Raw genomic sequence first — 107,685 nt, forward strand, 5'->3', positions numbered from 1 at the left:
TCTGCAGATTCAATGCAATCCCTATCAAACTACCAATGGCATTTTTCACAGAACTAGAACAAAAAATTTCACAATTTGTATGGAAACACAAAAGACCCCGAATAGCCAAAGCAATCTTGAGAAAGAAAAACGGAGCTGGAGGAATCAGGCTCCCTGACTTCAGACTACACTACAAAGCTACAGTAATCAAGACAGTATTGTACTGGCACAGAAACAGAAATATAGATCAATGGAACAGGATAGAAAGCCCAGAGATAAACCCACGCACATATGGTCACCTTATCTTTGATAAAAGAGGCAAGAATATACAGTGGAGAAAAGATAGCCTCTTCAATAAGTGGTGTTGGGAAAACTGGATAGCTACATGTAAAAGAATGAAATTAGAACACTCCCTAACATCATACACAAAAATAAACTCAAAATGGATTAAAGACCTAAATGTAAGGCCAGACACCATCAAACTCTTAGAGGAAAACATAGGCAGAACACTCTATGACATAAATCACAGCAAGATCCTTTTTGACCCACCTCCTAGAGAAATGGAAATAAAAACAAAAATAAACAAATGAGACCTAATGAAACTTAAAAGCTTTTGCACAGCAAAGGAAACCATAAACAAGACGAAAAGACAACCCTCAGAATGGGAGAAAATATTTGTAAATGAAGCAAGTGACAAAGGATTAATCTCCAAAATTTACAAGCAGCTCATGCAGCTCAATATCAAAAAACCAAACAACCCAATCCAAAAATGGGCAGAAGACCTAAATAGACATTTCTCCAAAGATGATATACAGATTGCCAACAAACACATGAAAGAATGCTCAAAATCATTAAACATTAGAGAAATGCAAATCAAAACTACAAAGAGGTATCATCTCACACCGGTCAGAATGGCAATCACCAAAAAATCTACAAACAATAAATGCTGGAGAGGGTGTGGAGAAAAGGGAACCCTCTTACACTGTTTGTGGGAATGTAAATTGATACCGCCACTATGGAGAACAGTATGGAGTTTCCTTAAAAAACTAAAAATAGAACTACCATACGACCCAGCAATCCCACTACTGGGCATATACCCTGAGAAAACCATAATTCTAAAAGAGTCATGTACCAAAATGTTCATTGCAGCTCTATTTACAATAGCCAGGAAATGGAAGCAACCTAAGTGTCCATCAACAGATGAATGGATAAAGAAGATGTGGCACATATATACAATGGAATATTACTCCGCCATAAAAGGAAATGAAATTGAGTTATTTGTAGTGAGGTGGATGGACCTAGAGTCTGTCATCCAGAGTGAAGTAAGTCAGAAAGAGAAAAACAAATACTGTATGCTAACACATATATATGGAATCTAAGAAAAAAAAAATGGTCATGAATAACCTAGGGGCAAGACAGGAATAAAGACAGAGACCTACTAGAGAATGGACTTGAGGATATGGGGAGGGGGAAGGGTAAGCTGTGACAAAGTGAGAAAGTGGCATGGACGTATATACACTACTAAACGTAAAATAGATAGCTAGTAGGAAGCAGCCGCATAGCACAGGGAGATCAGCTCGGTGCTTTGTGACCACCCAGAGGGGTGGGATAGGGAGGGTGGGAGGGAGGGAGACACAAGAGGGAAGAGATATGGGAACATATGTATATGTATAACTGATTCACTTTGTTATAAAGCAGAAACTAACACACCATTGTAAGGCAATTATACTCCAATAAAGATGTTAAAAAAAATAAAATAAAACTACTGACACACCCGCTCTTTGCTCCTCACTGGACATATGTGTGCCTCATCTCCATGATACAGAAACCCATCTTATAGAGCGAAAGGGGAAGAGAACCCAGAGGGCCCACAGAGGACCAGAAGTGACTCAGATCAGCTCAAGAAAAAGGCAATAGGAGGGAGAGGTACACTAGAAGGTTCTTACAAGAGAAAAGAGACCAACTCTTTCTTCTGGTGATATCAGTGCAGCTTGGATCTCCGAATCAGTGCAGAGGACCAGCAGGCATCCAAGAAGTGGGGAATGCCTAGGGTGCATTTAGAAAGAATCACTCATCTGTACTCTGCCCCCTCCCTTTTCCACCTCAACCTTCCAGGCCAAGTGTCTTTCTTAAGGGGCAAACGTCTCTTCAGTAATGCCCCTGGGAGACATCTTACTGATCCCAGAATGGCAGGATGCTAAGAAACCAAGAGCTAAAAAAGAGAGTATTGGGAATGTTTGGTCATTGACAATCACATCTGACATACCCTAAGCATATGTTAGCTGTTCAATATACTCACAAGTGCTTTACCTTTTATCATTACTCTATGGTAACCAGAGCTCCCTTACTGTGTTTTGGAATTTCCCATGAGAGCTGGGGCTGGGATAGTAAGAATAATTGTCTTAACTCCTAACATTCACTGAGCACTTACTCTGTGGCTGGAGAAGGTGGTCTAGGGTGGACAAATGACTTTGTCCTGGAAAACCAACATTGTCCAAAGCGCTTTACCAGTCGCTAATTTATTTAATGTTCCTAACAACTGTACAAGGTTATTCTTATTCCCATTTTATCAATAAGGTAGTTGAAACAGAAACACATTCAGTAACTTGCCCCAGATATATAGCCACATAGTGATTGAGCTGAGCTTTGAACCTGGGCAACAAGGCTTCAGAATTTTGGCCATTAACACCGCCCCATAGTGTCTGTCACATACATGAAACCTGGGAATGGTTCCAGAAAATTGTTGCCTGAAGAATTTGTGTAAGGGCCCAGAGACACTGTTGCTACCATGAAATAGACACTGGGAGTAGAATGACTTTGGCTTTGCTTTGGGAGATCCTGAACCTAATTTTGGATGAATGCAGCACACAGTTCAAGAAATAAATTGTTGACTTGCTTCTTGAGGCTATGATACTCTGAATCTGCTAGGATGCATTCTGAGACTTGGCTGAGGCCCTGCTCTCCTCCTGGTCGAGTGATAGCTGTTGCTTTTTGACTGACCAGTGTCCATTCACCCTGCTTCCAGTACAAGCAGCCTGGTTTTATTTCCCATCTCAATCTATGTGGTTTTGGGGGAGCTGGTCTACGAGTGGGCATGTGCCCCAGGCTTTCAGTGTGTTACAACTTCTTGACTCAAGGAGGCCCATTCAGTCCCTATTCGGGAATTTTATTGGAGCTATTGGAAAAGAGAAGCACTTTTCCTCTAGGGTTGCAGAGAGGCTAGGATGCAGGCCTGGAGCTGCTGGGGTCACTTGCCCCTACGTAGAAAGAACCTGCTTCAGTCAAAGCAATAGATAAAAAGCTGATGCAAAATCAAAATATGGAAAATTACTAACTCTGGTAACATCTTGGAATTTCCAGAACCTTTTCTTCCTGAACTCCCTCTATACATTTCTATTAGGCAAACCAATAAATTCCCTTTTTTTTTTTTTTTTTTTTGGTTTAAAGCCAGACTGTTTTGGGTTCCAGTCCCTTGTATCCGAAAATAATCTGCCTAAGACACCTGTGGTTCCTTGGAAGAAGGCACACCCCTCAGTCCTAGGGCTTAAGAACTCCATTCCTTCAAGAACAGGATCCTGGGGATTCCCACCTGTGACCGGGGTAGCAGCCAACATCAGAGGCTTGGCTTTTTATCTTAAGAGGCAAAGATCCAGAGACAACCAGGTGTTGCTTGACTCTTCTCCCAGACTCAGAGAGGATTTCTGCAGGCTCGTCCCTGCCCCCACTGCTCTCCTCCAAGCCCCTGACTCCTAACCGTACTCCCCGACCCCATCCCACCCTGCCTTATAAAAGACTGAAGGTATTTTTCATTACAAACGCATAACGGAATGGAAAATTCACGGCTATTCTCAAGATCTCAAATTAAAGAATGTGTGTTGCATAGAGCACAGATAATTTAAGCAATCAGACCCTTTTCACGTTCTGCTCCAGCTTTAAGACAAGCAGATGAAACCTTCCCAGGCCCCCTCAGATACCGACGCGGAGCCTGAGGTCATGGCTCTTCTACTCTCAGCTCCGTGCACGTGACGTATGCGAGGTGTTTGCTTACTTTTCTGTATTTGGAACTAGACTCTGAGATCCTTGAGGGAAGAGACTTCCATCTTTTTACCCTTTACCGCTTTTTACTTAAGAAAATAAGTCAAGGTACCCCGTGATTACCCAGTGGCATCTTCATCCCAGTGATGAGACAGGTGCTCTAGTTTAGGGGTCCCCAAAGTGTGTTTCCTGGAACAGCAGCACCAACATCACCTGGGAACTTGTTAGAAATGCAAATTTCAGGCCCCACTTGCTGAATCAGAAACTGAGCTGAAGCCCAGCAAGCCACGTTTAACAAGACCTCCAGATGATTCACATGCACGCCAACATCGGAGAACCACTGCCCTAGCCTCTGGCTACTCAATGTGTCATGGTCCAAGTACCAATAGTATCAGCCTCCCCTGGGAGCTTGTTAAACATGCAAAATTTCATGCTCCACTACAGACCTGTTGCTATGCCTGAGAATCTGTGTTTGAACCCGCTTCCCAGGCGATTTGTGTACTTGAAAGCAGTGCTTCCTAAATTTTCAAGAGCATCAAATTACCTAGGGATCTTGTTCAATGCAAGCTCTGATGCCTGAGAATTGGAACTTTTACCAAGCTGCTACTATGGACCACACTTTGAGTAGAAAGGGCCTAGAGAGAAAACAGAAAGTTCTTCAGGGCTGCAGGGCAACTGGTGGCTGGTAGGGCAGAGAAACACCTCCAAATCCTCTCACTACCCATCCTCCTCCCCAGATCAGGCAGAGCAATTCTGTTTTTATCTGATTTTTATATCATGCTTTAAGGAAAATTTTTATTTGAAATAAGAATTCTGCTGCAAAACAAATCTTCTAAGCAACTGCATTACAGAAAATAGTCAACCTTTAAAGTGATATACTTGCAAACCTAATTCTAAATTAAATGTCATAGGGTAAATTAGTGTATGTGCAGGAAGGAGCTGGTGGATATTATGTTTTTAAGCTTTTTTAAAGCTTTACCATTTTCCATATCGAATTAAATTTTCAAACATGAAACTGAAATGATGGTTGCTTGTTCCTGGAGACCTGGTTTGAAGTTGGAGAGCAAACCTTAAGTTTCAACTGACACTTCAGTGCAACAATTTTGCATTTCCTACTTCTTGTCTGAAGTGAAATGGCTTGTCCTTTTTCCATACTGCTTCCCTTTGGGCTCCATGGATCTGTAAGTCCATATTCGGCCTTGGTCTATTATACCTTTCTTGGTGGGGATGAGATAAAGATGACTTAAGACAAATTCTCATGATCTCCTAATACCACAATTTTTCTGTTCAGCCACTCACAATAATTCCCACCCTCCTTTTTCCACATCTCCATAATCAAAGAGACCCTACACTGAATCTTTCTGAACAACATCTCTGATGTCTGTCCCTTGGTTTCCATTTTTATGGCCACCAACTCAACTGAAGTCTTATTCAATTATATGTGCACAATATAATATTTTCTGAACTGTTTGACTCAGAGGTCTCCCCTTTAAATGTCCCATTCTAATCCATCATTCCAGACTAATATTTACACAACAGGTGTTTATTTACCCTCCCTGTGCAAAAACATGGGTACTCCCTGCAGTCTATAGGAATAATGTCTAAACTCTTGTCCAGTGCTCAGGACCTTCAGCCAACTGATTCCAACTTGACTTTCCACCTCACCTTCTCAGGATCCTCCACCTAGTCAACCGGATTCTTTTTCGGGAGCCGGGGGGATTCAACCCCATGAATGCACATTCCTCTTTGCCTCCTCTGTGTTTCTGTGGTTGCTTTTGCACCATTCATGTAAAGAGAGAGACTTTCATTTTTCTATTTGCACCATTTTTAGAGCTGACTTGCACAAATGTATTTTTTTAAAAGAAAAAACATAATAAGAGCTCCAGGGGAAAGGAACACGCAGGTAAGAAAGGAGTTAATACCCTCACCATTTAAGCTCTATAGAGCTTTATTTTTTATTAGTATTATTTTAGATGAATGACTCCTTAGAAAGAAATAAAATTCCTTTTTCAGGGTAGCTAAGAAAAGATGGTGCAGTCTTGATTACGGCAGAGTGGGAAACTGTTATAAGTGGCTATTATTTTCTCATAAAGTCTTATCATAATACCAGATACTTCAAAATTTACAAGTCCGTAAAGGCTAATCTTTTTTACTGTGCCTTCCATAGAGACCAGACTGGAAATGCATATGTTTTCCTGAAGTGAAAGTCTTTGCTAGAACAAGATTCCTCCTGTTCCATAATGGCAACATCTTCAAAATAGAAATATTTCTGTCCATATGATGTTGTAATGCCCAGGCATTTTCTGAATATTAATAGCAATACTTAAAATTTTTTAACTATGATTTTTTACATTATAGTTGATTTACAATATCATGTTAGTTTCAGATGTACAGCACAGTGATTCAGTTATACATATATATTATATACATATATAATATATATATACTTTTATTAAATGTCATTTTAGGAAATTAAGAATGTATTATGTTTTGGTAATAACTCCCAAGGGGGTTGTCTTATGTTGGGTTCCCTAGAGGTAGACCCAGAAGCGAGGATTTCATGCACAAGTGGCTTATTCAGGAGGTGCTATCAAGAGAAAGTGACACAGGACAAGGAAAGGTGGAAGCCAAGCATGGCTGCAACCTCAGAGAAAGTTCTTTGCAGGGTAATGTCAACCTTATCCCACAGGATCTCTGGAACATGAGTGACACTTTGGAGTTTTCCCCAACCCACTGCAAGGGACTAGGTTTCATGCTCTTGGATCCATCAGTTTCCATCCAGGCAGGGGCTGGGAGTTTCTGGTGGTGGGTAGAACTCCCAAACGTGTCTATGGCTGCAGGTAAATCACGTGCAATAGCCCAAGGGAAGTCATCGGAAAAAGAGTCACACTGGTGTGAGCTGTTGGAAGCCAAAAACACATTAAGGACAGAAAGAGATGCAGGAGAAGGGGCCGGAAGGAGTCTGGATGAAGCACCAGCAGTGGCCACTAGATAATACTTCCAAAGTCTTGGAACCAGAAAATTCCTATCCCAAGAAATTATTTGATCAATCAATAATGATTAAGAACTGTGTGACCATAGATGTGCTCTTATCTTCCCTTCATCTCAGCTTCTTCATCAAATAAATAAAAGTATCTAACTCAGGATTTTTATGAATATTATGTAAAGTAATACACATAAAGGATTCTAATCACTGCATATAGTATCAAGTTAATAATTATTAATTTAATTTTTAAAAACCCCTTTGTATTTAATATGTAATTTTATATTCTTGGGCAGTGACCCTCTCTTAGTGCCATAATATCTTTATACCAGATTCAAATTCTATGCAGAAGATAAGAATAATACCAGGCAATATGAAGAATATATTTTCAGTAACATATCAGGAGATTGCTAAAGTGCATAAGAAAAGGAAGGGAAACAGAGCTTGGTCATACATAATGGAAACAAAAATATAACTCATTTTGACACTGATGTAGAAAAAGGTTAGAGCTAGAAACTTGGATACCATCTGAATTTATCATTTTGCCTGATTTTAAACTCTAAATTCACCTATAGGTCAAGGAGATCTCCATCCTTTGCAGGAATAGTTATGGAAAAAAAGCATCAACCAAGTTTGGTGGAAAGAAAGAAATAGTAACCGAAAATGCAATATATTCAAACTTGGGAGCAAGGGAACCAATGTAAATATGCTGATGTTCATGCTGCTTCCTGTCTGTGGGTGATAACTTCCTGTCTCTGACTCAGGGGTTTCATGTCTTCTAACACCCATGAAACAGCAACAAGCTAACTTCCTAGCTTTAAAGTAGGGTAAAATCACATCCCAGACCCAACAAAGCCTCAGTATAGGATACTTTAAAGATTGCATTAGTTGCATCAGTTGTGCAGTTTTCCCAAACTATTACCATTTAAGACCAGAAAGTTGAAAACATCCTTGAGAAAAGTCAGTGTGGTCATTCATCACTATTCTAGCCTTGCTTCTAGTATCCTTTCACAAAGAGTAAAACACTATCAGAAGAAGTAAAAACATGTCATGGCCCTCAGTCTCCCACACCCTCAGAGCCATGTGAAGCCCCCCCTGAGAAGGCTACAATTGTGTCTTAAACTTTTGGAAGGATCCCTGTGGGAGGTTTCAGGCAAGCTGATAGCTTGCGTTTCCATCCATTCCCTTCCAGCTTTCTTTGGCCATGGACTCAATCTTTCGACATGAATTAAGCTTTGTAGATCAGAGCTCCTATAGTACTCAGACGTCCAAATTGTTAACAGACAGCCTTAGAAACTAAAACACAGGCTGGATGAAAGCTGATAACCTAAGTCTCAAGCCGCAGCTCCTCTGTTTTCTTCTTCAATATGGCATTGGTGGCCATACTAGTTTTCTTCCCTCCCAGGCTGACCATTGATGAAACCCAACCATTTTCTCCTAACAATGCCACAATTGTGGAGCTGGCATTTTTATGTAAATAGCTGTTCTCTGATTCATTAAGCCCCACTGCCCCTGACATCTTCCTTTCTGACCCTTATCAGCCACACACTGGCAAAACATGAAGAAATAAAGAGGACAAAGAAAGGCAATAAAAGGGTTACAACCAAGAAGTGTATTGTGACTGTGACCAACAAGGAAATTCGGAAACGGGTGACTGAACACCCAAGGATACCCTGTCAGCTGGTCACAGCGACAACATTTGTTCAAAGCCTGACAAGTGCTTAGCATCATTTCAAGGTGTCACATAGAGATACATAGGAAATGACAGTCATAGATGCTACCTGAAGAGCACGTAAAGTGTAATAGACAATATGGCACAATTAAACACCTGTGTACCCAGAAACATACAATCTGGCCCTTGCTTACCTCTCTACTTACTCTTTATTTCTCTCATAGCCCCTGTCACAAGATGCAATGTTTAGTTTATATATTTGTGTTCTTGATTATTATGGCTCCCCAGAGATGAGATTTGTCTGGTATGCAACAGTGTCCGTTCCAATCAATCTCACCCACTGGAACAGAAATTCCAGGGGAACAGGGACCATGTCTACCTTATTCACCATTGTAACCCCAGAGCCTAGCAAAATGTACCTTGTAGAGTCTCAAAAAAATTGTTTTAAATAAATAAGTCAAACATTAAATAAATAAATAAAACCAGCAACAGCTATATAGAGAGATTATATAACTTTATCTTCTGAATGCCACTACTAACATGATTACACAAAATTAAGAGTGAACTTGGGTCACAGGCATGAGCAAAATTTTCAAAGAATTTAGATGGGAAAAAACTTTCTAGACCCTGGGGCAGCTGCCCTGAAACAAACCACAGATACATAAGTGAACACAGCCAAGATCAGCAGAACTTCCTAGCTGACCTATAGATTTGTGAGTCACTGAATTATAGAGTGGTTTGGTTTGTGGCATTATTGTACCAATCACTAACTAATATTAAAGTCTACTAAAGTAATAACAATTAATTACGAGCAGAACAAGCATTAAAATGCAAAGATGATTCATCTTTTTTGAAATAAAAAGTATTTCTAGTTTAAATTATTTGGTTCCTCCATAGCCTCAAACACCTCTCATGCAGCCATATCCATGTCACTGGGGCTGAGCAGGCCTAGGTAGGATGCACCTACAGAAGAAAGATGAAGGACTTCAGCAAGCTCAGCACCACAGCAGTAGATGTCACCTTTCCAGCACTGTTTGAATACCAGTATTTCTCATACACATCATCCAGGACTGAAAGCACAGCCTCCATGGTTTCCTCACAGGTGGCCTGAATCTGAGTTTCTGGCAGGACAAACCCATATGTACCATTGTCCCTCAGCTCAAATGCATATGAGGAAGGGATCCCAATGTCCCAAGCCCAGTCTCATGAAGACTCTGAAGTGGCATCTACAAAATGAAAACATGGAGGAAGAGTTAGAAGTTGTTCTGTGAAAGGACAGATTTCTACAGCCATTTCAGGGACTAAAGTTCAACCCAGCAAAATAAATCAACTCTTTCATATTAGGATCTATGAATAGCTGCCTTCTCTCTCTCCTTGATATTTTCAGCTTCTGTCTCCACTCACCATCCCCACTATACCTGGCATTATGCCTGGCACATCCATCCCCACAATACCTGGCATCATGCCTGGCACATAGCAGAGGTTTGGTTAAAGTTTCTCAGCTGAATCAAAGACAAGACAATCTGATATTGGAAGGTAAGATTCAACTGACATGTAAAGGAACAGAAACAAAATGACCAATAGGAAAAATATTAGGAAAATATCATCTCGGTTGTCCTTCAGTGGGTGGAGGAGGTGGTGCTTGGGGATGGGGAAAGCAATGCACTCTCCTTTCAACTAAATCCTTTTTTAAACTCCAGGCCCCACCTGTTTTGCCTGATGGTCCTCTGGGAACTGAATCAACCGACCAAGGGTCACTGGAAAATATCTTTCCTGTTAACTCCTGTGCCTTCTCCCTGCCAGTTCTTTTTAAGTGAAGCCAGAGGGAGTACTGGTCTGAGCCAGTGTATTAATTTTTGCTTTTAGCTCACCCCTTATCCCTAGAGAGCACAATTCTGGATTTGTACAGACTCCCTTTTATCCCTGGTCATTTTGATTTGTACAACTTCCTGTTGATCCGAGGAACTCTTCTATCCTGTCCACTCCAGTCTCCAAAGTCCACTGAATTCTTTTGTGCTTTAGATACTATTGAAGAGGTGAAAAAAAGATACTTACATAAAATATCTGCACTAGATCCAACTCTATAATTGGTTCCATGCTTTGCTTTCAATGCATTTGCTGCCTTCTGTCCAACTTGGATCTGTAGGTGGGAAATGCAGAGACAGATATCTGGTGTTAAAAATAAATCCAACAATTCAGAGCATTTGCTATTTTGTCCAAATCCATCCTCAGAGTTCCAGACCATCTTTCTAACTTCCCATTGAACATCTATACCTGGGTAGTCTTCTGATACTTCAGACTCAACATACTCAAATCCAATTTTATCATCTCCCCCACTAATAAGGCTGTTTTGATTTTCATAGTTCTGGCCTATCATGTGCCCCCAACATGTAAATTCCTACAATTATCTTTGACTCTTCTCTCAAACAGTTACCAAGTTGCATTTCTAATGCCATCACCCTATTTCAGTCTTATTAACTCTGAAATGGACTGCTTTCATCTTCTAATAAGTTTTCCCTCCTCTTGACAATCCTTAATCCCAATTGATCTCCCTGACTTCCAGGTGAACATTTGTAGAGCAAGACAATGATAATGATCCTGCTGAAAACCTTCAATAACTCTCAGTTACCCACTGCATTTGTATAAACTTCTCAGTCTACTATTTGAGATCCTCTACAATAGGGATCTAACCCACATTTCCAACACCATATTCTCTAGATCCCACCCTAGATTACAGTCAAACTCAAGTTCTCCCACAGTTGCTCAGACATGCCCCATGTTCCTCAGCCTCTCTGCCTTTTCTCAGGGTATTTCCTCTACCTGGGATGCCTTACCTCTTCTCTGTTGAAATTCTATGCAACTTCAAAGAACCTTCTCAAATGCTAAGTTCTCCATAGGCATTTCTTGAGCATCCCAAGTGGATTCTCTCTCCCCACTTTTTTTCCTCCCATAGCCCTTTGCTCATGCTTCTCTGATTACTTCCCTCTTATTTTTCCTTAAAGGTATTTGATACTTATCTCTCATAGGCTCATAGATTTTCAGAGCAGAAAATGACACACTTCCCTCTATCTACTCCCATGTCACCTTACTGAATTGGAAATCCCTCAGAACTAGATGATTTCTAAGGTCTCAGCCTTGCTCTCTTCGGACCTTTTCCTGAGATCAGAGTCACTAACTGAGGTCCAAGTATATTGGCAATATTTATTGACTGTCTGATAAATCTCCTTGCATACCCTTTTGATAGTCTAAGTATTCCCTACCCTAGATTCCCTAATGCTATATTCTACCCACCCGATGGTGTATCCCACTACTTCCCCTTGGGGTCTATACAAACACCACCAAAATCCCCTTGGCCACTCCCTGCCTGGATCCACCATTGCTTTACCCTTGAGGGCAGCCTGACTACACTTACAGGGGCATCAGCTCCCCTGACTTCTTCCCCTGACCAGTGACAGGTCAAGTTTTAGATTCTGTCTCTCTTTTCCTGGTCCTGTATTGTCTGACTGAATCCTAAGGTGTGACAAGGTGGTGTCTGGGTAGAGTGGGGATAGGCACCGTGAAATTCAAAAGGAAGACTAGGAGAGGTAATAAGTGGTTGTGGGGTCCTGTGCAGCAGTAGTATTTTGCACTTTCTGTGTGTGTGCTAAGATTCAACATTAAACATATTTGTAAGCTTTTTGCCTCCTCTCCACTCACTACTAAGAGTTTTACCTTCTCCTTCTCTTCCTGAAAAGAGATTCTGTGTCTTCCCTAGTTGCTGGGCTTGTGTTGTCCAGAACTGAGATGATGGGCAGAAAGGGCTAAAGAACTATAAGGAATAAAGCTGGTTTTAATCATTTACACTGGGAAGATGTACAAGAGCTGTTTGTAGAAAGAAGGGGGAATTATAAGAAGGAAAGGAGAGTCAGAAAGGGGATTCCTAGAGAGAGAAATTCCAGTAAGAAAATAAGAATGAAGAGTGGAGAGAAAGGATTCAGGGTAGCTGCTGTGTGTGAGTGAAATTAAGAGCATGAAGCCTAGAGAAAGAGTTGCTAAGAAATAGCAAGTACATCCTTTTTGAAGTTCTTTGAGAGTTTCTGGTAGAGCTATGAATTGCTTTTAATTATTTTTAATTCCCATGTGTTTCTGTGTTTCTTTGAATGAAACTCCATGCTAACCGGTCTTAACTGTAATTTGGGTTACATGGAGCAGCTTCAGGCTACATTTTCTATTCAAATGGTTTCTTGCATTCTTTTTTCTTTCCTGCAGCTCACCCCAGATCATGATTCTTCTTCCCACTGCCAACCTTCACTTATTTTATCTTATATTGCTCCCTTTCTTCAACTGTTGGCTGTGGGGAGGGAAAGAGTCTGCCAGTTTCCTCTTCTTTATTGACAAAAGAACTTTTGATTTTTTTTTTTTTAATGATTCCACCAGCAATTACCATGGGCAAGTAGATAGGAGTAAGAAATATAACATATATGATAAGCACACAGTTGTGATCATTAGCTTATGGGTTTGGTCCTTTCTGAGAAGATGAAATGCAGATTCCCCTAGACTCTGCCTTCTATCTCAAAGGGTCAAACTCCTGATTATTCTTCTCTCTCCTTTTGACACTATACTGCAAGGCCATAGAGAGCCAATTGCTCTGCTGTCCTTCTTCTCAGCCTAAAGGTTCTTTCTAGTCAAAATAATAAAAACCCTTTGCTAGTAGTGTATAATTTACATTGCTAAAGACCTCATGCCTGCTTAATAACTTCTTCACTGGGCCCAGAGAATTTCCTGTAGACATATATTCACAGGCAAGCACTCAGAAAGATTGATTAAGGCCCTGGCATGTTGTGGGAGGATGGAGCTTGGAATAGGATACAAGGGTTGATATGGAAAGTCTTCCAATGGAAAGAATATCAGCATTTGAAACATTAGATTTCTTATAGCTATTCTAATTTCCAGAGCAGTTTAGAATGAGGGTATATATAGTTCTGTTTCCCCTACTTAGTGATTGCCAAGTTGTCTATCATACAGTATAATATTTATGAAGATTTCTACAAATTTTTGGTTTTGTAAATACATAGAGATTAATTACTAGTCTCTGGTGGTTGTAAATATACCAGAAATGGAAAACTCCTTGAACAGTTGGTGTGATTCTATCTTTGTGTACTCTATCAAAGCTTATCACTAAGAACCTAAAAACACTGCTAACTAGCTTTTATGAGTTTGATACATGGTGGCAACATTTTCAGTCTTTTTATGGAAAAGTCTTAGTGATGAATGTTATGCTAACTCTTCAACACCTAAGGCTGTAAGAGATACAGAATTGAAGCAATCTTTCTCAATTCAATTTTCCAGTCTCTACATAGAGTATTGAGGATGGCCAGTAATGCCCATCTTAGAATTCCACCTTCTGGTAGCAGCAATGTCAGTGCCCTCTCTGTGGCCAGAGGGCTCTAATGAGACAGCCAATCAGCAGCCCAAGACCCGGTGACATTTGAATACAAACCTTGCAAAAACGGAGATGTAGTAACTGTTTTCCTGAACCAAAAAAGGAAATGAAATTCTCTAGAAAAATATTGGAGTATATGGGCCTCTTTTTTCTGCTGGTAGAAGGCCTGTCCCATCAAATATCTATAATGGCCTGACTTAGGTGGTTCATTTGTATTTGTCACAGAATCCTTTAAGCAGAAAGTAAACATTTATGGCAAATATCACAGGAATTGGGAAGTAAGGAGGGTTCTGGGCTTCTTGACTAAAATCTCTGTTTCTGTACATTTCTTTACTGAAGAAATAGAACTTCTGGGCACAGAAATGAGGAGGATATAGGACACAGTGGACTGGGCATCTAAGTCGATGACAGCTTCCAGAAGTTGCAAACCCTTCTTGAGCGCAGAGAGGCAGTGTTCTGTGGTCAGATGAATGTGGCCTCTGGAGTCCAAAGACACGAGTTCCAAGCCCAGACTCCAACATTTACTGTCTACAGGGACTTTAGAAATATAATTAACTCAAGGTCTTAATTTCTACATCTCCAAAATGAGCTTATTATATTGTCATGAGGATCAGATGAAGTAATGGCCATAAAATCTCTTTGTAATTTTTAAAGTTATAGGTAAATGTTATCTCCACCTCTTGCAAAATGATCACGTAGTACAAATGTTAGAAAACAATTGCAGGAAAGACATTGGGGTACTGACAGATATTTTTGACTGCTGGGGGGAAGGGCTGCCTTCAGCAAAGATCTATAGTGGTTTTTCTTTTAGTGCCCAGACCTGTGTTTTATGGGTGATGTTCCAGTGGGAGACAAGAGGAATGACAGAGCCAATGGGCCACCAGCCTTCTGTGATCTTAAGAACAGAGCAAGATTAGCCCCTATCCAGCCCAGCATTTATTGATAATGAGGAGCTTGTTTTAAAAACATTTTTTAAAGATATGCAGAAAATAACAAGTGTTGGTGAGAATGTGGAGAAACTGGAACTCTTGTCCACTATTGGAAAGAATAGAAAATGGTGTACTTGCTGTAGAAAGTAGTACGATGGTTCCTCAAAAAGTTGAAAATAGAATTACCATATGATTCAGCAATTCTACTTCTGAGTATGTACCCCAAAGAGTTGAAAGTGGGATCTCAAGGTGGTATCTGTACACCTATGTTCATAGCTGTATTATTTGCAATAGGCAAAAAGTGGAAACAATTCAAATGACCATTGATGGATGAGTGCATAAAGAAAATGTGGTATATACATAACAATGGAATATTATTCAGCCTTAAAAAAAAAAAAAGGAAATTCTGACACATGGTACAACAGGTGTGAAGCTTGAAGACTTCATGCTAAGTGAAATAAGCCCGTCACAAAAAGATAGATACTGTATGATTCCACTTATATGAGGTAACTAGAACAGTCAGACTCATAAAGACAGAAAGTAGAATGGTGGTTGCCAGGGACAAGGGGGAATGTGGATTTTTTGTTTAATGGGAGAGACATTTCAATGATGCATGATGAAAGTTTTGGAGATTGGTTGCACAATAATGTGAATATACTTAACACTACTGTACTGTCCACTTAAAAATGGTTAAGACAGTACATTTTATGTTATGTATATTTTACCACAATTAAAAACTGAAAAAATAACTTTTAAGAAAAGATAACAAATAACTACAACAATTCTAAATTGACCCTTTCTTTGACTTAGGTCTATTGTTCTCAGGCTCACAAAAAGGCAAAGAGCCCAGTCCTTTTCAATAATTCTGCCCACCAGGGCTCGGGTAAACACAGCTTCAGAGAAGGACCCCGATAAGACAAAGCAGACTTTCCCAGCCCCGGCTTGAATTTCACTGGCGCTTCCCCTTACAAATATTCCTAGGCAAATACTAGAGGCAGAGTTTAGAAGAAAATAAAGCATTGTGTTTAGCAGGGAAGAGAGCAGATATTATTTAGCCGTGTTATTTTAGATATGCCATATTCCACTAACAGCTGGGAAGTTCTTTAAAGCACGTTTCAAAAGCTATAATTGCTGAACGGAGCTTCAAGAGAATTTACAGAAATGAAAGCACATTCCTGCAGATTATTAACATAATCATCTCATTTATATTATACACGAATACCTAAGATGTCTCCCAACTTGACACTTTTTGAAATAGGTAGTTAATTAATGCAGGTAAAGCAGCATTTAACCTGAAGCCTTCCCAGCAGGCGTCTGGCAAGGTGTGAAAAGCAGGAGAAAGGAAATAAGGAAAAGCAAAGGGAACAAAAGCGGGGCTGGATCCAAAACCCTAGAAATGGAAATCAGGAAAAGGAAGGCAGGGTCGTGCTGAAGCTTCTCAAGGCTCTGGCACAATGGTCTTACCAGTTGTTCATGGTTACTTGACTTATTTTTGGTGTAGCCATAAGGCACGGGGATGAGCTGCCCGTAAGAGTGCATGGTCAGGAAGCAGGCAGTGTTCTCCTTCTCGCTCTCGAAAAAGCTGGAAACAACTTTAGTCTCTGGTTCAGACATGGGTCCTTGGCAGTTGCGAGATGCACCGATACCTGAAATATACAGGAAACCCCAAGGAAGGCATCATGATCTCCGTTTAGCACTGACCAGGGTCAAGGAGTCAGCCTTGCTCAGGGCATCTGTGCGTGGAATTAAGGCTTGCCTTTGTTTGTCTAATTTTGTCCTGCTAAAATAAGTGATTCAAGGAGGAACTCAGAAAGGCAGGAGGACTGACGTGCAGATTTAGAAACAGACCCCTGCTTATGTGGCCCGGGAAGGAAGACGCAAAGTGGAATGGCATTTTCAGTAATCTTTCACTTAAACATTAGGTGGGTCCTGAAACAAATGCTTGGGAACCGGTTCTTGGGTTCCAGGGTCAGACTCTGTTCTAGTCTTGTTGCCCTAAGTATATCTCTTGCTGTCTTACTGGCTTGAGTCCCATTAGAGCTATTTTGCAAGGACAGAAAAAAAAAAAAAAGCTATTTTGTAGTCTGTCCTTCTCACCAGTAATAATAAGGACCATCAACAGAGCACCTTTTACATGCAGGGCACTGTGCTAAGCCCCTCCTGTGCGGCATCTCATTGAATCTCCACAACAACCTACTGATAAGACGGTATTACTCTGAGCCACGTTTTAAAAATAGGAGAAAACTAAAGCCTAGAGATGAAGCAATTTTTGCAAGACCACAAAGCCGCCAAGTCTGAATGTTAACCTTTCCCATCTGGTTTTTAACCAGACTGCTCTTAACCATCTCTACCTCTATTTGCTTCCAATCCAGTGGACTTGTTGAGATTCAGAAACACGATACTGCCTTAAGGAGAAGAAAATGTTTGCCTTGTTTACTTCTGCCCTCCTGCTGTAAAATAATTTGCAAGGATACTTCTCTGATTTTTCTTTATAACAATTCGTATATTTTAAAACAAAGTGATGGATTTCAAAAATATTCACACTGGTCTAGGTCTTCTTTGCCCTTGTTTTCAGCCAGTCTCACTTGAAAAGAGTCCTGCATTATAGTGTTGTGGTTCTTACTGTATAGATAGTATCACCTCTTTAGAGGGAGTGACACTGACCAGGAAATCCAGAAAGCTGTACAAAATTAGATGTTTATTTCAAAAGGTATATATATAAATAGTACTAATTCTAGTAATTCACCTCTCTTCTGGCTTCTCTGCTCCATTTTTTTTTTTGTCATTATTCATCAATTCATCTGCGAAGCATGTACTTAACTACACCAGGATGCATCGAAATTTCTATTGAGCTCTGTCCCAAAACACATGCCATTATTATGGGATGAATGGGATTTCCTCCAAAGCCAATCCTGTAACAGAGGAACATAGGGAAGTTGCCATTCTAAGGTTTCATAAATCACAGTATTAATGAGGATGGGTGGTCCTCGAACATGAAAAATAGTTCCTTAGGATTGTCTGGAAGAATTGCCTCAACATTACGAAGATTGTGCATATAATTTTTAGTCCCCAGATGGGCTAGCAACCCCCAATAACAGAAACATCTGTACAACCCAAAGTGTACATACGTGTAAACCATCAAATTGGAGGGGTAGTTTGGCTTTTCCCTCATGAGCAGATTAACAGTGCCTGGTGGATGCGATCTGCTTAATCAGGAAAAGCTTCAGAGAGTCATTATTTTAGGCCCAAGTGATAAAGGACGAAAGGGAAGTAGCTTGGCAGATGGGAAAAGGCTGTTCCAGGTGCATCAGAGATGGTCTCTGCACATTTCTGGAAGCAGAAGACTGATGAGTAGAGATAGGGATAAAGACCTGTTTCGCCAGACAAGCTGGGAGGGAAGGGCTTGATTCACATACCGGGCCAGAAAGGCTGTTACAGAGAAAGGGGTCCCACGAAGGGCTGGGGGAGCCAGGGGGAGGGGGAGGAATTCATAGTCTCTGGAAACAGAGGCTCTTAATTATGGAGTGGTATGATTTAGAAACATTTTTAAAGAGGAAGTTGTCACTAAATAAAAATCTTTATGAGATGTTTCCCGTCCTCAACCCCCTCCGTATGCATGACCACCATGAAAAATGAAGGTTGGGTTAGTATTTATAGATCATTTGTGTGCTTCATGCTTCTAGAACTGATATAAGGATACAGGGTAGTATAGGAATTTTATACCAGCATAATCCTAATCATGTGGCAGGCAATCCACAAATTTTAAGGAGATGGTGTTGGAGAAACATTGAATCTGGCTGAAAAACTGGGAATATGTCAAAAACAACCAAACAGACAACATGCTCTGGACTGCAAAAAAGGCCTTCAGCCTCTTCAATCCTAAACTTGACTTAGGTTGTTGACTTAAAAATGTTGATTTTTATCCCAAATGAGGTTTCTTCCTTTACACGACTACAAAACATTTTTATAGCTGCAGTGACTGAGGTCAGAAAAATGAACCCGAGTCAAGATCTAGTTCATGAACCCGTCCCAGGACCAAACTCGATGTACTCACAGTTGTCCAAGTATAGATGTAACCATCTATATTAAGAACCGGAAGCACATAGAAGTCCAGGTTTTTAAGGAGACTTCTTACCCTTGAGTTGTATTTATAGTTCTGTAGAATCTGGATATTTAATAGAGAAACATTTGGAATGATCCTGGGAAGAGGTCTTTTGTCTCTTCATTTTCTAACAATTTCAACTTAATCATAAGTGGTGACTGAACATCCAACCTTTGCCATCCAATCCTGCCTCAATTGTCCCGTTCGTCATGGTGGTCTTTCTGAAGCTTCACCATGCATCAGAATCACCTGGAGGACTTTTTTTTTTTTTTTTTTTTTTTTTAATTTATTTTTGGCTGCATTGGGTCTTCGTTGCTGCGCTGGGGTTTTCTCTAGTTGTGGCGAGCGGGGGCTACTCTTCCCTGTGGTGAGTGGGCTTCTCATTGCGGTGGCTTTTCTTGCTGGAGGACTTTTTAAATTACAGCCTGCCCACCTTCCATCTCCACTCCCAGCCCCAATTCAGTAGGTATGAGGTGGTGATGTGGAAATCCAGAATTTGCATTTCTTCCAAGTTCTCAGTTATGTTGATGCTATGGGTCTAGGAACCACACTTTGAGAACTATAATTTGTAGGTTGAATTATGTTTGGGTTTCTGAAAAGACTGACACAAAAAGTATCTTATATTAATTTTAAAGTTTTCTTATTCCCTCAAAGGAGGGATATAGGTAATATGCAAGAATTCACGGTGCTAGGTAGTTTCCATGTGTTAATCTCTTTTTTTTTTTTTTTTTTGTCTGCAATTAATGGCAAGTTTTTTTATTCCTTTCCAACCATTACACATTTTATATTCACCTCTGGTCTTACTGTGGGTGCTGAAACCTTGGGTTAAATACAAGAGCTGATTTTGAAAATCCTTGAATTTTTCTTGATTGTGAGGAAACACTTCCAATGTTTCATCATTTAGTATAATGTCTGCTGTAATTTCTTATAGGACATCTTTTATGAGGTCATAAGCTTTCCCTTCTATTCCTAATTTTCTAAGAGTTTATTTTCTAATTATAAATGCGTTTTAAGTTGTTAAATGAGTTTTCTAGATCTATGGAAATAATTATGTATTTTTCCTTTTTTAACATGCTAACTGGCTCCTACATTGATAGACCTTCTGAAGCTAAACCATTGTTTCATTCTGGCAATGAACCTTACTTTATTTTTTATTTTTTAGGTTTCAATACGTTGCTGGATTTAGTTTGCTAACATCTTATTTAAGATTTTTGTTATCTTTCTTCAAATATTTGGAAAACTATCAAGGATTGTTCCTTTTTTATTTTTTAAATAGAATTTTTCTTTAAGAGCGGTTTTAGGTTCACAGCAAAGTGGAGATCACAGAAAGTACAGAGTGTTCTCATAAACTCCATCTCTCCCCACCCTCCAAAACTCCCTTGTTATCAACATCTTTCACAGAGTGGTACATTTGTTAACAACTGATTAATCTACGTTGACACATCGTTATCACCAAAAGTCCATAGTTCACATTAGGTTTCACTCTTGGCGTTGTACATTCTATGGGTTTTAACAAATGCATAAGGACATGTATCCACCATTATAGTATCATACAGAGTACTTTTACTGCTCTAAAAATCCTCTGCAATCTGCTGATTCATCCCTCCCTACCTCCAACCCCTGGCAACCACTGATCTTTTTACTGTCTGCATAGTTTTGCCTCTTTTAGAATGTCATATAGTTGGAATCATACAGTATGCAGCTTTTCAAATTGGCTTCTTTCACTTCATAATATGCATTTAAGTTTCTTCCATGTCTTTTCATGACTTGATAGCTCATTTCTTTTTAGCACTCAGTAATATTCCATTGTCTGCATGTACCACAGTTTATCCATTCACCTACTGAAGGACATCTTGGTTGCTTCCAGGTTTTTGTAATTATGAATAAAGCTGCTATAAACATCCATGTGCAGGTTTTTGTGTGGACATAAGTTTTCAAGTCCTTTGGGTAAATACTAAGGAGTGTGATTGCTGGATCATAGGTAAGAGTATGTTTAGTTTTGTAAGAGACTGCCAAACTGTCTTCCCAAGTTGCTGAACCATTTTGAAAGATCATTGCCTTTTTTCAGCTGTTGAATTTTTTTTTTATTACTGATTTGACTTATTTTTTTAAATAAGTCTATAGATCTTAAAGTTTATAGATCTTTTCAGGCTTTTAAAATTCTTGTTTGATTTTTTAATATTTTTCTAGAGAATTGTCTACTGCATCTAATTATTTATTGTTCTATTGTTCACAGCTTTCATGAAAATTTTTTAAAATTTCCCATATCAATATTTATATTTAATTTTCATATTTAGTATTATTGATTTGTGCCTTTTCTTGTTTATTACTGACTAATTTTGGAGAGTTTTATCCATTCTACAGGTCTGTAAAGAGTCAGCTTTTTTTTTTTTTTTTTTTTTTTTAAATTTATTTTTGGCTGCATTGGGTCTTCGTTGCTGCGCTGGGGTTTTCTCTAGTTGTGGCGAGCGGGGGCTACTCTTCCCTGTGGTGAGTGGGCTTCTCATTGCGGTGGCTTTTCTTGCTGGAGGACTTTTTAAATTACAGCCTGCCCACCTTCCATCTCCACTCCCAGCCCCAATTCAGTAGGTATGAGGTGGTGATGTGGAAATCCAGAATTTGCATTTCTTCCAAGTTCTCAGTTATGTTGATGCTATGGGTCTAGGAACCACACTTTGAGAACTATAATTTGTAGGTTGAATTATGTTTGGGTTTCTGAAAAGACTGACACAAAAAGTATCTTATATTAATTTTAAAGTTTTCTTATTCCCTCAAAGGAGGGATATAGGTAATATGCAAAAATTCACAGTGCTAGGTAGTTTCCATGTGTTAATCTCTTAATCCACACAATAGTGTGGTCTTCATGACTGCGTTGAAGTAGTCATTTCATACATCTTTTGCAGGTAAAAAACTAGGGGTCCTAGTGATAGAAATTTTGCACAAGACTATTAGAAAGAGACAGCAATAATCTAAGAGATTAATAAGAGACAGCGTAATCTCCTGCAATACTTATTACATTCATTATATTCCTCTTTCCTTAGAGACTCCTGCAGTCCCAGCTGACCCAGTCTTCTTTCTCCTCTCCCCATTTGTTGTTCTTGTATATCAGGTCAGCCTCACTCAAGAAAGGAAGATCCCCTCTTCTTTCAGAGGTGGGGTAGGTAGGAATTAACCTGGCAATTATGGATTCTCTTTGGTCGAGAAGAAGCTGTGAACATGCCCATGTTTGTAACAGTCACATCTTGTTTTGGTTTGTAAATGGCCTGGACTCATGCTATTCATTGAAAGCTCCTGGGAGCTGGGCTGATGAAGGCTCTCCCTCTATATCTATGAGAAACTTACGAATTGAAATAAATACAGGCTGGATTCATCATATTCAAGGAAGTTTTCCCTTTTAGCCTCACCCATTTTTAAAGCTCCTGGCATAATTCCTAATCTACCCTTTACCTTGATTCTCTCTTGTAATTACCCCTTTTATTTATGAGTCTATGTATATGACCATATGTTTATCTTTATTGCCTCCTCATTACGTGTCAATTCTATTCTTTAAAATATGTCCTAGGCAAAGGATGTTTAGAGGTCTTTTTGGCTGACTCAGCTCAGAGTTTGACGGCCTATGGAAAAATCAGGTTGGTAGGTGGCCCACACTTAACATATCAACCAGTTACCCACTCGGCTCTGGGGTAAATTCTATTTCAGAGCCAAGAGATTTTTTTGTAGTTGTAAGTAATTCTTGAATTTGGGGATGTGCTTTGTAAATTAACATGTCTACAGCGAACAAAGTAATGCTAGTTCTTAATGCCAAACTACTTTGGCAGTGGTTCTTGAAGAGCAGTCCTGGACCAGCGATATCAACACCACCTGGGAACTTGTTAGAAATGCACTGTTTTTCTGTAACTTGAGTGTGCATCAGAATGACCTGGAGGAGGGCTTGTTAAAACACAGATTGCTGGGCCCACCCACAGAGTTGCTGATTCAGTAGATCTGTAGTTAGACCCCCAAGAATGTGCATTTCTAACAAGTTCCCAGGAGATGTTGATGCTGTTGGTCGAGGGACCACCCTTTGAAAACCACTGGTTAGGTGCAGTTGTTGTCAACCCTGCCTACATAGTAGGATCACCTAGGGAGCTTTCAAAAGGTGTCTGGGCCCCATCCTGGAGCAATTAGCTCACAATCTCTGTGGATGGGGCCCAGGCATCAGTATTAAGCAGCCAGAATTGAAAAATCACTGGTCTAAAACTGAGAGCCAAGAAGGCCTGGCCCTGTGGAAAAGTGGTTATTCAGTCTCAAACACCTTTCATCGTATCACATGTTAAAAGGGAGAGAGCCTGGAGATTGGGTTATCCCTCTGGCTATGCTACGGTCTGGCTGTGTGACCTCTACAAGTCACTTCACTTCTCTGGGTCTTTGTTTCCTTATAAAATGAAGGAACCAAAAATAAAGGTTGTCCATGATGTTCAAACATTTTTATGGGAAAAAAAATGTGTTAAAAAAGAAAATTTTGTAAAAACTCAAAATACATATGAAAAGTGAACTGGGGATTTCTCCCTTACGCAGCCCCCCACCCCGTCCCCCTTCCACTGTGGGAGCACCGGAGGCACCCAGGCCTTCACAGAGCACAAGCTGGAAACCTCTCAGCCAGAACGTCTAAGGTCCTTTCCAGCCACCCTCCACGATTCTAAGTTCCTCAGTCTTAGCGGGGACGAGGGAGGCCAAGCGTGAAGAAAACTAAGGGATAAGTTCTTACTTCTGGGACTTTATTTTTAAGTCCTACCCCCGTGGTCTCACCCAACCATTCCAAATTCTCTTTACTCCAGAACATGATTCCACCCCCATGATTAAGATGTAAACATTTACAAGTATTTAATTTTTAAAAAATTTTTATTGGAGTATAATTGATTTACAATGTTATGTTAGTTTCAGGTGCACAGCAAAGTGAATCTGTTATATAAATACATATGGATATATGTATTTGGACTCTTTTTTAGATTCTTTTCCCATATAGGTCGTTACAGAGTACTGAGTAGAGTTCCCTGTGCTATACAGTAGGTCCTTATTAGTTATCAATTTTATACATAGTAGTGTGCATGTGTCGATCTCAATCTTCCAATTTATCCCTCCCCACCAAGTTTTGAATCTTAAAATCAAGACTTTGGAAAAGCCAAGTCTCTCTGTCTTGCCTCTTTTAACCTTGTCTATATTTCTGACTAGAGCCGCTGGATAGTAAATAAATATCCTTGAATGGGACTCTAATTCTCAGCCTTCTCACTCACCTTCAAATAATACATGGGCCGGTTCTCATAGGTCATTCCTAGGAAATGCTATGTCACCACTTCTCCCTTATCTCACTCATCCACTGATAGATCTGAAACAGCCAGGGAGGACTGAGGTTATCAATAAGAAGATCCTTTGCTTGCCTCTAAATTATGATAATTGCTTCTTTCATCAAGGTACTGAACTCTGAACCCTTTGCTCTTTATTAGCACACAAACTAGAAGACTAAACTAATGAATTATGACCGCCCCTCCTCCCATATTCTTTAAAGATCTACTCTGCCACCCAGGCTTAGGACACCCTGTTGAACTTTACAAATAAATGATTGAGAATTATCAATTTCAACAATCCAGTATAACGCTTCTGAAACATTGTACAATCACACAGCCTTCAAATGGCCATCAGACTTCCGGACTTTGCAGTGGCACTCAATCATGCCAGAAATTTCAGGTCCAGCTTATTTTGTGGGATCTTCTTTAGTCTTTATGAATCCCCAAAATATCTTTTGCTAACGTCCATGGATCCAAAATTAGAGAAGAGCCTGCATATGCCCTTCACAGAACATGACAGCGAAATTTCTCAATCAAGACCAAGTTAATAACTTGGGGTTCTTTAAGGGAGAATGAAATAAGGAATTCACAAACATAAGACATATTAAGACGTCATTGGCATGTGACATGATACCTCCCACACTCAATTTCTGTATCATGGAAATACCTGAATGACAAGAGTTATGGTAAATAATAATAATTAATTTGGCATAACAACTATTCTATTTGAAAATTTCTGTCTCAATTGACATTCATCTTAGCATCGAATATCTACAGATAAAATACATTATTATAACAGTAATAATACTTAAGTGGGGGAAGAGACTAACAACTCCTCACATGGGTATTGTGTATTCTTCTGTGATGGGACTGGATCAGATGCAGGTGACTTGAGTCTTGGGAGACATACAAATAGCAGCGTATCACAGCAGCAGCTATCATTCATTTATTGCTTAATCAGTAGAAGTGTAGTTTATTTCATTTACTCTCAAACAAAGCTGCAGGATAGGTACTGCTATTCCTTTTTCATGTATAAGGAAACTGAGGAACAAAGAGGTTAACTGTCTTGGTCAAGGTCACAGAGCAAGTGGCCAAGCCAGGTGTGACTCATCTCTGATACCAGCACATATACTTCTCATGGGTCTTACTGGATCTTGTTAAAAAAAAAAAAAATCTAAGAAACTTCAGTACTTTGGGGTGATTGTTACAGAAGAAAACGTAAATTCTTTTTTTTTCTTAAGTATTGAATTTAGTTACAATATTGCTTCTGTTTTATGTGTTTTTTTTGTTTTTTAGCCCTGAGGCATGTGGGATCTTAGCTCCCTGCCCAGGGATCAAACCCAGACCCCCTGCATTGGAAGGAGAAGTCTTAACCACTAGGCTGCCAGGGAAGTCCTGAAAATGTAAATTCTTTCTTGTACTTTTTGAAAAAAATTCTGGAAAATATTAATATATTCCCCAATACTGAGGAAATAAATGGTAAAGCCTGGTTGGAGGGTAACTTGTGCATTTATGTCAAAAATTTTAATGTGCATATCATTTAACCCAGTAATTCTATTTTTAGAAATTTATACTCCAAAAGAAGTTTTACATAACATCACACACATACACACACACTACATATATACATATATACTTTTTACGGTATCCAGTTTTAGAAACCACTAAACTTATCTTAGTAGCAATACAAATATTTCTTTGAAAAAAAAGTTTTCCCCTTTTGAGAGCTGTTGCCTGTGTTCCCTGCATCCTACTGAAAATACCACACTTTTGGCTAAATAGGATTCAATCAGAAGGCTTCACCACCCATGTCCCACAACCATATACGCATTGGCCCTGCCCAGCTTAAACCAGCTAAAGACTTGATTAACAAGAGTAACGTTTAATTTTGATCCACATTTACACTAACAAAACTGGTTAGGGTGTTCTTTTCTTCTTTTTTCTTTTTGTTGTTTTGCCTTTTTATTTCATATCACTAGGATTTGTATCCTTAATGGTGATGGTCAGGGGGTGATGTTTGGGAACCCCTCGACCTCAGTGCACAGGCAAACCTCAACCGCCCATTTTGAGGCTCTCTAGTCTATGGATATTAACAGTGAACTATCCCTCGCCCATCCTAAAGTAGGTTGTGACCACCACCAACTCTCCCACCAACGTGTCCATGCTCACCTCCCCCATGGGGTGGTATCTGTTATAGGAATATGTCTCCAGGATCCTCCATGGACTCACTACCTTATCCACAGCTTCTTGTCTCTGCTGTGCTACAGATCTGCAAAGGGAAGAAATACAGACAAAAAGCGATGAAGAAACCAGGATAACATGAGGGTTGGAAGGTTGATGAAAAAGGTAGTAGAAAGCAATGTGCACAGCATTTTGAGGACAAAAGTCAGTGTTGGAGTCTTGCCTCCGCAGCTTACTAATTGTGAGACCTTGGGTACCATGGAGTCCCTCTGAACTGCAGTTTCATCATCTGCAGGTTGAGGACAGCCATTCCCACTTTGCAGGGAGCCTTGGATAATTCAGCAAGATGTTGTAGATAAACACACTTTTAAATTTGTGTAAGAAAGAATAGCTAAGATTTATTGAACTGAAACTTACTGCGAGATACTGCCTGGGTTAAGCAATTTAAATCTCATTTACTTCTCTCAAAAACTTTAAGATATTCTTATTATCCCCATTTCAGAGATGAAGAAATTGAGTCACAGGGAAAGTATTCTTAGAATTTAAACCCTGACAACCTGACTGAAAAGCCTGAAATATTAACCACAATACTGTAAATAATTGTAAGAATCTTTATTCAACAGTTTATTTTTTTAAAAATAAGCTTTATTTTTTTAGAGAAGTTTTAGGTTCACAGCAAAATTGGATGAAAAATGCTGAGAGTTCCCACATACCTGCTGTCCACCCCCACCCACCCCCATGCACACAACCTCCCCCAATATCAACATCCCACACCAGAGTGGTACATTTTTTATAATAAACGAACCTACATTGACACATCATTATTTCCCAAAGTCCATAGTTTACCTGAGGGTTCACTGTTGGTGTTATACTCTCTATGGATTTGAACAAATATATAGTAACATGTATCTACCATTATAGTATCATACAGAAGTGTTTCACTGCCCTGAAAATCTTCTGTGGTCTGGCAATCACTGATCTTTTCATTAGTTTTGCCTTTTACAGAATGTCATATAGTTGGAATCATACAGTATGCAGCCTTTTCAGATTGGCTTCCTTCACTTAGTAATATGCATTTAACTTTCCTCCATGTCTTAATGACTTGATAGCTCATTTCTTTTTAGCACTGTATAATATTCCATTGTCTGGATTACCACAGTTTATTTATCCATTCACCTACTGAATGACATTTTGGTTGCTTCCAAGTTTTGGCAATTATGAATAAATCTGCTATAAACACCTGTGTGCAGCGTTTTGTGGACATAAGTTTTCAGTTTATTTGGGTCATACCAAGGAGCATGACTGCTAGATCATATGGCAAGGGTATGTTTAATTTTGTAAGAAACTACCAAACTGTCTTCCAAAGTGACTGTGTCATTTTGCATTTCCTCCAGCAATGTTTCCTATGCTTATTTTCCATTTGCATATCTTCTTTGGTGAGGTGTCTGTTCATGTCCTTTGTCCATTTTTTAAATCAGGTTGCCTCTTTTCTTATTGCTGAGCTTTAAGAGTTCTTTGTATGTTTTGGATAACTGCCCTTTATCAGATGTATCTTTAGCAAATATTTTCTTTCACTTTGAGCTCATCTTCTCCTTCTCTTGACATTGGTTTTTGAAGGAAGGAAGTTTTTAATTTTAATAAAGTATAGGTTATCTGTTATTTACTTCATGGATCATGCCTTTGGTGATGTATTTAAAAAGTCATCACTATTCCCAAGATTATCTAGGTTTTCTCCTAAGTTATCCTCATTTCACATTTAGTTCTAAAATCCATTTTGACTTAATTTTTTGTGAAGTATGTAGGTCTGTGTCTAGATTCACTTTTTTTGTGTGTGGATGTCCAGTTGTTCCAGGACCATTTATTGGGTTTTGTCAAATGTTTTTGTCTGCATTTATTGATATGATCATGTGATTTTTTATTTTTAGCCTATTGATGTAATGGATTATGTTAATTGATTATCAAATGTTAAACTAGCTTTGCATATATATCTGGGATAAATCTCCGTCAGTGGACATGGTGTATAATTTTTTAATACTTTTTTTGATTCAATTTGTTAATATTTTGTTGTGGATTTTTACATCTATGTTCATGAGAGATAGTGGTCTATAATTTTTTATTCCTTGTAATGTCTTTGCCTGGTTTTGGTATTTGGGTAATGCTGGCCTCAAAGAATGAATGAAAAAGTTTTCCTTCTGCTTCTATCTTTTGGAAGAGATTGTAGAGAATCAGTATAACTTTTTCTTTAAATGTTTCATAAAATTCACCAGTGAAACCCTCTGGGCTTGGTGCTTTCTGTTTTGGAGGGTTATTAATTATTGATTCAATTTCTATAATACATATTGGCCTATTTAGATTACTATTTATGGTCTATATTTTGACAAACCGTTTAATAAAGCTATTCAATGCCTCGCCTTTATGCCAGATATTGTGCCAGCACAATCATGCACATTATATGATTTATTCACATTACAACCCTGTGAAATGTTATCGTCCATGTTTTACAAATAAGGAAACTGAAGCCAAGGGAAATTAAGTAACTTGCAAACAGTCACAGAGCTAGTAAGTCATACAACTAGTCCTCTATCTCTAAGCCACACAAATGTTTGATAAATGTTCTAATTCCCTCGCTAAAAGACTTTACCTAAGCAAAAAGTAGGGTTATATTTTCATTATGAAAGCATACCAACTGATCATTCATTTACCCAATAAATATATTTGAAGTGATTTCTGTGTTAATAGCACTAGGATGTGAGCTTTTGGAGAAGCTGAGGTGTAAAGTTTTGGATAGTGACAAGGAAACATGTTAGAGATCTAATTAGCTAATGTTTCAATGACTTTCATCTATTTTCCCACATTTTTCTCTCTGAACATTCTGGTATTATATTTACTCTTTCCCTAAACCTTCATTTTTTAATCTGTAAAATGGGAATAATAACACCTTACCAAAGGATTCTTATGAAGATTAAATAAGTTAATCTATGTTTAAAAATAAGCAAATTTCTGGAACCTAGTTAACCCTTAATAAATGTTAAAACACAGTAGTAGTTCAAAACAAAGCTAAGTAAAAACCCTATTTTGCTGCAATAACATTGAAAATAAAAATTACATGGAGAATAATTTAGCCATCTAACTGGTATTATCTTCAAACAATACCAAACTACAAAATATTTTGATAGAATTAATTAAAACTCAAGTTCCATTCACATCTACATAACTCCCGTAACTGGATTGACTACATTTTAATTTTTTAATCTGTTCAATTAACACCATGTACCATAATCACCCACTCTAATAGAAATCAATTTCTCTACAAAATTCCATGACTTTAATTGTTACTAATATTAATAATAATAATCTGAATTTAGCAGAAGCTTTTTATCTTCAAAACTGTGAATGTTTTATTGTTAAATGAATTTTACTTTGTTTAGCTTGTCCAAGGAAAACTCATGATATAGGATTGTATAGATAGTTAGTTAAAACAATGAAATGAATTTTAGAAGGAGATAACAAGAAAGAAATGTCATTAAAATTGTAATAGTTGAGGAGCAATATGCTTTTCCATGTTACTCAGGGATTCGTTTCTAATGTTTATCATTTATTTGATTTTTTTTAAGTAAGCTAGAGTGCTTCAGAAGAGAAATTTCAATATAAAAATATATACAGGTGTAATATGTTGAGGCTGATTATTTACAAAACATATTATCATTTTATAAGGAAAATACATACATCCCTTGGTGTGTTTAAAATTCAAAAAAATTCAATTTACACATAAATTTTCAGGATTACATTTCGTGTGCTTATCAGATAATCAGCAAACATATACCTATTATAATAACACTAGTTAACCATTATTGGGCACTATATTCTAAGCACCAATCAAAGCATTTGCATTGTTATCTTACTTAATTCATTCAACAACCCAATCGGCACTTGGTACTCTTTGCAAAAGTGATAATAGATAATAGTAGTAGTAATAGAACATAGATTTCTTTCTTACAGAGCTTAAAATCCACTTAAGGAAGTGAGACATAAACACATGAAAAGCAAAATAACTTCACCATCAAATAATAAAACGTGAGGTATGATAAGCTAGAGCCTGATTACCAATTAAACGGTGCACTAAATGTACTGAGGACAGGAGAGGGAGAATTCCAAACTGAAGTATAGCCAGTAATAATAACAACCAACATTTTATAAGCAATTATACATGCCAGAACTGTTCTAAGGTATATATATATATCATATGATACATATATATATATTCCTACATATAATTCTAACAACAATCCTTAAGGTAAAAACTATTATCCCAGGGTGTTGGTTTTTTTTTTTTTTTCTGAAGATTTTGTTACAGAGGCTAAATTATACTTTTACTATACTCTAGAAAATAAGCATAAAATATTTATTAGCCTATTTTTATAAATTGTCTATCTCTGATTTGGACTGCATAGAAAGCAAAATAAGTATCAGCATTATAAATTCGTCGGGAAATAGTTTCAGTGCTTTTTCAGAATGGAGAGAGGAGAGGAAATAAAGCCAATGAGAAGAGTCTTTTCAGCCCTTCCTTCTTTCTCGTTCCTCACACTGGCTGTCCTGCCAGGAAATGAGATCATTGGAGATGCTTTCACGCGGCATTGGGACCAGGGATAGTGGCTGCTCAGAGCGACGCGGTTCCTTTCTTCACGTAGTTCAGCAAATGTTCAGGTCTTTCTTTATCACAGTCATCTACTCAGTGCCGTAGGAAAGTGACTACACTAAAAAGCAGTCCTGGCAGCTGGTGGATTCCTGTTTCAATTGGGCTGGTATTCCCAGGCAATTTCACAATATGGAAGGGAATAAATTAAAGGTAACTGGGCACCATCAAGCACCAGCATTTGGCTTTCCCCCAGCTAATGTCTGCAAAATGTGTATGATGCCTCCTAAGTCCAGCACGGAATGACTGGGTCCATATAATATGCAAAAAAAAAAGCGAACCGTATGGGATTTGAGTGAAAACCCTGATATCATTTTAACATGAAATTAAACACAATGCTTAAACCTCAAAACCCCAAATACTTAGTTCAAACAACGTTTAAACTGTAAACCTAGAAAAGGCTGTTCCCTGTTTCTAGGCAATTACTTGGGTGATGCATAATACATGTAGAGAAGGAAGGAAAAAGCTGGCTAATCCCTCAAATTACCACCAGTCTCATCTCACCGACCAAATGAAAAGATTATTGTACTTTGTGTATTCTTTTTGAATAGGAATTCATAAAATGTTTAACAGAGAAAATGATGCTTTGGTGGTACATTATTAATAAATACTGTACATCAGAGATTGCCTGATGAAATTTTGACTGGAATGTAAAAAGAGGCAAAAAGACCTAATGAATATTGAGGCAAATTTTGAATTTTAAATACTTAGGAAACAGTTACATGAATATTTCATGATAGTAATGTATTTTCAAAGTTTTTTTTTTCCTTCTTACAAAATTAACATATGCTTATAAGTGGAAATTTTAGGAAGTATGGAGAGGAGAAAAATTAAAAAGAGAAGGAAGGAATAATCCTCCACAATCCCACCTCCCTGAGTTAACCACTGTTGATATTTTGGCATATTTCCTTTCAGTCTGTTATCTGTGCATATTTTTTTCATAAACACAGTGCAGATTATACCTATATATAATTTTGTATTCCCTCCTTTTTTATTATATATTCTACAAGAAACATTTTCTCAAACCAATAAAAACTCTTTATAAACATTATTTTTAATGACTGCATAATGTTTGACAGTAAATATATATTTCATAGCATCATGCACTTAAATATTGTCATCTGTGCTGGATATTAAAGCCACTTCCCTTTTTGGTTTTATCCTATAGTAAATAATTCTGGAGTTAATGACTTTTTGCTCATTTCTGATTATTTCCTTGAGTTACATTCCAGGAATGGGACTAGTAGGTCAGAGAGCATGAACAATTTCAAGGCATTTGATTCATAGTGCTAGATCCCAAATGATCCTACAGATTTACAGATTTACACTTCTATTGGGAGTATGCAATATATATATAACAGGCCACCTCCCTAAATGATCAAGGGAGAGATTACAAAGCTTGTCATCCTTGTTAGATTTTCTGGACTAGTATTACATCACACATAGTAAATAAAGAGTATCAAAAATTGCAGCTAATCTATGTCTTGAGTTGGTAAGAGCCATATAAAAGTGGACATTATTTTACATCAGTAAATAATAATGAAAATAGTCAATAAGGAGCAGGATTAGCAGATTTGAAATGTTTCCCTCAAGTGCAGTCGTGAGCAGCTGTCCCCTGGAAGCCATCTTGCCTGAGTCCCACTGAGCCAAATCACTTCCATAATTTAACCTGGGTTTGGCCATCATTTTTTTTAAACAAAAGTTTTATGCATCTTCTTTGTAGAATATTTGTAAAATGAAGAATAGTTGAGGGAAAGGAAAAAAAAAATCAATCAAAGAGAACAATGTCCATTTTGGTACATACTTTTTCTCTTATTTTTTTAAGTATTTTGATACATTTTGTGTTCTGCATCTTTCTTTCAGCATAAAACATGTCTTTCCCCATGCTATTAAAATTTTCATAATTATTATTCTAATGGATAAATAATATCCCATTGTCCTATGTCACATATTGACATTTGCATAACTTAATATGGGGCATTTAGGTTGTTTCCAAATATTATAATATTTAATATCATGTTTATCTTGTACATAAAGTTATATCCCAGTGCATACAATTCTTTCCATAGTTTGCTTTCTCAGTGTAAATTTCCAGAAGCAGGGATACTTAGGCCAAAGGATGTGTAAGTTTTAAGGTTTGTGATATTTTTAAATAAGTTAATTTTTTTTTCAATCAAAGCCCTGTGACCTATGTAAGTCTTTGCCATTGATCTATGAAGAATCTCAAAAGAGAAAATAAATGCAGTATCTATATGAAACCAAGTAAACTAATGGAAAATGTGAGATGGCGATGTCCAAACAAGTTTAAGCATCACATAGATCCTGGACTCCCTTGATATATCTGAAATCAGACTGTCTGTGAAGCTAAGGGACAGGCTGAGGTCACACAGTTAGTCTGGGGCAAAAATTGGAGTGGATTTCTCTGTTCCGTGAGAGCAAGCTTGTTGCAAGATTCGTTTAACCATGAAACAAAAGAGGAAATACTGTTTGTAAACACACATGCTTGATGAGATATACCAAATGTGCAGAATAATAAACTATGTATGAATAAAGGAAAATACACTTTATATGGAAACCACACACACACACACACACACACACACAATGTTTAATATATATTATATATTCAAAGAAGTTATTCATTATGAATAGGGAAAGAACACAAAAAAGAGCAAATGACAGGGGCAACTTATAAACCAGTAAAATGAGTAATAAATAAGACAAAACACTTAACCTTATAAGAAATCAACAAAATGAAAAATAAGTCAACTGTAGGTATTTTTCACCTGTCAAATGGGCAAATGCTTAAAAAGTGCTTTCATACACTATCGTTGGAAGTATAAACTGATGCAACTTTTCCAGAGGGCAATTTGGCAATGTGTAGCAAGATTCTTGAATTTTTCTAAGCTTGTAACCCAGTGCTTCCTCTTCTTATAACTTATATTAGGGAAATAATCAAAGATTTTCAATAACAAAAAAAAAATTGTCATGTAGCTGGATCCTCATCATGGTATCATGTGTAAAAATGACAGTAGAAATCAACTCTGCTTTATAGGGAAGCAATAATGGAATATTATTAGTGGTTGCATTATGTTTTCAATAAATTATGAATGTCATGGGAAAATTTTTATAATACAACTTAACTGAAAATTTCTTGTAATAGTACTATATACATAATTAGCTAAGTAGCTATCTATTCAAAAACATTAACAGTAATTATGTCTTAGTGAAATTGTTTGGTAGTTTTAAACATTTTAAACATTTTCTCAATAATTAGAATAGTGTGATTTACCAACTGAGAAACTATGTAAATGAGGGATATAGAATTTTCATTACAATTTTCTTTTTTCAATTACAAAACATGACATATTTATTGGTATTTATCATACATTGTGCTAGGAAATCTTTTTTAGGTATCTACTCATTTATTTAAAGATTATTAGAATAATGTTCAATGATAAAACTTCAGTGACTATTATTCTTATCTCGTGGTGGTGTGTATGGGTAGGAAGAGGGGAGAATCGAGCTGCATTGATCTTGAAAAGAAGCTTTCCACTTAGACAATCTAAATCATACCAGTCAGCCCCTCCTTCAGCTTCACACTCACCTATCATATCCCAGCTCCCCAGGAACCAGCATCCCCAGGAGGTACAAGTTTCCAAGCAGAGGCTTCATTCTTCTGCAAAGAGAGCTAGAAAATCCTGTGCTTCTCTTGCAGGTCATGTGTCTCTGAGAATGCATAGACATTCTCAGAGAGGGCATAGGCTTCCACAATCAAGGTAAGATAAATCAGTTAGTGGATGTCTCAACAGAAATAATATGTGAACAGTTGCTTCATTAACTCCATCATGTCTTCAAAAAATTTTTTTAATAGTGAAAAACTATTTGATTTTTTTTCTCCTCTAAAACCAAATTAACTGAAGCTCTTGGCTCCCCCAAATCCAGAAAAAAAGTTTCTTCCCTATGTAAAATCTTCAGTTCTAGGAATCCCCATCACCTATATTCAAGAGCGGACCACTCCTGCTCTTTCCTCCACACAGGTCGCTGGGTATAACAGGGGGTGTGTCTTTTGCTCTGGTCATGGTGGGCATGGTTATTATTCAGGATCTTCACTCCCCTCTGCAATCTAAGGCTTTATTTAGGGTCAAATGTCTTCTCTTGTTCTGATGGACCACATCACCAACTTCTTAAACAAACCCAGGTCTCTCCATATCTGGGCAGTGAAAATATTTTAAATCCTTTCCCCAATCCAAGTGGATTTCCTCACACATTCCTCTCACATAAAGGACTCTGTCAGACACTGCTCCACAACCCCATGTTTTTAGACAAACCCAGGATATGCCTTGAATCTCAAACAGTGACCAGTAAAATAAAGGCTCAAGTTAAGATCGCTGTTAAAAGTCTAATTGAGCAAGGCAAACTTTAGTGCAGAGAAGTAGAGGATATAAACAAAGTTCATAGCATTTGGGGATCTATCTAAATCCTTTACCCTGTATGATCATTCATCTATTCATTCATTCTATAAAAATGTAATGAGTACTCACTATATACCAGGCAAGCACTACGACAAAAGATCAATACAAGATGAATGAGTTCCTTTATGGAATTCACAGGAGAGTTGAGAGAAGAATAAACAAGTTCACAAACAAATAATACAATTTTAAGTAAAGGGAATCAAATTAAGGAGAGATATGGGCCAAGAATATAGTGAGATAGAGAGGCCATTCCTGACTGATATAAGAAAATTTTTTTTCATAAATTTATTTATTTATTTTGGCTGCATTGGGTTTTCATTGCTGGGCATGGGCTTTCTCTAGTTGTGGCGAGTGGGGACTACTCTTCATTGCAGTGCGCAGACTTCTCATTGTGGTGGCTTCTCTTTGTTAAGGAGCACGGGGGGTCTAGGCGTGCCAGCTTCAGTAGTGGTGGCGCGTGGGCTCAGTAGTTGTGGCTTGCAGGCTCTAGAACACAGGCTCAGTAGTTGTGGCACACGGGCTTAGTTGCTCCACGGCATGTGGGATCTTCCCGGACCAGGGCTTGAACCTGTGTCCCCTGCGTTGGCAGGCGGATTCTTAACCACTGCGCCACCAGGGAAGTCCCAATGTAAGACGGTTTTTGAGTTAAGTTCTAAATGATGTGGTTCATGCAAAGGTCTATAGAAAAAGTGTTTTAGGTAAAGAGGACCACATGTGTAGGGAAGAAATGAGCTTGGTGTGACTGAGGAACTTGAAGAAAACCAGTGTTTAAGTGAAGTGGGAGCAAGGGAGAGTGATGGAAGATGAGGTCAGAGAGATAGGCAAGGGCCAGATCTTGTAGAAACCATGGGCCAGAGTATGGACTTTGCATTTTATTCTAAGAAATCACTGAACAGGTTTTATTTTGATATTTTAAAAGATTCTTCTGGCTGCTGCTTAGAGTGTAGGCAAGAGAGGGACAAGAATGAAGACAGAAAGACCAACAGGGAGGGTACCACAGCATTCCGGGGGAGAGATGATGGGACTTTGGGCTAGATGTCACGGGCTACATGGAAAGCCATGGTCACACTGGGAATTTATTTTAGAAGTAGACCTGACAAATATGCTTATGGAATCAATAGGAAGTGTGAGGGAATTAGGGAACTCAAGAACAACTCCTAGATTGGGGAGCCAAGAAATGGACTGAATAGTGATGACTTTTTATGAGATGGGGAAATCGAAGGAGGAGTGGTGGAAGGAGGAGGGGATGGAAAGTCAAGACTTCGATTCAGAGCTGATATTTTTGAAATGCTTCTTAGACATCCAAGGGATTGATAAGTGGGCAGCAGCTACTGCAGGCTGGACTTCAAAGGGAAGATGGAGTGAAGTGCATACATTTGTGACTCTTCGGGTTGTAAGAGGTGGTGTTTGAAGCCACACGGAGGAGCCCTTCTACGGTCCAAGTGTAGACTGAGAAGAGAAGAACAAAGACTGAGGCGTCAGTCAGTCTAACACTTAGAGATCTTGGTAGAAGAGAAGAATCCAGCAACGGAAGTTAAGAAAGAACAGCCAGTGAGGTAGGTAGAAAACTGAGAGACTGTTGTGTCCCAGAAGCCAAGTGAGAAAAGCATTTTAAGAAAAATGAGAGTTACCCACTGGGCCAAATGCTGCTAAGGGGTCGAGTCAGATGAGGACTGAGAACTAGCAATCTTATCCAGCAGGATAGAGGCTCATGGAGACCTTGAAAAGAGCAATTTCAGCCAGCACGTGGCATGTGATAGGGACAAAAGTCAACTGGAGTTGGTTAAAGAAGGAAAGGGAAGAGAGTGAAGGTAGGGAGTATAGAAAATTCCAACATCATGCCTCCATTGCCTAATGGAAACTTCATTGTTAATGATCTTCCTTCATCCCCTGGGGATATCATCAATTTGGAAATCTTGAATAATTTTGATGGTGTTCGGAATGAGGGGTAAAATGCAACACCCATGATATTTTTTCCCTCACCCAAATGCAGGGACAGGGCAGCCACCTGGGTAGTCCTAACTCTGAAGCAAGGGTTTTCATGGAGCTGTGAGGTCCACAGAGGGAGAGAGAAACATAGGAGATAAGAGTGTTTTCTTTCCATGCTTCTGCTAATTAGAATGGGATCCAGATGGACTCGGGGATGCATGGGTAGTTTAAATAAAAAGCAAGATTAAATAGGCTTTTCTCCTCAACAGATATGTAATCCCATGCAGTTATTCTGAAGAAAAAAAACGTAAATAAAAATAAGAAGTGCATGAAATGCACAGTCAAATAATACATACAAATTGTTAGTGGAAACCTGCAAATAATTTTAAAGAATATGTTGTGAGGGGGCTTCCCTGGTGGCACAGTGGTTGAGAGTCTGCCTGCCAATTCAGGGGACACGGGTTCGAGCCCTGGTCTGGGAAGATCCCACATGCCGTGGAGCAACTAGGCCCGTGAGCCACAACTACTGAGCCTGCGCGTCTGGAGCCTGTGCTCCGCAACAAGAGAGGCCGCGATAATGAGAGGCCCGCGCACCGCGATGAAGAGTGGCCCCCACTTGCCGCAACTAGAGAAAGCCCTCGCACAGAAACGAAGACCCAACACAGCCATAAATAAATTTTAGAAAAATAACTAAATAAATAAAAGTGAAATTCTTTAAAAAAAAAAATTAGAGAGTTACAAGGAAAGTTTATGGAGTAATTACTAAGTCCTAAGACACTGTGCTTTAATGCACAAACTTTACGTAGTAGGATCAATTATTGACCCCAATTACAGAAAAGGAAACTGTCCCAGAGGTCTTCGTTGACCATGCTATCTGAAACCTAAAATCAAAAATCAAAACGTGGGCTGAGGACCAACAGCATGAGCACTGTCTGACCCAGGCGCCGTCAGAAAGGCAGAAGCTCAGGCCCCTGCCCCACACTCTCCATTTTAACAAGACCCCCAGGTGAGTCACATTTTGTTGTCTCTGTATTTGTTTATTGTGGGTCCTATTAGCGTCTATGAGCATCTCCTTAATACCCTAGAGGAATGCCATGTTCCTCCTGCCCTTGCTCTTCTCTGCCTGGAGCACTCTTCTTTAAGAGAGCCGAATAGCCAGCTCTCTCTCCATTCATCAGGGACTTTGACCATCCCATTAGTTCCCAGTCCCTAAAACAGAGCCTGGCACATAGTAGGTATTTGGTAAATATATGGTGAATGAGTGAATTCTATTTTCATAATTACACAGTGGGGGACTTCCCTGGTGACGCAGTGGTTAAGAATCTGCCTGCCAAGGCAGGGGACACGGGTTCGAGCCCTGGTCCAGGAAGATCCCACATGCCGCAGAGCAATGAAGCCCGTGTGCCACAACTACTGAGCCCGCGTGCCTAGAGCCTGTGCTCCGCAACAAGAGAAGACACTGCAATGAGAAGCCTGCGCACCACAACGAAGAGTAGCCCCCGCTTGCTGCAGCTAGAGAAAGCCCGCGCCCAGCAACGAAGACCCAATGCAGCCAAAAATAAATAAATAAAGTAAATAAATTTATTTAAAAAAATAAAATAAAAGTTATCCACACACCACCCACCCCTAATCAAGCTCTCCCTCATTCTCTTAGCATCTAGTCTCTAAGCAAATCACTTAGTCTCTCTGGGACTTTTGTTTCCTCATCTCTAAAACAAGGATGAAAATACCTCCCTTACGGGATCACTCTGAGGGCTATATTAAACCAGAGAGCACAAGTAAATCGAGTAGCACAGGACTTCCCTAACTTGATTTCATTTCAGAATCATCTGGGGAGTTTTTCCTGGCACCTCCCTCTCCAGACCAATTATATTAGAATTTCTGATAATAGGGCCCATGTATCAGCATTTTTACATGTCCACAGGTGATTCTAAGGGGTAGTCAGGTTTGAGAACCTCTGGCACCCGTTACCTTCAATGTTGTGAATGCCAAATAAAATTTATCTTTGGTTATTATTTTTCCAATCCAGACCTTGTCAAAGAGCAAATCTCTCTGAACAGGCCATGCTGATTTCCACCATATATTATCTCAATCATGTCTTCCACTCTCAAAGCCGATTCTATCTCCATCTCCTCTAGGCTTTCTGAGGTCCTAGCTCAGAAATCATACCTTTTATCTGAAATCTTTTTTGGTTACTCCAACCCTGATCTCTTTTTTTCTCTCAAACCCAATGGCAATCTGAAGTCCCTATTATAAAATCTACCTACTTGCCCAATTCTTTCATGTGTAGTTTGCAACTGTCTTATGTATATCCAGTTGGCATATCTCCCATGCCTCCAGCCCAGTGCTGGGGACACCCTAAACTAGACACTAGAAAAGGAAAAAGTTTTTTTTCAAATGTAAAAATCAAGACTTTAATCAATATACAGTGAACACAGGTCAAAGATTTTAGTTAATAAAATTTATTTTATTTATGAGGGACCCAATAAGATGTTACAACCAGTCTAAAGAAGAATTTAAAGAACCACAGATATGTGGGCAATAAGGAATGTTGAAATGAAGTTACAGATAGATGCAAAATTAGTCACTTGCTTTCCACCGAATGCTGTTCATTTCTTTTTTATGGACAAGAATCATTTGGATTATTATTCATTTTCTACAACATACAGAGTTATAAAGCAGATCAAAGACAGTGAAAGCCAGAGACAACAAAAACAGTGCTCTAGACAGTGTCTCATTTTTCCACTGCAAATGTCTCATAACTTTTGTGGTTCATTTCATAGCTTTTCACAATTTTTCCTGATAGCACTCAGTGTTTTTTTCAGTCTGCTGAATGTTTGGACAGATAGAAGGGTTAGATGAAAACCAACGAAAAAGCCTCACTTCGTTAGGAATTTGAGTGAGATTAATTTAGCTAATGGTATCTTCAAGTAACCGCAGCCAAGGTGAAGCCCAAATCCAAGCTTTAACTGGAGTAGCCCAGACTTTTGCGATGTCTGTTCAAATTTTACTGGTAAGAGATGAAACTTCCGATGTTGCTTGGAAAGGAGTTATCATGAAGCTGGCCATCCTGGGAAAGAAGGAATAGGCACTAAGAAGCTCATTCAAGTAAGGAGCTCATTCAAGTCTGTGAAAGAGTAGGAGAATCATTAGGGAAGGAACTGTAATGTCCTAATAGACTGTTCTTTAAGTACTTGCTTATATAATACCTCATTTCAATTTCCCACCAACCCTAAAAGGTAATTACTTTTATCCCTGTTTTCCCATGAAGAAATTGAAGGTCAGAAGAGCAACAGGATTTGCCCAACTAAGGGCAGGGATTTGAACCAAACCCATCTTTGCCAAGATCCACACTCTTTCCTATAGTTTAAGGTTTCAGATTAGCTTAGTTCTTTCATTGTCACTTCCAGGAACCTCCAAAACTTTCTTTCTTCTGAAGCTGTAGTTTTACCCTGAAAGGGAAAAACTGATTATTATTCAGTGTGTTCTAGATTTATGCTAGGAGGTTCAGCAGCAACTTGAAATTTCATTTTTGGTCACCAAATTTCACTAATATTTTACAAATTGCTTTCCAAATATCTGAATGCTTCCCAGATCTACCTCTGACTTCTTCCATTTCTTTTTAAGCCGATATATTTGAAGTGCAATCACTTTCCACAGGTATTTTGCAATTGTAGGAAAAAGGTACTATCAAGTACCAAAAACTTGGAACATGCAGTTATTACCATGATGATGCTGAAGTTGGGCATTTGGATTGAAGATTTAATGTATTATAGACTTACTTCTAAGAATCTGTGACTAGCAGATCAAGTACAATGATATGGTACAGGAGTATATTCTCTCAGCCTACTTTGGAGAGCATATGTGATTGAACCCCTTCCCTGATGAATAAGTAGACTCCATTCCCAACACTACTGTTAAACTCAGGTGTTACTCTCAAATCTTTCAAGCCAAGTACCCAGGCCAGAAGAACAATTTCAATTTCTCTTCTGAACTTTGTTCATGAGTTTTCTGTAGTAATAAGTGTGCTGTCAATAATTTGGATTTAGGTTGTCTTATACTTTACATCTTCACATCACCCACACTTTCTTTCTGTACTTAGTATCTGTGCAGGGTCTCTTCATGTTGAAATGGCACAGACCACTTAGTCAGTCTCCCTACAATGTAACATCAGGTCAGGGGCAACCTGGCTGTGGTACATGGAATATTTGTGGGTTGGACCTAGAGATAATCATACTAAACTGTCAGTCAGAAAGAGAAAGACAAATACCATGTGATATCACTTATATGTAGAATCTAAAATACGACACAGATGAACACACCTATGAAACAAAAACAGACTTACAGACAGACATAGAGAACAGATTTGTGGTTGCCAAGGGGGAAGTAGGGTGGGGGAGGGAAGGACTGGGAGTTTGGGATTCGCAGATGCAAACTATCAATATTAAATATAGGATGGATAAACAACAAGGTCCTACTGCAGAGCATGGGAACTATATTCAATATCCTGTGATAAACCATAATGGAAAAGAATATGAAAAGAATATATATATGTATAACTGAGTCACTTTGCTGTACAGCAGAAACTAAATACAACATTGTAAATCAACTACACTTCAGTAAAATTTTGAAAAAGAAAAAATATATAGATTTTAACACTGACTCAGCTATCTAAAACCCATTTAGTCAACTTTATTCATTCTAAAATGTTATCAGTCTAATGTTAGTCACTGATCATTTTTGATCAATGTACTCGCATTTGGGGTGTATTTCCTTAGGGCTCCCAGGACCTACAAAGATGACTTGGGTATGGCCTCTGCTTTTGAAACCAGAATAGTGACCAAAAGCTGTGACAGTTCCAACCACATGATTGTGCAAATCTCATTTTAACTGTTTTAAAGAAAAAAGTATCTGTAAGAACTTAATGTCAATATTGTCATTTAAAAACCAAGTTCTAATGTCTGTTCTCTTCTCCCACTCACAAATCTATTTTCCAAGTAGAATCTATTTGTTATTTAAACTTTCCTCCCCTCCTTATCCTTGGTGATGGGAGTTCCCCATTGGATTGTGAGGAATGCTCTGAGAAGTAGAACTTAAAGGCCAGAAGCACTTTTGGGCCTGCCAAGGTCACATCCCAGCCCTGCCTCAACCCTAATGCTTCCCATAAACCCTCCACTCCCATGGCCTCACCCTAGACCTTTCCCATCTTGGCATGTACCACTTCTCAAATCCTATCTAACCCAGCCCTCATGGAACATTGTGTCAACAAGGCTCTTGTCAGCACCCTTAACATCTTTACCCCAGGCTACACCCACCCTGCAAACCTCTTAATCACTCTGAATCATTTATTTCATCTACCTCCTTTGCTTCTCTACCTTGGTTTCTGAGAGCTATAGGAAAAATCTCACAACTGCCATCTTGCTGATGCCTATTCAGCCAGTATATATTGAGCACCCACTATACACTAAAAACAGTAGAAGAATCTATACTAGACTCAGAAGAATACAACAGTAAATGAAGGCAGGTCTACTCCTTCTCAGAGCATAATGGCTGATGGTGTGGGGAAGTTCAACAATCACACCATCATGTGATAAGCATTATCAGGATGGAATTACGGTGTGCCATGGAGCCCACAGGAGGGCACCTAACTCAGGGACAGAGGGGGTCAGGGAAAGTTATGCCACTTCAAATTCGTGGTCTTCAACTCCAGTGGGGCCCCTGGCACCACTCAGCAATCTTCTATAGTTGTCTAGTCAAGCACAGTTCCCCTAAATGAATGGTGAAGCCTTCATGGCTCTCCTCAAGAAGCCCAGTCAACTCTTGCCCTTCTCATCTCTCAGCAGATGAGACAGCCTCTGACTGCACAGAAGAAGTCCAGTCCACACGGACAAATCCATTTCCATCTCAAAGCCTCCCCTCCTGACTCAGGAGAAACAGAAACAGTGCCCTTCTCATACCCTATTTCTCCACCATTAACCTCCAGTCTTTTGGGGACCAGAACCTGAACAAATCGGTTTATTTCCTCCCCCACTTATATCTTCTTATGTTCAAGTTCTTCCTCTTAGTTACTCAATAATAAACATATACATCTCTCTTACACACACACACACACACAAATTATAAATACACTTTAAAATAAAGCAACCTAAATACTCTTAGGCTTCATTAGAGTCCAGATTAAATCTAAATTGTACCAGGTAAAAAACCCACTAGTTACAAATGTTTTCCTACACCTTAACAAGTATCCTACCCCAGCCTCCACCCACCCCTGCCTCTAGGTATATCAGATTCCCAAAGGGGAGGGAGAGGGTCTTACACGTGTTCATGAAAAAAGTTATGTTTGTTCCTTGCTGCCACCTTGCTAGAGACCTGCTTCTCTCAAACCACCGCCAGTCACTATGTTGAGGGTCTGTCACCCACCACTGGAGAGCTCTGGGCACGGCTGCCTTGAGCTCGGCAGCCTATGAAGATTCCTGCTGAATCTGCAGTATGCCCAAATGCTGGCCTCCCTCGATCTGAGCTAGGGCTCCTTCTTGTGGTGTTGGGTCCTGCTGAGGGCTCTGCCCACCAAGGTTCTCAGTATGGATGCTAGCCCCGTCACATTTCATGGTGCCTGGGCAACTGCAGTGTGCAGAGGGGAAGGTAATGGCTCCCACCCCTCTGCCCTAATTCCTGTTAAGAAGCCCAAAAGCAAGCGTGCCCTCAACTCTCCTGATGCCTTGTACAACTCCAGGGGACTCCATGCACATTATTTCCTATGTGAAGAACATACTCAGAACAAAGGTCCTTAGAGTTCTCTCTCAGAGCAGTGCTGTCTAATATTGCAGGCTCTTCTTGCCCACTTCCAATCAAAGCCCATCTGGTAGGTATGTCTATATATGTCTGAATCCCCATTGTGGTTACAACTCAGTTTCCCAGGAGGATCCTCAGCCTCCTGTAAATCAGTGGATGTCAACAGATGCCTGGATGGGAGAAGAATGTCACAACTCAATATGATAGTTGTAGGGGAGGAAAAGTTTCCCTCCACCCTCTTAGGGTCCTTGGCTGGGTCTGAAAAGTATACCAGCAAAGACAGATTAACAGGAGAAAAGTATACAAATTTATTTAATGTAAGTTTTTGGTGACACTTGAACCTTCATAAGGAAATGAAGACCTGAAGAAATAGTTAGATCTGAGTATTTTTATGCTAGGTTTGATGAAGTGTGGGCAGTCATGTAGAAAGGTGATAGGTCAGAGAGTATGATAGGTACGTGGGTAATAAACTGGGGGAAACTTAGCAAGTACTGTTTGTTAGGATTCTTCTCAGCACCCATTTGTCTTCACAGATAAAGATGTTCCTTTCCTCTGGGTCTAGAGAGGGTACCTCTCTAGGGGTACATGAGGGTTTTATGACCTGTTTAGGGGAGAAGGTCAAACAGCTTCTGCTATTTTCTCAAACTCCTTTAGCTTAAAATATTGAATATGCCAAGGTGTCATATTTTGAAGTAGCGTGTCCTGATCCCCACCATGGTCTTATACAAATCATGGACTAGTCATGACTCTGCTACAAAAAAATAAAACATCACTCCTCAATTTTGCATCCAGCTCAATCTAGCTCCTGCCTTTTTCTCTTCTTCCCTTCACAGCCAAGCTCTTTGAAAGAATCAGCTATAATTTTTACATCCTTGTTGCACAAGCATTTTTTTTTCAATAGTGTCTTCTTTTTAAATAGAGTTATATATTCACTTGGTTTAAAATTCACAAAGTATGAAAATCTATCCCTGGCTCCCAAATATCCTTCCTTAGAAGCAACCAGTTTCCTAGGTACCCTATTAAAGATTCTTTATTAAACACAAACAAAAACATATCTATTTCCACCTTTTAAAAAATGGTAATTGCGGGGGCAGACCTTCAAGATGGCAGAAGAATAAGATGTGGAGATCATCTTCCTCCCCACAAATACATGAGAAATACACCTACATGTGGAACAACTCCTACAGAACACTTACTGAACGCTGGCAGAAGACCTCAGACTTCCCAAAAGGCAAGAAACTCCCCACGTACCTGGGTAGGGTAAAAGAAAAAAGAAAAAACAGAGACAAAGAATAGGGACAGGGCCTGCACCAGTGGGAGGGAGCTGTGAAGGAGAAAAGGTTTCCACACACTAGGAAGGCCTTTCACGGGTGGAGACTGCGGGTGGCGGAGGGGGGAAGCTTCGGAGCCATGGAGGAGAGCGCAGCCACAGGCGTGCGGAGGGCAAAGCGGAGAGATTCCCGCACAGAGGATCGGTGCCGACCAGCACTCACCAGCCCGAGAGGCTTGTCTGCTCACCCGCCGGGGCGGGCGGGGGCTGGGAGCTGAGGCTTGGGCTTCGGAGGTCGGATCCCAGGGAGAGGACTGGGGTTGGCTGCGTGAACACAGCCTGAAGGGGGTTAGTGCACCACAGCTAGCCGGGAGGCAGTCAGGGAAAAAGTCTGGAACTGCCTAAGAGGCAAGAGACCATTGTTTCGGGGTGCTCGAGGAGAGGGGATTCAGAGCACCGCCTAAACGCGCTCCAGAGACGGGCACGAGCTGCGGCTATCAGCGCAGACCCCAGAGACAGGCATGAGACACTAAGGCTGCTGCTGCAGCCACCAAGAAGCCTGTGTGCAAGCACAGGTCACTCTCCACACCTCCCCTCCCGGGAGCCTGTGCAGCCCGCCACTGCCAGGGTCCTGTGATCCTGGGGCAACTTCCCGGGAGAACACATGGCGTGCCTCAGGCTGGTGCAACATCACACTGGCCTCTTCCGCCGCAGGCTCACCCCACATCCGTACCCCTCCCTCCCCCCAGCCTGAGTGAGCCAGAGCCCCCGAATCAGCTGCTCCTTTAACCCCGTCCTGGCTGAGCGAAGAACAGATGGCACCAGGCAACCTACAGGCAGAGGCGGGGCCAAATCCAAAGCTGAACCCCAGGAGCTGTGCAAACAAAGAAGAGAAAGGGAAATCTCTCTCAGCAGCCTCAGGAGCAGCAGATTAAATCTCCACAATCAACTTGATATACCCTGCATCTGTGGAATACCTGAATAGATGACAAATCAGCCCAAGTTGAGGGGGTGGACTTTGGGAACAACTATACACATGGGGTTTGCTTTCTGCAAATAATTTTTCTGGTTTTAGGTTTATCTTAGTTTAGTATTTAGAGTTTATTTTCATTGGTAGATTTGTTTATTGATTTGGTTGCTCTTCCTTTTTTTATATATTTTTTTCCTTTTTCTCGTTTTGTGAGTGTGTATGTGTATGCTTCTTTGTGTGACTTTGTATAGGTTTGTTTTTACCATTTGTCCTAGGGTTCTGTCTGTCCTTTTTTTTTTGGTATAGTTTTTAGTGCTTGTTATCATTGGTGGATTTGTTTTATGCTTTGGCTGTTCTCTTCTTTCTTACTTTCTTTTTTTAAAATTACGTTTTAATTTTAAAAAATTTTTTTTATTTTTTATTTTAATACCTTTTTATTTTATTTTATTTTTTCTTTCTTTCTTTTTTTCTCCCATTTCTTCTGAGCCACGTGGTTGACAGGGTCTTGGTGCTCTGGGCGGGTGTCAGGCCTGTGCCTCTGAGGTGGGAGAGCCAAGTTCAGGATATTGGTTCACCAGAGAACTCCTAACTCCACATAATGTCAAACAGTGAAAGCTCTCCCAGAGACCTCCATCTCAACACTAAGACCCAGCTCCACTCAATGAACAGCAAGCTACAGTGCTACACCCCTATGCCAAACAAATAGCCAGACAGGAACACAGCCCCACCCATCAGCAGAGAGGCTGCTTAAAATCATAATAAGGTCACAGACACCCCAAAACACACCACTGGACGTGGTCCTGCCCACCAGAAAGACAAGATCCAGCCTTATCCACCAGAACACAGGCACCAGTCCCCTCCACCAGGAAGCCTACACAACCACTGAACCAATCTTAGCCACTGAGGGCAGACACCAAAAACACCGGGAACTATGAACCTGCAACCTGTGAAAAGGAGACTCCTAACACAGTAAGTTAAGCAAAATGAGAAGACAGAGAAACACACAGCAGATGAAGAAGCAAGGCAAAAACCCACCAGACCAAACAAATGAAGAGGAAAAAGGCAGTCTATCTGAAAAAGAATTCAGAGTAATGATAGTAAAGATGATCCAAAATCTTGGAAATAGAATGGAGAAAGTACCAGAAAAGTTTAACAAGGACCTAGAAGAACTAAAGAGCAAACAAACAATGATGAACAACACAATAAATGAAATTAAAACTTCTCTAGAAGGAATCAATGGCAGAATAAATGAGGCAGAATAACGGATAAGTGACCTAGAAGATAAAATAGTGGAAATAACTACCGCAGAGCAGAATAAAGAAAAAAGAATGAAAAGACTTGAGGAGGGTCTCAGAGACCTCTGGGACAACATTCAATGCACAAACATTCGCATTATAGGGGTCTCAGAAGAAGAAGGGAAAAAGAAAGGGACTGAGAAAATATTTGAAGAGATTATAGTTGAGAACTTCCCTAATATGGGAAAGGAAATAGTCAATCAAGTCCAGGAAGCACAGAGAGTCCCATACAGGATAAATCCAAGGAGAAACACGCCAAGACACATATTAATCAAACTATCAAAAATTAAATACAAAGAAAAAATATTAAAACCAGCAAGGGAAAAGCAACAATGAACATACAAGGGAATCCCCATAAGGTTAACAGCTGATCTTTCAGCAGAAACTCTGCAAGCCAGAAGGGAGTGGCAGGACATATTTAGAGTGATGAATGGGAAAAACCTACAACCAAGATTACTCTACCCAGCAAAGATCTCATTCAGATTCAATGGAGAAATTAAAACCTTTACAGAGAAGCAAATATTAAGAGAATTCAGCACCACCAAACCAGCTTTACAACAAATGCTAAAGGAACTTCTCTAGGCAGGAGACACAAGAGAAGGAAAAGACCTACAATAACAAACCCAAAACAATTAAGAAAATGGTAATAGGAACATACATATCAAAAACTACCTTAAATGTAAATGGGTTAAATGCTCCAACCAAAAACACAGATTGGCTGAATGGATACAAAAGCAAGACCCATATATATGCTGTCTACAAGAGACCCACTTCAGACCTAGGGACACATACAGACTGAAAGTGAGGGGATGGAAAAAGATATTCCATGCAAATGGAAATCAAAAGAAAGCTGGAGTAGCAATTTTCATATCACACAAAATAGACTTTAAAACTATTACAAGAGAATAAGAAGGACACTACATAATGATCAAGGGATCAATCCAAGAAGAAGATATAACAACTGTAAATATTTATGCACCTAACATAGGAGCACCTCAATACATAAGGCAAATGCTAACAGCCATAAAAGGGGAAATCGACAGTAACACAATCAGAGTAGGAGACGTTAACACCCCACTTTCACCAATGGACAGATCATCCAAAATGAAAATAAATAAGGAAACACAAGCTTTAAATGATACATTAAACAAGATGGATTTAATTGATATTTGTAGGACATTCCATCCCAAAACAACAGAATACACTTTCTTCTCAAGTGCTCATGGAACATTCTCCAGGATAGATCATATCTTGGGTCATAAATCAAGCCTTGGTGAATTTAAGAAAATTGCAATTGCATCAAGCATCTTTTCCGACTACAATGCTCTAAGACAAGATATCAATTACAGGAAAAAAACTGTAAAAAATACAAACACATGAAGGCTAAACAATACACTACTAAATAACCAAGAGATCACTGAAGAAGTCAAAGAGGAAATCAAAAAATACTTAGAAACAAATGACAATGAAAACACGGAGACCCAAAACCTATGGGATGCAGAAAAAGCAGTTCTAAGAGGGAAGTTTATAGCAATACAATCCTACCTCAAGAAACAAGAAACATCTCAAATAAACAACCTAACTTTACACCTAAAGCAATTAGAGAAAGAAGAACAAAAAAACCCCAAAGTTAGCAGAAGGAAAGAAATCATAAAGATCAGATCAGAAATAAATGAAAAAGAAATGAAGGAAATGATAGCAAAGATCAATAAAACTAAAAGCTGGTTCTTTGAGAAGATAAACAAAATTGATAAACCATTAGCCAGACTCATCAAGAAAAACAGGGAGAAGACTCTTATCAATAGAATTAGAAATGAAAAAGGAGAAGTAATAACTGACACTGTAAAAATACAAAGGATCATGAGAGATTACTACGAGCAACTATATGCCAGTAAAATGGACAACCTGGAAGAAATGGACAAATTCTTAGAAATGCACAACTTTCCAAAACTGAACCAGAAAGAAATAGAAAATATAAACAGACCAATTACAAGCACTGAAATTGAGACTCTGATTAAAAATCTACCAACAAACAAAAGCCCAGGACCAGATGGCTTCACAGTCGAATTCTATGAAACATTTAGAGAAGAGTTAGCACCTATCCTTCTCAAACTCTTCCAAAATATAGCAGAGGGAGGAACACTCCCAAACTCATTCTACGAGGCCACCATCACCCTGATAGCAAAACCAGACAAAGATGTCACAAAGAAAGAAAACTACAGGCCAATATCACTGATGAACATAGATGAAAAATCCTCAACAAAATACTAGCAAACAGAATCCAACAGCACATTAAAAGGATCATACACCATGGTCAAGTGGGGTTTATCCCAGGAATGCAAGGATTCTTCAATATACAGAAATCAATCAATGTGATAAACCATATTAACAAACTGAAGGAGAAAAACCATATGACCATCTCAATAGATGCAGAAAAAGCTTTCGACAAAATTCAACACCCATTTATGATAAAAATCCTCCAGAAAGTAGGCATAGAGGGAACTTACCTCAACATAATAAAGGCCATATATGACAAACCCAGAGGCAACATAGTTCTGAATGGTGAAAAACTGAAAGCATTTCCACTAAGATCAGGAACAAGACAAGGTTGCCCACTCCCACCAGTATCATTCAACATAGATTTGGAATTTTTAGCCACAGCAATCAGAGAAGAAAAAGAAATTAAAGGAATCCAAATCGGAAAAGAAGAAGTAAAGCTGTCACTATTTGCAGATGACATGATACTATACATAGAGAATCCTAAAGATGTTACCAGAAAACTACTAGAGCTAATCAATAAATTTGGTAAAGTAGCAGGATACAAAGTTAATTCACAGAAATCTCTTGCATTCCTATACACTAATGATGAAAAATCTGAAAGAGAAATTAAGGAAACACTCCCATTTACCATTGCAACAAAAAGAATAAAATACTTAGGAATAAACCTACTTAAGGAGACAAAAGACCTGTATGCAGAAAACTATACCATGTTCTTGGATTGCAAGAATCAACATTGTGAAAATGACTCTACTACCCAAAGCAATCTACAGATTCAATGCAATCCCTACCAAACTACCAATGGCATTTTTCACAGAACCAGAACAAAAAATTTCACAGTTTGTAAGGAAACACAAAAGAGCCCAAATAGCCACAGAAATCTTGAGAAAGAAAAACGGAGCTGGAGGAATCGGGATCCCTGACTTCAGACTATACTACAAAGCTACAGTAATCAAGACAGTATGGTACTGGCACATAAACAGAAATATAGACCAATGGAACATGATAGACATCCCAGAGATAAACCCACGCACATATGGTCACCTTATCTTTGATGAAGGAGGCGAGAATATACAATGGAGAAAAGACAGCCTCTTCAATAAGTGGTGCTGGGTAAACTGGACAGCTACATGTAAAAGAATGAAATTAGAACACTCCCTAACACCATACACAAAAATAAACTCAAAATGGATTAAAGACCTAAATGTAAGGCCAGACACTATAAAACTCTTAGAGGAAAACACAGGCAGAATGCTCTATGACATAAATCACAGCAAGATCCTTTTTGACTCACCTCCTAGAGAAATGGAAATAAAAACAAAAATAAACAAATGAGACCTAATGAAACTTAAAAACTTTTGCACAGCAAGGGTAAACTTAAACAAGACGAAAGACAACCCTCCAAATGGAAGAAAATATTTGCAAACGTAGCAACTGACAAAGGATTAATCTCCAAAATTTATAAGCAGCTCATGCAGCTCAATATGAAAGAAAAAAACAATCCAATCCAAAAATGGGCAGAAGACCTAAACAGACATTTCTCCAAAGAAGATATACAGATCGCCAACAAACATATGAAAGGATGCTCAACATCACTAATTATTAGAGAAATGCAAATCAAAACTACAATGAGGTATCACCTCACACCAGTCAGAATGGGCATCACCAAAAAATCTACAAACAATAAATGCTGGAGAGGGTGTGGAGAAAAGGGAACCCTCTTGCACTGTTTGTGGAAATGTAAATTGATACAGCCACTGTGGAGAACAGTATGGAGGGTCCTTATAAAACTGAAAATAGAACTATTATACGACCCAGCAATCTCACTACTGGGCATATACCCTGCTAAACCCATAATTCAAAAAGTGTCATGTACCACAATGTTCATTGCAGCACTATTTACAATAGCCAGGACATGAAAGCAACCTAAGTGTCCATTGACAGATGAATGGATAAAGAAGATGTGGCACATATATACAATGGAATATTACTCAGCCATAAAAAGAAATGAAATTGAGTTATTTGTAGTGAGGAGGATGGACCTAGTGTCTGTCATACAGAGTGAAGTAATTCTGAAAGAGAAAAACAAATACCATATGCTAACATGTATATATGGAAACAATAAGAAAAAAAATTGTTCTAAAGAACCTAGGGGCGGGAGAGGAATAAAGATGCAGACGTAGAAAATGGACTTGAGGACACAAGGAGGGGGAAGGGTAAGCTGGGCGGAAGTGAGAGAGTGGCATGGACATATATACACTACCAAATATAAAATCGATAGCTAGTGGGAAGCAGCCACATAGCATAGGGAGATCAGCTCGGTGCTTTGTGACCACCTAGAGGGATGGGATAGGGAGGGTGTGAGGGAGACGCGAGAGGGAGGAGACATGGGGATATATGTATCCTGATGTATGGCTGATTCACTTTGTTATAAAGCAGAAACTAACACACCATTGTAGAGCAATTATACTCCAATAAAGGTGTTAAAAAAATAAAAAGATAATAAATAAATTAAAATAGTAATTGTATCCAGTGTCTACACACTGTTGCTTTTTTCCCTTAATACTGTATTTTAGGGATCATTTCAAATCAACAAATAAAGAGCATCCTCATTCTTTTTTTGTGAGTGGGCTGTAGAATATTCCATTGCATCACTGTACCCCAAATTATTTAACTAATCCCACATTGCTGGATTTGGGGTAATTTTCAATTTTTTATGGTTGCAAGTGGAACCAGATTTTCTTTAATGCAAGTTTCCGCTGAGGCATCAAGATGTTACATTCTAAAGTGCATATAACTGAGCATATAATAGAAGAGCATATAATTTCTAAAGCAGATGAAAAGCCAGTTTTGTGACCTTAAGCTTCTCACCAATAGAGAGGATATAAAGGGTTTGGGATTTTGAGATTAGCAATCATTTTGGAGACTGTAGTCATAGGTTATAAATCCTATGGGGGTCTCCTGGGATTCCTTACTCTTCATTTCATGTCAAAGGAAGAGACTTCAAGATGATTGCCCAGAGAGTTTCATATGTGGCCATGTAGTCCACCTAGAAAACCTAAAGAATAAGAAATGTGCATCTAGCTGCTTAGATGGTAAACAAAGAGATGGCTGCAGGGGAGCATGTACTCCCTGAGTTGGGAAAAGGATGTGTGGTTCCTCCAGACTGGATGAGGACCCCAAGCAAGGACAACGTGAAATGTCTTAGGTTTTGCTCAAGAGGAATGCCTGGAAGAAAAAATCCCAGCAGAACTGAAGCCAAAGTTCATAAGGGCTGAGGAGAACATAAAAGACCAGTTGGAATAGAGATGGATTACCTTCATGGAAGGGTTGGTCAGGTGAGAGATTCCCTGGTCATGAGAGAGATGGACACAGGTCTCCAAGAATCCACAAAAGATATCAGAGAAGAGTGAGTTTAAAAAGTCTACCACAGTCAGAAGTGATATTAGTCCAGTGAGGCATTTCTGCTACCTCACTCTTCCCTCTCCCCACTCTTCCCACCTTGAAGGAGTCTGAAAGCAGATTAGTAAGAAAGGAGGAAGGTCAGAGAATGCCAGTGATGCCCTTCTGCCCCATCACCTGCCTCTCCAGCCTGCAGTGATCCGGAACTGAGAAATGGGAGAAACTTAAATGAAATTTTAAGTATTTCTTATTATATTGGAATGAACATTTGAATTGCTCACTATAAGACCTTTTTATTAACCAAAAGTGATCAGAAAAGTCACAGGGCTCATACTAACTTTCATGGAGGGACTGAGTTCCACAAATAAATTTTAAAAGACAGTGGGTGACTTCCATTTCTTATAAGAAGTCTGTAAGAAGTCACAAGAAACTGTTTCTTTCATCCTAGCAACAAGAACACTCCAGAGAAGTTACTAAATCATATTTGTGGGTTTTCTTCTTAATCTGTCAGAGCTAAGGACACACAGAAATCTAAATGAATTAAGTTCCAGAAAGTGACAGCCCTTCCTAGGAGAAAAGAGAGCCGTGGCTGTGTTTATCCCTGGCAGAGCGGTGAAAGAGGGAAAATCTGATATAGGCAGGGGTAAGGAAAAACCAGGTAAAATCTAAACAAGCTTTTAATGGCCATATGTAGACTGACATAGTGGATTTGAAACCCAAGGGTCCCACAGAACAAGTCTGCACTAATTTAGCCACTCTTTCCCCCAGTCCTTCACTAAGTTCCTGGGGTTAGTATTCAGAAGGCTGGGAATAGGGCAGGAGAATTGAGAGAAATCACCTCTGGGGAACCATAGGGAAGAATAAGGAGCAGCTGAAATGGTAAACATGTTGAGATTGTTCTATCAATTAATATATATATATATATACATACACACACACACACACACACACACACACACACACACACACACACACACACACACATATATATCCATACATTACTATTGACTGTCTAAAGCAAAAGTAATAACAATGTATTTTGGGACTTAGAGCATTTGTAAGAGTAAAATTTATAACCATAAGAACACAAAGGATTGGGGGAGGATAAGCTTCTTTATACGATCGTAGGGTTCTTTACCCTGTGTATGATATAATTTAAATATTGTTTGAAGATAGACTATGTAAAGTTAAAGATGCATACTGTAATATCTAGAGCAAACAGTCAAAAAGGCACAGCTAAGAAGTCAATAGAGGGGATAAATTTAAGTAAAAAAATCATATTCAATTCAGCCAATGGGAGTCAGCAAAGAATGAACAGAGAAACAAAGAGTAGATGGGACAATCAGAAACAAATAGCAATATGGTAGATTCAGATCCAACCATATCAATAATTATATTAATTTTAAATTAAACAATCCCATTAAAAGACAAAATTGTCAGACTGGATTAAAAGTACAAGATACAACTCTATGCTGTTTGCAAGAAATCTACTTTAAATATAAAGACAAAGATAGGTGAAAAGTAAAAGTCTGCTATCAGATAAAAATGCAAACATTAAGCATAAGAAGGGTTGTTTGGCTAATAATCACATCAGACAAAATAGATTTCAAGATTAAGGATGATACCAGAGTTCAAGAGAGACAATATTTAATGATAAAAGTGTCAAGTCATCAAGAAGACTTAATAATCCTCTAAATGTGCATGCACCTAATAAAATAGTTTCAAAATACATGGACCAAAAACCAAGAGAATCAAAGAGGAAAATAGAAAAATCTACCTATATTTAAAAAGGCAGAAATAGGAAAATTTAACACCTTTATCTCAGTAACTGATAAAATTGATAGACAAAAATCTGTGGTAATATAGAAAATGTGAAAACTGCTGTCGGTCCCATAACTAATTGATATTTTAGAACAAGATACATAATAACTGTAATACCCAAAAGATACATTCTTTTCAAATGCACGTGGAGCATTCACCAAAGTAGATGTACACAGTATGTCCTCTGACCATAATAATATTAAATTAGAAATTGATCATAATAAGACATGTAGGAAATCTTCAAATATTTGGAAAGTTAGATATACACATCTAAATAACCCATGGGTCAAAGAAGAAATCACAAAGGAAATTAGAAAATATTTTTAACTGAATGGTAATGAAAATACCACATATTAAAATTTGTGAGTTACATAAATCAATCTAGAATGCAATTTATTACTTTAAAAGCCTTTATTAGGAAATTAAAATGATGTAAAAAAATTGATCATCTAAGTTTCCTCTTAAGGAACTAGAACAAGAAGAAAACATTAAAGTCAAAATAAGTACAAGAAAGGACATAATATATATGAGTAGAAATTAAATAAAAAAGACCAAAAAATAGAGAAAATCAATGAAGTCAAAATTGTCATTTAAAAAAATTAATAAAATTGATAAACTCCTAGCAAGATTGATCAAAAGACACACACACACACACACAAATACACAGAAGGAGAGAGAGAGAGAAGAATGGTAACATGAATGAAAGGGGCAATATCTTGAATTGTCAAGAACTGTGAAGATTTTACTATATTTGCAAGCTAATGAGTTGGCCTGCCAGTTTCATGTAGCTGGCAGAAGACACGAAACTCTTACGTCAGAGACAAAGGACGTTATTCCTCATAACACAGCAAGACATGTGAGCTTCAGGTTTGAGTAGGTTCTCCCTTGATCCCCAAGTTCCACTGGGTGACACGAGCAATTTGGGTAGATGCTGCACACGTGGTTGGTTTGTGTCACAACTGAGGAATCCCAAGGTTAGGAAACCCCAATCATTGATAAGGAGCAAACCTGCCTGACTTTTGCCCAGAAGAAGACATTATCTTTATTTATTTATTTTTTTAAATTAATTAATTTATTTATTGACTGCATTGGGTCTTCATTGCTGTGCGCGGGCTTTCTCTAGTTGCATTGAGCGGGGGCTACTCTTTGTTGCGGTGCACTGGCTTCTCATTGCAGTGGCTTCTCTTGTTGTGGAGCACAGGCTCTAGGCGTGCGGGCCTCAGTAGTTGTGGCACGTGGGCTCAGTAGTTGTGGCTCGCAGGCTCTAGAACGCAGGCTCAGTAGTTGTGGCACACGGGCTTAGTTGCTCCGCGGCATGTGGGATCTTCCCAGACCAGGGCTTGAACCCGTGTCCCCTGCACTGGCAGACGGATTCTTAACCACTGCGCCACCAGGGAAGTCCCTGACATTATCTTTATTATACTGGGTGGCAAACAAACCTGCCCTCTATTCCAGACAGAGAAACAACCTCTTACCATTCAAGGCTATTTGCTATACAAATATCTTGAAAAGATAGTCTGGAACAAAATCTGTCTATGCTTCTGCTCACAAAACATGTAGAAATTTGACAGATACATGGATAATTATCTTCCAACACAAATTAGATGAACTGGGCAAATTCCTTAAAAAATACAACTTCTAAAAACCGTCACAAAAACCACAGAAGATCAAATCACTCTTTATCTGGTAAATAAATTGAATTTGCAATCAAAATATTCCCACAAAGAAATTCCAGGTTCTATCAGTTTATTCTGTCAAAAATTTTAAGAAGGAAACTCAGAAACTAGAAGTGGACGTTCACCATTTTTATGATGCTAGCATAACCCCAACAACAATACATGACAAAAATATTTCTTAAAGTTACAGACCAATATCCCACAAAAGCATAGATAAGAATAAACTAAAAAAATTAGCAAATTCAATCCAGCAATGCATAAAAAGCATGCCAAAAAGGGTTTTATTCCAGAAATGTAAAGTTAGTTTATTATTTGAAACATCAATGCTCGACACTAATAGACTAAAGGGTAAAAATAATTATCTTAAAAAATGCAGAAAAGCATTTGATAAAATTCATTGTCTACTCATAATAGAAATTCTCAACCAAAGAGGAATAGAAGCGAAATTTTTCAGTGTGATAAAGGTTATATACAGAAACCTATAGGTAATATCACATAGCATAAAACAAAAAACAAGCTTTCTCTATGATCCAGAACAAGGCAAGGATGTATACTCTTACCACTTCTATTAAACATTGTGCTGAAGTCTAGTCTAGTGCAATAAGAAAAGAAAAAGAAATAAAAAGCATAAAGATGGGAAAGGAAAAAGTAAAACTGTCACTATTTACAGATTACATAATTATAGGCATATTTGTGCACTTAAAACATTTTGAAATTTATGAAAAACTGCTGGAACTAGCAATTAAACTTAAGGTATTATAGTACATGACCAATTTGCAAATCTATTTTATTTCTATATACTAGCAATAAACAATTGGAAAATTAAATTAATTTTAAAGTGCAATTTATAATAGCATCTAAAAAATAAAATATCTGAAAATTAAACCAATGAAAGATATGTAAGACCTACATATTATAAATTACAAAAGATTCCTGAGAAAAATTAAAGAAAACACAGAGGAAGAAATATATGGTGTTTATTATCGAAGGATTCAATATTGTTAAGATATCCATTCTCCCCAAATTTATCTACAGATTCAATACAATCTCAAACAAATTTAGCAAAGTTTTTTGAAGAAATTCAAGCTGATCCTATTTTTTTCTGAAAACACTAATGGTCAAGAAGAGCCAAAACAATTTTGAAAATGAACAAATTTGACAGTTTGGAAGACTTACACTACCCAATGTCAGCAATTATTGTCAAACTATAGTTACCAAGACAGTGTAGTATCATTACAAGGATAGACAAATAAATCAATGAAACAATATAGAGTAGAGGCATTGACCCACATGATTAATTTTTGACCAAGGCACTGAGTCAATTCAATGGGAGAAAGAAAAGTCTTTTTAACAAATAGTGAGAGGAAAATTGAGTATCTGTATAGAAAATAAAACAAAAAGAACCTTGTAATGGCTGCTATGGTGTACCATGCAGTTTCCTCCTTCAGACTCATTTTCTCTGCCACTGGAGTGTTGGCTGTTGATGGCTCACAGCTGAGTCCCTTGTTCTCCAGAAATTGTAACTAACCAATGTTACAGCTTCTTCCTGGTGAGAGCTGGCATCCAATAACTGGTTAATGTAGAGGTACAATGGCCAGCCCTCCTACATCATCGGGGACAGTGCTAAAGAACCATCCTAAATCCCAAGCTCCTCGTAGGATTAGCTGAGGCCCCTTTTGCATCACAGTTCAATTTCTCCCTTTGCCCAATCCTGCTTCCTTCACCTTTTACAGGTATTTTTCCTGAGATAAGGCACTAATAAACCTCCTGCATGTGAAAATGTTTCATGGAGAACTCAATCTACAGCAAACTCAACCCTTACTTTACTCCATACCAAAAGAAATAATTTGAGATGATTACAGATCTAAGTGTAAAAGTAAAACCTGTGAAACTTCTAGAAGAACTCATGAGAGAATATCTTCATCATTTGGGGCTAGTCAAAGATTTCTTAGGACACAAAAGGCATTTTACATAAGAGGCAAACATTGATAAATTGGATTCCATCAAAGTTAAAAATGCCTGTTCATCAAAAGATACCATTAAGAGAATGAAAGGCAAGTCACCATCTGGGGGAAAAAATACTTAAAATATCTGAAAAAATAACTTGTATCCAGAAATATAAATAACTCTTTACAAATCAATGATATAAAGACAAATAGCCCAATAAAAATGAGTAGACAAAAAGAGACGTATGAAAGGCACAAGTAAAGGTGTTGAACAACATTGGTCATCATGGAAATGCAAATTAAAGTCAAAAAGAGATACTGTTTCACAATCACTTAGAATGGCTAACATTTTAAAAGACTGACAACATAAGGCAAGAATGTGAAGCACCTGAAACTCTCTTTTATTGTTGGTGGACTATAAAATTTTATAAAAACTTTGAAAACTTTTTCAGTTTCCTATAAACTTAAATGTACACCTACTTTATGACGTAACAATTCCACTTCTAGGTAAGAATGAAAGCTTATATTCACAAAAAGACATGAACAAAAATGTTCTTAGTACACTAATTCCTAACAGTTAAAAATTGGGAACAACCACATATCCATCAACAGAACAGAAAAACAAATGGTTATATCTACACATTGGAATACTACTCAGCAATAAAAAGGAGTGAAACTACTGATACACACACCAATATGGATGAGTCTCAAAAGCATGTTGAATGAGAAAAAGCCAGACTCAGAAGAATCATGGTGTTTGATTTCATTTATATCAAGTCTACAAAGAGAAAAATCTATGATAATGAGAAACAGAAAATAATCTCCTCTAATTAACTAAAGAAGCATGATGGAATATCAGTTGTGGCTGAAATGTTTTAAAGTATTTTTACTTGCAGAGTTTTAAAAAGATTTCCAAAAACAAAAACAAAAAACTGTGTTCTCCAAATAAAAGACACAGCAGGTATTAAAACAAACAAACAAACCTCACCAATGGACTATCATTCAGCCATAAAAAAGAATGAAATAATGCCATTTGCAGCAACATGGATGGACCTAGAGATTATCATATTAAGTGAAGTAAGTCAGACAGAGAAAGACAAATATCTGATGTCACTTATATGTGGAATCTAAAAAAAAGTGACACAAATGAACTTATTTACAAAACAGAAATCGACTCACAGACATAGAAAACAAACTTATGACTACCAAAGGGGATGGGTGGGAGATATAAATTAGGAGTTTGGGATTAACATATACACACTACTATACATAAAATAAACAACAAGGACCAACTGTATAGCATAGGGAACTATATTTGTTATCTTTTAATAACCTGTAATGGAAAAGAATCTGAAAAGGAATATTACTAAGGTTACCTTTAGTCTTTTCAGAGTGAGAAAAACAGCAATTTCCTTACACAATGATTGTATCTTCAAGGTATCACATATCTGACAGGTTCAGTATTGCCAAAATCAAGAATAACTTTTTCCTTATGGTCACGAAGAACCTAGGGGTAAGACGGGAATAAAGACGCAGACCTACTAGAGAATGGACTTGAGGATACGGGGAGGGGGAAGGGTAAGCTGGGACAAAGTGAGACAGTGGCATGGACATATATACACTACCAAATGTAAACTAGATAGCTAGTGGAAAGCAGCTGCATAGCACAGAGAGATCAGCTCGGTTCTTTGTGACCACCCAGAGGGGTGGGATAGGGAGGGTGGGAGGGAGGGAGATGCAAGAGGGAAGAGATATAGGGATATATGTATATGTATAACTGATTCACTTTGTTATAAAGCAGACACTAACAAACCATTGTAAAACAATTATACTCCAATAAAGATGTTAAAAAAAAAAAAGAATAACTTTTTCCTAAAGAGTGAGCAACTTAATAGAAAGGACTCAAGACTTCATTTATTTTGAAGACTAGTGCTAAACAGAGTGTTCGCTTATTTTGTTTTGTTTTGTTTTGATTTGATTTATCTCAGGAGGCAAAGTGCTTGTTGTTGTTGTTTAGTTTGTTTTTTCACTGTGGTATATAATGCATTAGTCATTTGGTAGCAAGACAAGGGATCACCTTTGCTTTCTCAAAACCGAAGTCCCCCTCCCGACCCTGTAGATTCTTGGGAAGAATATCAAGGTTGTTCTTTCTTTATTATATCACCTTGTCTTACTCTTGATAAGTAAAAGCCCTCTGCCACAGTTGCTAAGAGATCAAGAAATATGATGAACCCTATTTTAATTATAGTAGTCTTCTTAATAGCTTCCTTTTGTGGTTTTCTACCAGGAACAGTGTTGTTCTGCACTACGGGGCACTTAGAGATGTGTAGGCACATTGTTTGGTTGTCATAGTGACAGAGTAGCACTACTAGTATCTCATAGTTGGGGACCAGAGATACTAAATATCCTGCAATGAACAGAATAGTCCTGTGTAGCGAAGGATTATTCCAACCAATGTCAGTAGTGCCCTGTCTTAGTCTATTCAGGCTGACATAACAAAATACCATAAACAGGATGGTTTAAATAACAGGAATTTATTTTCTCATAGTTCTGGAATCTATAAGTCTGAGAACATAGTGCCAGCATGGTTGGGTTCTGGCAACCTTCTTCCTGGCTTGCAGATGGCTACCTTCTCACAGTGTCCTTAACGTGATGGAGCGAGAGAGAGGCAGAGAGAGAAACAGAGAGAGACAGAAACAGAGAGACAGACAGAGAGAGGGAAGAAGCTCTCTGTTCTCTTCTTATAAGAACACCAACGCTCTCAGATTGGGATCCCACCCTTATGACCTCATTTAACTTTAATTACTTCCTTACTACAAATACAATCACATTGGTGGTTAGGGCTTCAACATATAATTTGCGGGGGAATACAGTTCAGTCTATAGCACACCCCTATTGAGGACAGACATTAAAACTAACATTATTCCCTTAGGTTAAAATGAAATTGACACCTTCAAGATAAATCTTAACTCCTGATCATGGTGGTCAAGGCCCTTTCTATCCTGGCCCCAAACTCTTTTTCCAGCCTCATTTCTGGCCATTTCCCTAAATTTCTCAATATTTCCCAAATTCCTTTCTCACTTCCACACCTCTGCTTTTGCCCATGTTATTCTCTCAGCCTGGAACGCTTTTCTCTTTTTAGTCTGCTTAGGAAGTACCTACTCATCTTTAAAAGGCTTAAGCCACATGACCCTGTCTTTGCAACTTTTTCTCACCACCATCACCACTGTAAGAATTCATTTCTTCTTTAGATTGTATTGAAATTACTTATAGTCTGTCTCTTTTGACAGAGTTTGATCTTTACAGCTGCAGCATCTAACAAGGTATACGCTCAACAAATATTTCTTGAATCACATTAAAATTTAATTGATGTCAATTGTGACATCATTTATTCTTATCTACTTCCAACTCTGACATGTATCTCTTTTTTTCTTGGCTTCCTGTTGTAGAAAATTATGATTTAGCCCCAATACTACCCTTCAAGCCTTCATTTCTTCTCTCCCCATTCTCCTGATATTATTATGTTACAACTTTTTACAAAGTGAATATTCATTGTTTATAATAGCGATATATGTACATATAGTAATGACTGGGTATATCTCATTCCTTATTTTTTTCTTGTAGATAGATAGATAGATGATTGACATAGATAATTTTGCTCTACCAACTGAGCTAGCTGGGCAATTTTTTTCTTGTCTTGGACAAGTTATGTCGTGTTGCTCAAAACTCCTCACCACTAAAATTTAAACAATGTTGGTAAATCCTCTCTGAATACCAATTTTGACATTCTCAAAATCTACAGTGATCGTTTTGTTGAAGGATGAAATCCTCAATCACATATATGTGAAACAAAGAAGCTAAATTTATTGCTTATTAAGCAATTGAGAGCTCTTCTTATGTCTCAATCTCTCTGTACAAAGCAAGACTTGATATGATAAAGGGTTTTAGGAACCACGGAGTTTGAGGATTGGCAGACTTTCTGAAGCAGCAGTGTTTAGCAATTGGCTGACTTTCAGCTGTGAGGTTTAGGGATTAGCTGACTTTCAGAAGCAGTTCCTGGAGTGATGCTGTGGCTGGCTGGCTGAACTTCAAAGGCATGGGACTATCACTAATTGATTAGTATGGGTTTAATACTTGTTCTGTGGTTACTTGTTTATTACTTTGGACTAGGACCAAAGAACAGTCTTTCAGTCCTCATTTTCAAATTAAGAGGCAAGATTTTTCCAGTTAGGGCATGCACCAGGATCACCTGGAGTGTCTGTTAAAACACAGATTGCTGGGCACCACCCCAGAATGTATTATTGACTAAGTTTGGAGTTGCACCCAACAACATGCATTCCTAACAAGTTCCCAGGTGATGTTTCTGCTTCTGAGGCAGAGACCACACTTTGAGAACCACCAAGTTAGAGAAAGGAAATGTTCCAAGGGTAAACAGTAACTAGAGTTAGCCAGGTTGAAAGAACTGTTTGGTGGTGGTAACCTACAAGACGAACGGGACTATGGTTGGATAGAGGAATGTCAAGGCAATGGATAGAGGCACGGACAGTGCAAAGGCTAACCGTGGGAGCTTTCTCAGGGGCTCATGGGTGGCAGAGCTTAAGAACTATTGGTGCAGAATATCTGCAAGAAAGACAACAGAATGATAGCTTTGGGACTTCCCTGGTGGTCCAGTGGTAAAGAATCCGCCTTCCAATGCAGGGGACGCGGGTTCCATCCCTGGTCAGGGAAGTAAGATCCCACATGACACGGGGCAACTAAGACCTGATGCAGGCCCCCCCCAAAAAAACAACAACACAATAGCTTTGACTTTCCTCCTTCCACAGGATATATGAATATCTTTCATTTCTAAATTGTCAGTTAGACAAAGGAAGTCACTTTACCATAATTTATTTTTCTTTTTTGTAAACATAAAATACCTAAATAAAATAGAATTTTAATCTCCCCTTTCTTCTCAATGTATGCACATAAATGTTGCCCTTGATAATTAGCAAATCCATTCCAGGCAATGGATACTTTATACATCTCAGCAGGCAATTTAGTGCCTTAAGAAAAGGAAGATCCCAAGGGGGAAAAATGTGCATCATCAGTTCCTACCACGTGAAAGATGTATGTTGAAAAATCAAGGTCCATGCCCAAATGTGCAATATATTTTTGTCTCAAATCCATTTCTAGCACAAGAAATATGGTTCCAACTAGACTGAAGATTTTTCTTTTCTTAAGAAATGCGATAGTTGCCAACTAGTGATGGAGTTTCCAGAATTCTCCTCCCAATACTTAACAGATGAATTTATTGGATGGAAAAGTAAGAGCAAAACCGAGCCTCTCTGGAAGCATGCCCAAACTCAGCAACAGCGATATCAGTAAGTGTCACACAGAGGCATGTACAAAAGACAGGAAAAGAGTGGAGCAAGCATGAAACCACCAAAAAGGCAGCAAAGTAGAGCATCTCTAACCTTGATGGAGTGCTGGAGTCAGGGTGTGGGCCTCTCAGGTCATCAGCATTGCTTGGCGGCTCATCAGGTAACCATAAGGAATTACAGTGTCCTCACTGAAGTCATGAATGCTCAGGAATATGGCATGTTATCCTCTCTGTTCTCTACAAAGCCTATGACAGCTCTTACCTTCCACAATACAAGTTTCCTCTACTTAGTGTTACAGACCAATCATTTTTGAAAGCACCAACAGATTCAAGAGAAGTTCCCCCAAATCAGAGACTATAAATCTCTACATTTTGAAATGACAGAATCTTTCATAATGGTGGGAGAATGCAAGGAATTGGGCACAGAAATTCATAATCCTCCCTACTTTCAATTCTAAGCATTCAATCAATAGTTGATGGCTCGCCCCAATGTGCACATTTTCAGCCAGAGTGACATCTATTTTAACAACATTTTATTTTCAGTTTTTTTCATGGAGAGTGAGCGAGCACCCTGTCAGTAGGATGTACTTTTTTAAAGTTTCTCAAATGAGTCTCCCAGACAATTCCAGAAGGTTCACAATGGCACAGATTTTCTGTGCACATGCAATTTATATTCTTTCTTTTCACTGCGGGATATACTGTTCTGACTTCATTCATTCAACAAACACGTCTGTGTACCTACCTTGTGCTGGGCACCATTCTTGATGTTGCACTTCCTAAGTGAGTCAAGTCTGTGGTCACCTCCAACTATGGTCTCCTGTTTCCCTACTAGTTTCTTAAACCTGGCATCACACAATTAGAGTTCTGTTCTTTTGATTCAAAATAAACAGAGGAAAAATAAAAATAAAAAATAAACAGAAGATATGTTCCTTGTTAAAAAAAAAAAATGCTAGCAATGTTTAACAAGTAACATGGTCATTTAAACATTTCTTTCATTTAGCCCAGGAGTGTGAATGCTTTCCGAGAAAGATTTTGGTTAGGGGAAGATGAAGAGCCCAGAATCTAAAGGGTGGGAAGAAAAGCAGGCAGTTCTGGAAGAATGGGGCCATGTAAGCCTCATTTCACTTCTACCCTACTCAGAGCTTTAGCTGCAGTGCTCCATTTTTTGTACATTGTTCAAATGTCTAGCCTTGCTTCTCAAAGTGTGGTCCTTTAGCAAATGCTATCAAAATCACCTGGGAGCACTGGTTTAGATATGCAGAATGCAAAGAATAACAGACAGGTGGGAAATCTATGTGTGATTAACTGCCATCACAACCTCCACAAACCTAGCTCTTTGTTAGTTCTGCCACTAAACATTTGCAGAATGCCTACTACGTCTGCTAAGTGCCAGGTACTAGACACACAGTAGAATAAAACACACATGTCCCTCACTCAGAGTTTATAAGTTTAGTGGTGAAGGTAGATGTGAAAAGTAGTCACTTCACTATTCTGTGATGAGTGTTTTTAAAAAATAAGAATATGCCTGTATAATAGGACATAATTGGGGCACCTAAACTAGTCTAGGGAGGGCTGTGAGGGAAGACAAGTAGGAATTAGCCAGGAGGCAGGGATTTAAGGTCAAGAGTGAAAATATCATTTGAGGCCAAGGGAACAACACTATAAAGGTCTAGAGTGAGAATGGGTGTGAAATAATAAGAATATATTTGTCTCTGTCCCGGGTTCTTGCTAATGTTTGGTCTGTGACCCTGGTTCTTAACACAGAGATCCTAAAGTCTTAGTAATTTCCCAAGTATTGGGGGTGATAGGAGCATCTTACACAGGACTCCTAAATCCCTAAAAATTTCCTGGCTGCTAGGAGCATCTTTTGTTCTAATAGAGCAATTCTTAATAAGCTCCTGGATGGCAGCTTGTCACCAGAAAGACCAATCATGACTAGAAGCTTGGAACTTTCAACCCCACCTTCCAACCTCTGGGGAGGGAAGAGGGGCTAAAGACTGAGTTAATAATGGATCATGCCTACATGATGAAGCCTCCATAAGAATCCCTAAAGTACAAGATGGGCCATGTTCCAACCCATCTAGAATATACCTATTGTATGCACAGAGAGATGTTTAGAACTTGATCATCATAATAAACCCACTTTGTAAAAAATCTACTTACCTTATAATTTTGAGGTCTCAGAGAAGAAATTAAAAGCTATTTTATTATTTTGGAGGGAAGGCTGTTACCTCTTTGCTCTCTAGCCCACATGACTTTCCCATCTCCTTGGCCATCTAACAAGTCTTTAGAGTTTCTAATGGAAACTAATCTGTATTTCTAGAAAACTGCAATAAAAACCCAGCTGAGTTCTGCCAACCTGGCCCCAACCATGGACTGTTCTTCCTCCTACGTTTCTTCTTCTTTCTGGCAATGTGTGTTTTCCCTAAAAATGAAGGTGAATAATATTAGGTAAAAGTAAAGTCTAAGAAAAAGTATCTCCTCATATCGGTAGGGTCCAGTTAGTAGACAGCAATCTCAACAGTTATTTTAAAAGAAGGAGTTTACTATTAACAATTGTACATTAGATGTAAAGAATTGTTAACTGAAAGAAAGATCAGAAAGGTGAGATAAAGTAACAACTGTAGGAAGCAGCTATCACTCCTTCTTGTTTAAAAATAAACATAAATAGGGGGCTTCCCTGGTGGCGCAGTGGTTGAGAATCTGCCTGCCAATGCAGGGGACACGGGTTCGAGCCCTGGTCTGGGAAGATTCCCACATGCCGTGGAGCAACTAGGCCCGTGAGCCACAACTACTGAGCCTGCGCGTCTGGAGCCTGTGCTCCGCAACAAGAGAGGCCGCGATAGTGAGAGGCCCGCGCACCGCGATGAAGAGTGGCCCCCGCTTGCCACAAGTAGAGAAAGCCCTCGCACAGAAACGAAGACCCAACACAGCCAAATAAATAAATAAATAAATAAATAAAACTCAACAATTAAAAACAAAAACAAAAACCAATGACTTCTTCATATCATTTGCCCACTTTAAAACAAACAAACAAACAAACAAAAAACATAAATAGGGACTTCCCTGGTGGTCCAGTGGTTAAGATTCCCCACTTCCAGGCAGGGGGCACAGGTTTGATCCCTGGTGGGGAAACTAAGATCCCACATGCCACACAGCGTGGACAAAAAGAAATAAATAAATACACATAAGTATACATTTTTTTATTTTAAAGTTGAAAGAGGTTGGAATTATTAAAGCGTAGGTGCTTGGAGCAGGGGCTCTTCTGAGGTCGGGGTGCTACTCAGCTAGTGCTGGGAGTGTTGGAAGCACTACACACTAGATTCAGCTGCAGCTACTGGAATGAACTGCTAGCGCTGAGGTAAAAAAGCTTTGCTGGGTAACTCTCACAGGAGGGGGACCTGAAAGGAAACCCACAAGCAGCAAACAGCAAAAAGAAAGTCCATACTTCCTGCTCTAACCTTACAGTCCACTCTAGCACCCCCTACTGGCAAAGCCAAGCAGGGACTCAGCGGGCAAAGCACAAATGTGATCTGCAGAGTCCGAGTCTCAGCATGAGAAAGAAGCATGTAGAAGACTGAGTTGAAAGTTGAGAACAGATGACTCCTCTAGTCCTTTAAAAAAAAAAAAAAAGGAAGTCTTTAGCGAAAAATAGACTGTAACTCTGAATTCCAAATCAACATCAGTGTCCAAAAGCACAGAAAAAAATGAAACATCAACTATAAGTACAACAGATTCTATGAGTTAGCCACCCCTTGTACAGGCCCAATAAATGATGATATAGCTCAATTTTCTTAGAGATGGTGAATATTTAAGCCAAACGTGGTAGATTCATTTAATTAGTGTTTCCTCCCGTGTAATAAAATCGTACAGCCACATCCCTGCCTGGCTTTATGGCTTTATGGCTTTATGTACTCTTCTAGCTCCTGATTTTGTGCTCTGACATGTGACTTGTTTTAATCAGTGAGATGTTAGGGAATGTGACCAGGCTGGAAATGAACTTTCATAGTTGAGCTTCTGTGCTTTGGTGATCTACCATGAGAGTAACATGCCCCCAGTGTAGCTGCTGCCCTTTCAACCTTGACCCCACAATAAGATGCATGGTTCTTATCCTATTCTCTGGGTAGCCACAGGTCCTAGGAAGAGGAGAGACACATGGGACAAACCTGAACTCAGCCAGAAGCCAGGAGCTCAGGCTAACCCAGCCAAGTAACATTCAACCTGCACATCCATCAATGTCAGAAGAAAATCTGTTACGTTAAGCTCTTGAGTTTTGGAGCTTGTTATGCAGCATTGTTGTGGCAATAGCTGACTAAAACTTTAGGTTTCCCAGGCTTCACTGATGTATCACTAGATCTAATCAGGAAGCAGAAAACACTCTGATTATTTAACAAAGAGAATTGTTATATGGTTGATAGAAAAGACCAAGAGGTCAACTAGAGGACATTGAAACAAGCCAGAGATTGATAACAATAAGAAACTGCTTCTACCCCTAGGCTGCAGGGGAAAGGGGGAGAGGTGGGGATCACTCAGTGGAAACTGAAACCTTGACAGGCTTCCTGGGGCTAACTGGAGCCAGAGAAGATACATGGCTAACTGCCAGAGATGCCACCTGAGGCACAGAGAAGATAACAAGAAATAGACAACTGGTCTTATTACACTTTGAGATGATAATCATTCCCCCCTCTCTCCTCTGAGCCTAAAACCAATCTGTTGATACAAGGGTTAAAAAAATCTGATTAGTAAAACTGTATTAAAGAATAGAGCTTGGACTTGAGGCCAATGTAGGCTTCCAAATAATCCTCCCTCCCCTACTCACACACCCAAGACCTCAGGCCTACAGAGCAGACATTCACCTCCCCACCTCCAGCTGTGTAGAAGATCCTGGCCTGCCTCACCCCCTTTGAATGCAGATGTCCTACTAACAGAGACAAAGCAAATGAGGCCATCAGTGCATGCAACCCTTCACACATTAACTCCGCCCAACAGCAGACCATGGAGCGTCCGACCCTCACCGCCACACTGCACAGATACATACCACCCCTCCTTTTGTGGGAAGGGGCCAGAAGAGGGGGGAAAAATACACACACAAAAAAACCTTCTTCCTCTTACCTCAGACAGGCTGGAAATGTCTATTTTATTGGCCAGGGAGAATAAGGAGGGAGGGAGAGCAGGTTTCCTCCATAGGTTCCCCCCTCCAAAACAGTCCTCCCAGGGACCCCGGCAACAAGGAGGCTCTGGCTGTGGGTGTAGAGTGTGCTACTTTTAGCTGTGCCCACTGCAGCTGCTCCGACAAGGCATCCGAGTGCAGAGTGGAGCCGAGGCAATGGAAATGGTGCTAGTGGTTGCCTGAGCCTAGGCTGACCCAGCCAAGAGAAGCCGGGGCAGTAAAATCAAGAGGGAAAAAACCAGCTGACCAAATAGCAGATGTCTAGGGACTCTAGTCATTTCCTCTATGGTTAACTGGAATTTGGGGTTTGGAAATAAAGGCTTTTCCCCCCCTTTGCGATAGATAAGGGAGTGGATCTTCACGATATTCAGAAGGGAGCAGCTGCACGTTTTGGCAACCAGCTAGAGGAAAAGAGTGAACATGTGAAGTATTACTGCAAGAATATGAGGGAGAAATTTGAGCAGACAGCCAAGAAAGAGTGAAGAGTGGAGAACAGTAAATTTAGGAGATCTCCATATGATGTGGTTTCTCAAACACGGTGTATTTAAAAAAAAAAAAAAACAGGGAGCAAGGAGAGACGGGTAGAAGCAAAAGGCTTGGAACTGTGAGCACCAAATTGCGGAAAAGATTTCCTGAGAGACACTTAAAAAGTAATCAGAGAAACAAGTTAAAGACCCAGAAAGGGCAGTTTATCTGGAGCTTGAAATGGAAAGAATCACAAAGAGATTCCCCTACTATATCAAACTCTCAATGGACTGAGAAATCTGCTGTGCTAATAGCTCTGAACCAATTGCTTTGCATGAGATCCGGGCTACTCCAAATGACTTTGTCAAACTTCAGTTTCCCACTTTAAACACAGACTAAATAATTTCAAGGTGTATATAGCCTATTAAGCTGACTCATTGCCAAGAAGCCAAGTGAGTTTAGACACGCAAGAGTTTTCTCCTATGATTCTGAGAAAGGCTGGATTAGCCACTTCTGTCACACGCTTTTCTGTCTTTGCCCTTCTCACTTTCAGGGTGCGCTTTTCCTCATCTCATAGCTCATTGCTGAAGAATGCTGTGTCACCACTTCACTGTTCTTCTCCCGTATCTGATATATCCACCAATAGATCTGACATAGCTACAGAGAATTAATTGTTGATACAAATTTAAAAGCTCCTGTGACTTTAGATAACTCTCTGTTCTAGACTTAAGCCGACTACTTATCACACTTGGATAAAAGCTGTGCCAATCCTTAAATAATCAAGTGGTATATTACTGAAAGCAACCCTTAAAACTGTCATTGGGACCTGAAATTAAAACCAAATCAAATCCCAGCTGATAAAAGCAACAATCATTAAAAGGTATTAACATTGAACTATGACTAAGAGATCATTTAATCAAGCCTTAAATATCTGAATTTCTAAATGACAACATCTGAAATAGATTGTCCTCTGCTACTCAGCCAGGTGGAGGGATGGAGAGGCGGACTGGTCAAAATATTCTGGACTGTCTTCTGGAAGCAATGGAAAGAAACTACAATTTAATGTGAGTCTTCCAAATGCCATACACTTTGCCAACTGATTTTGTACTCTTTATCTCATTGTGGCATTGGTTTCACTACTTTTATTTTAAAGATTCATAAACTTAAAATCAAAGAGTTTATGTCACTCATTCAAGTTTACACAGCAAACTATTTAACTCTAAATTCACTTCCATTTCATTTTTCAGAAGTTAGTTCTTAAAACTTGTCCTCTTTAAGCCACAGCTCCTGGTCTCTTCTTATTGGACCTCTCAGAAAGAAGTCACCACCCGTTGAAAGAAGAGATACCTCTCACAGATGTAAAAAACAACCTTATGGTTACTAGGGGGGAAAGGGTAGGGAGGGATAGATTGGGAGATTGGAATTGACATATACACACTACTATATATAAAAGAGATAACTAATAAGGACCTACTGCATAGCACAGGGAACTCTACTCAATACTCTGTAGTGACCTATATGGGAAAAGAATCTAGAATGGAGTGGATACATTATATATGTGTAACTGATTCACTTTGCTGTGCAGCAGAAGCTAACACAACATTGTAAATCAACTCTAATACAATAAAAATTTTTTAAAAAAGGAAAGAAGAGACACCTCTGTGAACCAAAAAGAATTCAATTAAGTCCAATGGGCAACATGTCTAAGACACTATAATAGGTGTTGGGGGCAGGGAGCAGAGAATTAGGAACAGAAATACAAATATGACATGGCTCTCTAGCCCTTTGTCACAATTTTTCTTCCTTTGAAGTCTTCTCTGCCCCTCCCTTCCTAGAATTGATTTCTCTCACTTGAGGTCCTCACTGTACCAGGGACATCTTCTCCCATAGCACCTATAATGTTTCATTAGACTTTGACCTTATTTAACAAAGGAGAATTCAGCAGTTGATCCTCCTTAGGCTGGTGGAAAGGAAAAATTTGCAAATGAAATTAACACATTTTCTCCCTATACTTGAGTGCCAGCTTCTTCAGGACAGGAAACACATCTGTACCGAGAGTCTAGTACAGGGTCTGGAGCATGGTCAGTGTTCAGCCTGAACCAGAATGAACCAAACTGAATGACTTAAGTTAATTAAGTAATCCAATCTAGTAGTCTAAAGAAATAAATGACTAAGTAAGAAACAGGGCAGATTAAACTAAGGATCAGCTCAACGGATAAGATTTTTCCAAATAAGAGTGTGCTGCTGAAAAAAATAATAATGCTAAAACAAACCCAAAAAAGTTGAAATATCACAGAGAAGAATCCATAAAACATGCAATATAATATTATCTTTTACCCTTTTCAGGTTGTCTTCTAAAAGCATCCTGTAGATACCACAGTTTATTATGCCCAATGTTCCACAATCACAGACTACAGGCAAGGTACGCAGTGTTCACTGTAATCTCTTTCCCTCAGCTCATCTTCTGTTATCCTGCTTCACATCCTCTGATGCTGCATATGGGAATGCCACCTGAAAGAAACTAAACACCTTATTTTAGTCATAGCAATATTAATGGCGTCTATTTATTGAGTACCTACTGTTGGTCAGGCACCCAACAGGCCCCTGACAGATTTTTCTTGTTTAGTCTTCACAACAACCCTAAAGAAGTGGCATCAGGTTTCCACCTTTTACAGATGAGATTTCTGAGACCAGGTTAAGTAATTTCCCCCCAAACTCCACAGTAACAGGAAGCAGAGAGAAGATGCAAATTTTGGTTTTTCTGACTTCAGGGCCAGGACCCTTAAACACCCACCTAAGCTCAGTGGCCTTAAAATTATTTGGTAGGAAATAAAGGATATCAAGCACCGACTCAAATTCTTCATTCCCAGAGAAAAGAGATCCTCCTCCTAGCGGGTCCTGCTGCTCTAAGCCGCCCTTACGGGGTAAAGCTGCAACTTCGGCACCCAATTTCAGCCCAACTCAGCTACCCTCAGAAACAGCATTTGCCCACACATACAGCTGGGAAGATGGGGCTGAAATGAAGTCTCACTTTATTTTGGAGGGTCATATTCTGTGTCAGAGAAAGGGGGCTTACACTTTGTACCAGCAACACAATAGGCAACACTGAATCCACGGCAGTCTCAGGAGGAAGTGTTTTCCCCTTTCACCGTTGCAAATGCTCTACAGCCAAATGCAGGCATGTAAATAACCAGAATAACTAGAGTCAAAGTCTCCAGGGAGGGAATTCATAAGCACTGTGCAAAGTGGTTTATAAACGTCATATTATTATTTCTTAAAATGGGTTACGCAGGTGTTTATCCACGCTTTTTTATAGACCAAAATGATTTTTCATTCTCGAGTCTTTCTGTTGTAGACTGGATACGGTTACAGGCTGTCTCCAAAGAAGAAAATGAATGCGTGAAAGCACATGGTGTGTTAGAGCTGGCAGGAGCCTCAGAGTTCAGCTCGCCCAGCCATCATCGTGCTACGGCCAGGAGAGCTGGTGACTTGCCTCGGGACACATCCTGGACGCGTCAGTAGATGAGCTTGGCCGGAAACCCAGCTCTGCCTGCTCTCAGCCCAGGATGATTTTTATAACACCCCGAGGGAAGCAATGTCAATTCAGGGAAGCAAGAGTCAGTGTGTCATATACTGACTTGGAATGCTAATGCCAAGTCAATATGCTACAATATTTTTTAAAAGTAAATATAAAGATTTTTACATAAACAGTACAGGTTGATTTTTTAATTTAAAAATATAGATAAGGGAAAAAAAATGAATGGATGGAGAAAAACCAAAATAATCATCTTATCGCCAAGAGACAGTCACTGATTAAACCTTGGTATCTATGCGTCTGGACATTTCTATGCTTACGTGTGCTTATAAAGTGACTCTCTTACACACATGGGGCCATGCTATAAACATTCTTTGATAACCAGCTTAGTAGCATATTTCAGACATCTTTCCAAGCGGATGTATCTTCATTTATGTTATTTTTTATGGCTGACTAGCATTCCGTGGCATGGCTACTACATAATTTATTAAGCCAGTTCCCGAAGGTGAGACTCTGACATTTTTTTTCACTACCAAAAGCAACAAAAACATGATGTGATAACTAAATGGGCTCAGCCCCCTGCCAGCGCTGTTTCCTTAGAGCTGTGTCAGCATGGACAAGTTACTAACCTCTCAGCCACTTCCTCAACTAGCCATCATGCCTCCCTTGCAGGGGTTGTGTGGTATCGTAGTGGAAGGAACACAGCCAACACATGTTAGTTGCTTTAGTTGTTATTATTTAGTTGTATGGCATGTTATTACTATTAACAACTCTTCCACAAAAATCTTTTTTTTATTGAAATATAGTTGATTTACAATGTTGTGTTAATTTCTGCTGTACAGCAAAGTGATTCAGTTATACATATATATATATTCTTTTTCATATTCTTTTCCATTATGGTTTATCACAGATATTGAATACAGTTCCCTGTGCTCTACAGTAGGACCTGTTGTTTATCCATTCTATATATAATAGTTTGCATCTGCTCATCCCAAACTCCCAGTCCTTCCTACCTCCACCTCACCTCCCCCTTGGCAACCACAAGTCTGTTCTCTATGTCTGTAAGTCTGTTTTTGTTTCATAGATATATTCGTGTTGTATTTTAGATTCCATATATAAGTGATATCATATGGTATTTGTCTTTCTCTTTCTGACTTACTTCACTTAGTATGATAATCTCTAGGTCCATCCATGTTGCTGCAAATGGCATTATTTCATTCTTTTTTATGGCTGAGTAGTATTCCATTGTATATTTGTACCACATCTTCTTTGTCCATTCATCTGTCAATGGACATTTAGTGTCATTTCCATGTCTTCACTATCGTGAATAGTGCTGCTATGAACATAGGGTGCATGTATCCATTTGAATTATAGTTTTGTCTGGATATATGCCCAGGAGTGGGATTGCTGGATCATATGGCAACTCTATTTTTAGTTTTTTGAAGAACCTCCATACTGTTTTCCATAGTGGCTACACCAATTTACATTCCCACCAACAATGTAGGAGGTTTACAAAAATCTTTTTAGCTAAATTTTTGTGGACACTCTCAGTTATTTCCTGAGAATAAGCCTTAGAAATTGCATGACTAAATCAAAAAATGTTAATGAATTTTCACATTTATTGCCAATTGCCCTGTTAAAAAACTGTGCCCACTTACTTTTCCATTAAAAAAAAAAAAAAAAGAGTGCTCATTACCTCACACCTTCTCCATAACTGGCATTATGATTCTTTTTAAATAATCTTTGCCAAGTTGAGTAGTTATAAAGATAGATCATTACTGTTTTAATTTTATTTCTTTGTGGGTTGAGAAATTAAACAGTTTCCATCTATATTTTGGACATTTACATCTCTCCTCCTTGCGCTCTCTTTCCCCTTCCTTTTCCTTCTTCTTCATTTTTTAACTTGTCTCGGGCACAGTTTGAGCTCTCTGAAATTGGTCATGAAGTTTGTTTAGCAGCTGCTTTTATCCGTTGAATTTAAAAAGTGTCCACTAGGGGCTTCCCTAGTGGCGCAGTGGTTGAGAATCTGCCTGCCAATGCCGGGCACATGGGTTCGAGCCCTGGTCTGGGAAGATCCCACATGCCGCAGAGCGGCTGGGCCCGTGAGCCACAACTACTGAGCCTGCGCGTCTGGAGCCTGTGCTCCGCAATGGGAGAGGCCGCGGCAGTGAGAGGCCCGCGCGCCGCGATGAAGAGTGGCCCCCGCTTGCCAGAACTGGAGAAAGCCCTTACACAGAAACGAAGACCCAACACAGCCAAAAACAAATAAATAAATAAATTTTAAAAAGTGTCCACTAGACTATTAAAAATGCCATGAGAACAGAGACGTGGACGCTTTCCCTCCCTGTTATCGCTCTCCATAGTGCCTAGTTGTGAAATGTTCCCGGGAAACCCTGATGGAACGGCTGACTGAATGAATGAATGAATGGATGGATGCATGGATGACGCGTGGAAGACCAGAAGAATTGTTCCCTCGAGCAGCCTGCAGCAGCTGCCACGGCATAGGCCCCCAGGTTTGCCAAGCCTTCCCTTCAATCCATTTAAAGAAGGATACCCAAGCTGGGGCCACACCTCTGGTGAAGCTCTCACTACCAGAAACTCCTTCCCATCCCATCGGGAGAGTTTTCTTGTTATGAGGCCACGTATATCACCAGGCATGCAAGCAACTCAGATTCACTTGATCTGAGGAGAAGAGCCTGAGTAAGCAGTAAGTATTCATCAGATAGATGATATTACCTTTGATTTTCATCAATAAATCTATATGGTGAACCTATCAAGTGAAGAAATGAGGGCCCGGGGAGAAACAAATACAGAAGGAACATGGAGGGAGGGACAGGTTGTGATGCTGTCCCCATCCTCAAGGACAGGAGTCCTTCCAGATGTTGCAGGAGCCAGGCAGGTGAGTAATTGTGGTAATGCAGCCGCAACTGACGGAACATGAACTTGATCTAAAGAGGACAGTTACTCCACAGCTCTAGCCAATTGCTGCTGTAACAAGAGTGTGGGTGAAGAGTTGCCAGAATCTGGAATGTTATGTGAAATACCCTGATTGAATGTTGGTTTAGTTTTGCAACCATTATGTAGGTCCAAAAAAAGGTTAGATCTGTTGCTCATTTGCAACCTCTGCCCAGGAAGCTGACAACTCAGAAAATAAAGCAGCCATGCTGCAAATGAGGGGCGCAGGTGGTAAAGAGCAGGGAAGGCCAGGGAGGGAACGGTGTTTGTGGGGCAGGCAGCTGCAGACAGAAGTAAGGCAGGAACCTCATTTTGTAGGGCGACGTTCGGAGAGGTCGAAAGGACCACTGAATGAATCCCTCAATTTTTCAAAAGCTATCACCAGCAAAGAATTAGTGTGCAGGGCATGGAGGCAGAGTTAGCAGAGTTGCATTAAGCCAAGTGGATATATAACCATTGTGAATATAGGACCTGGCGGATTCAGTAAGACACTAGAGAGCTACGGTTGGGAGAAGATGGCAAGCCCAAGTCTCTGCAGGACAGAAAGAACTCTCCAACCTCCACGGCATCACAGATGCACCTCTTACCCTACTTTTTCACCTGAAAGTCACCCAGGATACCACAAATTTTGGACACCCACAAACAGGCGTGCCATGGCAACTTCAACTAGCATCACAAAAATCAGAAGACTCATGAGCCTGACATTGCAGAATTTATACTGGCAGACTCCCATTTTCCAAGCTGCTGCCCATCCTCTTTCTCTTTAAACAGCAAACTCGTGTATGATGCTCCATTTTTCCGTTTGAAAATGCTCCAGCCGAACACTTGCATGGTTACCATGGCAACTATCAGGTAGCATCGTCTTGTGCCTGAAGCTGAGACTGCCAGCAAGAAAGCCAATACAGTAGTATATTGTTTCTTCCTGGACTAATCTTTTAAACTATAGCCGATAGAGTTCCCATAATATATTCAATCAGAAGCTTGAGTGGTTTATTGAATTTAATGTGCCATGGCTCTCCTCTGATGGAGCCATCCATTCAGTAGTGGGCCTTTATTTTGAATTTTCACTTTGGCAATGAAAAGTGCAGAATCTACTGTGGGGCACGTTTTGTGATTTCTAAGATTTTAAGAAAGAAAATGGATTTGTATACACCAACAGACTCTGTCTTTTTAATCTCACACTAGTTGAAGAATTATTCATCTTATTTTGACTGGACCCAGGTGGGCTATTTGCCAAACATCTGATTTCTAGATACTGTATATATCACCAGGGGAGAGCTAATATATTCCTGTGATTGGTGAACACTATAAGGAGGCCAGAAGTAAAAGCCAGCTGGTTCAGCCAAACAGTGGCTATCAATTCCAAGTCCTCTGAGGCGCCCCCTCCATCTGTGTCCTAAAAGAGTGGCCACATCCCTCACCTCCCTACCCCAGCCTCCTGGGTGAGAGGGAGATAAGATTAGCAGAGGATGGTGGCATATTTTACTGTGGAAAGGGCCAACGCAGTGGGACGTCCTGCATGGAAGTGTTCTTTGGGGTCAGTAAAATGAGAGGCTCCACTGTTTCAGAAGCTTGCAGCATAGATGAGAGATTAGAATAGGGGATTTAATGAGCTGTTCTCCACTTGTGCTTGGACCTTTAAATGTTTGAGAGAACAATACTCTGTAATGGCCTATATGGGAAAAGAATCTAAAACAGAGTGGATTTATGTATATGTATAACAGATTCACTTTGCTGTACACCTGAAACTAACACCACATTGTAAATCAACTACACTCCAATAAAATTGTTTTTTAGAATGTCTGCGAGAAGTGTGGGTAAACACTGGAATCCCTTCGTGGGCTATGCTTCTTTGAGTGTGAAAACACTCAGGATGGGATTGGACTGCACAGACGTAGCTTTGTACACATTAGAATTTTTTAAATTGAAAATTAAATTTTTCTAATAATTTAATAGTTTTATCAAACTACTGGCTAGTTATAAAATCTTTAAAATTAGGCTTTTCATTCAATGGATGTTACCTGAACACCCCCTCTGTTTTGATTTTTTTCTAATTGGACCTAAGGCACACACACTTTCATCATTGGTCCAAGCATGAACCTTTTTGGTAATTTACTTATTTACTTACTTATTAATAACTTATGAACCCCCATGAGCCCATCACCCTCTATTCACAGTTCTAGATGTTGTGGGCAGTACAGAGATGCAGGAAACAGATTACTGCTTTCAAGAAGCCTCTAATTTGGTGTGATAGGCTGATAGTGGCTCCCAAAGACCTGTCCAAATCCTACGCCTTGGAACCTGTGACTGTCACTTTATTTAGAAAAAGGGTCTTTGCAGATGTGATTACGGTAAGGATCTAGAAATGAGTAGACGGCTGAATTCACTGGGTGGACCCTAAATGTCATCACAGGTGTCCTTATAAGAGAGAGATAGAGCTCTGACTCACCTCGACAAAAAACAACGCAATGTGGAGACAGAGGCAGAGATTTAAGTGGTGTGGTCACAAGCCAATGAACATGAAGAAATTCCAACAGACATCAGAAGCTGGAAGAGGCATGGAGCAGTTTCTCTTCTGGAGACTCACCTTGGCTTCAGACTTCTGGTCTCCAGAACTGTGGGAGAATACATTTCTGCTGTTTTAAGCCAGCAAGGTTGTCGCTTAAAACAACAGAAAGCCACAGGAGACATGCATTTGGTAGGACAGTAGGCACGCATATGAGCAGCTGCCACAGCGGCAGCTATAGTAACTAGCATTTACCAAACACCGCTATGCTAAGCATTTTATGTGCATTATTTCTTTCGTTCTCCAAACAATACTATCAAGCAGGGACCATAATCACCTCCATTTTATATATGAGCTAGCTGTGTCTCAGTGTGTTAGAAAACCTTCCCAAAGTCTTAGATCTAATTAGGGGCATTCAAGGGATTCAAGCACTATATACTGAAAAGTACACCCTCTAACTCATCCCTTGCATAGTGAAAACATACTCATACACCCTGACCTCTAAAGCACAGATCATTCATGTGTGCTGAAATCAAGACAGCTTCTTTCTAGACTTTCTAATAGAAAAATTCTGGATAGTTTAACTGAAACTTCACTTTTCTCTGTCCTTTGGGCCTTTATTATACTGGTACTCTAAGCCATACTTCATCTGCCTATTAAGGAAACTGTTATGTCTGCCTAACACAAAAATGTGTAAAATGCCTTCAGGAAACATGGAGTCAACCAGTTTTGCTGAAACAAAGCTGTTTACATCAGAGTCACCAGAGAGGAAAGCAGAACTTTGGTCCAAGCCCAAAGCTGGTGGAGAATAAGGGAAGTCGGATCTGGACTTGATCCTGTAATCAGGAGTTGGTGGAGGTGACTAAGAAAGGATAATTAGACTAGCGACTGGGGGTCATCGGTGACTTTGAACTTACAGGGTTTGGGGTGAGGATAATGGTGCGTTGAGGGAATTAAGGAAGAATTGGGCGGTGTGGAAATGGAAGCAGCTGGGATAAGCATCTCCCTGGAGGTGCCTGGCAGCAGAAGAAAGGAGACAATCAGAATGAGGGTCTGGGGACATGTGGGTGGTGGGCATCAGAGGGTCAAGCCTCTCCCCTGCAGGAGAGAACTGGAGAGGGTGGGGACAAAGGAGACTGGAAAGAAAGCCAGTGTTTTCTTTCAGCCCCAGGGTGAAAGCACAGGCTCTTCCTAGACTCCAGAGCAAATGGATTAAACTCAGGGCAGTAATTCTCAAAGAGTGTTCCAGGGGGGGCACTGAAGGGCCCTTTGGAGAGCCTAAAGTCAAGTATCAGAAACACTAATGCTTTGATGATGTCTGTTCTTTAGTTTTTGCATGACCATCTTTAGTTTTGCAACACCATCATTCAAAAAATATTTTACTAATATTTAAGGTAGCTGAGAACAGAAAATATGTATTTCCTTCTCACCCTGGCCCAGCACAGAGGCCGTGTTTAATAAACATGAGCTGAAGGAATGAATGGTGTCTAATAGCATGACTCTGCCATGTGAGCTCTGTGACCTTGGGAAAGTTACCCTGATCTCCAAGGTGCAGATAATAATATCCCAGTCACAGAGTAGTTAGGACATGAATAGAGATAACAATGTAAAGCATGTAGCCTAACTGCCAGCATGTAATACATAATGGTCCTATCAAGTTGTCGAGACCATGTTTTGAGAAGCCGTGCAGTAGAGTGGTCAGGACAGAAGCTGAGAGGCAAGCACACCTTACCTCCAATCCAGTTCAGTGCTCACTGTCTTCATGACCACAGACCATTGACTTAACCTCCCTAAAGATGGTCTTTCATTGATAAAATGTGGATTAATAATATTTACTCTATTAGGGGTGTTGTGAGGAGTGAATGAGATCTTATATGGAGAGCTGGCCTCTCTCTCCTTTGACATTAATATGCAAATTTTAAAATAATGTTTCACTTTTAAATGGAAAAAGAAAAGTGAAATCTCTGGTAAAAGCTGTTTGGATGTGTTCTCTTATTTTTTTAAATAAACATTGCTCTGATTTCTTTCAGTAGTTTAAAAGATAAACAGTTACGTACTGATAAATTTAATATCACCCCCCACCCCAGATTAAAAAGTATTCCCAACTTCTCTATTCTGAATGGGGTAGAACTTGATAAATTTTCATGCATCCGTGACAACATGAAACTCCATAATGCTCCTTAGTCTGGTCTCTCTCTGGTTGGTTTCAGTACCTCAAGGTGAGTAAAACGAAAAAGGTTCACACTTTCTATGCCCCCAATGATGCGAGACGAATGGGAAGGACAGCAAGTAAGATCTGAGAAGATCTGAGAATGTAGATTCTCACACTTCACACAGCCCCTGAGTGCCAGTCCATAATATCACTTCTGGATGATTATTGAAGACGTGCAAAAGAAAATATAACAATTAGATCTGACACTTCAGGGTCTAAAATCCCACGAGATTCTGCTTGATTAAAAATGGTCCATGCAGAAACTTTCAAAACCTGAAATTAGTTTGAATGTATTAAAAACTCTTCTCACACATACAGACAAATGAACTTGATACCAGATCATGAAGATAGTCACAGGAAACGTGTTGATTCAATACTCTAAGTAATAAATTGGAAACAGCCATGTGTCCTAGCTTCCACTCCATGAATATAGAGAGTACATAGTGATTGAGTGTTCAGGAGACTTGGAAATGTTTAAAACAAGATCCCTGACATACAGAAGCTCAGGGTGCAATGGTGGAGACAAATACGTAGGCATACAAGTGCTATAACAGAGAGATGGATGATGGGTGATGGGAATACACAGTTTATGGAGAATGACGATCTTAAACTGGATTGACAGATTTAGCAAAACATTTAATTATTTGGCTTTTAATTCACTAGCTACAGATTGAAAAAGACAGTTGATGGAGCTTGATTTTTAGCTAAATATTAAGCTCCAATTCCCCGCTCTTCCTTTTTAAGATATCCATCTCTTCTGCCTCTGATCAGAAATTGAGTTCTTTTTTTTTTTTTTTTCTGGCTTATGGTATCTTATTCCCTGACCAGAGATTGAACTTGGGCCCATGGCAATGAAAATGCTGAGTCCTAACCACAGGACCCCAAAGAAACTCTTGGAAGTTGAGGTCTTGATGCTACAATGTATTGAAAAATAGATTTGAAAAATAAATCTGTGGAAAAATAAGAAACTCAGAAAACCTATTGTTTATTTGTTCTACACTGCACGAAAATATTAATTTAAGTAATACAATGTTGCTATGTTTGTTTCTCATTAACTTGGCAAGTAGATCACATTAGTTACAAAATAAGTGAATTTAGAGACAGCAAAAGGCTGCAAGAAAATAAATCTCTCAAGAATTACAAGAAGAGTGATGTTATTGGTACAGAGGAAATAGTCAGTTAAATGGAAATTTCAAAGAAGTCAGTAACTTTTTTTTTTTTTTTTAATTCAAGGTTTAGATGTACTTTGAAAGTCTTTGAACTGGGAAGCTCGGAAGCTGGTTCTAGTTCTGCCTCTGACTTTATCTAGGTTTGGACAAGTCACCACCCTTGGTGTCAGTTTCCAAAGCCTATAAAATGAGTGGTTGGTATTAACCAGAACTCTTTTGGATGCCAGTAAAAGAAATCTAATTCAAACTGGCTTAATTTACAAGAGAGGAGGCTTTACTTATTTAGATAATTGAAAAGGGTATACCAGCTTCAGGCATAGCTGGATCTGGGAGCTTTAAATTATGTCACCAGGGCACTATAGCTCTCCATCTATTAGCTCTGATTTGTATTGTGTTGGCTTCATCCTCAGGCATGTTCTCCCTCTGTGATGTCAAGATTTCTCCTTGCAGCTCCAGGTTTACTTCCTAAAACTTAAAGCCCAAGAAAAAAAAGTTTGTCTTTCACTGCAGTTCCAGATAAATTCCCAGAATTGAATTTCATTGAATTTGATTGACTTGAGTTGCATCCCTAAACCACTCACGGTGTGAATAGGGAATGCAGTGTTTCAATTGGCCAGACCTAGGGAAAATGTCCTGCCCTGGAGCCAGAGGTGGGGTCAGTACATATATAGCCCCGGAGTGAGGGAAGATTGATTTCCAAAGGAAAGCCAAGAGTCAGCTACACAGTAAAGGGGAAATGGAGTTTAGAAGTCCAAAACAACAGATGTCCACGGTAGGGCGGAACACATTGCCTCTAAGTCCCCTTTTAACCCCTAAAATGGCCTCTTGAAACTTTTTCTTCATTAGATAAGGAAATTGCTACCCAGAAAGTTCCAGTGATTTGCCCAAGTCTCACAGCTAGTTAATGACAGAAACTGAATCCTGATCCTTTAACACGCTATACTGTGTTCCACATCTTTTCAAGGCCTCTAACTCCAGGGATCACAATGGACTCAACAGTAAATGGCTCACGAAATGTGAACCCTACCACTTCAGGTGAGTATTATAAGAAGAACATTTCCTATATTTCTTCTGAAGATGCTATCAGGAACCTCTGATAACTTAATCGTAGGTATAGTGGAAAGCCTCAGCATTGCCTAATTTGGTTGGCTGAGCCTACTTCGAACATGCTACACATGACCCCTGTTCCTACCAGCTGAGGATGCTTTGAGTTCTCATTTTAAATGTCTAAGAAGAACACGTTTGCGGTTACCATAGCAACTGTCTAGAGGGGACTCCTGTGTGGACATGAGGATGCCAACCACAGCACTCTTTCTTTTTCTTGATCTAGACTAGTGCTGTGATGGACCCAGGCAAGGGTGAATTGCTTTTTTAAGCCTTTTAGATGATAATGTATGGCCGGCGTTACGAGCCCTGACCTAGCCCTTTAAATTCTTATTAAAGCAGGTTTGGCTGAGAGTTCAAATAGTTCATTCAATCCCACACCTCATGTTTCACTTCAGAGCTTCCCAGAGTGCATGTCTGGTGACTTATTTTAAATTGCATTTTTTCCCCTCTCTTCTCAAAGGAAAGGATATTGTCCACTCCGGGACATTATGTGATTTCTGGCTTTCCAAGGTACAAACTCATGAATATTCTTAATTAGAACCGTGGTCTCCATCTCTTTCAAATTGGGCTATGTTGGAACTTAATTGCAGCAAGGGACGAGGAACATCTGGCAGGTCTAAAACAGCCATGATCTGTGGTTCAGAATATACCATATGAATTACCAGCAGGGTGATGCGTCACTGTGATTGCTGATATGCTGTGGAGATGCGGAGGAAGAAGGAAGCAAAGCAAGTAATGGCCTCTCAATTAAGTTTTCCGAAAGGCTCAGATGATTAACTGGCTACAGGCAAAGTTTACTCCTCAACTGAAAACATAAGCAACAACGTCAAACAGGCACACCTGCCATCTCAATAATTTAGGGATGGTGAAAAGAAACATCTCATTTTTTTACATTAGCAGACTGTCCAGTGTTTGGCAGCTCTTTTCCAAATGATTTTTATTTTCCTTCCTTCCTTCATTAGTGTGAAGCTTGAAATAAGTTCTATTCAATCTCATGTTATTGACTTGATTTGCATCCGAACATTGTACTGGTGATGACCTAGGCAGTGATAGACATCTTCAAGGGAATATGTCTTGCTATTTAAGATGTGATCCTTGGAAACTGAGAAATATTTAGTAGAGAAATTCCACCTGATTTTTGAGACTTTAATGGAATAAATTTAAATTTAAATTGTTTATGATTGAAAAGCATGTAGAGCGTTTTGGTAAAAAATAATGGAGAATTTATTCAATAAATACGGAGCATACACTATTTGCAAACTCTTTAGATGCTACAAGAGATATAAAGATACATGTTCTTGGGACGTTTACAATCTACAAGAGGAGATGAGAGAGTCATTAATAACTAGAATGTTAGGTCAGATGTGATAAAGTATGGTAGTATTTCAAAGTAGGTAGACTTTGAACTTGGCAGGGGAGAGCAAGTCAGGTAAAAGGACCAGTAGGAGCAAAAATTCACAAGAGATAAGGGGGTTTGGAGATGAAACTCATTGAGTGTCTACAGCGTGAGAAGCAGGTTACAGATTTTTTTTTTAACATATTATCCCATTTAATTCCTGGCACAACCTTATGAGATTATTCCCAGATAATTTCCAGATAAATGGAGTGAAATTCTGAAATGCTAAATAATACCCCCGCCGTCACTCAGGCAGTAACTGGTAGTACTACTGGAATTTAATATTCACGTTCATGGAAAGATGACCAGCACAGTTGGGCTAAATTGAAAGTAGATCTGGGAAAAGGAGGCTGGAATGCAGTCAGTCAAGGCAAGATCACCCAGGACTGGAATGTCAGGCTGACAAGTGCAAAGTCAACTCCACAGGTAATGTGAACCATTCACGGTCTAACCTAAAACTCAGGCAGCTTACCCACGCCCTGAGAGCTTTGAGAAGCCCAGTGCCACAACCTGAGACTGTTAAAAAGCCCTCCCCACATTGTCCAGGCTTTCTTATGTTTATTTCCCAACATCTCCATGCCCCTGTGCCATACATATCCATGTAGATAGGATACACAGCTCCATCCTAGGTTTCCACAAAAATCCACCACCTTCAAGTATTGTATGAGCTTGGTAACTTCTTTCTAAAGATGAATGGGGGGGTCAAGGGGAAAGATTATGTCAAGGAGAGAGATTTCTTCCTTCTGCCATCACCTGGGCCTATTCCTTCTATTTCCCATTCCCAGGTTTTTGTTTTCTACTCCCTTTCTTTCTGACACAGGCAAGAAGCTGCTCTTATTTGTCTTTCTCATGGAAGTTCCACCCATGCCCTTGGGTGGGTCCTTGGTGTTTGTCTTCTTCCCCAGTACCTTGTGAGATATCTCTCCTAAACAAATGCAGGGTTCTCCTTGGAAGGAGTTCTAGTCGGATAGATGGATGGGATTGGGGTGAGCCTGGAAGCAGGGAGTTATGAGCTGAGGCCATGGCCCAGGTGCAGCATAAGCTGATAATGCCGACCCAGATCTTGGCAGTAAAGGTGGGAGAACAAAGGGTAAACATGAGACGTTAAGGAGAAACTGTTTTTCAAATGACAGGAAGGAGAGCTTTTCTATTTTGTAGATTTGTTTGCTCCACGAAAATCACTTTCTTTCTTAATGAGGGTTAGGGTATTTTTTTTTTCTTTCTCTTCAGAAAGCTATAGTTCTATCTAAGTTTTGGCCATAAGGCTGTATTCTCTCCAGTTATAAAATAGAATATCAGCAGGTGGTCTCAGAAAAGAATTTTCCTAACATGCTGTACACTTTGTCAGGAAAATTTTTTCATACTGCTAGATTTTTTTCTTTCTTAAATCATGATTTCGTTTCCAGATATTTAAACCTTTACTTCCATTTAGTTTGCTTTGAAAAGCAGCAGATTAGCTGGAGCCCAAGATTGTCTATGATCAGCTGAACGGCAGAGAACACGGCCACAGTGAGAGAGCAGGGAACGAGAATCATTTGTCTTTTCAGCAAGCACACACAGATGATCCTTTCCCTGCCATATGTTCCAGAGAATTCTTTTATTTCCCTTCAGGTATTTGACCCCCTATTGAATAGAGGCATTGATCAAAGTTGAAGCTGCAGAGTGACTGATAGAATAGCTTCAGTTTTCAGTAAATCAAATGTTAAAAAAGAATCAAAAGTAGAATTCTTGATGTTTAATTCCTATTCCTGAGTCCCTGGCTTATGTGAACATGAGGATATTGCTTAACAATCTTGTGTTTCTGGTTCCTTCTCTTTCTTTCTCTCTTTCTTTTTTCCTTTTTAAAAAATAAACACAGCCAAGAAATTCTACAATGAGAAATTGTTTTGACTTCCACTGACCTTGGAGATGGAACTCCTTAAGTAAAAATGGTGATTTGAAATAAAACTCCTTGTGTCTATTTCTAAAGAATTATGATTTGGAAGGTTCATGTGAGGTGAAGGAGAATGAGAAGAAATAGACATCAAGTTGAGATGCTGTGCCAAACATCTGGAGGAGAGAATGAGAGCATTATGGGAAAACAGATGGAGGGAAGCTTGGCCAGATAAAATTAAAGGCAACACCACTCGGCATCTGATTAGCTAAGAGAACTCTCTTTAAAAGGAAAATATCTATAAAACCTGTACTTTGAATAGTCTCTTGACACGAAAATGTTTTAAAAAAAATTAGAGATCTTATCAGGCCTTGAGGTTTACTTTGAAGGTTTTCATTTATTAATTACTGTGTGCATTGTTTTGTTTTATTTTTTAATTAGAAACAAGACCCTAATGGATAACCAAAAGGCTTATAGATAAAGACCTACACTAAAAATTATTTCTATGCTATTTTAATTAACCTACTGAAATCCAATTTGGAAAATCAGGGTCTAAGTCATTTGTGGGTGTGAGTTAAATATCTGTGTTTGTCAGGGGAAGCTGATAACACTTCTTTGGGAATTGGCTTTACGTCTTCAAGAAAGAGCTTACTTTCATGTATGAACATTTTATCTATTAGCTATATTAAGCACAGGGCTAAAGGCTCACAAGCCTTGCAGAGATACATGAAAATGTTTAAAATCTGCTCTTAAAAAATGTGTTGGGTCCAAAATAAAACACTCTAAAATGGAAAGTAATAATTATATCAAGAATATATAATAATATCAAAAGCAATGTTACAAAGATGACTTCACCTTTATACAACAAAATACTGTGTTGTATTTAATGTGACAAATGTGACATGAGCCCTCTAAAATCAAGATGCCCAGGTCTTAGAGAGGTCCTAAAATAGCCCTACTAGTGGGGAGAAGCATCTCCTGCTAGTAAGAAATCACCCACACTCTTCTGCTATACACTCCTTTTGTAGCCCAGAAGGAAAGAGGAGCCCTTTCCTTTAATAACCAAATTAAAAGGTTGGAGTCTCCAATCCATGAACTGGGAGATGTACAGCACACTTCTCAAGATTCCGTGTTATCTCCCAGAGGTCTGTTGACATCCTAGTTACCTCTTGCCCAGACTTCCTGCTTCTTCTGAATTCTTTTTTTTTTTAATTTATTTTATTTATTTATTTTTGGCTGCGTTGGGTCTTTGTTGCTGCACGCGGGCTTTCTCTAATTGCAGTGAGCGGGGGCTACTCTTTGTTGTGGTGTGCAGGCTTCTCTTTGCTGTGGCTTCTCCTGTTGCAGAGCATGGGCTCTAGGTGCGCAGGCTTCAGTAGTTGCGGCACACGGCCTTCAGTAGTTGTGGCTCGTGGGCTCTAGAGCACAGGCTCAGTAGTTGTGGCACACACCTTCAGTAGTTGTGGCACACAGGTTTAGTTGCTCCGCGGCATGTGGGATCTTCCCGGACCAGGGATCAAACCCGTGTCCCCTGATAGGGCAGGCAGATTCTTAACCACTGCACTACCAGGGAAGCCCCTTCTGAATTCTTGATCCCTGCTTACTTGTCCTTCTCCTGTGACCACTCTCCTCTTCCCATACTATGTGCAACCACCTTTGTCTTCATTTCTTCCAAAATACACCACCAACAAAAAAGCCATTGTGCTCAACAGACTTATCTGATTGTTTGGAAAGAATGAAGAGGGACTAGCATCTCGTGGGATAATAAACAACTGAATATTGAATGCAAGAGGATAGTGTACTTGCAGTGCCTCAGCCATCCCCCCAGGGGAAATTTTTTACCAGCACTTTCTTGTCTTGGGGCTCGGCCTGCCCCCAGATCGCTGGGGCACACCATCCCTATCAAGATTCCCATTATCCAACTCTCCTTCTCTTCCAGCTCCCAGTACTCTGCAGAGAAAACTGAGCATTCCTGTTACAGACCACCTGGCTCATCTCACCTGGTGCTTTCTTTTGCACACCTAATGATGCCCATTATTTGACTCTCGCAACAAAGACATATTTTGCCCTTCATTAAATTCTGTTACATCCTTGAAATGTGGAAAATGCTAAGTAATCTTCCTTTTTTTGGATAGTAATCTTAACCTTCCTGAAAGACTTCTAAAGAAGACCCACGTGCTCAAATTAACAAATGGCATATGTTCCAGCAAGCCTTCTTCCTCTGAATTTTTTTTTTTTTTTTTTTTTTGGCTGAGGCTGAAAAAAAAGTCCTTGGAGATTCAAGTCCTTTGTTGTTTAACAGAGAAGACAGAGTGAAAAAAACCACAAGACCCAGCTTTTGCTACCCTGGATCAACATATTTCAACTCAAAATACTGATTGAGTCCAGGGTAAGGAATTAAAGAATGGATTCTACAGTAGAGCCAATCGTCATTAGAAGAGTTAAATAAAAGAGACAAACATGGGAATGAGAAGCCAACAAAAGCCCTAGGGAGAAGATAACGTATGAGTTGGGCCTTGAAAGAGAAGTAGGATCATTTCCCAGAAATGCTAGGGAACCATTTTCTTCTGTTTCATTTGACTCTGGACATCTTGACTGAAAATATACCCTAAAAAAGTCCATTTTGTCTCGATGTAGTTTAAAGGACAAAACCACAATGTTAGTTTACTCCACAAAGAATAAAGAAAACGTTCACTGATTTTCACCAAATTTGCTAAACTATCAGTGACTCAAGATACTCTTTGATTCTGACTTGGGCTCAGTGCACTAATTTTTCCCATTTAATCAATGATGATCATTTACAACCTGCCAAGGACAAGCACTGGGCTAGGAGATAGAAACAGACATGAGGGAACATACACTATAAGACATGGTCTTTCCGATAGCTGAGTGAGGGATGATACACATGCAAATTAAAAATTGTAAGGGCTTCTCTGGTGGCGCAGTGGTTAAGACTCCGCCTGCCAGTGCAGGGGACACAGGTTTGATCCCTGGTCGGGAAGATCCCACATGCTGCAGAGCAACATGAACCCGAGCGCCACAACTACTGAAGCCCAAGCGCCTAGAGCCTGTGCTCCGCAACAAGAGAAGCCACCGCAATGAGAAGCCCACGCACCGCAACGAAGAGAATAGCCCCACTAGCCGCAACTAGAGAAAGCCCATGCGCAGCAACGAAGACCCAATGCAGCCAAAAAAAATAAAAAATAAAAATAAAAAACATTGTAAAACAATGTAGTAAATGGTAAGTTAGAGATGGGCAGGGAGAGCCATGGACACAGAGGGTGACCAACTCTCCCCAGGGATGTTGCGGATGGTTCTAAGAGGAGGTGACATCTGAGCTCCTTCTCAAAGGATCAGAGGAGATCATTGGATAGAGAAGAGGAGGAGAGCATTCCAGAAAGAAGAGGCAGCCTGTGCAAAGGTGGAGAGCACAGTAAGTGCTCTGGAGTTGAAGCTGCATGGAAGGAGAACTGAGGAGGAGGCTGGAGAAGCTGGGCCATACGCTTTAGGATGCTCGTGCTCAAAACTGGTTCTAAAGGATTCTGTGGATGCCACTGAGAGGACCGGGACTGGTCAAGGTTAAGGGGGCAAAAGACGTGATGAGACAGGCTGAGCGTGCAAGGACTCTGCCTGCACCCAAACCCACTTCCACAGGGCAGGTCTGCTTCAATGTTTTATGTAACATTCCATATTACCTTTCCTTTGGGGGAAAAAAGAAGTCAAAGCATACCCAAAAAAGCAGGTGACAAGGATGATTGTAGATATGTGATTGAGAAAGACAATTCTAGCATCAGTTACAAAGTAGAGGGGAAGACATAGAGATTAATAAGGTGTTTACTGCAGTGGTGCAGGTGAGAGATGATGAAACCTTGAACAAAGGCATAACAGAGATCAGAAACAAAATGTAATCACTACAAGATTGTCAAATGTACTTCAGGGCCATTTTGCAAGGTAGGAAAATGTTCTAGAGGTCTAAGAGTGTGCTGGGTGAGGAGGGAGAAATGCATAGTGCACATTTCTGTAGCCCCTTACCGTAGCAGGAGGGGCCACATGGCCTTATGATCAATGGGTTAGAGGGGTCCATTTAGGTCGGTCTTGATGACCCAGGCTTCATTATTGGCGGAATCCAGCTGATGGCTGGTAATTGGGGAAGGGAACAACCAAAAAGTATCCAACACGGACTGGGAATCCCAAACAGGTTTAGTCGCTTCTCTGCCTCAGATGCGAATAACGTTATCCATGCAGAACCAGGGAATAACGTGCTTTGGTGAGTGGCTTCCCAAGTCTATTTAAGGCGCCCCTGAGTTCACAGGAGTGGCTGTCCTCTGCCCTGCTCCAGGTGCACCAAGTGCCTACCCATAGCCTACCCGATGCCTGCACTCTCTCTCCCACAGTCCCTCGACCTTGCTCATGCCTGCTTCCCTCGCCTCCCCTTCACCATGTCCCTAGTCCTCTGTGTATTACTTGAGGATAGAGAAGGAAAAGGAGAGGGAGCCCATCATTGTAGGTGAGCCTAAGATTAGAAATGTGAACTATAATTAGACACTCAGTGAACTACAAAGATTAAACTCCTGCTAACTAGTCTCCTGTAACTCATAATGCTAAAGAGTGCTTCCCAAACTACCATTACATTTCAATATAGATATAGATATAGATACAGATATAGATATAGGAATTGTTACACATATACATGTACATACAGTCACTCTATTCCCTTAACTTTGAAAGGATCCCAGTTTTCCCAAGGAGAACAGAGGTAGTACACCCTTCCTTCCACATTGATAAATACTGTTCTAACTTAAATAAAATATTTACATAATTAAGTGCTAGCATGTCAAATTTCCTTTCTTAAAGTCAGATGCACATTAACAAGTAAAATCTAAAATAGAGCAAAAGAAATCTGAAAAAAAAAAAGAATCGCTATGCTGTACACCTGAAACTAACACAATATTGTAAATCAATTATACTTCAATAAATATATATGCATATAATCAGAAAAAAAAATTTTTAAGTAAAATAGAGTCAAAGAAACCAAGACCCAGGGTACTATAGGAGATTCATGGAGGGGCAGGGAATGTTTCTGACCTTCAGAGCATCTTTAGTGATGGGTATTTCAGCTGCTATGTCTTCTTCAGTGGAAGGAGGGTGAGTCTGGCTGACAAGAAAGAAAACCCATGGGTGAGATTTGGTAAAGAGGGACTTTTTGTTAACTTAAGAGATCTTCCTCCATCAAAGCCAAGAGTCTCTATTTCTTTTACAATAATTTCTTCTCCATCCTTCAGATGCTCTCACATTCTCTGTAAATCTTCCCCCTTTTCACACTAATCCATAATGATTTACTGCTCTCTGAACTACCATTATGCTGGAGTGGTTAAGATCTGCGGGTCTTGGGATCAGTCAGGTTTGAGTTTGAATTCTCGTCCTGATATAAATTTATTGAGTGAATGCTGGCAAGTTATTTAACCTCTCAGAGCCTCAGGGTCATAAAACCTAATCTTCATAGACCATTGACTCCACATCAGGCACTGTTTCAAGCATGATACTTACATTTTCTCATTTAATATCAACTCTATCAGGTAAGTTTTTCCATGATGATTCTTTTTTTTTTGAATAAAAAAAGATTTTTAATTTAATACTGAATCTTTGAATTTATAGACATATGGAAAAGGCTAATATACTGGAGTGAAAATAAAACAGCATCTCAAAGATTACTTGACTTTTTAGTTTGTTAAAAATGCAAAAATTCACTGAGTACATACAAGGAAAAAACATGGAACACTTCACGAATTTGCGTGTCATCCTTGCGCAGGGGCCATGCTAATCTCCTCCGTATTGTTCCAATTTTAGTATATGTGCTGCTGAAGCAAGCACTCTGTGATGATTCTTATTTCATAGATGAGGAAATGGAAACAAAGAGAGGATCATCAATGCTCAAAAGTCCTATGGCTGGTAGCGGAGGCTGGACACACCGTCTCCCCACACCTGTGCACTTGTGAGTTGTAGTTAGGATTGATGACATCCTTAGCATGGTGCCCGACACAGAGCAAACACTTTGTAAATGGAAATTATAACTACTAAGTGTCTATGTAGATTTTATTATCCACCACTTAACACTTAGATGTTCCCTTATCTCTGTATCTGTCCCATCTTCCTACCGTCTTACAGTGTCCCTGGAGAAGGAGTCAGTCTCTTATCTAATTCCTCATAGCACAATGCTGGGAACCTATGTGCCAGTGTACATGGACTAGTGATAATTCTAGATTGAATCAGTGGCAGTGGCTGTGGGTTTTCCCCAGTTTAATCCAAAGGGACCAGCAGCATAGCGGAGCATGTGCTTACACGCATTCTTGTCTTGTCATAATATGTGCTGGATTGAAAACATGGATGAGTCACTGACCCTGCCATAAACCAGAGAGGGAAAGAAGAAAAACGAGAAAGACAGAGAACAAGAAAGGAGGCAGGACTGGAGGAGGGAGGAAGAGAGGGAGGTAAAGACAAAGAGAAAATCTGTCTCTTTTCGGAGCACCTTTAAACATCCTTAAGAGAAACTGGGATATTCATCTATTCAATGACATTTCCTCTATCTGTGTCAAACTCCACCTTCCAAGGGTGATTGCAGTTTGTATTAAGCACCATGTAGGGAAAACTTTTATCCCTTTTAAACGTCAGACGGGGCTTCCCTGGTGGCACAGTGGTTGAGAGTCTGCCTGTCAATGCAGGGGACACGGGTTCAAGCCCTGGTCTGGGAAGATCCCACATGCCGCGGAGCAACTAGGCCCGTGAGCCACAATTACTGAGCCTGCGCGTCTGGAGCCTGTGCTCCGCAACAAGAGAGGCCGCGATAGTGAGAGGCCCGCGCACCGCGATGAAGAGTGGCCCCCGCTTGCCGCAACTAGAGAAAGCCCTCGCACAGAAACGAAGACCCAACACAGCCATAAATAAATAAATAAATAAATAAATAAAATTTAAAAAAAAAAAAAAAAAAAAGCTTTAAACGTCAGACGGTGGCAAAACAACCAAGACTGTGGCAGTCATGAAACTCCCATTCTGCTCTAACAGAGTTGGTATTGCCACCTCAGGAATCGGAGATGGAAGTCCTCTGGGAAGTTGTCAAGGAGGTTCTATTTTTGGCCCCCAGTCTGTTGCCACAGTGATTAGAAAAAGCTGTCCAGAACACAAGAAACGGTTGAGGGCATCTGAAATACCCATGAAAGGGACACGGAAGGCACTCACATGTGTCACATGGAGAAGACAATTTGAAACAAAAGGAAAATCTGGAGGCAGATTATTTAACATTCATTTATGCATTCATTCAACAAATATTTGCTGGGTGCCTATTTGGTGCAAAGCCCTGCACGGGGCGATCCTATGGAGGATATAAATATTAAACAGGCTCAACTCCTGCCCTTATCTTACAGTCAAGTGGGGGAGATAAGACATGCACATATTTATTATTTAGTGGTGTCATGTAAACATCTGAGGTGGAAATCTGTGGGCTAAAAGGCTATATTAGTCATTCCACAGAGAGTGAAGACACAAATCAACCTGGCCCACGGCGTCATCAGCCGGCGCATGGAATCAGCCTTCTGGCCTTTCCATAAACCAGTAGCCCACAGGTCCTGTGCTGCAGACCCAGACTCTCAGGAAATGCAGTTACTCAAGTCCTCTCTCCTTCAAAGGGAGCAATGGCTGCATAAATTACACTGAAAAGCCTGCATTCAATGGCAGAGGATTTCAAAACCCTAAAATGGGCAGATTCAGAATTTCAGGGAGGCAGTGTCCCAAGGTGGTTTAGCACAGAGGCTTTGGAGGTGCAGTCCTGGGTTTGCTTCTCAACCCTGCCTGCTGGCTCCTTGACAATGAACCTCTCCAAACCTCTGTTTCCTCCTCTTTAAAATGTCAGTAGAGAAGATTCTCTCATACAACCTGCTCTGAAATAGAGTACACAGGAAAAGACATTGGTAATAAATAGAGTGCTCAAAAGACAGACATTAAAGTTGACAAGGTCATTTTGGGTTCACAGCATTCTGTACTACCATACTAGGCTCTAGTCCTGTAACCTGTCCTCGATTCTTCCTTTTGTGATGTGTGATATTTGGTTAGCCATTTCATTGTTCTCTTCCTCACTTTTTTGTTGTTGTTGTGGTAAAATACACCTAACATAAAATTTACCATTTTTACTATGTTTAAGTGCATAGTTCAGTGGCATTAAGTACATTCACATTGATAATGCAACCATCACCACCATCCGTCTCCAGAAACTTTTCATCTTCCCAAACTGAAACTCCATACCCATTCAACATTAACTTCCCATTCCCCTCTTCTTCCAACCCCTAGCAACCACTATTCTACTTTATGTCTCTATGAATGAGACTGTTCTAGGTACCACATATAAATAGAAGTATACAATATTGGTCGTTTTGTGCCCAGCATATTTCACTTAGTATAATGTCTTCAAGGTTTATCCATGTTGTAGCATGTATTGTAATTTCTATCCTTTTTAAAGACTGAATAATATTCCATTGAATGTGTATATCACATTTTGTCTATCCATTCATCCATTGATGGATACTTGGGTTATTTCCACCTTTTGGCTACTGTGAATAATGCTGCTGTGAACATCAGTGTAAAAATATCTGTTCAACCCTTTTTCATTTTTAAAAACAATGTCTTAAAAATATTATGCTGTATTTTAAAAACATCTTCTTATCCCTCAGACTGACAATATATTGATCGATAAGTTAGTTTCTCTTTAAACTATTCTGTGATCATGGTGGGAATATCAAGAAAGTTATTTTATTTTGGTCCTATAGAGTGTTCTTCAGTAAATCTTTATCATTGTAAAGCAAATACCCTTATAACCAGCATAAGTTTTGTTAGTACAGATTGGCTATATTTTAAAATAAGTTACTAAATATAGAAAAAATTGGCACATATAGTATTGTTGAACTTTAAGAAGTATTACATTTTTCCTATAAGTAAATAAGGCATATAGAAAGAGGAGTTGGCTAACAATGGCCCATGGGCCAAAATTCAACCCACTGTCTAGTTTTTTTATGGCCTGCAAACTAAGAATGGGTTTCATATTTTTTTAATGGTTGAAAAAATCATAAGGAGTCTAAAACGTCATGACATATGAAAATTATACAAAATTCAAATTTCAGTGTTCATAAATAAAGTTTTATTGGGACACAGCCACACCCACTCATTTATGTATTGTCTGTGGCTGCTTTTGAGCTACAGTGGCAGAGCTGAACAGTTGTGATAGAGACTGCATAGCCCTCAAGTCCTAAATATTTATGATATAGCCCTTTATAGAAAAAAATTTGCCAACAGCTGATATAAATCATTGATCTAATTTCACTTCCTCATTTATAGTTGAGAAGACCAAGGCCCAATAAGCATACTGTCAGACTGGAGATCACAAAGCATAGAGTCAGTAAAAGAAATCCAGCTGTCCCAACAGGCCACCCTGAGTTCCTAAACCATATCCCTGTGTATTCCTGGGTTAAAGCACAGTGGCTTACCTTCCAGCTGTACATCATGAACTAAAACCATCATTGCTTCACATTAATAATGCAAAAAAGTCTGTCTCTGTTCTTAATTTCCTCTGCTGAATGCTAGGGGATAAAAAGAGATGTATGCTTAGTTGTTAACTTCTTTGTGAGGGTTGCATTGGTTCATATCTTTTTTATTTCTGCTTTTTTTAAATTTTACTTTATCTTTTTTTTTATACAGCAGGTTCTTTACTAGTTATCCATTTTGTACGTATCAGTGTATATATGTCAATCCCAGTCTCCCAATTCATCCCACGACCACCACCCCCACTTTCCCCCCTTGGTGTCCTTACGTTTGTTCTCTACATCTGTGTCTCTGTTTCTGCCTTGCAAACCAGTTCATCTGTACCATTTTTCTAGATTCCATATATATGCGTTAATACACGATATTTGTTCTTCTCTTTCTGACTTACTTCACTCCATATGACAGTCTCTAGGTCCATCCACATCTCAACAAATGACCCAATTTTGTTCCTTTTTATGGCTGAGTAATATTCCATTGTATATATGTACCACATCTTTATCCATTCATCTCTCGATGGGCATTTAGGTTGCTTCTATGCCCTGGCTATTGTAAATAGTGCTGCAATGAACACTGGGGTGCATGTGTCTTTTTGAATTATGGTTTTCTCTAGGTATATGTCCAGCAGTGGGATTGCTGGGTCATATGGTAATTCTATTTTTAGTTTTTTAAGGAACCTCCGTACTGTTCTTCATAGTGGTTGTATCAGTTTACATTCCCACAAACAGGGCAAGAGGGTTCCCTTTTCTCCACACCCTCTCCAGCATTTGTTGTTTGTAGATTTTCTGATGATGCACATTCTAACTGGTAATACCTCACTGTAGTTTTGATTTGCATTTCTCTAATAATTAGTGATGATGAGCAGCTTTTCATGTGCCTCTTGGCCATCTGTATGTCTTCTTGGAGAAATGTCTATTTAGGTCTTCTACCTAAATTTTTTTATTGGGTTGTTTGTTTTTTTAATATTGAGCTGCATGAGCTGTTTATATATTTTGGAGATTAATCCTTGTCTGCTGATTCATTTACAAATATTTTCTCCCATTCTGAGGGTTGTCTTTTCATCTTGTTTATAGTTTCCTTTGCTGTGTAAAAGCCTTTAAGTTTCATTAGGTCCCATTTGTTTATTTTTGTTTTTATTTCCATTACTCTAGGAGGTGGGTCAAAAAAGATCTTGCTGTGATTTATGTCAAAGAGTGTTCTTCCTGTGTTTTCCTCTAAGAGTTTTATAGTGTCTGCTCTTACACTTAGGTCTTTAATCCATTTTGAGTTTACTTTTGTGTATGGTGTTAGGGAATGTTCTAATTTCATTCTTTTACATGTAGCTGTTCAGTTTTCCCAGCACCACTTATTGAAGAGACTGTCTTTTCTCCATTGTATGTCCTTGCCTCTTTTGTCATAGATTAGTTGACCGTAAGTGCGTGGGTTTATCTCTGGGTTTTCCATCTTGTTCCATTGATCTATATTTCTGTTTCTGTGCCAGTACCATATCATCTTGATTACTGTAGCTTTGTAGTATAGTCTGAAGTCAGGGAGTCTGATTCTTCCAGCTCCATTTTTTTCCCTCAATATTGCTTTGGCTATTCAGGGTCTTTTTTTGTCTCCAAGCAAATTTTAAGATATTTTATCCTCGTCCTGTAAAAAATGCCATTGGTAATTTGATAGGGATTGCATTGAACCTGTAGATTGCTTTGGGTAGTATAGTCATTTTCACAATATTGATTCTTACAATCCAAGAACATGGTATATCTCTCGATCTGTTTGTGTCATCTTTGATTTCTTTCATCAGTGTCTTATAGTTTTCTGAGTACAGGTCTTTTACCTACTTAGGTAGGTTTATTCCTAGGTATTTTATTCTTTTTGTTGCAATGGTGAATGGGATTGTTTCCTTAATTTCTCTTTCTGATCTTTAGTTGTTAGTGTATAGGAATGTAAGAGATTTCTGTGCAATAATTTTGTATCCTGTAACTTTACCAAATTCATTGATTAGCTCTAGTAGTTTTCTGGTGGCATCTTTAGGATTATCTATGTATAGTATCATGTCATCTGCAGTGACAGTTTTACTTCTTCTTTGCCAATTTGTATTCCTTTTATTTCTTTTTCTTCTCTGATGGCTGTGGCTAGGACTTCCAGAACTATGTTGAATAACAGTGGCAAGAGTGGACATCCTTGTCTTGTCCCTGATCTTAGAAGAAATGATTTCAGCTTTTCACCAGTGAGAATGTTTGCTGTGGGTTTGTCATATATGGCTTTTATTATGTTGAGGTAGGTTCCCTGTATGCTGACTTTCTGGGTGTGGAATTTTGTCAAAAGATTTTCTGCATCTATTGAGATCATCATATGGTTTTTATTCTTCAATTTGTTAATATGGTGTATCACATTGATTGATTGGCATATATTGAAGAATACTTGCATCCCTGGTATAAATCCCACTTGATCATGGTGTATGATCCTTTTAATGTGTTGTTGGATTCTGTTTGCTAGTATTGTGTTGAGGATTTTTGCATGTATATTCATCAGTGATATCGGTCTGTAATTTTCTTTTTTTGTTATATCTTTGTCTGGTTTTGGTATCAGGGTGATGGTGGCCTCGTAGAATGAGTTTGGGAGTGTTCCTTCCTCTGCAATTTTTTGGAAGAGTTTGAGAAAGATGGGTGTTAGCTCTTTTCTAAATGTTTGATAGAATTCACCTGTGAAGCCATCTGGTCCTGGACTTTTGTTTGTTGGAAGATTTTTAATCACAGGTTCAATTTCATTACTTGTGATCCATCTGTTCATATTTTCTATTTCTTCCTGGTTCAGTCTTGGAAGGTCATACTTTTCTAAGAATGTCCATTTCTTCCAGGTTGCCCATTTTACTGGCATAGAGTTGCTTGTAGTAGTCTCTTATGATGCTTTATATTTCTGTGGTGTCCGTTGTAACTTCTCCTTTTTCATTTCTAATTTTATTGAATTGAGTCCTCTCTCTCTTTTTCTTGATGAGTCTGGCTAAAGGTTTATCAATTTTATCTTCTCAAGAAACCAGCTTTTAGTTTTATTGATCTTTGCTATTGTTTTCTTTGTTCCTATTTATTTCTACTCTGATCTTTATGATTTCTTTCCTTCTACTAACTTTGGGTTTTGTTTGTTCTTCTTTCTCTAGTTCCTTTAGGTGTAAGGTTAGATTGTTTATTTGAGATTTTTCTTGTTTCTTGAGGTAAGATTGTATTGCTATAAACTTCTCTCTTAGAACTGCTTTTGCTGCATCCCATAGGTTTTGGATCATTGTGTTTTCATTTGTCTCTAGGTATTTTTTGATTTCTTCAGTGATCTCTTGGTTATTTAGTAGTATATTGTTTAGCCTCCATGTGTTTGTGTTTTTTACGTTTTTTTTTCCCCCTGTAATTGATTTCTAATCTCATAGCGTTGTGGTCGGAAAACATGCTTGATATGATTTCAATTTTCTTAAATTTACCGAGGCTTGATTTGTGACCCAAGATGTGATCTATCCTGGAGAATATTCCATGTGCACTTAAGAAGAAAGTGTAATCTGCTGTTTTCAGATGGAATGTCCTATAAATATCAATTAAATCTATCTGGTCTATTGTGTCATTTAAAGCTTGTGTTTCCTTATTAATTTTCTGTCTGGATCATCTGTCCATTGGTGCAAGTGAGGTGTTAAAGTCCCCCACTATTATTGTGTTACTGTCGATTTCCTCTTTTAGAGCTGTTAGCAATTGCCTTATGTATTGAGGTGCTCCTCTGTTGGGTGCATATATATTTATAATTGTTATATCTTCTTCTTGGATTGATCCCTTCATCATTATGTAGTGTCCTTCCTTGTCTCTTGTAACATTCTTTGTTTTAAAGTCTATTTTCTCTGATATGAGAATTGCTACTCCAGCTTTCTTTTGATTTCCATTTGCATGGAATATCTTTTTCGATCCCCTCACTTTCAGTCTGTATGTGTCCCTAGGTCTGAAGTGGGTCTCTTGTAGACAGGATATATATGGGTCTTGTTTTTGTATCCAATCAGCAAGGCTGTGTCTTTTTTTTTTTTTAATAAATTTATTTATTTATTTATTTATTGGCTTTGTTGGGTCTTCATTGCTGTGCACAGGCTTCCTCTAGTTGCGGTGAGCGGGGGTTACTCTTTGTTGCGGTATGCTGGCTTCTCATTACGATGGCTTCTCTTTGTTGTGGAGCACAGGCTCTAGGCAGGTGGGCTGCAGTAGTTGTGGCATGCGGGCTCAGTAGTTGTGACTCACGGGCTCTAGAGCACAGGCTCAGTAGTTGTGGCACATGGGCTTAGTTGCTCCGTGGCATGTGGGATCTTCCCGGACCAGGGCTCAAACCTGTGTCCCTGCATTTTCAGGCTGATTCTTAATCACTGTGCCACCAGGGAAGTCCCAAGCCTGTGTCTTTTGGTTGGAGCATTTAATCCATTCACATTTAAGGTAATTATTGATATTTATGTTCCTATTACCACTCTCTTAATTGTTTTGGGTTTGTTTTTGTAGGTCTTTTTCTTCTCTTCTGTTTCCCACCTAGAGAAGTTCCTTTAGCATTTGTTGTAGAGCTGGTTTGGTGGTGCTGAATTCTCTTAGCTTTTGCTTTTCTGTAGAGCTTTTGATTTCTCTGCCAAATCTGAATGAGACCCTTGCTGGGTAGAGTAATCTTGGTTGTAGGTTCTTCCCTTTCATCACTTTAAATATATTGTGCCACTCCCTTCTGGCTTGTAGAGTTTCTGCTGAGAAATCAGCTGTTAACCTTATGGGAGTTCCCTTTTAGGTTATTTGTCATTTTTCCCTTGTTGCTTTTAATAATTTTTCTTCATCTTTAATTTTTGTCAATTTGATTACTATGTGTCTTGGCGGGTTTCTCCTTGGGTTTAGCCTGCCTGCAACTCTCTGCGCTTCCTGGACTTGGGTGGCTATTTCCTTTCCCATGTTAGGGAAGTTTCAACTATAATCTCTTCAAATATTTCCTCAGGTCCTTTCTCTCTCTCTTCTCCTTCTGGGACCCCTATAATGCGAATGTTGGTGCATTTAATGTTGTCCCAGTGGTCTCTTAAGCTGTCTTCATTTCTTTTCATTCTTTTTTCTTTATTCTGTTCCATAGCAGTGAATTCCACCATTCTGTCTTCCAGGCCACTCATCCGTTCTTCTGCCTCAGTTATTCTGCTATTGATTCCTTCTAGTGTATTTTTCATTTCAGTTATTGTATTGTTCATCTCTGTTTGTTTGTTCTTTAATCCTTCTAGGTGTTTGTTCTTTAATTCTTCTAGGTCTTTGTTAAACATTTCTTGCATCTTCTCCATCTTTGCCTCCATTCTTTTTCCAAGGTCCTGGATCATCTTCACTAGCATTATTCTGAATTCTTTTTCTGGAATGTTGCCTATCTCCACTTCATTTAGTTGTTTTTCTGGGGTTTTATCTTGTTCCTTCATCTGTTACATAGTCCTTTGCCTTTTCATTTTGTCTTTCTTTCTGTGATTGTGGTTTTTGTTCCACAGGCTGCAGGATTGTAGTTCTTCTTGCTTCTGCTGTCTGCCCTCTGGTGGATGAGGCTGTCTAAGAGGCTTGTGCAAGTTTCCTGATGGGAGGGACTGGTGATGGGTAGAACTGGGTGTTGCTCTGGTGGGCAAAACTCAGTAAAACTTTAATCCACTTGTCTGCTGATGGGTGAGGCTGAGTTCCTTCCCTGTTCATTGTTTGGCCTGAGGCAACTCAGCACTGGAGGCTACAGGCTCTTTGGTGGGTCTAATGGTGGACTCCGGGAAGGCTCATGCCAACGAGTACTTCCCAGAGCTTCTGCTGCCAGTGTCCTTGTCCCCACGGGAGACACAGCCCCCCTCCCCCCGCCTCTGCAGGAGACCCTCCTACTCTAGCTGGTAGGTCTGGTTCAGTCTCCTATGGGGTCACTGCTCCTTCCCCCGGGTCCTGATATGCACACTACTTTGTGTGTGCCCTCCAAGAGTGGAGTCTCTGTTTCCCCCAGTCCTGTCAAAGTCCTGCAATCAAATCCTGCTAGCCTTCAAAGTCTGATTCTCTGGGAATTCCTCCTCCTGTTGCCGGACCCCCAGTTTGGGAAGCCTGATGTGGGGCCCAGAACCTTCACTCCAGTGTTTGGACTTCTGTGGTATAAGTGTTCTCCAGTCTGTGAGTCACCCACCCACCAGTTATGGAATTTGATTTTATTGTGACTGCCCCTCCTACTGTCTCATTGCAGCTTCTCCTTTGTCTTTGGATGTGGGGTATCTTTTTTGGTGAGTTCCAGTGTCTTCCTGACAATGATTGTTCAGCACTTAGTTGTGATTCCAGTGCTCTCACAAGAGGGAGTGAGTGCACATCCTTTGACTCCACCATCTTGAACCAATTACCCTGATTCATTCTTTATATGTGGACCTTTGTCTTTAATTTCTTAAGCACCATTTCATATGACGAAATAATTCTCAATTGCTTTCAGCATAAAGCCTAAATGACTGAATATGTTATAAAGCTCTTCTTGACTTGGCTTCAACTTACCTCCCCAGTCTTATTTCCCCATCCTTGCCTTCCTCCCTTCTCTCTTTGTCCTCCATGCTCACAGGAATTCTGTAAACTCTCAGTACCCACTGCAGATGCATCTTACCTTTAAGTCTTTGTTCATGCTGTCCTCTGACCAGGGAAGCGTTAGTCTCCTCATCCATCCAGCAAGGTCCTCTTCATCCTCCAAGATCCACCCCAAATGCCTCACCCTTTGAGTAGTCTCCCCCGTTCCTGCCACAAGCAGAAGTAATAACTCTTTCTTTCACTGTAGATTGTGGCTAAAATCATTTGAGGAATTCTGTATTAAAACATCTGAATTTATTATGGGACTAGACAAGAACTTATTTCTATAGATTAGCAGACAATATGACATCAAAGGGGAAGGTCCATAGACATTTCCCAAGCTTTTAATTCACAGAGATAAGAATCAATGCCATTTGGTCATCATAAGTCACAGAAGCTTATACTGTCTTCATGTGCTCTTACAGCAGGTTTTGCCATAATGTGTAGACATGGTAACTACAATTTCTGAGTCATGGCGCTTTACACTAACATGTACAAAACCCTATGTTATGAAAACAAAATATTTTGTAGTGTTTATTTTGAGCAGGCATTCTAAAAACTGGAATAATAAACTCAGAGCCTCATTTTGATTGGTTGTCACCCAATAAAAAATCTTGACAGAAATGAATTCTGCATTTGAGTTTTCTTCACTCTTGTTGGACTGATAAGACTTCAATGTCAACACCAACTCAGCTCATAAAAAGCTTCCTGAAGATGACATGACGTATAAGTGAGACTACAGGGAGTTTATTTTTTTGGTGTAAATTAGGGATTTAGGTGTCAATGTATTATGATAAATTAGATCACTATAGTGACTTGAAGGTAAACATAAGTAGCATGTTCAATAGGTCCTTTGGATCATTTCTACCATCATTTCATTGTGTCCTTGTTGATTTTCTTTCTCTTTCCTAGTGTGCATTGACCACAGGGACAATTTCCACCAGGGTGAACTTCAGAACAGCCATCCATATTTTAGCACTCCTGAAATTTTCTCTAAAGGTAATTGTAGAGGTAAAAAATTGACTTCCTGTCAGAATACCTTGGGTCCAAGCCTTTATTCCTACCATTGACTGTTATCTTGTCGAGTCAATCTTTCTTTGGGCTATTTTCTTACCAGTAAAATAGTCATAGCAATTCCTACCTCTCAGTTTGTTTTTTGAGAATTAAATTATGTGACTTTTTTTCAGAGTTGGGCACACCAATTAAAAGTATGACACTTATTCAGAGGGTGATTCATTTCAAACACATCCTGCCAAATGGTCACCAACTGCCAACGAAGTGCCATACTGCATTGTGCCTAGTGAAGAGAAAGAGACCATCTCACATCCAGCTTGCAGAAAGGCAGAAAAGAAATAAGTATATAAGTAAAAACTGTGCTGGATGACACAAAGGAGTGGACATGCTCTCCTGAGAGAGAAAACACCTTCATGGAGCTTGCCATCCTTGTACAGCACTATCTAAGAATCACGTGTGAAGAAGGATCTTATGCCTTTTCTATAGCATAAACGTTGAGAGTAGAGAATCTGTCTTTCTGAGGAAACCCCAAGTTATACCTCTGTTTCAGACGGCAGCGCTAGACTTTGTAGATTCATTCAATAAACATTTATTGTGGGCCACACATTATGTATGCCTGGTGCTATGACTGGCAGTGGAGAAAGATAGAGTCCCTGCCTTCTGGAAGCTCAGAGCCAAGCCTAGAATAGAAGAGTAAAAACAGAAGAGTCCAGTGGAACATATGACAACATGAAGGAGGAAGTGAGCTCAAAGCGAGATGAAGGCACAGAGGAGGGGACTCGCTCAAACTAGAGAGGCAGCAGCTGGAACGAGGCTTCCCAGAGCAGCTATGTGTAAACACAGTACAAGGCATGAGAGAGCACAACCGTTTGGGATATTGTAGGTGGTTCCATACAGTTGGAGCAGAAACTTTGAATTTTAGGAGACAAAGAAGAAAAACCAACCCATAGAGATGGGCTTCATGTGCCCTTCTAAAGATTTGCGATTATGTCCTAAAGGTTATGGGGTTACTAAAAAACGATTCTAAACAGAGGAGTGATATATCTCTTTTGCATCCATAAGAAAATGTTACTATATGTTACATTTAACTTTTAGAATGTCTATATACGTATAAAGGTATAAACCATAAGTGTGCAGCTCGATAATTTAGAAATTATATCTTAGGAGGGGGCTTTGTTATTCTATAGTAATTTACAGTCATTTTGGCTGTTATCTCCTAATTTGGTACTATAGGAGTTTCCTTCTTCCTCTGAACGCAAGTCTAAATCTAAAACTAAAGTTTCAACTGAAAATGAAGACATATTTAGTCTGGCCTAAATTATGATAGAGTTCTACATCTGAAGGGTGTAAGGGAATTCAGTAAACATGATATTCCTAAGTGCAGTGTGACTGTCAGCCTTCATTCTGGCAAAGGGCTTGGATAATGGAGGCGGATGGGGGAGGCACCGCCCTGTATGGTGGAGATGGGTGGGACAAATGTAGAAATGAGCCCATCAAGGCAGAGAACCCAGGAAGAGTCCTGCATCCAGGCCTTCCTGAAATGGATTACCCTGGTGGACCCTGCTCTCCCGTAGAAACCAGGTCCTTTTTGTTTCCATCTATTCCACTTCCCAGCGGCACAAATTAATTGACTCCATTGAAAAAGATCAGCATCTTTTTGCCTTGACTCCCCCACTGCTCTGGGCATCTTCCTCGGCCTTTAATGTGCTTACCAATAATTTCTGCTCATTTCTAACTGCACTCACGGCGTTGCTCTGTATGTGAGCTCCTCCTCCCGCTACCATCTGCTGCTGTTTCTGCTACAAAACACAGTGCCTTTGGAGTGGTTTGCTCGCTAACCCTGACCTTGCTGTGCTAGGTGGGCCGCTTCCCAAAGTGTTAACCAGCCTGTATTTTGGCTTCGCTGGTGTCTCTCCTGGTCCAGTCACTGGGGCCAGGGCAATAGGATGGGTGAGGCAGAATATGATTCCTCCACATGAGGAATTTCCTGGGCTGTTCCCTAAGCAGGGCCTGTGAGCTTGAGATTTCCCTCCAGATTTGGGATTGAGGCAGACATATATCTATCTGTTTTCCACAATGGCAACAACCCACCTTAAAGTAGTTCTATGGCAGCTTTAGAGTCCAAAAAATGTTGCAGGAGGACAGTATAGCGGCAATGATTGCTTCAGAGGAAGAGGAAGAATGCATTTTTTACCCCCTTCCGAGACTCTCTGAGTGTTGGTTTAAAACTATGTGAACCGGGTCAGGTTTCTCCCCTGTTTAAAGCGTCCCAAAGCTTTCCCACTGCACTCAGAATAAATCTACTCTCCTCCGCAAGGCCACTCAGGAGCTGCCTGACCCAGTCCCTGCTTCCTCTTCAACATTGGCCTGGAATTCTTTTCCACTCACTCACCACCCTTCAGCCATACCAGCCTCCCTTCTGTCACTCAAACATTAAAGCTCTTTCCTCAGCTCAGAGTATTTGTACCTGCTGTTCCCTCTACCTGGAACTCTTCCTTCAGCTCCCACGGGATTGAATCCTTTATGTCCCAACTTGAATGTCACCTCCCCAAAGAGATCTTCCCTGACCAACTGAATCAGCAACTCTGAGGATGGTGTGAAGTGAAATTCATGTTTTCTGGCAAGACAAGAAAAATTTAAACATAAAAAAATTTTCTCTGCCCTTTGGCCTCCTCTCTCCCCCCTACTATGTACTGTGTATCTGCATTAGGCATTGACCAAACCTTCCTCACCAGCAGAAATTCCTTCTCACCCATAAAGAGCAACTTCTCTTAAGACAACTCCTTAAAGATAACATTCCTTCTTGATAAGGGGTGGCATGGCACTCAGATCCGGATTATGTAAACTGTCAATAATAAGTCATTTGATGTACAGTCCTCTGTCTCAAAGAAGCTTATATAACTGTGTCTTGACTTCTAACAGGCAGAACAGTTCTCTGAGCTTTCTGAGTTGCTCTTCCTGGGTTATAATCCTCAAATTTGACTCACATAAAATTTCCATTTCTGGCTTCCCTGGTGGCGCAGTGGTTGAGAATCTGCCTGCCAATGCAGGGGACACGGGTTCAAGCCCTGGTCTGGGAAGATCCCACATGCCGCGGAGCAACTGGGCCCGTGAGCCACAATTACTGAGCCTGCGCATCTGGAGCCTGCGCTCCGCAACAAGAGAGGCCGAGATAATGAGAGGCCCGCGCACCGCGATGAAGAGTGGCCCCCACTTGCCACAACTGGAGAAAGCCCTTGTGCAGAAATGAAGACCCAACACAGCCATAAATAAATAAATAAATAAATAAAGGTTAAAAAATGCTAAAAAAAAAAAAAAATTTCCATTTCTTTTGTACATTGACTATTTATTCATTTTCATCGACAGTGGGCACAGCACACACTGAACTTTGAGAACCCTGTCTAAGAGAGCATATGAAAAGAATTCTAGTTTGAGTCAGTGAGAGTCTGAGTTCTAAAGGGCTTACGTGCCACTACAAATTTATCAGATAAGTAAATATCCTGTATCTATATCTACACATGTATCCTTATGCACTGTTCATGTGAGAAGTGCTATAAAGAAAATAGGATAAAACAGGGACCAATGATGATAGTGTGCTATGAA

The 107,685-nt window shown here is 39.5% G+C and overlaps 1 protein-coding gene across 1 annotated transcript; it reads right to left on the reverse strand.

The window, feature by feature from the left end:
* Positions 1-355: 355 nt before the first annotated feature.
* On the reverse strand, positions 356-103,195 carry CPO (carboxypeptidase O). Its single transcript, XM_082396772.1, is given in 16 exon segments — positions 356-9,872; positions 9,876-9,895; positions 10,725-10,809; positions 16,485-16,666; positions 17,842-17,932; positions 19,075-19,240; positions 23,295-23,299; positions 24,396-24,443; positions 24,447-24,454; positions 24,457-24,487; positions 26,616-26,715; positions 34,928-34,999; positions 69,645-72,678; positions 92,006-92,075; positions 96,448-96,540; positions 103,109-103,195. Coding segments are annotated over 12 exon segments (1,044 nt in total). The 5' UTR covers positions 34,996-34,999; positions 69,645-72,678; positions 92,006-92,075; positions 96,448-96,540; positions 103,109-103,195; the 3' UTR covers positions 356-9,632.
* Positions 103,196-107,685: the final 4,490 nt, after the last annotated feature.

The sequence above is a fragment of the Balaenoptera borealis genome, assembly GCF_965194805.1.
Source record: "Balaenoptera borealis genome assembly, chromosome: 6".
Classification (NCBI taxonomy): Eukaryota; Metazoa; Chordata; class Mammalia; order Artiodactyla; family Balaenopteridae; genus Balaenoptera; species Balaenoptera borealis.